Below are 144,179 nucleotides of genomic sequence, written 5' to 3'. Positions count from 1 at the left end.
CGTGTGTTGGAGGAGAGGCAAAAGTGTACATTCCGGCTTAAAACTGGCATTAACCTCTTATTCTCCAGGGTATATTGATTTCAGATTGATTCAGATTCAGATTGATTTGTCCATCTGAATTTCCGTGACCAAATCGTAAGGCAAATTATTCAGTAACTGCATGAAATAAACATCATTTTTTATTTTATTTATTTATTATAAACGTTTCCCTCAACAGAAAATGTGTTTTATGATCACACATATTGTTATATGCTTACAATTTAGTGCTGAAAGCCAAAAATCTCAGACGTTGTTTGTTTTATTTTATTATAATAATTTTTACAGAGCAGATCACTGAAGAGACATCATCTGTTTCTAGTTTCTATTTTTTTATTATAATTTATTATAAGTGTTAAAAATGATATTACCCGTCTATTTGACTGGAAACAAGATAGTTACAGCTCTTATATGACACCCACCTTTTGAATGTAGCTTATGAAATATAAAAGTTATGAAGAATATGACGAAATGCATTTTGGAACCACCGGTGGTTCCAAGAAGTTGAAGAGGTTAAATATGTTGTTTGTCATGTTATGTAATATTCTGTAGTGCAGCATTAGATCCCTCAGCCTCCCAGGTCTGATAGATTAGTAACACTTTACTATAGGGTACAGTTCGTAAGGCTATATGACACCTACGTAAGCTTGTCATGACAACTGACATAACCTTACATAAATGTTTATAAATGCTTATGCCAATTGGTGTCACCTGTCATAAAGGCTACTTTAGCTGATTTTATTCAAACCTGGTAAATATAGGATTAATAGCGATTGACGCCTATTGGAATAAGCGTTTATAAACATTTATGTAGGGTATTGTCAGTTGACATGAAGAGCTTATGTAGGTGTCATGTACCCTACAGTAAAGGGTTTACGGAAAGAGTTCACAAGTGTTTTGTGTCACTGTTCTTGTCATCCATCACTGTTCTCTCACTTGAATACCCAGCATGCATTATACAGCTGTTGGGAATCCACCCGTGGTGATACAGATGTCCTGACTGCTAGAATAATTGCTGATGTAGCAGCTAATAAATACAGACCTGATATTCGGCTTCCTAGAAGTAACGTTAGCTATCTGGCTTCTGTGTGCATTCGCCAGCTACGGCCCACCCGTATTTATCCCCCCTCAAAGTGGTTGTGGTTTTTTTAAAAGATTGTTCTACCTTCAAGATACATTATCAGAAGGGGTTTAAATGAGAAAATCTCACTGTGGGCAATCCTGTGACACCACTACAGTAGAGGCGAGTCGGCATGCTTACTGCACATGTAGAGATAGTTACATGTTCATTTTGGGTGAAGTGTCCCTTTAACAGTTTGTGGGTACCAATGATATAAAATGTGATCATTATAACTGAGTTTGGACAGAATCAAAGCTAAACTGAAGCGTGCCAAATATACAGCTAGCAGAATCGGACAAAACTCACACATGCACACCTAACATAACATTCTGACCACCACCTTCGTTTCTACGCTTATTGTCCTTTTTATCAGCTCCACTTACTGTATAGCTGCACTTTGTAGTTCTACAGTTACAGACTGTAGTCCATCTGTTTCTCTGATACTTTGTTAGATCCCTTCTACCCTGCTCTTGGACCCCCATGGACCATCACAGAGCAGCTACTATTTGGGTGGTGGTATCATTCTCTAACACTGACGTGGTGGTGTGTTAGTGTGTGTTGCGCTGGTACGAGTGGATCAGACACAGCAGCGCTGCTGGAGTTTTTATACACCTCAGTGTCGCTGCTGGACTGAGAATAGCCCACCAACCAAAAATATCCATCCAAGAGCGTCCTGTGGTCCTAGAGAATGACCAACACAAACTTCAGCAGCAGATGAGCTGTTATCTCTGACTTTACATCTACAAGGTGGACTGACAAGGTAGGACAGTGAGTGGACACAGTGTTTAAAAACTCCAGCATCACTGCTGCGTCTGATCCACTCGTACTAGCACAACACACACTAACATACCACCACCATGTGTTACTGCAATGCTGAGAATGATCTACCACCCAAATAGTACCTGCTCTGTGAAGGTCCATGGGGGTCCTGACCACTGAAAAACAGGGTAAAAGGGGGCTAACAAAGTATCAGAGAAACAGATGGACTGCAGTCTGTAACTGTAGAACTACAAAGTGCACCCAAGGAGGTGGTCATAATGTTATGCCTTATCAGGGTATGAGCATATATTCAACAACATGTACACACAAACATACACACACATTTTGGTTACTGCCCTTCTAATATAGAAGTAACTAATAAATGATTGTTGTTATGTCTCTGTAGAGATGCTGCCTTTGGGAACTGCACATACAACCTGACCATCCTTGACTGTTTACAAGGCATCCGCAAAGTGAGTGTGAAACAACAGATGTGTTCATGTGCCCAATAAGACTCTTTGTGCTATGCGGCCCTTGGGCTCTTCTAGTCATTCAAATATTCAGAGAGAGAGTGATTTTTGTGAACTAAACTAAATATTTTTGTAATTTTTAGTTTATTGTCATGTAATATAATCATGCTTATGGTAATACTGTTTTTTCAATGTTGAGTTTTGGGCGGGGAAAACAAAATGGTTAAAAGAGGTAACTAAATCAAGCATGTCTTCATACAGTAGGACTGTATTGTTTGAATGGATTTTTACACATAGTGATACCCAGCTTGTACAATTAAAGGGGTACTCCACCAATTTTTTAAAAATTGGGCCTAATTCTGGTGTGGCGATATAAACAGAAAGAGTCATTTACATTTATGGCATTTGGCTGACACTTTTATCTAGAGCCACTTACAATTTGATCATTTTACATAGGTAGGCCAAGGCGGTGTTAGGAGTCTTGCCCAAGGACTCTTATTGGTATAGTGTAGGGTGCCCAGGTGGGGATTGAACCCCAGTCTAGAGTGTAGAAGGCAGAGGTGTTAACCACTACACTATCCCAACTATTCAGAGTAACTTGGTATGAAATGGAACTTACAGACTCATTTCTTTACAGTAGTGTTGATGTGGCCTTCTGAGTATTATTATATGTAACGTTGTTGATGGTAAAATAGTGGGAAATCTAAAAAAATAATAATAATAATTTCTTTGGGGACTATTTTGCCTTACAACACCCTGCATGAATGATTAAAATAAATGGATTAACAAGATGTTTTAGGACACTATTAATCACAAAATTATAGATAAATTATGTTTCATACATCTGGCGGCATATTTATAACCTTTTCATTCAATAACGTTCTGTAAGGGAGCTTTCAGAGATGTCTGGTTCCTATGACAAAATCCGACTCTGATTCTGAAGGTTCTCTGGAACTGAGCATTTCACACCAAACCACTCTGAATGACTTAATTAAATGGTTAAGGTGTAAATAATGTGGAACTTTTGAAAAATTAGTGGAGTTACCTTTTAAATCTGTGCCGGTGTTTACATTTTGTTATGTTCATCCGAAGGGCATGCTGGCATCTAACTAGCTATATATAGCAACCATAGTTAGAAATACTGAAAATGAGTTCACATCAGTGTTGGGAGCCATATATATAATATAAAGTACTGCCTATGAGAGAAATATGTCGCCCCACCTCCAAAATCCCAATGTAACCCCTAATAATGCTTCATTTGTTAATATTGTGCTTACATATTCAGTGGGTAGGTCAGTTTCTGGAGCCTCCACAGCTCTAGCCTCTAGTCTTTTAGTCCAAATATCTGCATGTCTAGCACTGAGACAGGAAACAGTGTTGACACGATTCAGGATGGAGAATTATATAACAGTACTCTACAAAGCAGAACATTATAGATGATCAGAAACAGCCACTTAGTAAAGTTAAGTGATACTTTTTTAATCCCACAACCGGGGAAATTCCACCTCCGCATTTAACCCATCCAGGAAGTGAAACACCACATACACACTAGTGAACACACACAATAGGGAGCAGTGAGCACACTTGCCCAGAGCGGTGGGCAGCCCTATCCACAGCGCCCGGGGAGCAGTTGGGGGTTAGGTGTCTTGCTCAAGGACACCTCAGTCATGGACTGTCGGCCCTGGGGATCGAACCGGCGACCTTCCGGTCACAGGGCCAGGTCCCTAACCTCTAGCCCATGACTGACTGTAATATGTTTTCATAAAACTGACTGAACAGAGAACATCCGGTCTGTTTTGCTAAGTTTGAGAAGGAATGAGAACAGAATTCTGTGAATCTGTGATTCTGTGCTCTTTGTGGATTACATATTCGAATACTCAAGCAAACAATACACTATAATATTTATGGACCCTAAAAGTAGTTCGGAAAACCTGCTCACTCAGAGTTGCTTGAGAAACATGAAGTGCTTTTAAACGAAGTCATGAATGTTTTCTGCTGTCCCTGTGTAGGCCCTGCAGCATGGATTCTTCGACTTTGAGACATTTGATGTTGAAGAGTATGAGTATTATGAGGTAGGATTTGCCAAACGTTCTTGCCAGTTTCAGGTTCAGATTGCTCTCGTTAAAGATTAATTACCCCTTATTAGTCCAACCACAATGAAAAAGTACATACACATTATGAAATGCACACACACTAGGGGCAGTGAGCACGCTTGCCTAGAGTGGTGGGCAGCCCTATCCGCAGTGCCTGGGGCGCTCAAGGGCACTTCAGTCATGCCGGCTCAGGAGATCAAACTGGCAACAATCCAGTCACAGGGCTGGTTCCCTAACCTCCAGCCTATGAGTGCCCCAAAAGGCTGTATCTAGCTTTTTCAGGTCTACTTATGTTGTTTGCATGGGTTCATGTACGAAAAACAGCAAGTTTTACATGACCCTTTTTACAACCCTTAGAATGAAACAGGTTGTTTCTGCACCTTTAAAACTGATATTTGTAAATGATCTCTGTTCTGATTGGCCATCTTGTATTGTGCCTCATTCAAAAAGCTGTCTGGGCTGAAACAAAACTTCAGTGAACAGTTTGAATGGGCAGAGCTAAAGTGCTGTTGGCTCTTTAATAAAGTGCTCAAAATACTGAATAAGACATCTAGAAATACTTTTGGGCAAATAGCCTAGTGTTTAATATTTAAATCCCTTTATTGTAGATGAATAAATTACTGCGGTACTATAGTTTCTTCAAACAGCGTCACAATTACAAATGTATTGTAAAGAGTCTTTTCTGTTCCTGTGAAGTTTCTGTACAACTATCCACTGATTCAGAACAGAAGACAATGCATTCATTTTTGTGAACGTTTATTTATGTCTATACAATAAATTGTATATGACAAGTTTGTTTTTTTTTAGCGTGTAGAAAATGGTGACTTCAACTGGATTGTGCCTGGAAAGCTGCTGGCCTTCAGTGGGCCTCATCCCAAGAGTAAAATTGAGAATGGTGAGTACTACAGGCTTTATAACATGTGTGTTATCAATTTAAGGAAGTGAAAAACAAAACAGCTTATCTCAAATCACGAAATCACGCACTTGGTTCAGTTTTGCCAAAAATCCATGCAAATCTTTCTTTGAATAGATTCCTTTTCCCCTAAGCATTAATTAGCCTTATGTACCTTTCGCAGGTTATCCTCTCCATGCCCCAGAGGCTTACTTCCCCTACTTCCGCCAGCACAATGTCACCGATGTGGTGCGGCTCAACAGGAAGATCTACGAGGGCCGTCGCTTCACGGACGCTGGCTTTGAGCATCATGACCTGTTCTTTGTGGACGGCAGCACGCCCAGTGACCTCATCACCCGCCGCTTCCTGCACATCTGCGAAAGTGCGGAGGGAGCCGTCGCCGTCCACTGCAAAGGTGAAAGGAATATTGGGAGTTTGGCTTTGGGTGGTCTTGGCCACAGCTTGTTGTTTATGTCCAGCTAAGAGTCCATTTTAACTGGTTAGACTTTATTCCCTTATGGAAAACACGGTTCTCACGGTCGATTTTGACCCCTCTATACCTGAGATGTTCTGTAAAGTTTGTAGGGAATATCCTAACAAGGTTGTTTTTTTTTTCTAGCCCCATAGGGTATAAACTTGCAAGATTTTTGTGAGTAGGGCTAAAAGATTTGTAGAAATATTTTTCTAACCAATACAGCAGTTGTTATTATTTCATTTAAATCAGACTGCAGGCTTCTTTTAGGTCGGGACGTTCAGCACAACCATTTTTTTATGCTTAAATGCTGAAGGTAATGTGCCTAATGGCTCGATCAAAGGCTCTGCGTTATTAGGTGAAATTTACGCTCTTACAATCTGTAAAGACAACTGTGAGTAATGTAGGATATAATAAAAATTAGAGCTCTTGTGATCTGTAATTTCTCTGTTTTAAACAACAAAAACTATTAATCATTCAGCCCTACTTGTTAGCTACATTACTCTTGTGGCTCCAGAGCTGAGTGACTATATTTGATGTAAAGGGCAAATTATCAATTTGATTTTGAGCTCCACTGACAGTAGTTCCTTTTACTGTGTGCAGCGGGGCTCGGCAGAACAGGCACTCTGATTGGCTGCTACATGATGAAGCACTACCGATTCACAGCTGCTGAGACCATCGCCTGGATACGCATCTGCAGGCCCGGCTCAGTCATCGGACCCCAGCAGAACTTTCTGGAAGAGTGAGTGGACAGAAAGAAATGGTGAAGGTTGAGTGGAATGGTAGCACTGAAAGCCCACTACAAACCTCTCCTGAAAGCCTCTGTGCAAGAAAAAGTAATTTACCTCAGCCACGACTTAATTTATTACCCAAGCACTCAATGCATGAGCCTAAAAGCAGTCAGTAGCCTGGTTAACATGCAGCCTGATTATTTGCTAATAATCAGAATAAAAGGTCAATAGAATACAATAGAATTGAATAGAACACGTCCATGTAAACACCTCAGTCGGAATAGACTAGTCTGATTGAGGCCATTCAGAATACAGTTACCCACCTGATTGAGCAAGGTGGGTAATCTGGTAAATAATCCATTAAATAGAAGAATAATAGCCATTTAAACACCTGTATCTGATTATATTTCCAATCCGAAGTACGTTCGGCACACGTGTTTGCATCTTAGGAAAAGCAGAGAACTCATAAACCAGCTCTTGCAAAAGTTTATAACGTCCAACATGACGGAGCAGAAACTGGTGTGCAGAGGAGATGAAGGGTCTGCTCTGATCCTTAAAAGACAGTGGGGGGACGGATGTCCAGCTTATGTGTCTCAGAGCACGACGTCTTCCTCTCAGCCTTCTTTAATAAGAACATGTGAAGCGTGTGTTTTCCTGAGTCTGACATAATTATAAAGTAATTAAAAATACAAGCACTGCTCACTGCTGCTCATCGTACTCTGACTGGACTCACGTGATGCTCGTTGTCGTGGTAACGTCTACACTAAGTGGTGCTCTATGCATGCGTGACGTTTTAGATCAGATCACTTGTAGCGAGCATGTAAACGGTGATTTTCATCAGATTGGTGAGTAGAGTGAGCATAAACAACTCAGTCTTCACCTATAATCAAAATGTATTCCATCAAATTGGCAAAAATCTTTGCGTGTGAACACAGCAAGTGAGCTAATAAATGTGCTTGTTCCATTTAAAATCTGTATGAATGATTGGCTGTCTAAATTATATCCAGTAAAACTAACAATTTGTTAACAGTATCTATGAACACCCCCATACCAACGGTGTTCAGCAGGTTTGAAGTCAGTTCCTCCACACCATGAACTCATTATGTTTTTATGGAGCTCACTTTGTGCACATGATCACAGTCATGCTGACACAGGAAAGGGCCTTCCCCAAACTGTGAAGTAGGCATTCTAGTAGGTAGCGTTCTCCTGGCATCTCCTCAACCTAAATTCATCTTTAGACCCCCAGATAATGAAACACGATTGATCTTGAGTCCAGTGGCTGCATGCTTTACACCAGTCCAGCCGACACCTTAGCATTGCACATGGTGATCTTAGGCTTGTGTGCAACTGCTCGGCCATGGAAATCCATTCCATGAAGCTCCTGACGCACAGTAGTTTTGTTGATGTTGCTTCTAGAAGCAGTATGGAACTCTGTAGTAAGTGATGAGACATATAGGTCCTTTTTACACTCTCGGCACTCAACGGCTTCAGGTTGTGCGTCTAAATCTTTTCTGGAAAACTGGACCTTTTACTAAGGAGATTTATAGAAATATTTTGAGTGAAACCCTAATGTACCATCTTTTTGTGTACAACCACTTTTTCTCTCTGCAGAAAGCAGCACAGCATGTGGGTGGAAGGGGATGTGTACCATTCAAAGCAGAAGTTACAACAGCAGAGACAGCGGCGGCAGCAGGAAAGGGACATGGCGCACCTCATCTCCAGCTTGGATGACATTTCCATCACCAGCACCAGCATAAACTCTAGCAGCATCAATGAGGTGAGCCGCTTTATCAGGTAGCTCAGCCAGTGTTGACGTGGTTAATGTGGCTTAGACTGATAGTTATTGTTTTCAGCTAGTATGATATCAGGTTATGGTGCCATAGCCATGATGTAATAGTAGTGCATCAGTTCTAGCAGGAAGAGTTCAGTATCTACGACTAACAGTCATAAAGTAATAAATAAATGTTTTTGATTATTCTGTTTATTGATCAAACTAATCTGACCTTAAATCAACACTTCTGTAGAATTATTATGTAGAATCTCCAGATAAGTCTAGGGGACATGGGGTCATGCTGAGCTACGTTAGCATTTTCATGCCATATGTTCTTCACTTTGGCATAAAATTTGGTATAAGATTGGCACAGGTTTTGTAACATGTGCCAGTAGCTTATTCGCTATTTTTTTTTAAATTATTATTTTATTAATCTAAAAATGTTACCTAGCAACTCATAAATCAAGTTGCTGAAATGTGTGACTTCTTGTTCTCCTTTATTATGTGTTAAGAATGTCCACAAATGCTGAAGTAATTAGTCTTAACTTTTGTTGCACTACAGAATGATTACAGGGAAGAAAACATGGGCGTGACTCAGGGAGACAAACTACGAGCATTAAAGGGCCGACGTCCTCTGAGGTCCACCTCCACTGCTCTCGGGTAAGAGATTTAGATGCAAATTTTCACACAAACCAAGTCAGAGTTCCTGACTAAGTTTAAGCTTCACAAAACCTAGCAAATGCAGAGGTTAAATCTCTCAGGTGGTGCTTGGAAGGTTCCTCTACCCATCCAGAAAGAGCAAGGACAGCTATGCTGTCTTGAACTCCTGGCTATAAAGCAACTATAGCAGCAAAACTCAACTGTCTTGTCATTTGCACATATAATTGATTTACATTTTTATTATAAGTTGTTGTTCTGCCACTCAACTATTAGTCTTGGTTTTATGTGTATTGTAAAACCGATTAATAAATGATAGACAGAAAATGGACCTGGAGAGCGACCAGCTCCACTATAAGCTCAACCCTGACTGGTCCAAGAGCTGTTTACTATCTCTAATCTTAATTTTAGCCTGTTTTGGAGCTTCCTCAGTTCAGCCTTGAATTTTAACATTTTTAATTAAATCAGATCAAATATGTGTCGTTATATTTTTAAAAAAGTTTTAATTCTGCTGGTGGAATGGCCACTAGGAGTCCTGCAGAAAGGGGTTAACCTGCCATGGAGGTTACCTGGATGTGTAGCATAAGTTGCCATGGCAACTTGGCCAGGTAAAAAGTGACATAAAATCCAGGTATAGACAGAGCTAAGTATTAACACAGGGCTGTGCTGTGTCTAAATAATGCTCACATTGTGTTTAGTTCTGCTCCAGAGTGCTTGTTTGTTTCCAGTTTAGTGGCGCCAAATTTCAGTCCATTTATCAACAGCATCACTCAGTGTACATTATAAAGCTGTTTCCTTTAGAAAACTCCAAAACAGCACGCATGCCTAGTGTAAACACTGATTAGGAGGAGTTCAAAGATATTGATGCACATCAGCTGTACAAACAGTTGGAGTGATGCCAGGTCTTGAATTAGTCCCAGTGTCTGTTTGTTGTGCCTGTGTTCCAGTGGGATTTGCCCTGTTCCTGGTTCCATCTCTCCTCTAAAACCTTCCAAAGTTCCTCTGCCCTTTTCTGCCACCCCATCGCCACGGAGACTTGTACGAAGCCCCTCCTCCTCTGCTGATAACCTGAAGAGGTGAGCTAATACCTGAGTAAATATGAGTTAATGTGTGTTTATGGTCATTCTTAGGGGTGCAGCTGTGGTTCCTGATGCCGGTTTACTTTGGTTTATGGTGGTCTAGGGCTGATTTGGTGCTAATTTAGCTGGTTCTATTTTGGATGCTGGTATGCTGGTCATATGCTGTTTTTTTTTTCTAGCAGGGGATAGGGGTTCAACTACATAGCTTTTTGAACGTTGTGATTAGTTATTGTTGATTCCAATAAATATTCTATGCAAAAATGACAATTTCAGGTTCTTTTAAATCCCAAAAAGGTTGTGTTTTTATGTTTTTATGGTGTGTATTCCAGTGCTGTGTAAATAGTTCCTCCAATCACATTTCGCTGTTTTTCTGAATAGTATCAAAATTATCAAACTGACTGCTTATTATGCTCTGTTTATGTTTTCCATTGTGCTCATATCGATATGAGACAAATGGCAGAACATTGTCATGGTAACAGTGTTACCTATGAAAAATGATCAGTATTACAGAAGCGCTTTAGCCGCTTGGTGATTGGTTATTTAAGTTGGGAAAAGGTCTTCAGACTCAACAATGTAACGTTTGCCATTCATGGCTCCCAAAAAAATCAGTATTCTTTTTTTTTACAGTGTCAGTTGATTTCAAAATTTAGGGAAATTGAACTCCTTTCTGCTGTCCTTTCAGTTACTGCTCCAGTGAAAACAATATGCAGTTTGCCATCATCCAGCATAGCATTACCCCTTACCCTGTGTTCACACCGGCAGCACCTCTTGTCGCCCAATATTGCTGATCGCTCATCACCTGTGGGCGTTTCTGAACTCGAACTGATTGTGGGCATTCCATTGTTTCACTTACGCCAATAATAAAAATCTTGGTGAGAAATCACTTGTGTGCTTATTTTTATTTAATCCCTGTCTGTGCAGTCAGTATGTAAGGAAAACAGTATTTGCTTTTGTGATTACTGTCTGTTTGAGGCGAAAGCACCACCAGCATTATTCCATCTCATATGAACAGTTATCTAGGAACCAAAAAAGGAGTGCACCATTCTACAGTGGTGGAGATGAAGCGTTTAATACGCTGCTCAGTGCTCCATTCGTGTTGGTAATCACCACAGCGCTTTGCTCTTTTGCATAAAGTGAAACTCCGCTCAACTTTGTTGCATCGCCAACTCCGCCCCCTTCGTAATGCCAACAATTGTGAAACCACCGTGTTCGTGTCACCAGAAATCGCCATTGAAAATGAATTACCTGCTGGTGTGAATGCAGTGTTACACCCAGGCCTTGCACTAGCACATTCAATGTAATAAAATTCTGACTGAATTTCAGTGTAAGACTGGGTGAAATTGAGACACTTGACCCACTTCCCTCTAATTTTCCTATATGCAGCTTCAAACCCCGCTTAGCCCGTTCCCTCGGCAACCTCTACGGCCCAGACGACTTCCAGGAGGAGGATGAGAGCGAGTCCTCTTCCAACTTCCCTCCTTCAGCCCCGGCCCCGCTGCCTCTCTCCTCAGCTCCTCCTCCACCCCGCTTTGGCTTCGGGTACCCCCTTGCTGACCCCCGCCTGCCTCCCCCTGGACCGAACTTCCACCCAGAGGTCAACAACAACCTCAACAACCCCCCTGGGCCCGGGACAGTCCGGCCGATGAAGAGAGCAGCTTTCAGCCCCAACAGAGGCCCGGTTAGGTCCGGCCCCAGAGGGCTAACAGGCCGCCCCCTCAGCCGCTCGATCCCAGTGAGTGAATCTGGCTCATCTGCTGGCAAACGTCTTCACTGCTCCTTCAAATTCATCCTCTTCTCCTTCACTGTTATTACTTTTCTGTCTCGCTCCTGGTCTTCCCTGTTGAAGACATTTTATCCTTGTGAACAGTTTTCTTCACCCTTCTTATTTTTCCTTGACCTAAAACTTTCTTTTCTTTCCCTTCTTTAAACTTTTTTTTCACCACTTATTTCCTGCCTTAACTTATGGTTTGTGCCATAAATTCTTCTTCTTTTCAAAGAGTTTTTTGAACATGTACACATCTGAGTGATATATTTACATATACTCACTATCCATCAATAACTACCTTGTATTGTTACACACTGGCCACTTTATTAGGTCCACCTATCTTATAGGTACAATTACAGACTGTTGACACACAGTTTATTACTTCCTAGGCCTGGTGCCTAGTGACCACCAAGTTACTATGGTAATAGCCCTCAGTGATGCTAAAAGCTTGTTTACCACCAGCATTAAGAACTGCCTGATCTCCCAGGGCAATCAAAAGGCTAAGCCAGGACAACAGCCTAGAGAAGCCCTTGTCGGGCATTGGGAAGGAGAAATTTTGACATTTTCAGGGACAAAAAATTCTGTGAAAAATGTACTTAATCCAGATGTGCGTTGAATTGAATGCAGTTGTGTTATTGTTGGTAATCGTATGTAGGGTCATCATTCAGAACGCTGGCAAAGTGGAACCCTCCCTCCTGTGAACAAAAACTTTTCATTATGTAGGTTTTGACCTATCTATACTGGAGATGTTGTGTAGTTTGTAGGTTGTACTTTAAGAAGGCAGACAAAACCAGAGCACTGCCGTTTATTGAAAAGTCACTACATTGTTCTGAAAAATCCCTTTGTCTGAGGGGAAAAAGTAAATGTTGAAAAAGATGGTTCCACATAGAACCTTTTTGAAAATGGTTCTATATAGCATCAAAAAGGCTTCTGCTGTTGACACCATGTCAAGCTTGTAACAATAACCATTTTTGGTGCCGTTTTCAAAAAGGTTCTGTATAAAATAATATACAACACTTTCTCTGTCAGTCTGAAGAACCATTATACCATGGAATGTGTAGAGAAATGTATATAGAACTCATGGTTCTAAACAAAGCCATTACCTTTCCAAAGAACCCTTGAAAAGCCATCTTTTTAGGAGTGTACATTGATCATATAAATTAATAATTTACTGTATCTAACATACATGAGGTTGTTGTAGAAACACGGCTGTTGAGCTGCACTAGTTGAACGCACCCAGTGCAGCAGGCAGGTACCATTCCTGTACAAAAAGCTGTTTATGTTACGATATACGTTTTAGGATCTTTAGACCACAGCGCCAGGTTTCAGACATCAGATATCAGACAAAAGAGCTTCATGTCTCAGGAAAACCACCATCATGTACAGTCAGACATCAGCCCCTGAGAAGAGAAAGCATTCTAAGCAGCATCAGACACAACAGCATTGGGTGTCTTATTAAATTAATTAAAGTTTTTCAGCTAAATTAAATGTGGCAATATGCAGCCATAACTTTTATTGAACTGCACTGTTATGTTATTTTATTTGTTAAAGATTAAGCTTTAACTTCCATGCTGACACCATGGTTGCTTCCATGTCAACTTCAGTGTTAGGAGCAGTCACAGAATAACTGAAGAGAATGCACTTCGGGCAAATAAATAAAGCACAAAAGATTGGAATGAAAACCTGCAGACACCGGTGGTTTGTGGATAAGATTGCCATCTGTGCTGCAGTCTCTTAGGCCCAGTCCCATTTCTTCTTTTCACCCCTACCCCTTGTTTTCAAGTGTCACCCTTAAAATCTTGCCCTACGAAAATGGGACTCTCAAATAAAAAAAACACAAAAAAAAACATCACTTCATTAACAGCTACCAACGTCGCTCTGTAGGCGACCCTGCCCGTCTTCAGTGACAGCAGAGGAGGGTAAAGTTCAGCTCGTCACTGGGCTTTAGTTACATTTAGGGCATCATATGCTTTTAAAGAGAGGGACAGTTATTTATTATCGCCCACCGCTAATTCATTGCTGATAAAAAGCTGAAGTCAGCTATTCGCCAGTGTCTTGTTCTAAGTTTCGCATTCCACCTTAAATGGAGCAGCAGTCACATTCTGGTGCTTCAGACAACAGAACTGCTGGATTATTTAAGGTGGAACGGGATAGTTAGTTAGTTAGTTACCGAGACATTAGTATGCCACTCACGATTTTTTATGCTTGTTAGAAGAGAACAGCCATAATACATTGAAACAACATTAAACTAAGAAAATATAGTGGTTATCATAATTTTTTAATGGAGAAAATTCTCACATTTGTGGGTTTCTAGGTCATGCACGCAGCCATCTTGTCGGTTTTTTCTTTTTTTCTCATAACACTCCGTTTGGAGTGAGTCTCTGAAAAACCTCCGTTTGGACGTTTTGGAAGTGTAGCCCTCTTCACTCCAAACACTTCACCCTACCCCTCTATCTCAACAAAAATTGGGACACCCTAACGCTAGACTTGAATGTGCAAAACAGAGGGCTAAGGGCTCAGTGGTAGGGGCAAGGGGTGAAATGGGATTGGGCCTTATTGTACACCACCTTCTGGGCCACAGCGCTGCACCTCATCAGCCAACTGGCAAGGCCTTTATGATTTGATTTCAGAGTGAAAGTTCACTCTGTGGCCCAGAAGGAGCCAATCTGCCACGGAGGTAGGGTTTCCAATAAAGTGACCAGAGAGTATAAATTTGTCTGGATAAGCAGGACAAGGATTGTTCCTTCTGTTGATTTAATGCTCGTCTCTGTGTCTTTTCACAGTCCCTTCAGACTGAATATGTTAAGTACTAAAGCTGCAGTGATGCGTTGACATCTGGACTGTTGACATCTGGACTGTTGACATCTGGACTGGAGGAATTTTCTTCAGTAAGCTGCTACCTGTTACGGCACTCACATGGACTGCTGGCTCAGCGTGTGGCAATGCCTGGTTTCAGTGTCACTCTTTTTGGTTATTATAACTTTATTTCTGTCTTTGTTTCTTCTATTTAGTCTGTCTTCCATAAACCTCTTACCACACATACACGTATTGTTACATTCTTCATGTTTTCTCACAATCAAGTTAGACACGTCGAGCTGTATTTTCCATAAAATACTGAAAGACGTGGTTGGATTGTTTTGCAACAGGACAGTATAGAAACTTTGATTTGTTCCAAGCATGTTTTGCCACAAGACTGTATAGAAACTATGATTTGTAAAACATGTTTTGTACAGATAGTTTCTCTTGTATTTGATTTTAAAGTACTATTTGAATACTGCAAGAAAACGGAATTAAGTGTGAATGCGGTTGAATTAAACTTCATCACATGGACTTGAACGTCACCATTTAGCAACTATTTTTGTAATGTTGAAGGCACTTTGACACTTTGGCCAAAATTAAAAGTTTAACCATCACTACATCTGTTGTACACATGCTTACATGCATCCCGCAGCAACCCAGACAGTAACCTCCCGAATGAGATTTTCACATTGAAAGACTGGGAAATCCCCTTCTGATGATGTATTTTGAAGGTGGGAGGAATTTTTGGAAAACTACAAACTGCTTTGGGGTGGATTAGTGAGGTAATTGTCCTCAAAACATCACTGCAATGAGAGAATATATCACTGAAATGACAGAACTCATCAGATAAATGGAACAAGCTGAAAGGTTAGCTTAGCTTGATAGTCGGCTGATGTCGAGAGCTGAACTGGCTGAAAGGATACAAAACTCTATGACTCCCATTTTGTATTAAATAAAGATAAAATCACATTTTACATCATTTTTTATAAATTGGATTTCACATGAAATTTTCCAGTTCTGTTCAATGACCGAGATTAGTTATGCAAATGTTAGCTCTGTAGCTTTCCTTGGCCTGTAGCTCAGCGTCTAGGTGAGCAGGCAGGACTGGGCGACGCCACAGACACCTGCCTATATGATGTACTTGGTGTTATGCATGCTGACTACTGTAGTCCAAGAAACTTGATAAAGGGGAACATGAAAATAAATAGTGAATTCTGTCAAACTGATGAGGCCGAGGGATACAGTGAGGCACTATGGAAAATTACATAACACAATATCATATTCAACTAGTTTTTAGGCCAGAATGTCCCATTAATTGGTAGTGATGTCTGTATTAGCAATGTGAGCCATATTCCAAAAGTGTAGTGAAGGAAAAATATTTCTGTAAAAATCAATCAGAGAAATCTTTTTTCCCCAGATCCAGTCAGAAAATCTTTTCTCCAGATAGAGTCAATCAGCCCAGACATGTTTGTTGTCTAATTTTGGTTCTTTAATTTAGCACTGGAGCCACGAGGTTAGTATTGCTAACAAACAGTAAAAGTCAATAGTCACCCAAATCTTTTCAGTTGCCGAATTAAAACTCCCCACAGAATCTGGCTCCTTTTCGCATGCATGCACATGTGTTGGCATATTGGCTAGATTACATCTGTTTTTTTTTATTTTATTTTATTTTAAACATATATCTTCTGTTAGAAAATGTTTGTCTTATTATAAAAAAGAGAAATTTTGAACATACTTTGTAGCCTGGCTGTCAACTGGCTGTCAAATTTTGGTGCAGTACCATTGTCCACAGTGGCTGACCACAGTCTTAAGTTATACACGGTGAAGCTTTGTTCGTTTTTATAGTTTGCAGCAATGGGAAACATTTAGGTGACTATTGACTTTTAGTGTTTGTAAGCAACATTAGTCCCAAAACTCCAGCACAGACTAAACAAGCAAAAATGGTTCATTTTAAAGGAAGCTTATTTGAAGCTTATTTGACACCTATTAGTTTGATAGGGTAAAATATAATGCTCAGAAAGGACACAGAGCAGAGGTGTCTGCAAATAGACTGTTTATGATCTTGAAAGGTGAAAATTTGTCTTTTCACATCAGCTTTAGTAGATATTGACAATTTTCTGAAATTTGGTTTTCTGAAATTGAAAACTAGTTGCAATTGTACCCAACATTTTCTTATGCCATCTTCAGACCATCTGACAGATGACAAAGGCACTTTCGCATTGCATCATGGCACGTAAATTCAAACTTAGGAGGAAAAAATAAAATAATGAAAATTTCTGGATGCTGAATGGAGCTGTACATAACTGAGAAAGAGCATCGAGAATGAATATAAATGAATATTCTGATTTATATGACGACCAAAGCCTGCTGTTCAAACCGTCATTGATAGTAATTTTATGACAAGAAGTTATTTAAATAGATAATTGCAGCCATCCTAACGGTTGCTCCGACAATAACTTAAATTACTGGTTAAGTTTTGGTGTCCAGATTATACCATTGCAATCCACACTAGTATAGGTTTATTGAAAAATATAGAACGGTGGTGTATGTACAGCCAGTTACTCAATGGATGTAAAGCAAACCTACTAACAACAAAACTTCAATTGGCCATCTCCCAAATCTCTCCAACTTTTTGGAAATGAATTGAACTGAACCATTTGTCTCTGTGTTTGCACACTGTGAAATTAGACCTCTGCATTTAAACCATGTGCAGTGAAACACCCACATACATGCACACTAGTGAACACACACTAGGGGGCAGTGAGCACACTTGCCTAGAGCAGTGGGCAGCCCTATCCACAGCACCCAGGGAGCAATTGGGGGTTAGGTGCCTTGCTCAAGGGCACTTCAGTCATGGACTGTCAGCCAAGGGGATTGAACCAGCAACTTGTTTACGGTCACAGGGCTGGTTCCCAACCTCCCCACGACTGCCCCCAATTGCGTGCAAGTGATTCAGAAAGTGACCAGGTTCCTCATAAACCGGTTCTGGTTCCACCTATTTTACCACACTCTCTTCCTATCCGTCATGGGCTGGAGGTTAAAGGACCAGCATTGTGACTGGAAGGTCACCGGTTCAATCCACTGAGCTGACTGGGCATGACCGTTTAGCAAGGCATCTGACCCCCAATAAGGCTGCCCACCGCTCCGGGCAAGTGTGCTCATTAGTGTGTATGTTCACTAGGGCGCATGTATGTGAGTGTTTCACTGCACGGATGGGTTAAATTATCTACTAAATCCTCTGTGTGCAAAGACAGTTGGCCAATGTTTCTGAATTCATTCATTCATTCAACACCTTTTGACGCACCCAGCGAGCTTTCAAAACACCCCCTAATCTGTCCGGCAGAGACCTCATGCTCATGTCTTTCCTGTTTCCAAAACAGATTGGTTAAGATGGAGCATTTGTGTGAAATCATGCTTTATAAATGCCTAAATATTTTACATATATAAGAATACATTGATTTTTTTGTACAAAGAACAGGGTAAACCATATATATATATATATATATATATATATATATATATATATATATATATATATATATATATATACACACCTAAAATTTTGTTTCTAAACTGCCGTAATGTTGAGCTGAGTTGTGAGTTGTTTAGCTGTTTTTTTTTTGGCCTTTTAAATAATAAGTTGTTGTTTTGTGACTGGGTTTTAATCCTGTGCGTGGTTAGCATCCTTCTAAAACACACCTTCTACAAATTTATATTCATTATAAAATGTGCCATTTTTCACAGGGCACGTTTTATTTTTTTCCCGATATAATCCATTTTCCAAATGAACAGTAATTGCGCATTAAACTGTGCAGACGTGTGTTCTCGCTTCACCATGTTTTAACTCATTTCCACCTAGAAGGTGAAGTAAGTTGACCCGGATATTCGTGACCTATGATCGCGAACGGTGTTTTGACGTCATCCGCACTGACGGCGGGCTATAAAAGTGAAGACCGGCTGGAATTTCTCGTCTTGCTGATCTGCGAGGGGCACGTGAGAATGGACCCGAAACATATGGAGTCAAATTAGGGTCTTTAATGGTGAAGAGAAAAAAAATATATCGCAAATATAAGATTAGCGTTTTGCATTTTACGTTCCTATTTTGTTTCTGCAGTACTTTCCCTCTTTTGCGTTTCTTTCTTCTGTTTGCGCGTCACACTGCTTTCCTTTGCGTCTCGCATTTTACGTTCATCGTTTTTTTCGCGCTTCTCTCTTTTCTTTGCTCCGGTTTTACCCCTTGTGTGGGGGCGGGGAAAGAGGCGTGGTCAAGAGCGAAAGGCGTGCCGTGATCGTTCCGCGTCATCAGTTGGAGCCACCGTCACACAGCGCGGCAATTCGGTTTACTGGTATCATGGCAGACGGTCGCCCAGCTGAACCACAGGTAGATACACTTTATAGATGGATGGTAATAATCGACCTGTGCTAGGCATGGTTGAGGGGTAGGAGGAGGAGGTAGGAGGAGGAGGAGGAGGAGGAGGAGGAGGAGGTGGGAGGAGGGGTTGTCTCGGTTGCTGGACCTGACCTCCCTGTTGATTTAGGTTTTGGGTCAGTCTGAGTGGCCGGAGTGACATCAGGATACTCTGCTAAATATAAAGTGGCCGTTAACAGCGTATTATACAGAGTAAGGTTAGCCCAGCTAGCTCCATGACTAACGACCAACTACCTCCACATGCACGGCCTAAATTATGGTTCCTAAATTAAAAGTCTTCATTTAACATTTCTTGAAGACGTAAAAGCAGCTGCCACCAGCCCAGTCCACTGCTCAAACTAACTGAAGTTAGCTCGTAATTAACCTACTGGAGTTCATTAGCTTACTTTACCGTTTACCAAGATAATGTTTAAAGAAACACGGTTTGGGATCCAGCGGTGGACGCCGTGGGAACCATTCGGCTATATAGTGGAACTGGTATCCATGGTTTCCATGTTAGCTAGCTAGCCTACTCTTCTCACAGCCCTGATCACACTGCACGATTTAGTAAGTGAAAACAAATCTAGCCACCGAATTAGATCATATGTCTATAAAAGTCGATTATTACCATCAATCTATAAAGTAAAACACAGTAGAAACACAAGCCCAAAAAGGCAAGTCGGAGCTTCTAACAGAACCCGAATCTTACTGGGAGTGACCGTGGAATCGACTCGTTCGAATTAGTTGATGATAGAAACGAGCAAGCCCATTTCGAGCGAATCGATTCATTCGAATCCTTGAACTCGCACTTTCGAACGACTTGTAAGCGTGTCGGATTCTGTCCTGAACTTATGGGCTCGTTTACTTGTACGCTTATACTGTATTGCACGAGGTCACGTGCGAAGCCAGAGATTCGAAACTGATTCATTTTGTTTGAATGATTCGAATTCGAGTCGGTTTGACCATGAGTCGCTCGAATCACGAATGGAACCGATGAAAGCTTGAACAGTTGCTGCGATAAGAGCGCGAGTCTGAAACCTTTGTTTTATGGTATATCCTGAGGGCACATGATTCAAGAGATTCAAGAGTTTTATTGTCATATGCACAGCAGAACAGGCAGTTACAATGTACAATGAAATTCTTACTTTGCTGTTCCTCCATTCACCAAATATAATCTTAAGAGAATAAAAAAAGAAAATATAAGAATAACTCTTGAATAACACAGTAGCAAAAAAGTACAAATAAAAATGTACAGTATGTGCAAAGTTGAAATAAAATTAAAGTTACACATGCCTATGTGCAAATATGTAGAGCAGCTGTTCATAAAGTGCATCAAGTAACAGATGTAAACAGTAAACAACATTGTTCTGTGCAAGTAACAGATGTAAATAGTAAACAACATCGTTCTGTGCAAGTAACAGATGTAAACAGTAAACAACATTGTTCTGTGCAAGTAACGGTTGTAAACAGTAAACAACATCGTTCTGTGCAAGTAATAGATGTAAACAGTATTGTTCTAACGGCAGCAGTACAGTGTAGGTAAGGTTCAGAATGGGGGGGGGTATGGGGGTTAGTAAGTGAGGTATTCACCAGCCCAATGGCCTGTGAATAGAAACAGTTGGTCAGTCTTGTAGTCTTTTTATACTTATATGCTAGTTATTCATGAGAATATTTCATTTGACAGTTTACAGTATGATGAAAGTGCATAACATACTTTTTAGTATGCAGACACTGAGAATATGATCCAAACTGATGAGTAAGCCCCAGTATTTAGTTTCCAAAATGATGATGGCAGACATTTCAGTGTCTGACTTGTGTCTGACCAAAACCCTAGACTGATTTCTTTGTTGTGAAAAATATCCATATCTCGTTATTTAAAACTGTCCTTAGAGTGGAAAACGAAAATCTAGAGGCGTACGCGCCCATGACTTCACCGTGAGGAGAGAGCTCGAAGCTTTGGATGAAAGTACCTTCCCCAAGCTACCACCTATGAAACCAAAGGAAAGAAAGGTGTGTTCTTGGACTTTATCTGAGCACTAAAGTTTGGGAATTTGATTAATTACTACTACTGATGGAAAGGAGTACACTTGTCGTGAATGCATGTCTTAACAGTTTTGCTGTTTTCTGTCTAGGCTCTGGATCTGTCTCTACATGCTCAGGCCTCCAGCATCCTACCACCCATCAAAGGATGCTGTCCCCGGGGGCGCTAGCGAGCAAGCAGTGGAGTAGGCTGCAACTTTAGTGAGCTCTGCACAAAAGTTATAATTTTCCCTTTTTAAATGGCGCTTTGGTCGACTGTATAATATTGAAAGGCTACCCAAGGCTGCGTTACATTTTTTTTTGAGATGATATATTTCCTGACAAATGTAAATGGCGAACAACCTGCGCAAATACAAATATACGGACAAGCCCGCTACTAGCAAGACGAGTGGCGGCACACCTAGCAACAAAACTAGCTCGACGTCCGAGATGGATGAACAAGTTAAACAACAAACTGGTATGATGACGGACATAAAGACAGAGCTGTTGTTGTCTGTTAAAGCGGAGATGACCAAGCTTTTCCAAACTGAGTTTAAGTCTATCATGGCTGAAGAGTTTAATGGAGTGAAGTCGGAGCTACAAGCAGTCAGACAGGAGATCGCTAGCAACACCTCCGCACTTCGGTCAGACTTGGATCTCATCAGGACAACGGTGTCAGACATGGAAAGAGGACTCTCGGGATGTTCGGATGATATCACGGAGTTACAAAATACTGTGCGTAAACTGGAGGAAAATGTTCAAAGTCTACAGGAGAAATGTTTGGACATGGAAGGGCGGATGCGGAGGTCAAACATCCGTTTATTGAATGTAGCTGAGGTAGATGGTTCCAGTACCCCTACCTCTGTATCAAAGCTGATTAAAGAAGTCCTTAAAATGGATAAAGACGTGCTGATTGATAGATCTCACCGCACCCTGCAGGTGAAACGGGCAGACGGTAAACCGAGAGCGATCGTAGCAAAATTGCATTACTATCAAGATTGTGTGGAAATCCTCAGACTTGCACGGGAATCTGGTCCGCTACAACACAAAGGTTCAACCATACTTATCTTCCCTGACTACCCACCGAGTATAGCCCGCGCCAGGTCGGCGTTCAACGAGGTCCGTAAACTACTACGAGGATGGGACGGGGTCCATTATGGGCTCCTATACCCAGCCCGACTCCGGATCACATACAAAGGGAAGGATAAGCAGTTTCAAGACGCAATAGAGGCCATGGCTTATGTTAAGGACAATATTCTGTAAGGTAGCGTCGTTTTTATACTGTCAACAGACTTTTAGGTGAGTACACGAACTTGGGCTTGAACACTTGGTCTGAGTCTTTGGTGATGGGGATTGGAGATGCAAGGACTACAGCAGATTTGATTTTTCAAGAATTTCTGTTAATTTGATTGAACTGTGGTACATTTATTATTATGTTTTTTTTATAACCTATATCTCTCCCTTATTATTAATCACAGTGTATCTCACCTAATTGTTTACCTGTCATCAGTATTATAGTCTAATAGTATATACTAATTGCCACTTTTACTTTATTTTTAATTGAAATGTTTGGGTTATCTTATTTGATATTTTAATATATAGTATATGTGCAGAGCAAGCTGCAGAGCTGGAGTCCTCTTAAAAGCACTTTGTGTGGATTTTCTTTTTGCGAGGGGTTAGTTTCTCACCATGTTCTTGTTGGTGACTGGGGAAGGGTTACTGTTGCACTAAATGTATTGCTCCTATTTTTTTGTTGTGCTATCTTTCAGGTTAGTGGAGGGATCCTCTTCTGTCTGCATTACACAAAAATTACCCATGGTTCATCCATATTACTACAACTTATAAATACATAAGACTAATATAAATGGTTGCTCACACTGATAAATCAAAAACTTGCCAGATAAACTTTGTAAGTTGGAACGTTAAATCCTTAAATCACCCAGTGAAATGCCGAAAAGTACTTTCACACCTTAAACAACTAAATGCAGACATTGCCTTCCTGCAAGAAACCCATTTGAACACGTTTGACCATTTTAGACTTAGAGGGGGATGGGTTGGACAACTTTTCCATTCTAATTTTCATTCTAAATCTAGGGGAACAGCTATTTTAATTAAAAAGACCATCCCATTTGTAATGTTAAAAGTTGATGCTGACTCAGCTGGTCGTTATATAATAGTTGTGGGCAGACTGAACAATACTCCAGTAGTTTTAGTAAACATATATGCACCTAATTGGGATGACAGTGCATTTTTTTACCAGCCTCTTTTCCCTTATACCCGATATAGACACACATCATCTCATATTAGGAGGAGATATTAATTGTCCCCTGTCGCCCTCATTGGATCGTAGTTCACCCAAGACCACGCAACCAACCCGTCCAACAACTGTGCTTAATCAGCTTCTAAAAACCTATGGAATGGCTGATGTACGGCGCTTTCAGAATCCTGGGCGCAGATGCTACTCCTTTTATTCACCCATTCACAAAACATATTCTCCTATTGATTATTTTTTTGTTGATAGTAGTTTACTGCCATTAGTCACGGAATGTGAATATCAGGCAATAGTAATATCAGACCATGCACCATTGTTAATGACATTAAACTTGCCTACTTGCAGCAGTGGATCTCGGCCGTGGCGATTTAATACACTACTTCTCTCTGATACTGAGTTTGTTAAATTCATTTCTAGAGAAATAGATGACTTTTTAGAATGTAATCAGACCCCAGGAATGTCCTATTGTCTAATTTGGGAGACGTTAAAAGCCTATCTCAGAGGCCAAATCATTTCATACAGTGCCCGTGTAAAGAAAAAACAACAGGAGCGGCTTAAAAAGATCGAAAGCGATATTCTGCAGTTGGATGGGGTTCTCTCACTTTATCCATCCACTAATTTATTTAAGGAACGATTAGCTCTTCAGACAGAATTTAATTTGCTATCTACAAAACTTACTGAGAATCTGTTAAACAAATCTAGACACAAGTCATATGAACATGGTGAAAAAAATGGAAAAATCTTAGCCCATCAATTACGGCAACAGAGTGTTGATCAGTCAATTCTTGAAATTACTGATGAACTTGACAAAAAATTAACTGATCCTTCAGAGATTAATAATAGGTTCATGGAGTATTACTCACTATTTTATACATCTGAATCTAGTAAGAATGAGTTATTGTTTGACTCATTTTTTAGCAAAGTTACGTTACCCACTATAGATGAACAATTTGCCTTAGATTTGGAGAGGCCATTTTCAAAGGCCGAAATATTGAAAGCTATTGCCTCCATGCAAAGTGGGAAGTCGCCAGGGCCAGACGGCTTTCCAAGCGAATTTTTTAAGAAGTTCTCCTCACAACTTTCCCCTATACTGCTTGCTGTCTATGATAAATCCTCCATCTCTGGATCATTGCCAGAAACCATGAGGCAAGCCGTTATTTCTTTAATTCATAAAAAGGGTAAGAGTAAATTGGATTGTAGCTCATATCGGCCTATTTCATTGTTAAATGTTGATAGTAAAATATTTGCCAAACTTTTAGCACTTCGATTGGAAATTGTTATACCTTCAGTAGTGTCTGATGATCAGACCGGGTTTATTAAGAATCGGTATACATTTTACAATATACGTAGACTTTTGAACATCCTCCATCATCCCACTCCACTCGATATACCTGAGGTGCTTTTGTCCTTAGATGCTGAAAAGGCATTTGATCGGGTGGAGTGGGACTACCTCTTCTATACATTGAGAAAATTTGATTTTGGTCCAAAATTTATATCATGGATTCAGGTTTTATATTCCTCCCCTTTGGCAGCAATTCAGACAAATAATAATATGTCATCTTTCTTTCCATTAGGTTGCGGGACTAGGCAGGGCTGCCCCCTATCACCCTCGTTATTTGCACTGATGATTGAGCCTTTAGCAGTTGCAATACGGTCTGATAGTACTATTAAGGGCATACGGAGGGGTGAATCTGAACATAAAGTGTCCCTCTATGCGGACGATACCCTCTTGTATGTGTCTGAGCCACTTAAGACCTTGCCTCAAATATTGTCATTACTTGGTAGTTTTGGAAAAATATCAGGATATAAAATAAATTTGCAAAAGAGTGAACTTTTGCCGATCAATACAGCAGCCAGACTAATCACATTTGACTCCTTACCATTTAAACTGAGTAAAGATAAATTTAAGTACTTAGGTATTTGGGTTACTAATAACTACAAGCATCTCTACAAAGCAAATTTTATTCCACTGATGGACTCTATAAAACAAGATTTCAAACGCTGGCGTACATTACCGATTTCATTAGGAGGCAGGATAAACACTGTTAAGATGAATATCTTGCCAAGATTTTTATATCTGTTCCAGTGCGTTCTAATATTTTTAACTAAATCTTTTTTCTTACTCATAGACAAGCTAATATCAGCATTTATATGGAATGGGAAAAATGCACGCATCCGCAAAAGTATCCTGCAGCGACATCGAGAACATGGTGGACTATCGTTACCCAATTTTCAGTATTATTATTGGGCAGCCAATGCCCGCTCTATGTTATATTGGTTTAAATCATATATTGATGGTCCTGAGTGGCTGTCTCTTGAGAATTTGTCATGTCAACCTGCCTCATTACATGCATTGCTCTGCTCAACGTTCCCATCACCTCATCCAGTATGCAAATGCTCTCTAAATCCAGTGGTTAAACATTCTCTCAAAATATGGGGACAGTTTAGAAGACATTTCTCACTTAATGATATCTCCGTCCATGCTCCCATAGCAAAAAATCACGTTTACTCCTTCTATTATAGATGACTCTTTTAATGCTTGGTCTTTAAAAGGTCTCAGGGTATTAAAAGATATGTTTGTTGAAGGCAGTTTTGCAACTTTTCAGCAAGTGAAACCAAATTCCAAATTCCTAATGCTCACTTCTTCAAATATCTTCAACTTCGCAGTTTTATATCATCATCTGTTTGTAATTTCCCTTCATTACCACCTGAGTCGTTTCTAGAAACTCTTCTAGAAGTGAATCCGTATTCTAAAGGAGCCATTGGTAAAATTTATAGTATAATGAAGACTCATAATATGGGACCACTGGCTCGCGTGAAGAGGCTGTGGGAAGAGGACCTGGCTACAGGAATAACTGAGGATGTCTGGCAATCTATATTGAAAAATATTAATCTATCTTCGATATGTCAAAGACATCGAGTGATCCAATTTAAAGTGGTCCATAGATTGCATTGGTCCAAAGTAAAACTGGCAAAACTTAAACGTGAGATAGATCCTCACTGTGATAGATGTGAAGTTGAGCCTGGAACTCTGTACCACATGTTTTGGCTTTGTCCAAAACTTGAAGATTTTTGGAAGTCTATATTTAGGTTTATCTCTGATATATTGGGGACAATAATAGAGCCTGATGCCATAATCTCTATATTTGGCATTGCACCACAGTATTCTCATTTAAGTCAAAATAATAAAATCCTTATAGCCTTTATTACTCTTTTAGCTCGAAAGCAAATACTACTTAAATGGAAAGATAAGTCCCCTCCAACTTTTAAAATGTGGTTTATTGAACTTTTATACAATTTGACTATGGAAAAAATAAGGTACTCTATAAGAGGTTGTGCCTACAAATTTTTTGATATCTGGCAACCGGTTTTGGATCAAATTAGGGAGATGGATCCCTCGCTAATCTCATTCTCACAGGAGTAATGTACATATTTTGTAATTTATCATTTTTTTTTCCTTCTCTCCTTTTTAAATACTAATACTTTATGAATCTTTTCAAATCTATATTTGCATTTGTGGAACAGTTGGGGGTTGTTTTGGGTGGGGGGGTTGAAATAATGACAAAAAATAAAATGTGTATTATATTAATGCTTAAGATGTACAATAAAAACACTTTGAAGAAAAAAAAAAAGGATGCTGTCCCCCTCCAGCTCAGGCAATGAAAGGGGAACTTCACATGGAGAAACTGAAAAAGTGAGTGACATTCAGCTTCTTGGTGTATGTTTATATTATTCAAGTAATTCGTTTACAATCAATACTAAAGCCAGACTCTGATTTTTCACAGAACCCCAGAACTGGAGAAGGAAGGAAGTAAGGTGTTTCTGATTGCTCCTGTGCAACAACACGAGGATGATCAGTCCCAAGTGGAGAAGCTGTCTTCTGCTTCTGTCTCCAGGGCAGGTAGCAGTCTTATTCTGAATGACTCACTGGACAACACCTTTCAAGTTAGTCAGTCTAAGTCGTCCACAGAGGTTGAGGAAGGAAACACATGTGAGGATTCCAGTGATTCTTAGCTTCTTACTGTGCATCCCACAGTCATCAAGGAGGCAGCTGAGGTGGTGGTCAAAGAGCTGGAGTCTTCTTTTGATGTTAGATTCCCTGTATATTTCCTCTATAACCATCTGATTGATGATTTGATGGAGGAGCTAGAGCTCCTGGCTGGGATCAAAGTAACCTGCCAGGTACTTGGTGGCCGCCTTTTCCCAGATGACAGCAGTGCCATTTCTCGCATTGTTAGGGAAGCGGGTGAAAGCCTTTCAGATGGCCGCTGGTTAAGGGGAACACCTTGTGTTGACCAGTGGACTGTCGCTGTCTTGAAAGCTTTCATTAACTACGCCCTGGAATGTGTTCAATCAAGAAGTTTGTTCCCAGACACTGACGCTGTGGAGGAAAGTTCACCAGGCTTGGGGCTGCCTGAGGTTCAAGAGGACCCCTTTGATCCCTCTGCTCCAGAATCAGAACAGCACTCCAGGACTAATGTGTGCGAAACAAGGGTTGAGGATCCTGTTCCAAGGAAAAGGAGTGCTCAGTCCTGCAGCACCATCCTCAGGGAACTGAGTTCTTCTGAAAGTGAAGAACTAATCAGAGAATTTGATGGATCTACAAATTCGGATGTCAGTGAATCTTCCCGAGAACAAACACCTGATTTGTCAAGCTCCACCCCTGCTGTTCAGGTAAATGCTCTAATTCATTATCTCTTACCTCTTAATGTAATGTGTGGCCTCTTTTGTTGTATTATTGACTTAAGCTATGTTCACATTACAAGCCTTGTTGCTCAAATCAGATTTTTTCTGCTTAAATCCGATCTCTCTGACACGATGGTTCACACTCGTTTAGGTAAGTGATTCGTTAATGTGAACGAACCGGCATCCTGAAATGACCCGCATGCACACATCCTACTCAGTAATGTCACATGAATGAATCTCGTGTGTCATCAACACAAACTAACCAGCAGAACGAGCTTTGCTGTGAAGATAATGAACTCTGATCGGCTCTCAGCTTCATTATTAGAGCAAGACGAAGGAGAAAAAGGTGAGATGTGTTCCTTTTCCACTGTTTACAGGCTTTAACTTCTGTTTGGCGCTGCTGCCAGAGTAACGCTGAATGATGGGACACGCACAGTGGAAGAAAAGCACAGGAATTCTGATCTGAGCATCACATTAAGGTCGCATGGCCACAAATTGGCTATGCATCTGATCTAGGACCACATGAAAGTGACTCAGGTCGGATTTGAAAAGATCAGATTTGTGCGTCCACACAGCCCTGACAACATTAGATCTGAGTCATATTAGGGCAAAAAATCAGATTTGTGCCACTTCAGCCTGGTAATGTGAACATAGTCTTAATGCACATGTGTGATGCCATTTCCAGGTGACTGAAGCCTCTGAGGACTCGATGGAGAAACTTAATGCCCTAATGGTGAGTCACTCTATTCCTGTTGAGATTTTGTGATGTTCTAAGATTGAAATTGTCCAGATTTTTACTTGTGCTGTGAACTGATTTCCTCCTTGTTTTGTCTGTGTAGGTACCACAGCATCCAGAAGTATGAAAAAGCGGAGGCTCCTTTCTCATGTCTTAAAGTTCCTGAGAAGAGTCTTCTGCTTTGGATGCATCCGATCTCAGCATGTGAAACCATTGTGAACTTGCTGAGTCTTTGGCAGACAATTATTCATTTAATTCTACATCTCCATTAAAAGCCATAAGTCCTATTATTTATTGTCTCGTATCATTTTTGAATATGACTGTGTTCTGAAAGTTAAACCCAGAGATATAGGCTGTATTTGTCTGACAGTCCAACATTTTGCCAACATTTGGTGACTATCTGTGTCACTTTGTAGTCTAAATATGCTGCATCATGTAAGCCTTTATAAAATCTGTAAAAGCTGTAGGTGAGTGTAGGTGGGCCTCTATGTGTGAGTGTAGACGTGTGTGTCTGTGTAGGCCTCTATATCGGAGTGTAGGCCTCTATGTGTAAGTGTAGGTAGGGTTCTGTGTGTGAATGTTGCCCTCTGTGTGCTCAGGCCTGTCCTGGAATGCTGAATATGTTTCAACCAGGCCTGTGAAACACTACTCAGTACCATCTTGAATATAAATTCTAACTATGATAGGAATACTTGACCATTGTTTAGGAACCTTGCCCCCCCCCCCCAAGTCACTGTTTAGGTATAAGGGATAATCAGTAGATTCTAACTTATTTTTCACTCTCCTGATCAATGAGAAAATGGGGAAAAAGGGATGTGTAAATTGATGTGATGTAATCAAGAACATACAAGAACTTACAGATAATGGCAATCAAATGTAATGACTCAAGTCCAGTGATTGTTATGCCTTCATGATTTTTTCAGTTTAATTGAATTGATTCCTTCCCTCTGTGTTTCTTAGCTGTGATCGAGAGTTGGCCCAGTGGGTGAAGCTTTGCAGGGTTTGTATAGGCATGTGGCTTAAAGGGGCTGGGGGTGTGGCAATTGTGGTCCACTATCTTGATTGGCGTGCCACCAGTTCCTGTCCTGTTAAATTTATAAAGTCCGTTACAGCTGAGTACAGTCCACTCAACAAAAGGAGCTACATGGACTATGATTCAATTTCAGATTTAATTACATACATATTTGTGACAAAAAATGAATGGAGAAAATCTGCTCACTTTTGCCTTATGGATCATAACACTGCGTCTAATAGCAGGTAGGCATCTTTATGTATTCTTCTTTACCCTTCAATAAGGTTTTGCAGCTAAAAGCAGTTATATATGCACTTTATATGCATACTGATGCAATTACTGATACATACTGTTTGCACAGGCACTGGTAAGTTCAGAGCACAGCTAGAGCCTAAAGTGGCAGTGAAACATGTGAACGAGAGTTTGGAGCTCGTGTGCACAGCACTGGACTGTCCAAGTGAAGCCACATTCACATGGAAAAGTCTAGGGGACATCTCAGTTGGTGGAGTAATGAAAAGCAACCAGACGACCTCACACAAGATGTATAGCCACATAAGGACAGAACACGGGAAAACAGTTGTATGCCAGGTGGATTGTGGAGGGCTAAAAGAACAAAGGACAACAATAATAGAAGTCTACTGTAAGTAAACAAAGCACTTTCAGTGTAAGGCTTGGTACGACAAGCCCTACATTTAAGCACATTGTTTGGTTCAGTTCAAATATTCTGCCACATCAGTGGCAAACTGTAGTACCACAGTAAATAAATAATATTAAAAAACTATGAAGTATGCCTTAAATATTTACAAGGATTATATTATGATCTATTTAATTGAGGTTTTCACAGAGCAAATAATAAATAAAATATATACAAAATCCTTATTTATAGGGTCATTTCTATTGTCTGTAACCCTAACCCCTAAATTTACACTTACACTGAAAATAATACTTCTTAAATGTTTTTAAAAATAAAAAATGAGACATTTTTGATTTCTTTTAAAGTGAAGTTGAAAGATTTAGATTTATTATGGGTTTAATTGTTGTAAAAAAAAAGTTATTAAAAAAATGCTGCCACTACCGAAACACAGAGTTTTAGTCCAAAATCTATATTTAGCCACACCCTTGCTTTTAAGAGCAGGAAGTGAGACTGCATCCCTGTCCCTCATGGCCACATGGTGAGCTGTTGGCATAATTTTTAAGAGAAATGTGAGAACGGTCACACTTTTCCTACAATTAAGTAAATATTTTAGTTTTTTAATAAAAAAAATTTGATTTTATGTCTGTACAGTTGTTCAAAGCTGTATTTGCTAGTCATGTTCTGGCTAGCATTTTTTAGTTTTTCTCAAAGTTAGCTAAAACTGTCACTACCGAAAGAATCACTACTTTCGGTAAAGTTTCGGTAGTGATAAATTGGAATGTTAAGTCATTTATTTTACAGAAATAAACAGTATTAAGGTTTGATGTCCAGAAAATTACTTATTTTTACAGAGGTGTAAATGGCAGAGTACACCACACATGCATCATTAAGAGGCTGAATTAAAGGAATAGTTTCATTCATTTTGGCAAAAAATGTCATTTATTTTCTTATTACCCCAAATGTTGTTGATCAGCCAATGTTTGCTGTCCAAATTTTGCTTCTTTAGACTACAACTGGAGCTGCTAGGCTAACACAGATAACACTAGAAGCTACGTCAGTTATGTAGCTTATCGGCAACATTTTAATAATATATTTGAACACTTTGACATATATTCACAGAAACGGTTTGGGTGGCTATTGTCTTCCAATGTTAGCAATGTTAGCCTAGCAGGTAACATTTTACGCCCAAAAATGCCTTGACTGATCGACAGGATTTGGTTTGAAAACTCATTTAACTTTTTTTCCAAACTGTTTCTTTCAGATGTTAGTTTTACACCCTTCACATTTATTTCAAAGAGGGAAAACTGAAAGAAAGTAAAATGTTGTCTAATCATTAAAGTGCTCAATCTGTTGAGTCAGCAGCTGCTAGCTGGCTAGCTTCATGCAGCAAGTTGTGAAAGTGAAAAACAGGAGCTAGATGGGTGAATTTTGGCAAGAAGAACACGGGTGAGGGCAGCAACTGAACTGGCCAGAATGGAGAAAGTTGGTGGCGCTCTGCTTTCAGTAATGATCAATGGTGCTTCTCTTTGGCAGCATTTCCTAGCGACCCTGTGATATCCCGCACGAACAACTTGACGCTCATGTGCACGTTTCCCAGCGTGTATACCTCTGAATTTTTTAACCTGCAGTGGGTGCTTGGGGACAATGTCCTTAAGGATGAGGAAATAACATTTGATGCCTATAAAGGAGTCCAGAACGTCTCATCTGAGTACACAATGAGCGATAAGTACTTGGGGAAGAACATCACCTGCAGAGGCGTGCTGAATCTGAGGGGGAGACCGGAAGGTCAAAAGGTCCGTTCATTCACAGCTCAGTGTAAGTGTTGCTCAAACATTTAAAAAAAAGATTATTTTAATAGCATATTGTGTTTGCTTTTGGTTGGTAGATGATTTAAATTTGTCATTTTAAAACATATGTTTTAAACCAATACATAACTGGATTAATGATTAAGCCATTCTTGCTTGAATTTCAGTGTTAGTGTAGAATTACCATTGCTATTTCTTTTTATCAGGCTTAGGCTTAATCTGGGTCTGGGACACTGGCCTAGTATGTTTAAATATATACTTGGGTAACGCCTACATATGTCTAATTAACGCTACATTAACACTGTCAGAGGAACAGCTTGTTGGTAGAAGTGAATTCTACAGGTATGATCTCAAGAACACCACACCCACAGTGAAGTATGATGGTGGGAGCATCATGATATGGGGCTGCTTCCCTGCAAACAGTACTGGAGCATTACACTTTATGGAAACATCAATAGAGCAATGTATCAGGACATGTTAGAGGACAACTTAATTTTGTCTCCCAAGAAACTGAATCTGAGAAGATTGGCGTTTTAGTGAGGCAATGACCCCAAACATACAGCTGAAATCACTCAAAACTGGTTTCTAAAAACAGGTATAATAACAGTGCCGGTATTTACACAGCCTAGCTCAGAGGTCAGCAACATGTAGTTCCAGAACCACATGAGGCTCTTTTACTGCCCTGTTGTGGCGCCACAGCAGAATTCGATTTTTAGGTGATAATAAAATAATCCTCCTTTGTAGCAAAATAAAGCTCTGCTGATCCTTCAACACAGTTTAAACTATAATAATAATATTTATAATATATAATATGGTCTAAAACGCTGGAGTTAATGTAGAACTGCTAATTCACCCTGCTAATTCACCCTGAAGACTGGCGCGCAGACTACTGGTCACCATAGCAATGCAGACAAGAGTCTACCCTAGCTGGTAGCTAACAAAAAGGCAAAGAGAAAGATTTAAGACGAAATTCGATAATTTGATGAATCGACCAATTTGCATTACTTATCACTCCAGTTGGTTTCCTGATACATTTAATCTGCAAAAAGAAACTGTCAGACACTAAAAAGTCATGAAGATTAAGTCAGTTTCTTGTTTGAATTTTCCTGTTCCACCTTAAATGGTCCCAGGTGGTTTGATTTTTGCACTGCCATTCTCACTTCCACCAGAACAGTTAAATACACAGTAGTAGTAATTTAATGTAGTATACTTCTCCCAGCAAGCTTTTCCTACTTTCCATGGGAGTTCAGGGGAAGCTTAAATTGTGAATAATGAAAATAAACTTAATAGAATCAGTTTTTGAACATCAACAATAAAAAAATAAAGGGTTACTTGCCATTATTAAGGACAACACTACAAGTTTGTTATTCATTTGTTCTCAAGAGTGCAACCTGTATTCTTTCTGTGCAATTATTCTTAGATGTGTAATATTATATAACGCTATAAGCTGTCCAAGGAATGTGCAACAACAACTGCTACCTCACCTGTCTATTGTCTATTGACTGTTTTAGAATATATAGTTTTATAGTCCTTTTTCTTTATATTCAAGATTTTTTTTTCTTTTTCCCTTAAATCTGCACTTTATATATATATATTTTAACCTTATGTTTAGATATTTTAGCCTTATGTTTAAATTGTTTTGTATGTAGGAATTGCCGTTTGATAGCTGCTCAATTTTGTTGTACACTGTGCAATGGCAATAAATGAATCTTATCTTAAGTGTCCTAAAGTTAGGCTTCTGTGCATTTGTTACTTGCAGATGGTCCAGCATTCTTCAACATCTCCAGTAACACTACTGTGAAGGTTGGAGAGCGTTTGGAGCTGAGATGTGATGCAGATGGGCAATCAGACCTTACGTGGAGGAAGTTAGGAAAGAGCGAGGTGTTAAGCAGAGGCAAAGTGACTGTGATTGAAAATGTCACCTGGTCCGATGCAGGCATGTATGAGTGTGAGGCGAGCACTAAACTGTTGAGTCTGCAGGCCAAAGTGGGTGTAACCGTTCAAGGTAAGCGGGAACACGTCTGAGCAGGTCTACACAGTATTTTTCTAACAGGCACATCCTTTATCTTTATCGGGTGGGCAAAAGGATTTTTATGTTTAATTGATATCATTTTAATTTAATAATTTTTTTCCCTTTCTTTTGGATTTTCACCCAATTTTTCACCTCACCACCAATCACCACCATCACCAATTCCACTCACTAGATGGATCTCTCTAACACACAATGCTACCAAACAGGGTAACATCTCCAAAGCAGCAGGCTTTTTTTTTTTATGAGACTTTATTTTTTGGCAGGAGTCTGACTTCGAGTTGATGCAAGATATCAGTTTATGCAGGCATGACAGAATATACCGTGACATGACCATGCAGATCAAGTTTTTGTCAACAGTCGTGGGTCACCTTAACCTACCTGCAGGTTCTTTGCTGTCATATGGAGAGTTGCTTGCCTTTCTGGCCAGCATACCAACAGTCATATATGAGTTTTTGCTGCAGATTTTGCCTTGACTTCCAAAAAGCCCCTTAACTGCTCTTTCTTCATGATGTTTCAGATAATAAAAATTGCAGTGATACTGGAAGTGTTTTTTTAGCGGGGGTTTTCCTCAATTTTCTCAATTTAGTCATCTCCAGTTTCACGCCCTACTTAGGACTTCCTCAATCACATGATACCACCAGAGCTAGGAGGGTAAAGGCAAGCACAGGCTTCCTCTGAGACCTGTGAAGTGGTGTGTCTTTTTGAACTGCCGTTAATGCAACGTCATTGGACAGTTGAATGCGCCAACCACCAGTTCTGTTACGTCAGTTAACAGACACCTGCGCTGACTAGCATCATGTTCAGGTGATGGAAAAGGTGTTTTACCCAGTTTTCTTCCCATTTTAGTCATGGCCAATTCCACCTGCTAGGTAGGTCTCCCACCACATAATGTTACCAAACTAGGAAGGACCTCTGTAGCAGCAGGCTTTCTTTTTTTGAGCTTTTATTTTCTGACAGGAGTCAGACTTTGAATTGATGTAAAATATGGGATTATGGAGGGAACTGGTTCAACCTGGTGCTACTATAGTAATCGCAATGAAACTGGGAAAATACTGTTTTGCGTTTGCTATTGTGATGAGTAGGTCTAAGAAAGCAGTAGTGAATGACTTCAAAAATACCTTTGCACTCACAGGTATTGAAGTCTTGCACCCTGTTGCACCACTCACTACAATTGCTATGATTTCTGACCAAAATTCCAAAAGGGCAAATGGGCTTGCATCCAGCCAAATTAGCAGATGACAAAATATGTTGTAAGCACCCAGGTAACCACTGTTTTATATCACTTACCACCCTCAGGTCTGTTTCTTGCAGGTCCTCCAAACCTCCCCAAGTTTAGACTAAGCTCTGCAGGCAACCCAAGAGCAGGAGACTATGTTACCATAACCTGTGATTCAGACAGCGTCCTTCCAGTAGAGCTGACAATATCTGGGGCCTCACTGAATCAGGTGGAGAAACATAGTTCTTCAATATCTATAAACATTCCCTCAATTCAATTAAAAGATTCTGGGCTTTACTTCTGTGATGCAAAAAATGAACTTGGCAGCAAGAGAAGCAGCATCAACATCACAGTTCAAGGTACATTTTTACAGCTTTCACATCAATCTACTGATTCCATTTTCTAGTATCTCCACTGTGTTTGCCCCACTCCCCCCAAGGTCACTCTCAGCTGGAATATGTTATCTAGACTAGTTGTTTTCTCATAGCTCCTCCCAGGAACTCCACAGTGCTGGTATATCCATCTGCTCAGGTGATGGAAGCTCAGAACATCACAGTCCACTGCAGCACTGTGAGTTTCCCTCCAGCCAGCATCATTCTGATGAGGGAAGCCGATGGGTTTCAGGAGTTCAGGTCTACAAACGGCACCTTCCATCTATTCAACCTCAAATCAGAGGACATGGGAACCTACATAGTCAACTTCACCAATGAACTGGGTTATGAAGTCCAGACCTTTGAACTCATTAAAGGTAAATAATGAACAAAAAAAGAAAAAAAAATCAGCATTTTGACAGGCTTTCTTCTAGAATGTGAAAACTTCATGGTCGCCTATGATTCTGCTGCGTAAATACATTTACAGATGAAGTCTTTCAGTTCTTGTTTTAGGAATTTTCACCCACTCTTCTTTGCCGACTGCTCCTAGTTCTGTGATATTCTTGGGCCATCTTGCAGGCTCAGTGTATTTAAGATCTAAGACCATGGCATATTTAAGTTCTTAAGATCATTTCTTGAAGAAGTTGATAGTGGATTCTGTGGGATGTTTTGGATCATTGTCCTGTTAAAGAAACCAGCCTTTTTTTAGCTTCAGTTTCTTGGCTGACCATTACATTGGCTTCCAGAATTTGTTGATATTAGTCCATCCTTCCATCTACATGTGCAGTGTTTCCTGTGCCCCACAACCTCAAAGAATAATAAATCAAGTTTCCTGCTTAATGATGTTTCAGAGAGTGAAATTACAGTGGAACTGAAATTGCTTTGATATCTTTCCTTGCTTTGTAGGCAACAATTAACTTCTTTTTCAGGTCTTTAGCCGTCTGCTTAGAGGAATCCATGGTTGTTGAACATTTGCACAATGTTTAAAGAGTTAGAGAATTTATTACTCTCTGGTATTATCATCAGCTGACAGTTCCTCATGACAAAGCCTAACAAGTCAATTCAACAAAATATGTAATTTGGTCAGGGGTGCCCAAATATTTACATTTAACTATGTATTTACTTTGCAGTTTGGAGCATCCAGCTATCGAAGATTCATATGCACTTTTCCCTATTAGTTAACCATATAAAGCCCAGTTTTATTCTTTTTCCTAAAAATGTACAACAAAAGTTTTTTTTTGAACTGCCGTTAATGCAACGTCATTGGACAGTTGAATGCGCCAACCACCAGTTCTGTTATGTCAGCTAACAGACACCTGCGCTGACTAGCATCATGTTCAGGTGATGGAAAAGGTGGGCCATCCTACCCACCCAGAGAGAGCAAGGCCAGTTGTTCACTCTTGGGCTCCTGGTCACAGATGGCTGTACCATCACCAGGGATCGAACTCATGATCTCCTGATGATAGGGCCAGTACTTAGATGGTTGCGCCACTCGAGAGTGGAAGTGCTTTCCAAAATCAGATTTTTACCCAGTTTTCTTCCCATTTTAGTCATGGCCAATTCCACTTGCTAGGTAGGTCTCCCACCACATAATGTTACCAAACTAGGAAGGACCTCCGTAGCAGCAGGCTTTCTTTTTTTGAGCTTTTATTTTCTGACAGGAGTCAGACTTTGAATTGATGTAAAATATGGGATTATGGAGGGAACTGGTTCAACCTGGTGCTACTACAGTAATCGCAATGAAACTGGGAAAATACTGTTTTGCATTTGCTATTGTGATGAGTAGGTCTAAGAAAGCAGTAGTGAATGACTTCAAAAATACCTTTGCACTCACAGGTATTGAAGTCTTGCACCCTGTTGCACCACTCACTACAATTGCTATAATTTCTGACTAAAATTCCAAAAGGGCAAATGGGCTTGCATCCAGCCAAATTAGCAGATGACAAAATATGTTGTAAGCACCCAGGTAACCACTGTTTTATATCACTTACCACCCTCAGGTCTGTTTCTTGCAGGTCCTCCAAACCTCCCCAAGCTTAGACTAAGCTCTGCAGGCAACCCAAGAGCAGGAGACTATGTTACCATAACCTGTGATTCAGACAGCGTCCTTCCAGTAGAGCTGACAATATCTGGGGCCTCACTGAATCAGGTGGAGAAACATAGTTCTTCAATATCTATAAACATTCCCTCAATTCAATTAAAAGATTCTGGGCTTTACTTCTGTGATGCAAAAAATGAACTTGGCAGCAAGAGAAGCAGCATCAACATCACAGTTCAAGGTACATTTTTACAGCTTTCACATCAATCTACTGATTCCATTTTCTAGTATCTCCACTGTGTTTGCCCCACTCCCCCCAAGGTCACTCTCAGCTGGAATATGTTATCTAGACTTGTTGTTTTCTCATAGCTCCTCCCAGGAACTCCACAGTGCTGGTATATCCATCTGCTCAGGTGATGGAAGCTCAGAACATCACAGTCCACTGCAGCACTGTGAGTTTCCCTCCAGCCAGCATCATTCTGATGAGGGAAGCCGATGGGTTTCAGGAGTTCAGGTCTACAAACGGCACCTTCCATCTATTCAACCTCAAATCAGAGGACATGGGAACCTACATAGTCAACTTCACCAATGAACTGGGTTATGAAGTCCAGACCTTTGAACTCATTAAAGGTAAATAATGAACAAAAAAAGAAAAAAAAAATCAGCATTTTGACAGGCTTTCTTCTTGAATGTGAAAACTTCATGGTCGCCTATGATTCTGCTGTATAAATACATTTACAGATGAAGTCTTTCAGTTCTTGTTTTAGGAATTTTCCCCCACTCTTCTTTGCCAACTGCTCCTAGTTCTGTGATATTCTTGGGCCATCTTGCAGGCTCAGTGTATTTAAGATCTAAGACCATGGCATATTTAAGTTCTTAAGATCATTTCTTGAAGAAGTTGATAGTGGATTCTGTGGGATGTTTTGGATCATTGTCCTGTTAAAGAAACCAGCCTTTTTTTAGCTTCAGTTTCTTGGCTGACCATTACATTGGCTTCCAGAATTTGTTGATATTAGTCCATCCTTCCATCTACATGTGCAGTGTTTCCTGTGCCCCACAACCTCAAAGAATAATAAATCAAGTTTCCTGCTTAATGATGTTTCAGAGAGTGAAATTACAGTGGAACTGAAATTGCTTTGATATCTTTCCTTGCTTTGTAGGCAACAATTAACTTCTTTTTCAGGTCTTTAGCCGTCTGCTTAGAGGAATCCATGGTTGTTGAACATTTGCACAATGTTTAAAGAGTTAGAGAATTTATTACTCTCTGGTATTATCATCAGCTGACAGTTCCTCATGACAAAGCCTAACAAGTCAATTCAACAAAATATGTAATTGTTCAGGGGAGGGAGCCTAGAGGGAGCCTAGACACATGAAACTCCCCAGACGTCTGGTTCCCATCACAATCACGGTCAAAAATTCTGACTAAGTAAGCTCCTCTAGAACAGAGGATTTCATGCCAAACCACTCTGAATAACTTTGTTGACATGTGAACCATTTAATCGTGCAAAATATTTTTTTTAAATCAGCAGAGTTCCCCTTTAAATTCTTAAGACATCTGGTTCCTATCATCACCATTGATGTGTTAGATAGAGCATCTTGCATCATTCCACTCTAAAGGCTTTCCTGCATTTTTTCGTGATTGGTGTGTATACTTGGATTCTGGGCTAGTGTTTCTATTAAAGTGTGTATTTCTTCCTTCAGAGCAACAGACCACCACAGCCATCTTGACAAAAACCATTGTTCCTGCCGTGAGTTCCATGTCCCTGCTGACCGCTATAGCTCTGCTACTAAGATACCTGAGGAGAACCAAAAGAAAATCCAGTGATTTTAATCTGGGTGAAGTATTAGACATGTAATCTCAAGAGTGGGGCTGACATGCTTATTACAGGTTCACCAGTTTTGATGTAGACCATATAACCAGGGTTGGTGTAGAATTGGCTGGGTAGATAAAACTGGCTGGGTGGGGTTGGGGAATATGGAGTTAGAGGGTTAGAATAGGCCGGGTGGGAATGGGTGGGTAAAACTGGTTGGATGGGGTTGATATATTTGTACCCATAACCGAGAGAGTAACTACAGCTGTCTCTGCTCTCTCTATCTACATTAACTTTATGAAAATGAGCTGAGCATCGACCAATCAGATTATGGTCGCACATCTAGTGGGAGATTATTACAGTGGTTGAAAACATTTCCTGTGTCCCTGCTGGGTGGAGCACATTTATATATCACCTCATGATATCATTATATATATATATATATATATATATATATATATATAATTATATAGCCGAACTTATAGTTCCTCAACACCTTATGAACATGTTGTTTGTAAAAAGTGCAGTGTTTGCAATCACTGTATTGTGTTTTTGTTTTGTTTTGTGCTGCTGTTGTTCTGTTTTATGAGTAGTTGTGTACAGTATGTCTGTATTGATATTCAGGCTGTATTACTGATGCATTGCTCATTGTTTTTTGTGGTTGTTATGCTGGCCTACTGGTCTCAGTTGGGCTTTCCTGTCATTAAATAAACAATAAATAAATAAATTATAGCTTATTTGCTGATTCCAGATGTACTAGTGAGTGAAATGTACATAATATCTCATACCGAAACCTTAAAGTGTTTCCTGACTTTATTCTCGTGATGTAGTACTTCATCGCATAACACAGGAATGAATGAAGAAAAAAAGGCTGTTTAATGAGCCAAAAACAGCTCATATATTTTCCATCAAATATGCTCTATTAATAAATGCTACTACAACTTCTACTACCACTCTTAAAACAGATGGTCCTTAAAGGGTTCTTTAGGATCAGCAATGGTTCTTTATAGAATCACAAGCACTAAAAGAACCATTTGTATGTTTAAAGAGTTCTGTGCATATTTTGAAAATGGTTCTATATCGCACATACAAGGGTTCTTCTACAATCCATTTTGCAAAAAAGTTGTGACGCTGGGCAAAATGTAAATAAAAAGAAATGCAATTATGTGCAAATCACTTAAACCCTCTATTTCATTGAAAATAGTATGAAGGCAGCATATAGAATATTGAAACTGAGAAATATCTTCTTTTTTTTTTTTTTTTTAAATACATGCCTACTTTGAATTTGATGCCAACAGCACTTTCCAGAAAAGTTGGGACAGGGACAACAAAAGACTGGTAAAGTTGTGTAATGCTAAGAAAAAACACCTGGTGGGTACTTGGCAACACTTCAGTAACATAACGGAGTATAAAAAGCATCTCAGAGAGGCTGAGTCTTTCAGAAGTAAAGATGAGGAGGGGTTCACCACTCTGTGAAAGACTGCAAGAGCAACTAGCGCAACAATTCAAGAATAACGTTTTTCATCATAGCAAAGAACTTTTGCTTTTCATCATCTACAGTACCTATAATATTAAGAATATAGAAATCTCTGTATGCAAAGGACAAGGCCAAATACCAGCATTTGCTGGCCGTGATCTTTAAAACCAGACGTGATACTGTAGTAAAAATCAGTGCATGGGATCAGAAACACTTCTGAAAACCACTACCTCTGAAAACAGTTCATCACTGCATCCAAAAGAAACTTCATTGATTTTAATCTGGGTGAAGTATTAGACATGTAATCTCAAGAGTGGGGCTGACATGCTTATTACAGGTTCACCAGTTTCGTCATAATTTCATCAGGACTCATAAGAAGCTTCTTCTTGCTGCATTACTCATGGGTTACAAATGTATATTAGGCATTAGATCATTTGTTTATTTGCTGTTGATATGTTTCAGCCAAGTTGGTACTGAGACCACCATTCATTTATTTAATTTCCAGTCAAAACAGCCATTAGGTATAAGTTTATAAGTACACGTTTATAAGACTTTTCAGAAAACCCTTTAGATTTTTCCACACCTCCTAAATTCAGTCTTAGAACCTGGTTACATTTTCTGCTTCTTACAATCCACAAACCAGGTCTAGACATTGAGGTGGACATGCACATCATTTTAAATAGCTTCATAAAATTTTTGTGATTGTGAAAAGAACTTCTGTTCTTTTGTTACTTTTCTGTTATTGTTTTTCAGCACTTGCCTGGAATCTGACAGAAATCAGCCCCATCAGCCCCCATTTCCTGTGTCCCTGCTGGGTGGAGCACATTTATATAGTTTTTAAGGACTTTTTGGAAATAATAGAAGTACATAATATCTCATACCGAAACCTCAGTGTTTCCTGACTTTATTCTCGTGATGTAGAAATTCATTGCATAACACAGGAAGGAATGAAGAAAAAAGGCTGTTTAATGAGCCAAAAACAGCTCATATACTTTTCCATCAAATATGCTCTATTAATAAATGCTACTACAACTTCTACTACGACTCTTAAAACAGATGGTCCTTAAAGGGTTCTTTAGGATCAGCAATGGTTCTTTATAGAATCACGAGCGCTAAAAGAACCAGTTGTACGTTTAAAGAGTTCTATGCATATTTTGAAAATGGTTCTATATCGCACATACAAGGGTTCTTCTACAATCCATCCATCCATCCATCCATCCATCATCTTCCGCTTCTCCGGGGTTCGGGCCGTGGGGGCAGCATCCTGAGCAATGAGGCCCAGACCTCCCTTTCCCCAGCCACTTCCACTAGCTCCCTGGGAGGGATTCCGAGGCGCTCCCACGCCAGCATGTCCTGGGTCTTCCCCGGGGTCTCCTCCCCGGTGGACTTGCCTGTGACACCTCCCAAGGGAGGCGTCCAGGAGGCATCCTAACAAGATGCCCGAACCACCTCAACTGGCTCCTCTCGACATGGAGAAGCAGCGGCTCTACTTTGAGTCATCCCCGACCCAGAGAGGGCTCTCCACCCTTTCCCGCGTGAGAACCATGGCCTCAGATTTGGAGGTACTGATCCTCATCCCGGCTGCTTCACACTCGGCTGCAAACCGATCCAGTGAAAGCTGAAGTTCACGGCCTGATGTCCCCAATAGGACCACATCATCTGCAAACAGCAGCATTGTGACCCTGAGGTCACCAAACCGGACACCCTCCATCCCCTGACTGCGCCTCGAAATTCTATCCATAAAAATTATGAATAGAATCGGTGACAAAGGGCAGCCCTGACGGAGTCCAACTCTCACTGGGAACAAGTCTGACTTACTGCTGGCCATGCGAACCAAACTCCTGCTTTGTTTGTACAGGGCCTGAATGGCTCGTAGCAAAGAGCCATGTACCCCGTACTCCCGAAGCACCTCCCACAGAATACCCCGGGGAACACAGTCGAATGCCTTCTCCAAATCCACAAAGCACATGTGGACTGGTTGGGCAAACTCCCATGAACCCTCCAGAATCCTGGAGAGGGTAAAGAGTTGGTCCAGTGTTCCACGACCAGGGCGGAACCCGCACTGCTCCTCCTGAATCCGAGGTTCCACTATAAGCCGGACTCTCTTCTCCAGTACCCCTGCATAGACCTTACCAGGGAGGCTGAGGAGTGTGATTCCCCTGTAGTTGGAACACACCCTCCGGTCCCCCTTTTTAAAAAGAGGCACCACCACCCCAGTCTGCCAATCCAGTGGCACCACCCCCGATGTCCACGCAATGTTGAAAAGGCGTGTCAGCCAAGACAGCCCCACAACATCCAGAGCCTTGAGGAACTCGGGACGGATCTCATCCACCCCTGGAGCCCTGCTGCCAAGGAGCTTTTTAACTACCTTAGCGACTTCGGCCTCAGTAATGGACAAGCCTATTCCCGTGTCCCCAGACTCTGCCTCCTCACTGGAGAACATGTTGGTGGGATTGAGAAGGTCCTCAAATTATTCCTTCCACCGCCCAATGACGTCTTCAGTCGAAGTCAGCAGCACACCATCTCCACTATATACAGTTCTAGTGGCACACTGCTTTCCCCTTCTGAGTCGCCTGACGGTTTGCCAGAATCTTTTCGGAGCCGACTTAAAGTCACTTTCCAAGGCCTCACCGAACTCTTCCCACACCCGGGTTTTTGCCTTGGCAACGACTGAAGCCGCAGATCGCTTGGCCTGTCGATACCTGCCAGCTGCCTCTGGTGTCCTACAGGCCAACCATGTCCGGTAGGACTCCTTCTTCAGCTTGACGGCATCTCTCACCTGGGGTGTCCACCACCGGGTACGAGGATTACCGCCCCGACAGGCACCAACTACCTTGCGACCACAGCTACAGTCAGCCGCTTCAACAATGGAGGTTCTTCTGCCAGACGTTCCCAGCAAACCCTCACTATACGTTTGGGTTTGCCTGGTCTGACCGGCATCTTCCCCCACCACCTGATCCAACTCACCACCAGGTGGTGATCAGTTGACAGCTCAGCTCCTCTCTTTACCCGAGTGTCCAATACACATTGCCGCAAGTCCGCTGACACGACTACAAAGTCAATCACTGAACTGCGGTCTAGGGTGTCCTGGTGCCATGTGCACTTATGGACATCCTTGTGTTCAAACATGGTGTTCATTATGGACAAACTGTGGTTTGCACAGAAGTCCAAAAACTGAATACCACTCGGGTTCAGATCAGAGAGGCCATTCTTCCCAATCACACCCCTCCAGGTCTTACTGTCATTGCCCACGTGAGCGTTGAAGTCCCCCAGTAGGACAATCGAGTCTCCAGGAGGAGCACTTTCAAGCACCCCTCCCAAGGACTCTATGAAGGCTGGGTATTCTGAATTGCTGTTCGGTGCATAAGCACAGACAACAGTCAGGACCCGTTCCCCAACCCGAAGGCGTAGGGAAGCTACCCTCTCGTCCACCGGGGAAAACCCCAACATACAGGCGCCGAGTCGAGGGGCTATGAGAAAGCCCACACCTGCCTGCCGCCTCTCACCATGGGCAACTCCAGAAAAGAAAAAAGTCCAGCCCCTCTCAAGGAGATTGGACCCAGAGCCCAAGCTGTGTGTTGAGGTGAGCCCAACTATATCTAGCTGGTATCTCTCAACCTCGCGCACCAACTCAGGCTCCTTCCCTGCCAGTGAGGTAACGTTCCAAGTTCCAAAAGCCAGTTTCAGCAACCGAGGATCAGAACGCCAAGGCCCACGCCTTCAGACACTGCCCGATCCACAATGCACCGCACCCCTACTACTGCCCCTCCCATCGGTGGTGGGTCGATGGAGATGGGAGGGGCAGTAGTAGTAGTAGTGGGAGGGGGGACTCATGTAGCTCCTTCGGGCTCGGCCCGGCCGGGCACCATGAGTGAATGCCCGGCCACCAGACGCTCGCTGGCGAGCCCCTCCCCCAGGCCTGGCTCCAGGGTGGGGCCCCGGTAACCCTGATCCGGGCAGGGTACACAAGTCCTGCTTTCTTGTTTTCATAGGGGTGATTATGGATCACACTTTGTCTGGCCTGTTACCTAGGACCAGTTTGCCATGGGAGACCCTACCAGGAGCTTTTGCTCCAGACAACATAGCTCCTAGGATCATTCAAGCACACAAACCTCTCCACCACGATAAGGTGGTGATCCATGGAGAGGTCTTCTACAATCCATTTTGCAAAAAAGTTGTGACGCTGGGCAAAATGTAAATAAAAAGAAATGCAATTATGTGCAAATCACTTAAACCCTCTATTTCATTGAAAATAGTATGAAGGCAGCATATAGAATATTGAAACTGAGAAATATCTTCTTTTTTTTTTTTTTTTAAATAAATGCCTATTTTGAATTTGATGCCAACAGCACTTTCCAGAAAAGTTGGGACAGGGACAACAAAAGACTGGTAAAGTTGTGTAATGCTAAGAAAAAACACCTGGTGGGTACTTGGCAACACTTCAGTAACATAACTGAGTATAAAAAGCATCTCAGAGAGGCTGAGTCTTTCAGAAGTAAAGATGAGGAGGGGTTCACCACTCTGTGAAAGACTGCAAGAGCAACTAGCGCAACAATTCAAGAATAACGTTTTTCATCATAGCAAAGAACTTTTGCTTTTCATCATCTACAGTACCTATAAAATTAAGAATATAGAAATCTCTGTATGCAAAGGACAAGGCCAAATACCAGCATTTGCTGGCCGTGATCTTTAAAACCAGACGTGATACTGTAGTGGAAATCAGTGCATGGGATCAGAAACACTTCTGAAAACCACTACCTCTGAAAGCAGTTCATCACTGCATCTGCATGCACAAATACAAGTGTCAACTCTAAAATGCAAAGAAGAAGCCAGATATAAACAGGATCCAGAATTGCTGCCACCTTCTCTGGGCCTGAGCTCATTTAAAATGGACTGAGGGAAAGTGGAAAAGTGTCCTGTGATCTGACAAATCAAAATTAGAATTTTTTTTACAAAAATCAGGCACACTGTTTCCTCTGGGCTAAAAACCTCTCAGCTTGTTATTGGTGCACAATTCAAAAACCAGTATTTATAATGGTGTAGGGGTGCATTAGTGCACATGGCATTAGTAATATGCACATCTGTGAAGACACCTTTAATACTGAATGATATATACGTTTTGCCAACATACGCTGCCATCCAGATGACGTCTTTTTCAGGGAAGGCCTTGCTTTTTTCAGAAAGACAAAGCAAAACCACATTCTGCATGTATTATAGCAGCACGGTTCCTGCCGTGAGTTCCATGTCCCTGGTGACCGCTGGAGTTCTGCTACTAAGATACCTGAGGAGAACCAAAAGAAACTTCATTGATTTTAATCTGGGTGAAGTATTAGACATGTAATCTCAAGAGTGGGGCTGACATGCTTATTACAGGTTCACCAGTTTCGTCATAATTTCATCAGGACTCATAAGAAGCTTCTTCTTGCTGCATTACTCATGGGTTACAAATGTATATTAGGCATTAGATCATTTGTTTATTTGCTGTTGATATGTTTCAGCCATGTTGGTACTGAGACCACCATTCATTTATTTAATTTCCAGTCAAAACAGCCATTAGGTATAAGTTTATAAGTACACGTTTATAAGACTTTTCAGAAAAGCCTTTAGATTTTTCCACACCTCCTAAATTCAGTCTTAGAACCTGGTTACATTTTCTGCTTCTTACAATCCACAAACCAGGTCTGGACATTGAGGTGGACATGCACATCATTTTAAATAGCTTCATAAAATTTTTGTGATTGTGGTGACCAGTCCAACATTATGTGAAAGAGATGTATTAGCATCTTATATGCATTTACCTCACAAATGAGGTACTAGGTCTGAGCCAGCATAGGATGAAGGAGATTATGTAGCTTCTTTTACCCAGTGTGTGGTCATTTTATGCACAGGGGTGTAGCAGCCAAAAGTAGGGAAGGCAGACAAGCACCACAGACAGCTGTGGTTACTGCATATTTTGAATAAATGTAAACAAATAAAATATAAGATAAAATACAAACTCCACCCATGGATCTTCACTGCACTCAAAACATTTAAAACTTCTGTTCTTTTGTTACTTTTCTGTTATTGTTTTTCAGCACTTGCCTGGAATCTGACAGAAATCAGCCCCATCAGCCCCCATTTCCTGTGTCCCTGCTGGGTGGAGCACATTTATATAGTTTTTAAGGATTTTTTGGAAATAATAGAAGTACATAATATCTCATACCGAAACCTTAGTGTTTCCTGACTTTATTCTCGTGATGTAGAAATTCATTGCATAACACAGGAAGGAATGAAGAAAAAAGGCTGTTTAATGAGCCAAAAACAGCTCATATACTTTTCCATCAAATATGCTCTATTAATAAATGCTACTACAACTTCTACTACCACTCTTAAAACAGATGGTCCTTAAAGGGTTCTTTAGGATCAGCAATGGTTCTTTACAGAATCACGAGCACTAAAAGAACCATTTGCATGATTAAAGAGTTCTGTGCATATTTTGAAAATGGTTCTATATCGCACATACAAGGCTTCTACAATCCATTTAGCAAAAAAAGTTGTGACGCTGGGCAAAATGTAAATAAAAAGAAATGCAATTATGTGCAAATCACTTAAACCCTCTATTTCATTGAAAATAGTATGAAGGCAGCATATAGAATATTGAAACTGAGAAATATCTTTTTTTTTTTTTTAAATACATGGCTATTTTGAATTTGATGCCAACAGCACTTTCCAGAAAAGTTGGGACAGGGACAACAAAAGACTGGTAAAGTTGTATAATGCTAAGAAAAAACACCTGGTGGGTACTTGGCAACACTTCAGTAACATAACGGAGTATAAAAAGCATCTCAGAGAGGCTGAGTCTTTCAGAAGTAAAAATGAGGAGGGGTTCACCACTCTGTGAAAGACTGCAAGAGCAACTAGCGCAACAATTCAAGAATAACGTTTTTCATCATAGCAAAGAACTTTTGCTTTTCATCATCTACAGTAACTATAATATTAAGAATATAGAAATCTCTGTATGCAAAGGACAAGGCCAAATACCAGCATTTGCTGGCCGTGATCTTTAAAACCAGACGTGATACTGTAGTAAAAATCAGTGCATGGGATCAGAAACACTTCTGAAAACCACTACCTCTGAAAACAGTTCATCACTGCATCTGCATGCACAAATACAAGCGTCAACTCTAAAATGCAAAGAATCATCCAGATATAAACAGGATCCAGAATTGCTGCCACCTTCTCTGGGCCTGAGCTCATTTAAAATGGACTGAGGGAAAGTGGAAAAGTGTCCTGTGATCTGACAAATCAAAATTAGAATTTTTTTTACAAAAATCAGGCACACTGTTTCCTCTGGGCTAAAAACCTCTCAGCTTGTTATTGGTGCACAATTCAAAAACCAGTATTTATAATGGTGTAGGGGTGCATTAGTGCACATGGCATTAGTAATATGCACATCTGTGAAGACACCTTTAATACTGAATGATATATACGTTTTGCCAACATACGCTGCCATCCAGATGACGTCTTTTTCAGGGAAGGCCTTGCTTTTTTCAGAAAGACAAAGCAAAACCACATTCTGCATGTATTATAGCAGCACGGTTCCTGCCGTGAGTTCCATGTCCCTGGTGACCGCTGGAGTTCTGCTACTAAGATACCTGAGGAGAACCAAAAGAAACTTCATTGATTTTAATCTGGGTGAAGTATTAGACATGTAATCTCAAGAGTGGGGCTGACATGCTTATTACAGGTTCACCAGTTTCGTCATAATTTCATCAGGACTCATAAGAAGCTTCTTCTTGCTGCATTACTCATGGGTTACAAATGTATATTAGGCATTAGATCATTTGTTTATTTGCTGTTGATATGTTTCAGCCATGTTGGTACTGAGACCACCATTCATTTATTTAATTTCCAGTCAAAACAGCCATTAGGTATAAGTTTATAAGTACACGTTTATAAGACTTTTCAGAAAAGCCTTTAGATTTTTCCACACCTCCTAAATTCGTCTTAGAACCTGGTTACATTTTCTGCTTCTTACAATCCACAAACCAGGTCTGGACATTGAGGTGGACATGCACATCATTTTAAATAGCTTCATAAAATTTTTGTGATCGTGGTGACCAGTCCAACATTATGTGAAAGAGATGTATTAGCATCTTATATGCATTTACCTCACAAATGAGGTACTAGGTCTGAGCCAGCATAGGATGAAGGAGATTATGTAGCTTCTTTTACCCAGTGTGTGGTCATTTTATGCACAGGGGTGTAGCAGCCAAAAGTAGGGAAGGCAGACAAGCACCACAGACAGCTGTGGTTACTGCATATTTTGAATAAATGTAAACAAATAAAATATAAGATAAAATACAAACTCCACCCATGGATCTTCACTGCACTCAAAACATTTAAAACTTCTGTTCTTTTGTTACTTTTCTGTTATTGTTTTTCAGCACTTGCCTGGAATCTGACAGAAATCAGCCCCATCAGCCCCCATTTCCTGTGTCCCTGCTGGGTGGAGCACATTTATATAGTTTTTAAGGATTTTTTGGAAATAATAGAAGTACATAATATCTCATACCGAAACCTTAGTGTTTCCTGACTTTATTCTCGTGATGTAGAAATTCATTGCATAACACAGGAAGGAATGAAGAAAAAAGGCTGTTTAATGAGCCAAAAACAGCTCATATACTTTTCCATCAAATATGCTCTATTAATAAATGCTACTACAACTTCTACTACCACTCTTAAAACAGATGGTCCTTAAAGGGTTCTTTAGGATCAGCAATGGTTCTTTACAGAATCACGAGCACTAAAAGAACCATTTGCATGATTAAAGAGTTCTGTGCATATTTTGAAAATGGTTCTATATCGCACATACAAGGCTTCTACAATCCATTTAGCAAAAAAAGTTGTGACGCTGGGCAAAATGTAAATAAAAAGAAATGCAATTATGTGCAAATCACTTAAACCCTCTATTTCATTGAAAATAGTATGAAGGCAGCATATAGAATATTGAAACTGAGAAATATCTTTTTTTTTTTTTTAAATACATGGCTATTTTGAATTTGATGCCAACAGCACTTTCCAGAAAAGTTGGGACAGGGACAACAAAAGACTGGTAAAGTTGTATAATGCTAAGAAAAAACACCTGGTGGGTACTTGGCAACACTTCAGTAACATAACGGAGTATAAAAAGCATCTCAGAGAGGCTGAGTCTTTCAGAAGTAAAAATGAGGAGGGGTTCACCACTCTGTGAAAGACTGCAAGAGCAACTAGCGCAACAATTCAAGAATAACGTTTTTCATCATAGCAAAGAACTTTTGCTTTTCATCATCTACAGTAACTATAATATTAAGAATATAGAAATCTCTGTATGCAAAGGACAAGGCCAAATACCAGCATTTGCTGGCCGTGATCTTTAAAACCAGACGTGATACTGTAGTAAAAATCAGTGCATGGGATCAGAAACACTTCTGAAAACCACTACCTCTGAAAACAGTTCATCACTGCATCTGCATGCACAAATACAAGCGTCAACTCTAAAATGCAAAGAATCATCCAGATATAAACAGGATCCAACTGTATACCATTATACTTACAAAAAAGTCAGTAATCACATTAAAAAGACATTATAATAATAAGATAATGACTAAAATGACTGCATTAAAAGCCACGTGGCACTCCCCGGGGCTGATTTAGTGATCCTGGGGCCTGTATTGTGAGATAATGTGGTACAGAATAACTCAAAAGAAATGCACAGAGACATTACTTTGTCCAGAGAGTATTTAGTGATACCGCTACATTTTGAGATAGTAATCAGTAACTACTCACAGCAAGTAATTAATACTAACATTAGCATTACGTTTGAACTGCTGAACCTACGCAACACTCTGTTCTTTGTTAACGTTATTAGATCTTCTCTCCCAACACCTCCAATAATGTAGATGTAGCTTAATTTCCTTGCTCATACAACTCAGTCTTTACACAGTTGTGTTATCACATAACAAGATTGAATAGTCCATTATAACCATGACCAGGGGTGGGGCTGCACTGAAATTACTGAAACTAATTGGTAAAATGGCAAATAACATGCAAATGAAATCATATCTCCTGTAATACAGTACTGTGCGAAAGTCTTAGGCAGCCAAGAGACATTTTGAAAATCTATTTATTTGTGTAGTTTGTGTTTATTTGCTGAGAAAAGTGTTAATATTGGTTAAACAATATTGGTTAATATTGGTGTTAAACAAAATGTATAGAATATTATTTAATAATGATTATATATATATATATATATATATATATATATATATATATATATATATATATATGATTTAATATATATAAAATCACATAGGTAATAAACAGTGATTTTATGGATGTTAGTATGTTTGTTTAACTATTTCCAAGCCTCTCCTCGAGGAAGCCCAGTATTATATGTAGTTAAAAAGCAGCTCCTGGTTTGACCAATCAGTGCTCAGTAAATTGAGCTCATGATGTAACTGATGATATTAACGAGTCTCTGTGGCGGCTGTGAAGGTGTCAAGGAAAAATATGGACCCAAGAAATTCTTGTAACTTTTTTTGTTTTTATGTTTATTTGAATTATGAATACGACTTTATTCTAATGTATATTGTGATAAACTCACTGCTGAGGTAAATTGTTTAAAAATTTGCTTAGATGCCTAAAACCTTCGCACAGTACTGTAGATCATTCTGACATAAGGTATTTTACTATGATATACCATATTAATATACTATAATAAAAGGCAGCATTTCTAACATATGAAATGACTAATTTTACAGATTATATACCATACTGATATAATTAACCATTAAAAAAATACATTTAACAATTTTTGTGAATTTAAATGAGATTTTTTGTAAATGAACAACAGCAGTGTTAATATACAGTATTTGGACGGTTCCCTTACTTTTTTCAGGTATTGCCTATGAAATTTTACAGTACTTTCACCGTGAAAATGGGTTTTTACCGTGTACACAAAACACTAGGGCTAAAAAGTTAGTACAGCTTAATATCACAATATTTTGGGCTCACCATCTTAGAGTTGGTTCCTCAAGGATTCTTTGGTAAAGGTTTAGAACCATGAGTTTTATATAGAATCATTTGCATGCTTAAATGGTTCTTTGCATAGTGAAATGGTTCTTCAGCTTACAGAATGTTTTGTATATGGTTCTATTCTATAACATCTTTTTGAAAAGGGTTATATATAGAACCAAAAAGGGTTCTGCTGTTGTTACGATTCACCATGCAAACCCTTGAAGAACTACCTTTTTAAGGAGTATCATATTACAGCCATCTGTCACCGGGAGTCCAAAAGACCAACGTGGGCGTCTATTAGCCAATGTAATGGAATTGGTGGCAAAAAATGCAGTGCTGCTTCACGTGGCTCGAACAAAGCTCATGCTAGCCTTCACTCTCCCAGCTTGGTAGGATCATGTGACTGGGGGAGAACTGGGAAAAGGGTCGGAATTGGACTTAACTGGGGGGAAAATTGGATAAAACACTTCCCCCAAAAAATACACAGAGACATTTACGGCATTTGACTGACGCTCTTATCCAGAGCGACTTACAATTTGATCATTTTACACAGGGAGGCCAAGGTGGTGTTAGGAGTCTTGCCCAAGGACTCTTATTGATACAGTGTAGGGTGTTTGCCCAGGTGGGGATTGAACCCCAGTCTACAGCGTAGAAGGCAGAGGTGTTAACCACTAAAGTATCCCAATCACAAAATATGGAGCGCTTCACGGATTTGCGTGTCATCCTTTCGCAGGGGCCATGCTAATCTTCTCTGTATCGATCCAATTTTAGTATATGTGCTGCCGTAGCGAGTCCCAGTGATTCATGTTAAAAACATCTGTTAAATATATAAGCCTGTTTTTAATGGTCCACTTTCCAAATAAAAGCATCTGCTAAATATGGTGGTAATCCTTTGGATTCAGTTATAGATTATATTTTGACCTGGTAAGTAGTAACCTGTACCTGATGATCAATGCATTCAGATTTGTTGGAAAGCTCCTCTGGAACGCACATTGAATTATGTTGGAAAGCTCAGTGTCTTTATATACTTTTCACTGAAGAACCATATGAAGTTCATCAGGAGTGCTCAAACATAATGGAGCAGCTACTTGGCCCAAATTCGTGGAAAGTCCTCCTTTGGGACCATTAAGGAACTTTGATCAACCTTTCATTGTCATTACTGCACTGAAAACAATACAGCACAAAACAACACCCACAAGTAATTCTTGTGTTGCAACAGGAAATGTTTTCCCTGGCCTGATTAACTCCACTCTCCCTAATGAGATGATCTCTGCCTTTTGAAGCTCACGAAACAAGGCACAGCACAAGTCAATCAGAAACTTGATGGACTTACACTTTCGTCTGAAGGTGTGCAGACTTTTCACACTGAAACCAAAATTAATAATTCAGCTCACAAGCAGGGAGGCGAGTTTGTGAGAAGAACAAAAGAGCTTTTCCTCAATATCTGCCACTATAAGCAGTCTCTAAAAGGGATAGTTTGGTGAAAGATGTTTGGTGTTTGAAAGTTGCCTTTGTTAGTTTTTCACTGGGGCCAAGATGTGAAATACAGACAGCGAGGATATTTTGAGCCGCTGGCTTGTCAAGGCCTTGACTGTTCGCCTCTCCTGGTCCACCCTTGGACCACTCAAATTATTGTCTAACATACAAGCTCTAGCTAGTATGTCATCTCCTCAAATCTCCTGAAATTATTTTACAGAAGATGTTAATGCTGACACTGTGATCGATTGAAATGATTTGCTAAACTAACCTGCAAAGTATAACTAAAGAAAGAAAGGAAGGAAAAATAAGTCACTTTGACTGTGAGTGGAAAACGAGCAATGATAAGTGGTATTTTAACACCACTGGGCCACCCAATCACATGGCCGCAATTCGATGCATTCAGGCGTGTAGAGGTGGTCAAGACAACTTGCTGAAGTGCAGGCCGAGCATCAGAACGGAGAAGAAAGTGGATTTAAGGGACTTTGAACGTGGTGTGGTTGTTGGTGCCAGACGGGCTGGTCTGAGTATTTCAGAAACTGCTGATCTACTGGGATTTTCACACACAACCATCTCTAGGGTTTACAGAGAACGGTCCGAAAAAGAGGAAATATCCAGTGAGCGGTCAGTTGTGTGGACGAAAATGCCTTGTTGATGTGAGAGGTCAGAGGAGAATGGGCAGACTGGTTCCAGATGATAGAAAGGCAACAATAACTCAAATAACCAACCAAAATCTCTGAGGAACGTTTCCAACACCTTGTTGAAAGTGTGCCATGAAGAATTAAGGCAGTTCTCAAGGCAAAAGGGGTCCAAACTATATATATATATATATATATATATATATATATATATATATATATATATATATATATACACACACACACACACACACATAGGCAGTAAGCAGCGAAGTCACTGCAGTTGGGAAGGCTGGGTAAGGCTATCTTTATACAGGTGAAACTTTCATGCAACTTCTGTTGCTTGAAACCTACATGAAATGAAATTGCTCCTGAGTTGCATTATGTAAAGCATCCTGCAACTTATTTGAAACTCAGGTACAACTGCAAGCACCTCAACTTTGTGAAACAAGATTCATGAAACAGCCAATCAAATCGACAAAATGCATGTACATGTTGAACTACGTCATCTCACAAGATCTACGTAGCTAGACTCATCTCTCCTCTCCTGGTATGCCTAATTTTATGAAATGAATGATGAAAATGACTACAGAAGAGGAAAACGCTCTTCGCGACTGCCTTGTCGTGCTTGTAGGGAAGGACGAACCATCAAGTAGGCTATTACTGTAAAAACTCCTTAAATATTTATTTTCAAAGTATAGAAAGGTATAGAATAACTTATATATAGTAAAGAACCCTTTCTGGATGCACAGGGTAAGTCAAAAGTCACAGGACAGGTTTTATTTTATTTTACTTTTTTTTTTTTACCGGCTTTTATCTCTGAGGTCATCTCAAACAAATTGTGCATACTGAGAAAATCCACAACAAACACCACCTTCAGCACCGCATCGCGGAGGCTTGTGACAGCATAAAAAATAAAATAAAATAAAACGGTGTCCTGTGACTTTTGACTCACACTGTATAATATAAAATGATAAAATGTTGCAAATATGTAAATTACACCTCACAGATGACTAGTTTTGCTTACTTGTAGAGCACACCAACGTTTCATAAACACATGCAACTCTGTTTCTTGAACTGCTTGACAACTGCACAGACATTATGTTGCAGGCAACTCACAACATGCAAGTAGTTACGTGAAGGTTTCACCGTGTAAAGCCGGCTGAAAACCCCCCAAGAATAAAGATAACATAACATAATAGGAATCTGATAACACTTGCATCTCTGTTAAGCCAGATAACCTGTCCTTAAACCAAAATTCCTTACTGGATCTGGTGTGAAAGCCTTTGTTTGGGCCCTTCACGCAGGTTCCTATCTGGGTGTTTGTGTCTTCCGCTCTGGCCTTCTTTTAGCTTCCTAGAATTATGTGAAGTTGAAATTGAAAGTGCTGCAATAAAAAGTTGACAAAATGTTTTGTCTGCATAAATTGCTCAAGAATACGGCTGGCAGGATACAATATGGGCAGAAGTAGAGAAAACACAGCCCACTCAGCCTATCATATCACAGTTTGATCACCAGCTGATGAGCTGAATGAGATCAAAGGGAGAATTCTACAGGTTTTCCATGAAATGATATATATTATCCCTGTTTTGTGGGGGTCCTGATCACTGAAGAACAGGGTAACAAAGTATCAGAGGAACAGATGGACTACAGTCTGTAACTACAAAGTGCTACAATATGGTCAGTGGAGCTGATAAAATGGACAATAAGTGTGGACAGAAGGAGGTAGTTTTAACATTATGGCTGATTGGTGTTGTCAGAGTCTAGAACTCTAGTTTAGTCATAACATTACTGTATTATGATTGTTGTCTTATATTATAACATTCATTAACAATCCTTCTTCTTATTATCATTTTTATGATTGGTGTATTTTGGTGAAATATTTTTGTCACTCATTATAATAGGCAACAAAACTGAATCTCTATACTAAATAGTATTATGTATAATATTGTTCATGTTTTAATATTGATATAGTTAGCGTGGGGCACAAATGTTACTGTAAATGTGCTTTTGATGATTTTATGTAATATAGATGGCAGTGGTGCACTAAGTAAATGTAACTGGCTTCTGTACTTAAGTAGTTTTTTCATGTATCTGTACTGAAGTTTTCCCATTGTGGGCGACTTTCACTTCACTACATCTCAAAGTCAAATATCTGACTTCTTCCTTCATTACATTTTGAGAAATTTGTTCCTTTTGGTTTCTGTGTGTATTAAAAACGTAACAAGGCCAAAATGAAAGAAGCACAAAGCAAGAACACCAATCAGGGGACAGCGGTCACTTTGTACTGAGCTTGTTTTGACCTGTAAGACATACTGACCCAGAGCAAGCACACGGTTCAATGTCAGCGCAGCAGCATAAAATTTCTATTAAAAGAGTGATACTAGTATTTTCACCTAATATTAGTTCATGAAGCGAGTCTTATGATTTTTATAACAACATTAGAGCCATAATTACTCTTTTAGTACTTTTACTTTTGATACTTAAGTACATTGAAGGTAAATACTTTTGTACTTTTACTCAAATGGAGGTCTAAAGGGAGAAACTTCAACTTTTACTAGAGTAATATTTTACCTACTTTAACTCAAGTACATGGTGTGTGTACTTCGTCCACCACTGGTATACGGTGGGATATCTAAATTCTTCACAATTTTACGTTGAAGAACATTTTTCTGAGGAACATGCTTCTGACAGATTCTGTCTCTCTAAATTTCTCTTTTTATAAGAGTCTTTTCATGTGAGTCAGTTGCAAATTAGTCCTCCAGCTGTTAGGAGTACCACTTACTTTTCCAGCCTATTGTTGCCCCTGTAACAACTTTTTTGAGATGCATTGCTGCCATCAAGTTCTAAATGAGTTAATGTTTTTCATGAAATGGTAAAATGGCTCACTTTCAACATCTGATGTGTGTTCTGTGTTCCATTGTGAATAAAATATGGGTGTATGAAATTCGCAAATCATTGCATTCTGTTTTTATTTACATTTATTTACATTTTACCAAAGGTAAATGTTGGAATTTGGACTTTATATCTTTATAAATTTATATTTATTTATTATTAATTAATATTTTTTTCAGTTTATCATACCTCAGTGATGGTGCATTAAGCATTTTTTTCACGCCAAAAGTCAGCAAAGTAAGTTATTTGGCCAGTGTCCCCCAAAATTTTGCACAAATCTGTATTCATCCTTCGGTGTGGTTGAGATGTTTACATTGTGACCGGAAGGTCACCAGTTCAATCCCCAGAGCTGACAGTGCATGACTGAGGTGTCCTTGAGCAAGACTCCTAACTCCCAACTGCTCCCTGGGCGCTGCGGATAGGGCTGCCCACTGCTCCGGGCAGGTGTACTCACTGCCCCCTAGTGTGTGCTCACTTTTGTGTATGTGGTGTTTCACTTTACAGACGTGTTAAATGCAGAGTTGAAATTTCCCTGCTGTGGGACTAATAAAATAAAAATAAAATTTTCCATCTGTTGGAGGCTCATGCCTGCTCCTGAAATACATCATTTTTATTTGTTACTGGTCTGTGTGCTTGCCTGGTCTGTTTAGTATGCTACTTGTCATACATGTGAGCACTCACCAAGACGAATTCCTTGTATGCGTAAAAGTGATTCTGACTCAGAGTCTGATCAATTAAGCGTCAGGCTCCATCTGCTGGCCACATGTTAGCAGTACAACCTGAACACAACGCATTGGAATCTGCACAACAACAACAGGCAAAGGTTCAAACTGAAAACAAGTCAAATGCATTTAACGTTGAGGAGAAGAAAATACATCCCACACAAATTTGATATACATTAACACGATCAAACAACAAAACCCAGTGAGCTTTAAACTTGCTTTGAGGAAGTTATTAAAATTCTCAGAAAAGACTGGAAGACAGCAATACATAGTCTACAGCCGAGGTCACTAATAAGCAGACCATGGTCCTAGTCCGGACCCAGACGCTGTCCTATGCGGACTATGTGAAAAACTATTTTTTCATTTCGACTGGGTGGTCCTATTTTAATCCGTGTAACTTTTCTAGCATTTACAGGAAGGCTTTAGCAGCCAGGAGACTCATAGACCAAAAGCCTGCGTTCAATCACACGTGACACTACTCAGCCAATCAGATTCGTGCTTTACAATGAGCACTGAGACTTGAGTGAGTGGCGCTCACACAATGGAGGAACGAGGCGAGAAACAGCAGCTGGAGAAGGAAGTGAGCCTGATTATTTTGCATGATGTGCTGTAAAAAGGGATAACTGGCAAATATTGTTGAAATATTAATGAAATGTACTTTATTCGATTCGACATTCAGTTGTTGAATCCATAAGACGTTGATATACATACTACTTCAGTTAACAGCATATGGCACCAAATCGTAACGCAAGTTTGACATTATGATGTTTCAGACCTTTGAATGGGGAAATTCTCTTTGACTGGACCTTGCTGGAGTCTAATTAAAGACCTCGGGTCTACAGGGATGCACCCTTAGAATGGACAAACACTAGAATGGGTAGAAAACACGAGCAGATCAATGATGAAGTCTTGTGAGGTAGATACAGTATAATGAGGTGGGTGATGTGAATGATGCTGCTACACCTGCACCAAAACTTCACAGCACAGGATTCCAGGATTCCGTTCGCCATAGGGCTTTCAATCTAGCAGCTTATTTCAATCATATTTTTTAAAATAGGGAACTGATTTATAACAAAAAAATAGCTAATAATGTGTCACTCAGTGTGAGCTTTGGCTTTTAAAAAGGCTAATAAAAGTCAGCCAAGTTGGCTGTAGAGACATATTTGACATATATACAAATTTGACATATATACATTCCCCCTGTGATCAATAAAGGAATCTGAATCTGAATATGAATCAGCCATAAAAATTTAGGATCAGTGCATCCCTAACAGGCTATATATGTAACACTGAAACTGTCAAAAATGCCATTTCTCTGTCAGCAAATTGTTTTCACACAGCACCAAGATGCACATTTGCTAAATATACCCAGCAGTGAACCAAAAAAAAAAAAAAAAAAAATTAAAAAAAAAAAAAAAAGTTTAATTATAAAAACTTTGTGTAGAGTCAAAGTTTTTATAAACTGCATTGTTAATTCTGTGCAACACATACAGTTTAAGTATTTTTAGCTGCACACTGATGTAGCTAGTTTAATTGCTCTTTGATAATAGGCAGCAAGCTTATCTGCAGTCAAAATATTGGCATGCATATGACGCATATGAAAACACTGCTAATTTATAGCTAATGCAATGGTCCACTGTAGAGAAACTTAGCAACTCTTGATTTCTTTACAGTGGTGGCGATAGGAACCAGGTGTCACCCATATCCACAACACAAATATTGCCATTTTATTTACTATCCAAAACCACCAGAGAACCTAGACATGTTCTGAGTCTTTATATGAAAATGGTAAAATCTTTGTTTCTCTGTACTGAATATGTGAACTGAATTGTGTGGTATAACACAATCGGTAGAGATCTATCAAAACACTGCAGTACTGAGCTTACAACTCAAATCTGGACAGCCCTAATTGTTCTGAAAATGTTCTGTGTAGAGAAAGGTAGAAGTTCCTGAAGAAGCTCCTCCTATCTAAAAATCTGCCCAGGATATCAGCTCCTGCTCTTGTGGTTGCCATAACTGGGGAAGCCAAACTGTGAGATCATGATGTTGGAGTAGTGGAGCGGCATTCCTCCATAGATCCGCGCCAGTCTGTTCAGGCAGTGCGATCGCTGGAGCAGGTGTTCCGCCCGGTGCCACATGCCCACGTACCCGCTGCTGGCCTCTTTCTCCAGGTTCCTCATGTCCACGGGCTTCACAAACACCCCCGACGGCCGCCTGAGACCAGACAGCTCCCGCGCCACCATAAAGTTCATGGCGATATCGTCGCAGTTCTGCGTCTCGTCCAGCAGGGCATGCATTTCGGCCGGCTGCGTCTGGAACAGCTCAAGGAAGCGGCGGTGGAAGAAGGCAGCGCCCACCAGCACCATGGAGTACCTGCGTTAGAGAAATGTGGATTTGTTTATCATTCACCACTCCACAGTCTGTTCGCTGGACGGCTGAGTGAACAATTATATTGACCCTTCTCTTGTAATGAAGTGTTCCACTTTAGCAGAAACTGAATCCACTACAGCTGTTCAAGAAGTGACCAGTAAGCACAGAGTTCTGCTCGGCTCACATCACTGCAGCATATAAAATAAACATGCTGGTCCCGCACCATTAAACGATTTATAGACCAATAATAGTATCTTAAAGTATATTCTGTAACAGACTGGTGCCAGTGTAAGTGTAAGCAGTTTAAGATTGGGGTGATGTGTTCCCTTCTTTTACTCCTAGTCAGACTCTTGCAGCTGCATTCTGAATCATCTGAAGCTGTTTGGTTGTATTTTTTGGAAGTCCACTTAGGAGATTGGACACCTAAAAACGTATGCAAGAATTGTGTTCTTGGACTTCAGCTCAGCCTTTAATACGACCATCCCTGGACAGCTACACAACAAACTCCAACTCAGTGTGCCAAGCCCCACCTGCCAGTGGATCACCAACTTCCTCACTGGCAGAGAGCAGCAGGTGAGGTTGTTAAAGTTCACCTCAAACACCCAGATCATCAGTACAAGCACTCCACAGGGTTGAGTACTCTCTCCATCGCTCTTCTCACTGGAAAGTCAAAATCTTGAAGTATGCAGATGACATTACAGTCATTGGTCTCATCAGAGATGGTGACGAGTCTGCTTACAGATGGGTGGTTGATCAGGTGGTCCTTTGGAGCAGCCACAATAACCTGGTGCTGAACACAGCAAAAATAGTGGGGATGACAATGGACTTCAGGAGGAGCCCTCCAGCCCTGTCAACACTCACCATCCTGGACAGAACTGTGATGGTAGTGGAGTCCTGCAAGTTCTTGGGCACAACAATCACCAGGGACCTGAAGTGGGACAGCATCAGCTCCATCTTTAAGAGAGCCCAGCAGAGGATGTACTTCCAGCGTCAGCTGAGGAAGCCCCAGGAGCTGATGGAGCGGTTCTACACAGCCATCACAGAGTCGCTCATCACCACGTCCATCACAGTGTGGGGTAGCTCAGCCACAAAGCATAACCTCCACAGACTGCAGCTTTTATGTTTTATATTTCTTTTACTCACTATATGTAATTGTCCATCTGTTATTGTGCACTGTGAGCTCCTGTAATCTAAACCAAATTCCTTGTATGCGTAAGCATACCTGGCCAATAAAGCTTGATTCTGATTCTATTGTAATATATACTGTACACCGCATGCTACTCTTCATAGTAGTATACAGTACAGTAGGGGTACAGTAAAAAAATGTATCCTTAGACGCATCGCGATGCGGACGTGAATGATTCTGAATCAATTCACAAATGTCAAAAATCCATTCATCCATCCATTTTCTAAGCCGCTTCTCCGTCAGGGTCGTGGGGGGGGGTGTTGGAGCCTATCCCAGCAGTCTTCGGGCGGAAGGCAGGATACACCCTGGACAGGTCGCCAGTCCATCGCAGGGCAGACAGAGACAGTCACTCACACACTCACACCTACGGGCAATTTAGCATCTCCAATTGGCCTGACTGCATGTCTTTGGACTGTGGGAGGAAACCGGAGAACCCGGAGGAAACCCACGCAGACACGGGGAGAACATGCAAACTCCACACAGAGAGGACCCTGATCACCCGGCTGGGGAATCGAACCCAGGCCCTCCTTGCTGTGAGGCGACAGCGCTACCCACCACGCCACCGTGCCGCCCATGTCAAAAATCGATTTTCTAAATATTTAATTTATACTGTAATGTTGACGGAACGTAAAAAGCAGAACTTGGAAGTGGGTAAGTGCAGCATCCGGACAGTCTTTGGCAGCACATAACAAAAAGCAAAAAAAACAAAAACAGCTGGATGAGCGAGAAATCCGACCGGCTCTGCATTAAAGCCAGGTTAGATCAGGAGTCACAACCCAAATGTTAAGAAGAGCCATTGTGTCCTTTCAACAAAAATGAAACCACCATGGGAGCAGCAACATTTAATGCCCAGTACGTCTCGATGTGCAATAATGTCCAGTACAGGCTAAACAATATAAACAAAAACACAGACTTACTTTGCTCTGCTTTAAGCTTTAGCTACAGCCGCTTTCCTCCCGTCTCTGCCAGAAACCTTTTCCTCAGAAGTAGAGCAGCTTACTGTAAAATGTCTATCATCGTTTGGCTGCTTCACGAGGCTGAAGTCACTTCTCATTCGCCAGCTTCTCCTTCTAATTTTTCCGTTCCACCTTAAATTCTGACTGAGGCACCGAATTTAAATGCGGCACCATTTAAGGTGGAATGGGTAAATTGAAAAGAGAAGCGACTTCTGCTTCACAACTTTTTAATGACTGACAGTCTCTCGTTGCAGATTTAACGTTTCAGGAAACCAACTAAGGTGCTTGTAAATGCGAATAAGTCTCCAAACGTTCGACTCAAATCTGTATCTGCTGTTTCGTTCGCTACTCGCCAGGAGAGACTGTGTTGCTAAGTGACCTGCAGTCTCGCTCAGAAACGGGGCTTTCGCGCTACGTTGCAAACGTCCCATCTCGCAGATATTTTACTGACACAGTTTAGGAACACGAGACCAAACCCAACGTTATAAAATCACTAAAGAAGACAGGCAGGACGGCTGTAACGTGCTGCATGGACATCCACCATCACTGGATCAGTGCATTTTATCGCAGATGTGTGGCAGCAGCATCTCATGTGCTCCAAACAAAAGCAGTGACTGAGAGCTTTCCTGTTCACTTACCACATCACTTCCATTTGTTTAATTAATAAAAGACACACTTGATAAAAGTATCAAGTCGTGACACAGTGAGAAAAATCGTAATCCAATCGTGAGGTGCCAAGAGATTCCCACCTCTACAGTACAGTATCCAATATCTGACAAAATCCATGTGTCATACTACGGGAAAGGGGTGCGACTAGCAGGCCAACAAGAGGAACTGAGCCAATCAGAACCATCTCAGGGCCTGCCCCATCTTCCTCAGCTGTTCAATCACTGCTTAGCAACTGTCACGAGCTGCTTTTCAGAGGTGTAGCATCACAGACTTTGAATATTTCACACTGGAGCTTTAAGAACGTGTGCAAATCTATCCAAACAGCTCTCAAAATCAGAGTCGCTTTCTTTCCTACCTGTCTCCACCACCCACGTCAGGATCCTGCAGTTCAAAGCTGCCGTAGCTGTACACACCAGAGGCTGTGGTCACGTGCTTCCTCGGTACGAAACCCACAATCTGGTCTGCGAATTGCTGTGAAAGATGATCGAGTGCATGTATGAGAGAGAAAGAGAGAGATCTCAGATCAAATGTAGAGATACTACTAACAGAAGCCAATTGAGATCATATTCACTGAGGACACGAGATACGCCATGTCAGCACCACGCTTTACCTTCCAGACGGAGAAAGCAAAGCTGACATCAGGAGCGCTGACAAGTGTATCATCATCCAGCATCAACACAGCTGAAGAGAAAAACATTATGGGTCAGGCTATCAAACAAACAGTGATAACAAGAACCAACATTTCAAAGTTAGATCACTCAAAGTTGCAGAAGTATCCTGAGATGCCTTCCTTCCTCTGCAAAAGGCACAGGTCTATAAAGAGTTTTTACAGTCAGTTTAAAGTGATAGGTTAGAGGTTAGAGAACCGGCCCTGTGACCGGAAGGTCGCCAGTTCGATCGCCAGAGCCGACAGTATGTGACTGAGGTGTCCTCAAGCAAGACACCTAACCACCAACTGCTTCCCCGGCGCTGTGGATAGGGCTGCCCACCGCTCCGGGCAAGTGTGCTCACTCCTTATGCGTATGTGGTGTTCACTTCTCAGTTGGGTTAAATGTGGAGGTGAAATTTCCCTGTTTGTGGGACGAAAATGGTCACTTAATGTAATATAAAACAGCAGCAAAGTACAAGTTATTCATTTTTACATTTACATTTATGGCATTTGGCTGACGCTCTTATCCAGAGCGACTTACAATCTGATCATTTTACACAGGTAGGCCAAGGTGGTGTTAGGAGTCTTGCCCAAGGACCCTTATTGGTATAGTGTAGGGTGCTTGTCCAAGCAGGGGATTGAACTCCAGTCTGCAGTGTAGAAGGCAGAGGTGTTACCCACTACACTAACCAACCATTTTTCAGGATAAATTTTGCTGAGATATGATTTAAACCATCAGAAAGGAGAAAGTCAAAGGAAGCTAGTAAGTGAGTTAAGTCAGCATACAGACTTTGGCAGCAAATGTCCACGTTTTTTGCTTGTTTTGCTAGCCTAGGTGTCTCCACCCATATTGGGGAAGTGGCTGTGATTGCATTTGTGGGCTAACACAACCTGGTCAAGATGATCTGGTGTGAACATTCCAAGGCAGAACGTTTAAAGTAACCAATAACTTTATGTCTGGCTGCCACGGATTTGTTTAGTGATTAGCGCATCAGCATACGTGTGATTTACATCACATGATATCAAGCGATATCAGAGTTTGGATTTTTTATGAGTACAAGAAATGAGCACGGTATCAGAGACCCGATACCAAGAAATGAGCACGGTATCAGAGACCCGATACCAGCATCGGTATCGATGCACCCTTATATACATTAGCTACACTTAAATAAAGTATATTCTATAAACTCAATTACTGTCCGCAGTAAGTCAACTGAAATAGAATTGTGTTGATTTAATCTATAAAATAAAGCGCAATATATTCTATAGGTCATTCGACCAAATGTCATTTTTAGGATAAAGTTAGTTCAGCAACTGTTTTTTTTTTTAGCATATTGTTATATATAAACTGGACAAAAGTGACAGATTTGGCCATTTTTGAAAGAAATCTACCCCTCCCCCCCAAAACACCCACCATCAGTCTCTATCTCAGCGAAAGGCTGCAGCCGGTTGCGCATCCGGTTACTACTCTGCTCCTTGAAGACCACTGGGACAGGATGAGGCCCCAGAGAGTCCCACAGCTTGATCGGTGGTGGCTCTGCGACGTTGTTCCAGACGATAATGAGCCGGTGCAGATGAGGAACAGCCTGGTAATGGTTCAGCAGCTTCAGCAGCAGGTCGGTGCGGTTGAACGTCTGCATGATGATGGTGAACGAGTCGGACCGCTCAGGCTGGATGACCCGTGAGATGTTGGCCCGGCGACGGAGGACACCGAGGACGCCATCTTCAGGGGAGGGGAGTAAAGAAGTTAAGGCTGCACCGACCACCAGCAGCAGAAGCAGCGGGATGACGATGACGTACGCCCGCCGAGGACTGATGGGCCTGCAGCCGCGGAGGTGAAGCCTAGAAACAGAGATCAAAACTCTGTCTTATCACGTTCTGTTGCATTTTTAATCCGAGTGAAGGGAATTTCGCTGAAAGTTAGCATCTGAACATTTTGAGAATAGTGCCTTATATACATATTTGAATAAAACTCCTACTGCAACAATAAACAAGTAAATGACAATAAACAAATAAATAAAGATTCTTCAATCAAATGAATTGCGATCATCTCAAATAACTGCATTTGGTTGATGATGTAATAATTGTGACAGGCCTAAATAAACATATAAGAGACTCTAACTGAAGCACGAGGCGCAGGTTCTGTACTGCCCTCTGGTGGAGTACAGAGTTCAGACGTCTCAAAGTTCTTAAATATGAGAACATAAGCTTAGAGATTAGCTAAACTGCTGGTCAAAGTTTTCATGACTATTCAAATATTCCAAAATTTGGACCAATTTTTTTTTTATCTAGTATTCATTACAGCATTAATCCAAATGAGATAAAAAGGAGGGGTATACTGAAGCTACAAATTAATATATTGAGAGTCAAAAACTACTATAGTGAGGCCACAAATTAATATGCTGAGGCCACAAGTTACTATATTGAGGCCACTAATCTAGAATATTGAGGCTACGAATGACTATACTGAGGCCACAAGTACCTATACTGAGGCCATGAGATAAAACATTGAGGCCACAAATGAATATAACGAAGGCACGAGTTAATACACTGTGAGTCAAAAGTCACAGGACACCGTTTTACTTTTTTATTTTATTATCGACTTTTATCTCTGAGGTCATCTCAAACAAATTGTGTATGCTGAGAAAATCCGCAACTCATACCACCTTCAGCACCGCATCGTGGAGCCTTGTGACAGCATAAAAAACTCTAATCAAATAAAACAGTGTCCTGTGACTTTTGACTCACCCTGTATATTGAGGCCACGAGTTCATAAATGGAGGCCACAAATTAGGATGTTGCGACCACACATTAATATATTGAGGCCAGACACTAATATATGGAGGGGAGTTACTGCATTAAGTTATACTTAACTCGTGGCCTCAATATATTAATTTGTGACCACGCCTTATTGAAAAAATAATCACCACGTCGCCCTAGAGGCTCTGCAGACATCTGAAAATAGTCAGGAAAGTGCAAATACATCAACATTTGCATTGAAGCACGTGGAGCATTAGTGCTACTTTAATAATGAACGTTTTCAGCATCACCTCCAACTACAGCCAGGCTCCGCTCACACTGCGCAGTCCAGCGCCACCAAATCAGGGTTTCACAAAATGGACAGGAGCCTCGCTGACCTACGACATCTGTCAAGCTCTGGTGTCCAGACGAGTTTACATGATCGTGTATGGTCGCTTACCTCATTTTATGGCCATAAGATTCCCCTGAACCAGGCACAATAACTTTTCCAGCGAGGGAAGTTGGTAAGTTTGCGGATTTCAATGCGCATGCGCGTTTACGCGCCACAGAGTTTTCAAGAAGGAGAGCTGTCACTCAGTCACTCAGGCTAGTCGGCCAGCAGAGGGCGCTGCTGGGTCCAAAATGAATGGGTTCCTATGCAGCTTGTGTGCCAAGCTGTGAGTTGTACCTCAAATCCTCTTCGAACAGATGCGCTCGTTTTCTCCACACCGAGCAAAAATAATAGATTTCAACACGGCTTTTCATATATAACACTTTACTAAGGAGAATTCCACACCTTTCCCTCCAAATGTGTACATATTTTAATTGGGGAGATGTAAAGAAAGGCACTCAGAGTGGTTTGATGTAAAAGGTTAAGTGATACTTTTAATCCCACAACTGGGGAAATTCCACCTCCGCGTTTTAACCCATCCGTGAAGCGAAACACTACACACACACACACACACACACACACACACACACACACACACACTTGCCCGGAGCAGCGGGCAGCCCTATCCACGGTGCCCGGGGAGCAATTGGGGGTTAGGTGTCTTGCTCAAGGACACCTCAGTCATGGACTGTCGGTGCTGGGGATCAAACCGGTAACCTTCTAGTCATAGGGCCAGTTCCCTAACCTCCAGCCCACAACTGCCCCCAAAGCCCATGCCTGCGCCATAAAATGGTGCATTGTGGAGGTGATAGGAGCCAGGGACCATGTCTACAACACAAATACATCCATTTTATTTACTATCCAAAACCACCAGTGAACCGACACATACATTAGCACACATTAAATATATGTTATAAAAGACCGTCTCTGCCAAATCCCAGCTAACGGGAAAGGCAGTAGTCGTACACTTAATGAGACAAAATATAGCCTAATGCAGCTGCTAATTTCTCAATACTGTTAGCTACGTGATGCTATACCATCAATATGCTGGTTAACTGAACTTTCTCATACCAGTAGGTTATGTGTAGGTAACAACATACAGCTTCAATTTCTCATCTAATCTCTAATGTAGACGACCGTGGAGCCTGTAGCCTAAACTGAGCAGCTACTTCAGCTAAGCTAAAACATGCTAAACATGCTAAAACAAGCTGTCCAAACAAAACGAGAATACAGGGTTTGCATTTTGTCAACCTTAATGTGTTAATTGCGCTCATAAACTCTTAGCTAGCTACTTTTTTACCATAGCGATGGTATATGTTAGCCTATAGCATGGGTGCTGCGTTCCTGAACATCTCTAGAAGTCAAGTTACTCTGGTTCTCTGGGTAGCGTAGCCCAGCACGTGCAGAGATAAACAGAGCGGCCAGTTCAGTCTAAGGCCAAGCCACAGCTGTTCTGAGTAAATCAATGCTCGTTGGGTAGTTTTGTTGCTTTTTTTTCCACACTGAATGTCAAAAACCCTTTAGAAACTTCCGAGGGCCCCAAAGTCCCAATGCTAGTCGCAAACATCATGGACGACAGTTACTGAGGCAATTGCGAACAGTGACGGTTGCTAAGGGGTTATTGGAGGGCTGAGGTAAATAAGGCAGATTGTGGCAGGTTTTGACTGCCTCCTCTACTTTTACACCAACCATCTCCATGTCCACCTTCACTACATCCATAAACCTTCTCTGAGGTCTACCTCTTCTCCTTCTACCCGGCAGCTCCATCTCCAACATTCTTTGACCAATATATCCACTATTCCTCCTCAACACATGTCCAAACCATCTCAACCTGGCCTCTCTGGCTTTATCTCCAAACTGCTCCACCTTCACTGTCCCTCTGATCTGCTCATGTCTAATCTTGTCCATCCTTGTCACTCCCAACGAAAATCTCAGCATCTTCATCTCCGCCACCTCCAGACAGTGCCACAGTCTCCAAACCATACATCATAGCAGGACGCAATTTCACTTAAAAATGACGCACAAGTTCTGTCCCCATTTGGGTAGTTCTATGACATGAGCCACATTTAAATGCAGCCTAATAATCCATAAATAATCTGACTAATAGCTCAATCAGAACCTCAGTCAGAACAGACTAATCCAATGGAGGCCATTCGGAACACAATATCTATCAGATTGAGCAGGGTGGGTAATCCTGTAAATAATCTGTTAAACAGAAAAATAATAGCCGTGCAAACACTTGTATCTGATTACATTCCCAAATGGAATGTTTCAGAATGTTCTGCGCATGTGCGTCGCGTCATAGCGAAAGTTTTTCATTCTCAATATGGCGGAGAGAAGAAACTGCAGAATCTGTTTATGAGGTGCCGTTTTAAACTCCTATTTACATTTAGGGCATCATATGCTGTCAAAGAGAGAATTATTTATTATCGTCCACCCCTAATTCTTCAGTGATATGAAGCTTAAGTCAGCTATTCGTCAGCTTCTCATTCAAATTTTCCCATTCCACCTTAAATAGAGTAGCAGTTACATTCGGGCACTTCAGGCGTCAGTAATGCTGGACTATTTAAGGTGGAATGGGATATTTAGCTATTTTTTTTAGCAATTTTTTATATTTATTATGAAGAAAAGGATCATAATACATTTAAATGACAAACTGAGATAATACAACAGTTATCATAATTTAGTTTAATTTAGTGTGCAATTTAGATACTCACATTATAGTGGGTTTCTTTGGTCACTTGTGCAGCCAGCTTTCCAGTGTTTCCTCATAGCGCTCAGTTTGGTGGGTGCCTCCTAAAACCACTTTCACCACCTACTTAGCTGTGCACTGGAGGTATTTAGCACCTCCAAAGTTCAGTCTGAGAAGTTGGTTGCATTTTCTGCTTCTCATGATCCAAACAATCCCAAACATATTGTCGCTGTGAAAAGAAAAACCATGTCCAAACTGGTAACTTTATAGCAGAAGGCCAAACTTTCTCAACTTTTAATTCAAGTTAATGAAAAGAGGTTTTATTCCAGGATTTTGGAGCATTTCTGTTGGTCCATTAATTATGACATTTTCACGCAGTCATGTTCAAACTATCGGAAAATAAAAAATGACAACGGTGGATGTTTGTCTGTGGACAGTGATAATATTCAATAATGAGGTCTGGATTCTGCGGTCAGACTGATTTGCCAAGTTTTTTGTCCATCTCATTTGTCCAACTTCTTGACAACTGCATATCCTTTTAGATACTCTCACAGCAGAAAGATGGACAGAAACATGAGTGGATTGTTTCAGATCTGAAGAAGAGTGGATCTTAACTTTCTCCTCTCTCTCAAAGCTTTAAGTGCTGTTTATCTTAATGGGACAGTTTTGGATGTCCATGTCTTGCGGGTGATTGTAAGGAATCCCCGTTTTTTTGGAAACTTCAGTTTTTCTGTTTTAATTTGTTTTGACTTTCAGCTTTGTTATGCAATCTTACATCTCCTGAGAAATCATTAACCTCATGGCCATTTTGACTGGAAGTGGAATACTGTAAATATCTGACTTACGCACAGTACTGGTCTCACACTGTACCCCACAACCATGGGTGCACTGAAGCTGGAATCTGACGATGTTGCTGTCTCTTCTATTCTCTTCTTCTCTTCTAACTTTTATTTTTGTGTTACTTCTCTTTAGTTCTTTATCTCTTTTTTATTTATTTATTTCCTCTCATTTTATTTTTAATAGTTTTTTTATCATTACTTTTTAAAATTTGTGATATTGTATTATTACCTTACTAATTTCTTATCTACTTTTGATCTTAATTTCTTATCATTTAAATCTCAAGTTCTATTTTTATCTACTTTTATCTTTTATTCACTGTTATTTTAAATTTTCTTTTAATTTAAAATGATTAAATGTAGTTATTATTTTCTTTGTCATGTCAATCCCTGTTTTTGTAAATGCTCGGCTACATTGAAAATGAGGGTTGCCCTCAATGAACTTCCGAGTCAAAATAAAGGTTGATTGATTGATTGATCTTCATTACTACTGAAGGATAATAGAGACTTTTGCAGCAAGCCAGTTTCATATCTTTTTAAGTAGATGTGTGGCTCTGCCAGTGAACCTTCTGTCAGAAAAGCTTAAGGCTGATGCTTCTGACATGCAGTGGGGAGTTTGTTTTAAAATTGTGCCTGTTCAAACCTGCACTTTTACCTTGTTTATACACTGTAACAGTTCTAAGCTGTAAATGCTGACTATTTAAACAAACCCCAAATCAGCTTATAATAACCACCATGCTGCAAAATTAGCGTTCGCAAGAGTACTTGACCAATTCATTACGAACAAATGCTTTGAGGGAGGAATCCATACAGACCCTTTTGACGTAGCCTGAAAAATGACAATGATTATTGTGTGCAAAAGTTTGTGCACCCCCATTTGTACCCATGGGTAAAACTGATTTGCAGTAGAGAAGTCAGCATCCGTCTTATTGCACTTCTTACAAACACCACCTAGCAAATGACCATTACCATTACATCGCTGTTGTTGGAAGACAACCTCATATCTCCAAAATGATAACTTTACAGGAGAAGGAAAAAACATATTTTATATTTAATGCAAGTCAATGGAACCAAACTTTTTGGCCAGTCAATTTGGGGCATATCGTTTGGTCCATTCATCATGAAATTTACATACAGTATAAAGAACAATAGGCATTTTCAAGTCATGACAAAAACTGGGAAATATATATATATATATATATATAAAGTGCAGCTGATAAAATTTATATATGTATACACATATATATATTTTGCCTGATGGGTGTAGTTTTGCTCTAGGTGACAGACTGCGGTCACTGTAACTGGTTGGTTGAGGTTGATCAGAGAACAGGGCTTAAAGGCTTGTTTCCCAAAACTGTTTTCAGATTGGGAGTTGCAGTAAGGATGGACCTGGTCTAGATGCCTAAAACTTTTGCACAGTACTGTACATATTTTAAAACACATTTATGGTGGTTGTGAGGCAAATAGCCCCAAAGAAAACTTCACTCAGATTTTTTCATTAAAAACTTTACAAATAAATAACACACATGTAGGCAGAGCTGGAAAGTAACAAGTTACATTTCGCTGCAGTTGGAAGAAAACCTCATATCTCCAAAATGGTAACCTTATAGGAGAAAGAAAAAACATCAATGGAACCACACTTTTTTTCAAGTTATTTTTGGACATTTCTTTTGGTCCATTCATCAAGAAATTTATGCACAATATAAAGAGCAACAGGCATTTTCAAATTATGTCAAAAACTGAAAAGATTTATTCAGTGATTTACTCTCATTACTGTACTTAAGTACTTTTACTCCTTTATTTGTTTCATGACATTACAGGGTAAAAATAAATAGTCAGTATATTAGCTCAACCAATAAAATAAACCAATTAGAAGAATGTGAAATTAAAAAGACAGACAACCAATAATAAACAGAGCAAAACAAAGCAGATCCTAGTCACAAAAACACAGATGAGTTCAGAGATGACAAGTTTAGTAGAGAAAGAAAGAGCCCAGCTGGCAAAATTTGTCTTGGTTCATTCCAGCCAAGTATAAAGCTGGGTCTTCCATCCAGATGTGGCCCATCGCCATCTTTTCTGGGCTCAAACTCATCTGAAATGCACAGCTGCATAGTGGAAAAATGTATTGTGGTGTGACTATTGTTCAGATTATGTTTATGTAAATAATGGATGTTGTCTTTTCTGGGCCAAAGAAGAAAAGAACTATCCAGATTGTTACCAGCATAAAGTTCAAAAGCCATGGTCTGTTGTAGTATGGAGGGGGTGTTAACAAGTAACTTATGTATCTGTGAAAGCCTTATTAATGCTCAACACATTTTGGAGATACATATCCTTCTAGATTACTGACATCTGACTACACCCACATTCAGTAATTGGGTACAACAGTCCAGGGTCTCCCTTGTCATATACTGCACTTCATAATGCACCACACATTTTCAATGAGAGACAGGTTTGAACTGCAGGAAGGCTAGTCTAGCACCTGCACTCTCTTACTGGGAAGCCAAGCATGTAGAATATGGCTTGGTATTGTCTTGCTGAAACAAGGAGGGATGTCCCTGAAGAAGACGTCATCTAGATGGCAGCATATGTTTCTCCAAAATATCCCTCAGCATTCCTGGTGTACACAACTCCATACTATGACAGATGTTGGCTTATGAACACTGTTGTTAAAAATTGGTATGGTCCTTTTCCTTTTTGACCAAGTAAACATGATATCCGTTGTCAGACCTCACAATGTTTCCAATTTGTGTCATTCCCTCTCAGATTAGAAATCAACAGCATTTCTAGATGGCCTGTGCTTTAGGTAGTAGAGTTTTAAATTGCATTTGTAGATGCAGCAAAAATCAATGTTTATTGACAAGTGATTTCTGAAGTATCCTTAAGACCATGTGGTGATATTCATTACAGAAGCATGTCAGTTTTTAATGTAGTGCCGTTCGAGGAATTGAAGGTCACAGGTAATTCAGTAGTGGTTTAGCTATTCGCTTACATAACAATTTGCAAAGTGCAGCTTGAACCTTTTGTGAATGCTCCTTTTATACCCAAACTTGATAGTATTTCCTGTTACCTATTCTCCTGGTTACCTGTGGAAAGTTCCAAAACATCACGAGGCTCTCAGCACCCCATCCCAACATTCTTGGAATGTGTTGCAGGCATCAAATTTGAAATTTCTGTATACTAAAAAAAAAACTACAACGTTGATGAGATAAAACATTTTTTCTGCATTTCCCTACTCTCCCAACTTTTGTCCCTAGTCTTGTGAATCTAAATCACACAGTTTGATTTGAGAGCCTATCCCTACCAGTCCAAAGCCTGCATAAACAGGCTCAGTAAACTTGGTCTGGACCTTGTGAATGAGGCTTGTGTTGTCTGAGACATTGTAGAAGGCCAGTATTCCAGCACCATGATCCAGATACACTCCTATTGTGGACCCATGGAATGAGCTGCTGATGTATGTTTCCTTATTATCATGCCAGAATTGATAGAAGGACCTATATTTGCGTAAGGCCCATGAGCTTTGGCTTCTTCCAAAAAGAGGAGCCTGCTTTCCAGTCCTGCGTATCCCTTTGTAGGAGACGGCAATGGACACCCACGTTCCTCTGGCACCACATTTCACCTCCCAGTATCGCGGAGACCCCCTCAGACCCTCTTGGCATAATGCCTGTAACCTTCTCTCGAACCTTTGAGAATGGAAAGGGTAGTACTCTGACTCACGGACAGCTGTAAGCAGCTTGTTATCCAAACTCAGACAGATGTTTTCATGTACTGTGTTTGTGTCCAGAGTAAGCTCGGATGCATCTGTGGTATAAGAAACAAGGCTGTTACCAGGGAACTATATTGTCAGTATCGGACTGAAATGACAATCGACCAGGAGTGTCACAGTTGGGGCAATAATGGAACTGTTTAATTGGTCTAATTGGAGGAGCCTCCTTAAACTAATCTTAATCTTAATCTAATCTAATCTACATTTTGTTTCATGATTAACATCCCTCCTCGCTCACTGCTTGTTGGGTCACAAAAGTCTGCACCTTCAGTGGATTTCAAGTTAGCTAGTATGAACCACCACCACATTTGAATGTGGTAGTCTGCACTTTCCCTAGATTTGACCATAGATAATCTGTACAATCAACTGATTTCCACTAGTTTTTGATGGTAGTCGGGACCTCAAAGTAGCTAATCTACATCTTCTTTAGATTTGAGTTTTCTAATCCACTCTTTCACTTGATTTGAACATGCTAGTCTGCACCTTCACTAGATTAGACATGTCTCAGGCTTTCACTGGATTTGATTGTAGCTAGTCAGTATATTCATTCAAACATAAGTAGTCTGAACTTTCCCTAGATTTCACAGCTACCTTCACTTTATTTTAACCTAGCTAATCTGCACCTTTGTAAGATTTGAACACAGCTAATTTGAACTTTCACCAGCACCTTCACTGTAGCTTCATTAGGTTTCAATGTATCTAGTCCACACTTTCAGAAGATTTGAAGGTGCCTAGTCTGCACCTTTGTTCGATTTGAAAAGATTTGAAGGTGAGCACTCTGTACCAGCTATTCCACACCTTCACTACATTTGAAGGTAAGTATTCTACATCTTTCCTTAATTTAAGTGAAGCTATTCTACACCTTCACTAGATTTGAACAGGAATACTCTGCACATTCATTAGATTTGCATGTAGCTAGTCACAGTGACTGCAACTGATATACATATAAAAAAGAGAAGCAAAGTCGGGGAGGCAGATGATGAAAATATAAGAACTTGAGGGAGAGAGAATGTTGGAAGGTTAGAAAGTGAATTTGTTCAAATGGCTCAAGACTTCTTAGCTAATAAAGGTTAATAGACTAGCACTCTGAGCACAGTCACTTGCAGATATTAAGACTGATATTAATTGGTATTCTGGATATATTGATACCCAAACAAATCTTATGAGAGGTTGTGTATTATATGTAATTGATGCAAATCTTTTCAAACATTTTCAGGAAAAGCAAGCCATAGAAACTGCATTTGCCTGGAGTCCAGACATTTGTGGAGCACATGCCATGCATTTGATGTAAATAAAACATTCATTACTCAAAGAGAATGAAGTGAAGTGAGAGAAGGAAAACCTAAATAGCAACTCACATTTTAAGAGCTCCTGCCGTGTTCTTGGTAGTGGTGAAGATACAATACCAGTGTTTTTTACTTTGAAAAGAGAAGTGGAATTTTGTTAGCAGAAACCTGTGAATAAACAACATTACATGTTTCAGCCTTGAGACCAACTTACCTCTTTCTGAGATTGTGATGAATTGCCACTGGCAGATTAAGTTCAGTTTTTTCATAACCTCTGCAACAGCATCAGTAGCAGGCTCAAATGAACAGTATGGGTGGACTAACAGAACAGGGTTCTGGATGAGCTTCATAAGGGGGGAGATGGAACATGAATCCTGCAGGAAAAGAAAAACCATGGTTACAGTACAGTTCAGTTCAGTAAAATTAAGAACAATTACTTGATATAATTATCTATGTATTTAATACTGACAGCTCTATTCTCTAATGGGCTAATGTTGGTGTAATGTGCTCCAGAAGACTATGTGTCTGTAAGGATGTGTAGGTGTTACTGAGGAAAGGAAATGGACAAAAAAGAACATTTGATGAGTCTAAATCTTTGGAAGTAACATATGGTTTGTATTAGAGGTTGCCCAGACTAGTCAACTATTAGACTATGTAGACTATGTTGACTAGTCACTGATCATGGGATTGACACTAATAGCATGGATGCTTCAGAGAAGACAACAAATGAGGAGCCTGGTGATTTTAGGGTCTATATCTCTGTTTTCCTAGTGATATGATCTGGGGCATGTTGGACAGGGCTGTACTCATACTGCTCTGTTCCCTCATTTCTCCACCAATCTACAGTGCTTCAAAGACCAGACAATGAACATCATTATCACCAGTTTTCCAAAGACTACACTAAAAAGTCACATGTCACTGGAAATGGAGGTGTAATGCCCTATAATCATCTAAAGTCTGAAGCCAGCTCCTTTTATTTTTGCCAAGATAAATTTCTCTGGCTCTCTGGAACTCTGCCGTCTTGCCAAGGCCATCTAAGGTGTGCCTAAGTTGGATATAAATTTGCAAAATTCCAGGGTCAGTATCTCTGCTTCCCTGAAGGCCAGGACTCATTGGAAAGGGCATGGCACAATGTGCTGACCTGTGGAGTTTGGCTTTGTCACAGGTATCAAAGTCAAATTTTTAAAGTCGCTTTTGGCAAAAACTTCAACTCAACTTTCATAACATAAGTGTCAACTTTAAAAAATCTGAAGTCATGCAACCCTTTCTTTGTGTGTTGCTGGAGCAATAAAAGACTTTGAACAGTGTATATAATCATCAGTCAACCATGGTGGAGGATTAGTGCGAGTTTGAATATGTATAACAACAAACAATAAAGTACAATTTTGCATCATGCAAAACGGATAAACTTTGTTGTTTTTTGCAAATATTCACTCATTTTGAATTTGATGCCTGCAACACGTTCCAAAGAAGTTGGACAATAAAGTTTATCCATTTGAACATTAAATATCTTGTCTTTGTAGTGTATACAATTGAATATAGGTTGAAAAGGATTTGCAAATCATCGTATTCTGTTTTTATTTATGTTTTACACAACGTCCCAACTTCATTGGAATTGGGGTTGTAAGAAGCTGCTGGGGTTCTCAGAGCAATGGACTGTCCACTCCTCAAGATCTCAACCACTGAATGTGTTTGAGATTACTTGGCTTGTGGGAAGCAGGAAATGCAACCAACTTCTAAGACTGCAATTTGGAGCTGTGGAAAAACATCCTTGCAGATTTCTATGACAAACTGAAGGTGAGTTTCCTAAAGCTGTCATAACAGCATAGGGTGGACACAATTTCTGTTAAATATACATTTCCTGCACTAAAAAAGTTTAGATACAAGGTGCCTGTGCCTAATAAGCTAGCAACTCAGGGTATTGTATCTTACTTCTAGAAATCGGATGTTGTTGTGCTCTTGAAAGAGCTGCTCCAGGTGCTGTAGTTGATCATGTCTCTTCTTCAGCTCAGTGATCTGCTGTTGAATGTTCTCTATGAGATCTTCAACCTGCTTTATTAGAGCCTCCTTTTGAGCAAATATCAGACCCTTCACTTCACACTGTCTCTTTTCCAAGGAGTGTATTAGCTCAGTAAAGAGTCTGTCATTCTCTGCCACTGCTTCCTCAGCTGACGTCTGTATGGACACAATACAAGACAAAAGCATATTTTAACTCACAGAAGCACAATTTCATATCATTGTGTAATATAATTTGGAAGGGATTTGACAATTTGTCCAGGATATTTCCCCAAATTATTACAAATAGCCTGGGAGTGCACATCAGCAGTATGCAACAGATGCTAAACACAACAATAACAACAGCTCTGTCTATTAGCAGGTTTTGTTATTCCATTAGTTCTAAGTGAACAGAACTGCTAGTATTGAGGTAGCTTCACATGCAGTGAATTACAGAAGACCATTCACTCTGCTGTTATTACTCTTAATATGTAAAAGCTACATATGTTGCAGATTCATACTGGATTAAAGTCACTCCACAATTACTATGGTTAGATTGTAAAAACTACACACACTGCAGATTCATACTGGATTAATATCACTCTACAATTATTACCGTCAGACTGTAAAAAAAAAACCACATACTGCAGATTCATACTGGATTGAAATAACTCCACAATTATTACTATCAGTTCTTGTGAGTTGCTCTGGATAAGAGCATCTGCTAAATGCTGTAAATAAATCACACTGCAGATTCATACTGGATAAAAATTACAGATCACTAATTACTGAAAGTGCAGTACCTCAAAAGTTAAAACTAATCCAGCTTCACAAGAACTACAAATCACCAGCCTATTAAAATATCTTCACAACAAATGAATTAAAGGAGTAATCCAATGTTTTGCAACTTAATCTCTACCTACTGGATCTGTAGTAAGCATTCTGTAACCATGGATAATACTTTCAATTTGTACATCTGTGTCAAAATTTGTGTTCTTAGTAACCAATCATATTCCAGAGGTGCAGCATGTAGATAAGATTGAAAAATGTTAGCGTATTCCTTAACGGACTAAATGAATACCTTGAAAGCCTCAACAGCTTGTCTCAACTCTTGCCACTTCATCTCACGGGTCTGAATTCTCTCAGTTGTCTTCCTTTGCATTTTCTCCAGCTGAATCTGTGAAACATAAAAGAGAATTGCAACAAAGGTTTGCTTAAAAAAATGTAGCCAGGCCTGGTGTCTGAATAAAATCACTGTGTAATAGGAATAAAGGCATAACTAGCATGTGTTCATAATTACAGGATCAAAAATGAAAAAGTCCATGGACTTTTTTTTTTTACTTTTTAAACCCAAATTTTGCATTTTATGACCAGTTTGCATGGCATGATGCACATATCACAGCAACCAGCAGATCCTGGCCTCTCTATTCAGAGTGGGATAATGAGGTATGACGAAGCATCAGCGAATAATCTGGCTTTAAAAATGACCCAAAAGCCACTCTGTAACCTGATATTAGGTCTCTACCTTTAGGCATTATATCACAAGAAAGGGTTAACACAGTGACTGGATTAAAATCACTCTACAATTAAAACTACACACATTGCAGATTGATACTGGATTAAAATCACTCCACAATTAAAACTACACACACTGTAGATTCATACTGGATTAATATCACTCTACAATTAAAACTACACCTACTGTAGATTCATACTGGATTAATATCACTCCACAATTAAAACTACACACAGTGTAGATTCATACTGGATTAATATCACTCTACAATTAAAACTACACCTACTGTAGATTCATACTGGATTAATATCACTCCACAATTAAAACTACACACACTGTAGATTCATACTGGATTAATATCACTCCACAATTAAAACAACACACACTGTAGATTCATACTAGATTAATGTCACTCTACAATTAAAACAACACACACTGTAGATTCATACTGGATTAGTGTCACTCTACAATTAAAACTACACCTACTGTAGATTCATACTGGATTAATATCACTCCACAATTAAAAATACACACACTGCAAATTCATACTGGATTAATATCACTCCACAATTAAAAATACACACACTGCAAATTCATACTGGATTAATTATTTGTTATATTATTTGGTATGCACATGAATGTGACGATACTTTGCAAGTACCCTAAGCTAGGTCCAGATTCCAGAGTCATGCGAAGCAGCAAGGAGTCCTGGGAATTGGAGTAGTCCAAGGATAGTCCAAAGTCAAAGTACCAAAGTTGGGCCAGGTCAAAAGAGAAAGTAGAATATCCCAAAATATAATCGAATATGTAGTCAAAAGAACAGTCTAGGGTCAAAAACCAAAACGAGACAAAAAGAGAAAACACAGAACGGGGCAAACACCATAAATACAGATAGAAATGAAGGCCTGGTGCGCTTATGAAAAATGACAAATGAAAATATCCTCACATTAGGACAAGATCGTCAGAATGATTATATCACTCCTGTCGGTCAGAGGCTTCACTGGTTACTCATTAAATTCCATGTTCAGTGCAAGGTTCTACTTATTACATACAAAGCTTTGCATGGTCAGGCTCCTCAATATTTGGCCTAGCTGAGCTTCTTCATCTATATGTACTTTAAGACTGCAAAATGTAGGCCTTTTTCATGTTCTAAGATTGCAAAATCTCTGTTCAAATCTCTGTTAAAGACTTACCTGTTTGCACTATGTTATCATTCTTCCATGCATAGTTGAATGTTAACTTGTATTGCCCTTTTGTTGTGAATTGTTTGTGTTCATATTATTTGATTGTAAAGCATCCTTAAGCATCTGAAATGCACTGTAGAAATAAAAGTGATGATGATGATGATGATGAGGTTGTAAGTGTTAATTATTCTTTTGTGGAGATTGCCACAAGCAAAAAAAAAGAAAAAACACTAGCAGTGCTATGAAAGCGTGGTGATTTGCATGAATAACAGAGTTTAGTAGTATGCAGGGGCGTACCCAAGGGGTCACTCCTCTGGCTACTCAGTTTAAAGGAAGACAAGCAGCAATCAGTGAAAGGCAGTGAAATGGTTAAAAATTTGCCATGAGGCCAGCTAACAATCAGTTATATTCTGATACTGCATTCAATGACAAGCATATGAAACCGGTGAGTGAAGGCCTTAATATTATTCATGTCTGTTTTGCTTAAGAACGCAGCTAACAGTGGCTTTCTACATTAAGGAAACATTTTTATTCTACTCAACTTTGTTTTAAGGTCTTTTTTAATGATTACTACATTTTTAGCAACAAATTAATGATGCACTAGCAAATAAAGCCATATAATCAGTAAACAAACGACACAAGTTGGCAGTGAGTGAGGGTCTGATGCTGTGGCATTTGGACGCAAATTCATTGGGCCCTTTAAATGTTCCATCTGGGTAGATTCCCGCCAGGAATACACTGGGGTTTTAGCCCATTTTTAAACACAAACAGTCACAATCACAAGCACTTTCTAAATACAGTTGGAGACATGTAGGCTGGCAAAGTTGAAAACAGGTGATGTGTGCTGACCAAGTCCATATATGCAGCTTTACTCTGATTTTTTTGATCATCTTTTTAAAACGTACATGTAGAGACATTGAGTCGTACATTGTCAATCGCCTGCTTTTAGTTTCAGTGCACAGTGTGGCAAAAATTTACAACGTTGAGTTCAGTCACTCAGTGCGTAGTACTCAGGGGTGCTGCCTGCTGTTTTAAATGAAACAGCTTTATTCAAAGTTGTTCATAGGCACAGTTGTCTGTAGGGGCTGTTAAACCCAGCTAGCAGATGATGAACCAGTAACATAATCTATTCATACTTTTTGGTCAGTTTGCGATTTACCAACTGGTGACATAGCGCCAATGTTACTTACTGGTAGTTCCAGTCATAGGGATGTCAGACGGACCAAACATTTTCATGCAGTGTGATCATATAAATCATAGACTTTGTGTGTACATGATGGTCTACTCCAGGGTTAGGCAACATGTGGCTCTTTTATTGCCCTGTTGTAGCCCCACAGCAGAATTAAAATAATCCTTTGCAGTAAATTAATGGTCTACTGATCGCCAGAGATGTGAGAAAAGTGGTTATAGCTGAGCTAAAGCTTAAAACTAAGTAAGTCTTTGTTTTTTCATCTATATTAAATTTTTTAGCCTATACTAGTATGGTTAGTACATACTGAGACATTTACAGCCAAGATGGTTAACTGGACTGTTGTGGCTCCCAAGGTGGTTTGTTTTTTGTTGAAAGGACAAAATGGCTGGTTGCCGACCCCTCATCTATTCAAACTGTGTGAGCTGTCACAAAAGAATAAGATATCTAAAATGGCACAGTGCATCCAATAAGATGTAAAACTGGAAATATGAGCTTCTCAGATGCATTAGCCTGGGATGTGATTCCTGCTGTTGCTGTGCTGTTGTTCAAAAAGACTGATGAGGAGCAGGGATCAAAACTATGAAACATATTTTACTTACAGCTGTACAGATGTGCTTTTCTGGTGTAAAACAAAATGATTTAACTTGATTTAAAGTAACTAATGTAGCGTAGCTAGCTAATGCACATCATTTAAAATCAGGTAGATTTAAATAATTTCACCACTACTAAAGTACATTGTACTCATTTACACTAATTGTGAGTAGGTAACTCAGTAAGGTATCAGAATCGTTATTGGCAAGTACTTTAAAGCATGTACTCCTACTCAGTCTGAAACAAAAAGATACTGATGCATCATTGGACCTGACCATATATCGAGAAAGAAAACATGATAGCATGCAAAAAGCTGCACACACTGGCCACACTGAATGTGCACTACTCTGAAGAAGCATTTTAATGAGATAAAGGGGGTAAAGCCAAAATCTCTGAATGAATCCTAAACTAAATGCCTCAGCAGATGTAAAGCAAGAAGCAAAAAATTTCATACTTTCTTCTCAGCCACCTCGACCTCAATGGAGATGACATCGTGAGTCCTGTGTGTATCAGTAATGCACAGGTGACAGATACACCGCTGATCTGTGCGGCAGAAGACCTCCAGCAGTTTTCCATGCTCTGGGCAAGTTCTCTCTTGCAGTCTCTCCGTTGCCTCCACCAGCTTGTGTCTCTTCCCAGCATGCAGAGTGTTGTGCAGATCTAGATGGGCTTCACAATACGAAGCCACACACTCCAAACAGGACTGCTCGGCTTTACGCTTCCTTCCAACACACGCATCACACTCCACGTCTGGGGGTCCAGTGGTGCTGAAATCTGTACACTGGCTACCTGGCTCTTCACCCATTTCATCCATACTGGAGGATAAAGAATAGACTGGCAACACCAAAGCAGGATGGCACTGGTTAGTTTCGTTTCTGCTGAAACTGTGGTGATGGCAAATATTGTCTCTTAGGGAGGATGTGGAGAGACAGTGACTCACAGCCATGCTATTCACTTCCCCACAGCAACAACCACAACCAGCAGCACTACAAAGAAGTTCCACAAGCTTGCAAAAGTGGAGGGCATTTGGTTGCTAATTGGTTGCAAACCTCAGATCAGTTTGCAGAAAAGGCCCATTCTGTTCTGAGGTGTTCCTGAGGTGTTGGGATGCACAGTTCCATGTTGTACCTGGTTAGTCTTAGACACATATTTCTTATAGAAATATGAGAAGGCCATCACTAGACACTTGGCTTAACTCAAACTCATTATATATATATATATATATATATATATATCCATATATCCATATATATATATATATATGGTATTACCAATCCCAGGTATTACCAATACCCTATATGTATATATATGTATATTGGTAATACCTGGGCCATTGGTAATTCACCAGGACTGGGTTGCACCAGGTTTGCGTTTATTTTGGAGTTTATACTTGCTAAAGTCAAGACAAGATTTGGAAGACCAAGAAAATTCACAAAGAAAAAATTGCTCATAGACTGGTCAGGCATGCAAAGCAAGACCCCCACATCACTGCTCTGGACTTCGATTTGTGTAAGCTTATTACACAAAAGTACACAAAACTAGAGACGTCACGTACAAGAACAGCAAAACATGGCACCGACCAGGTATACACTGAGCCGCTGCAACTGCATGCGCCGCCATCATGAGAACCTAGCCAGGCTACGGAGGCAGCCATTCAAACCACCGCTTCCCAGCATATTTCTCACACGCCAGATCTCTCGCAAACAAAATGGATGAATTGAGGCTACAGACAGCAGCATGTAACATCGTGAAGGATGCGTGCATTCTGCTTATTACGGAGACCTGGCTTCACCAATGCATTCTGGATTCTGCCACTGAACTAGCAGTCTACACTACACAGCATCACGACAGAACAGCTGATGTAGACAGTCACTGCTCTTCAGATTTAGAATATCTGACTGTTAAATGCAGGCCCATTTATCTCCCAATGGAGTACACTGTGATCATAATAACAGCCATTTACATTCCACCGGATGCTAATGCGAGCTTAACTATCAGACTTTTGCATGGAAGTATTACCAACATCCTAACGCCGTGAATACCATAGCAGGGGATTTCAATCATGCGGACTTAAAGGCAGCACTCGCCAACTTCCATCAGCATGTCAAGTGTGCTACAAGGGGAAAATACACCCTGGACAAGGTATATTCTAACATCAAACTAGGCTACAGGGCCAGGACATTACCAGTCTGACCACTTGTCATTGTTTTTAATCCCTGCATATGCCACTCTCAGGAAAACTGCTCCTGTCATCACTAAGACTGTTACTAATGCCACCCAGCAGCTGCAGGACTGCTTTGAGAGGACTAACTGGGAGGTCTTCAAACACCAGGACCTGGAGGTGTTATTAAGAACTGCACAGACACTGTCACAAAGGAAAAACATATCAGGATCTACCCCAACCAGAAGCCCTGGTTGACACGGGGGGTCCAGCAGCTGCTAAGAGAGAAGAACACCACCTGGAGGTCTGGTAACAAAGACCTCTACAGCAGACTATAGGAGGAGGATAGAAGACCACCTGAACAGTTACAACAGCAGGCAGGTGTGGCAGGGAGTTCAGCATCTGACCAACTACAGGACCAACCTCAGAGCTACCGGAAGTGACTCCACACTGACTGAGAAGCTGAACATCTTCTTTTCCCGCTTTTTCAGGTCACAGCACTAGAGATGGCATTGCTACAACATACAGCCCACAACAGCGTAAACTTCACAGTTGAAGAGCATGAGGTGAGATGCATGCTGCAGGCCGTCAACCCAAGGAAGGCAACCGGTTCTGATGGCGTTCCAGGATGCTTGCTGAAGGACTGTGCAGATCAGTTGGCTGGAATCTGTACAAAGATCTTCAATCAGTCCCTGAAACAGTCTACTGTCCCACCATGCCTGAAATCCTCAACTATAGTCCCACTGCCCAAAAAAAAACATATTTCCAGCTTTAATGACTACCGGCCAGTGGCACTCCCCCTAGTAATGATGAAATGCTTTGAAAAACTGGTCCGTAACCACATCACAGCAGCCCTGCCCCGCAAATTTGACTCTCACCAGTTTGCATACAGAGCGAACCAATCCACAGAGGACACCGTAGCTATAGCACTCCAGACTGCACTGTGGTGCAGGGCCAACAACCTGCTCCTCAACACCTCAAAGACCAAAGAACATATCATAGATTACAGAAGAAAGAAAATGAAGATCCCACCATTAAACATCAACGGGGACTGCGTGGAGAGGGTGGCAGACTTCCGCTTTTTGGGAGTCCACATCGAGGAGAGCACCTCTGAGCTGCTGAAAAAGGCCCAGCAGAGACTCTACTTCCTGAGAACACTCAGGAGGAACAACATCACACAAAGACTGCTGGTGACCTTTTACCGTGCTTCCATTGAGAGCATACTAATACACGGCATGTGCGTATGGGACACCAGCTGCAAAGTGGCTCAGGTGAAAGCACTCCAGAGGGTCATCAACACCGTCCAAAAGATTCCACACTGGAAGAACTACACGGTTCCTGTTGTCTCAAAAAAGCGCAGAACGTTATAAAGAACACCCACCATCCAGGTCATTACCTGTTTGAACTGTTGCCTTCAGGCAGACGTTACAGATCAATTAATTTGAGGACAAAAAGATTCAAACATAGTTTTTATCCAACTGCAATCACAACCCTCAATGCTGCAAAAAAATGGATTGATGCAACGACAGAAAGTATGCATGTCTGTAGATGTAAGTCTGTACTGGTGTGTGTTTAGGTATGCTGCATGCTGTTTTTATTTTCTTTTTTAACTTAAATTATTTTAGAGACTTTTGAAGGATGCACCGCCTGGAGAGCACTTTTAATTTCGTTGTACTTGTGACAGTGACAAAGACCTAAACCATAAACCAAGTTTGTGCGTAAAGTCATTACTAAGTTACTTAGTTACTCTAGTTAGTTTTAGACTATCCTTTTACAAAATTTTGTTGCACCACAAATCCAGCCAAGTCTTAGCTAGCAACAACTAACTAATGCAAACGTCAGTTTAACATGGTGATAACATGTTCAGAACTAATCAGTAAACCTGCTGTGTGTCTTGTTGGGCAGCATTTGGTAAGACTAGACTATATATCATTTAGCCACACAACATGTTGTCATTGTTAAGCACATAATGTTGATGTAAACATCATTGCATGATGGGCTATTTTGGGTGATTTGGTGAAATTACAGAGATCCTTTATGAGTTTGGACATCAAATCTGTGTAAGTGATAAATGACCGGAATGGATGGATGGCAGGGAAACACAGGGATGTGAATGTGAATGGGGCTTCACTTTACTAGGCTTTTTTCCCCCATGTTTGCTTAATTCATTGCATATATTGTTCATATATGTTATTTCTCTTAAACGTATGATCAGGTAATAGTCATTTTTATGAAACATAAAATTAAATACAGGCAAACACTATGGAAAACCAATCCTTGTGTGGAATGAACTTGTGTGAGATGAAGTTTTTTTCTTGTTTCTTTAGCAGTATCGGACTAAATACGACTAATCAAAATGCATTTTGGTTGCTATGCAGAGTCCAACCAATCATTACATCATAAATGACTGCAGTAACTACTGAAACATGAAAAGTGCCAAAGTACTGTAAGAAATACAATACATTTTATTCCTTTAAAATAATATTATCACAAACATCTTGTGAAAAATGAGAAACACAATTACTTTTTTACTTAAAATATGTGACAAAATAAGACCACAATCATTTTTACAGTGTGTAAACTGAAAACAAACCCCTCAGAACAGTAATATATATTTTGTCTTCTTGAAGACCAAAAGCCTGTAGTAGTTGTTAAATAGGTATTACAATAAAGAGAATGGATTACTCAAAAATCAGAGGTGGCTTGTCAGATGCGGAAGACAATAAGCTAAAAGCTAAAGCTAGCAAGGTAGCTAACTATCTTGATAACTTACCTCAGTTGGGCAGCTTTTCTCTGGATGAAAGGGTAAAAAACTTGCCTCTGTTGTCCATTTTGTGCTGAACAAATATAGAATCACTCCTGACTTTGTTTAACAACTGAAGCTTGCTTGGTTATGGTTTTTAGCCTAGAGATCAGCGGCTAGGCTAGCAGGATTGGTGGATACCAGAGGGCAGAGCAGGTTTATGAGGAGCCTGGCCGCTTCCTATTTCCCCATTATATCAAAAACAGGACTGCAGAGGGCACCTGGGAGCGAGTCTTCAGTGAATAAGGGAAAAGGGGACTAAATCAGAATCAGAACCAGATTACTTTATATATCCCAGAGGGAAATTGCAAATGGCTACAAATGAACAGTTAAAATAGTTTCTAATCACTTGTCCAGAATGTTTCTTTGATTTTAGAAAGTAGATCACATATGCTGCTAATTAAATAAATTGAGTTTTTATAAAATATTGATGCCTTATGATTAAAAGGGTTATCTAGAAAGTCAACAATTGGATTGGCTAGTCTCTCTGACTGAAACTTTTTAACTATGCAATGTCTAATTTGTAAATATTTCCAGAAATCTTTTTTTTCTTGCAGCTTGTACTGTTGGGCAAGTTCAGTAAATGACATGAATGTCCCTTCTTTATAGAGATCATTTACCATGTGTATACCCTTGTCCAACCATCTTTTCCAAAACACTTTCTGCTTCCCAATCTTCACCTCTGGGTTAAGCCAGAGTGAAGCATAAGATTGTTTGCAATGTGAAATCTTATGCAATTTATGAACCTTTCCCCAGACCTCTTGAGAATGCTTAGTGACTGGGTTTACGTCTTTCCCTTTACTTTTTGAACGTTGGGATAGCACATTAATTGGATGGAATGGTGCTGCCAGGTTTTTCTCTATACTAGCCCACACTAAACCAGACACCGTTCCCCTCCAGTGGTTGATTATCTTAGCCATCTCAAATGACAAACTATACAGCCTAACATCTGGAAGACCAAGTCCTCCCTTCTCTTTGGGTGCACACATTTTACTACATTTAAATCTGGGCTTCCTCCCTGCCCATAGAAATTCTCTGATTATATTTTCATATTGTTTAAAAATGTGATCAGGTTTACTAAGTGGCAACATCATAGATATATAGTTAAATTGTGGTGCTATTACCATTTTAATAACATTTATCTTCCCCCAAAGACTTAGGTTTAACTTTCCCCATTTACCCAAATTTGTTTTAATGTTTTGAAGGAGAGGCTCAAAGTTCAGTGTTGCCATTTCACCTAGCTCTGAGGTTAATTTAATGCCCAGATAAATCATGCCTTTAGGAATCCATCTAAAATTATACTGTTTTATTACTTGTGGGTGACAATGCCTAGATATAGGCATTGCCTCTGATTTGGTCCAATTAATTTGGTAGCCAGACAGCTTAGAATATGTATCAATAGTGTCCATTAGTGCAGGTAAAGAACTTTGGGGATCACTAGTCAGGAAAAGAATATCATCAGCATAAAGCATTAGTTTATGTTCACTCCCACCACCATCCACTCCTCTGATGGCAGGATTTGCTGTTATGGCCACCGCTAGGGGTTCCAGCGCAATTGTAAACAAGAGAGGCGACAATGGGCATCCCTGTCGCTTTCCTCTAGAAAGATCAAAAAGAGGTGAAGTAAGTCCATTTGTCAAAACTGACGCTTTAGGGTTTCTGTATATTATTTTTATCCATTTTGCAAAACCAGAACCAAAACCAAACCTCACCAGGGCCGAGTGTAAAAAACCCCACTCGACCCTATCGAAAGCCTTCTCAGCATCAAGTGAGACAGCAGCTACTGGCGCTGCGCTAGAGGCATTTAACCACATTAAGTGCATGAGTCTTCTCAAATTATCAGTATAAGACCTACGCTTTGTAAAGCCTACTTGGTCTATATGTATAATGTGTGGTAAGATTGTTTCCAATCTTAGGGCCAGAACCTTAGCCAATATCTTACTATCTGCATTGATGAGGCTTATTGGTCTAAAATTAGCCGGATCTGTATGATCTCTTCCTTTCTTAGGTATCAGAGAGATGAGTGCTTCCATTAAAAGATGGTGGAAGTGAACCTCTTTAAAAAGCCTCCTGAAACACATTTGTCAGTATTGGAGTAATTATATCAATATATTCTTTATAGTACTCCACAAGAAACCCATCCATTCCTGGTGATTTCCCGATATTCATGGCTAAGATGGCAGCTTTAACCTCTTCTTTGGTTATTGGTGCATCAAGAAGAGCCGACTGATCAAAAGATAAATTTGGAAGATTTATATTTGAGAAAAAATCGCGGACTGATAACTCATTTAAAGCACCAGATGATCTATACAGGTTCTCATAGAATTCTTTAAAGACATCATTAATACCTTTAGACGATGTTATAAGAGAACCTCCTACCCTTATTGCTGGAATTATGTGGACAGAGCTCTGTTCTTTTAGCTGTCTGGACAGAAGTCCGCCAGTCTTTTCTCCTGACTCATAAAATCGTGTTTTAAGTCTAAACATAGCATATTCTGCTTTTTTATTAAAAATGTCATGAAGTCCTCTGCAAGTTCTTTAGAAAATACCTTGTCCTGTAGCAGGGATGTGTTCATTCTCCATCTGCCTCGTCTAAGCCTGTCTGAATGTATATTTATAGAGAGCTCAACAGGTGCATGGTCTGATAGGGACATAGCACTGATAGTGCTATCAATGATGGCACTGGTTAGACTCTGGGAGATCAAAATAAAATCAATTCTTGAGTAGGATTTATGGCAATGGGAGTAGAATGTGTATTCCCGGGTTTCCAGGGTTGAACAATCGCCAAACATCAATCAGGCAATTGTCCTCCATCAGCATGTGAATGGCAGCTCTATCCTTAGGTGTTGCAACACCAAAGTATTTACTTTTATCTAATATCCCATCTAAGACCTGATTAAAATCACCTGCTAAAATTATTTGTCCTTGGGCATTTCCCAACATACTATTAAGTCCATGAAAGAAAGATGGATCCTCCTTGTTTGGAGCATAGACATTACATAACATTATTTCCTCCCCATTTATATTGGCTTCTATACAAATAACTCTGCCATTACTATCCTTATACTCCTTCAACATAGAAAAGTTCAACCTCTTATGGACCAAAATAAGAACTCCATTCTGCTTGCTGGAAAAAGAACTATAGTAAACATGTCCAACCCAGTCTCTTTTAAGTTTTTGAGCTTCATCATCCTGTAGATGTGTTTCTTGAATGAATGCTATATCAGCTTGTTTATGCTTAAGATATAAAAGTATCTTTTTCCTTTTCACAGGATTCCCACAACCATTAATATTCCAGGAAACTACCTCAACATAAGCACTATTTGCCATTCACATGATAAGAAAATAAAATTGAAAATAAAATATTGGCATAGAGATTGCCCCATATCGTCTGACCTTCCTAACCCAAGAACATAGGTTATGACTTTTGTACCACTGAACATTATTAGGACACCTGTAATTTTAAGATGAACCAACATGACCAAACAGGTCAACAAAAATTTTTCCTCCACAGCAGAGGAGAAGACACGAACAGAACATGAATCTCTCCTGAAACCAGCTGAAGAGTCTCTTCTCGTTAAATCCGGTGTCCGTAAAACTGTAAAACTTTTTACTGTCTGTAAAAAAAAAAGAATTCAATTTAGGTCAGTGGGATGTCCGAGACACCAGCTAGGTTATAGCCTAAATAGCTACACAAAGTTATCCAGCCCCATCATACCTCTCTCACTCTCCTTATGCTGATGGATGGTTCTTAGTTTATTCTCCATCAGTAACTTGCTGCTCAATGAACTTGACAGCCTCTGTTGCCTCTGTCAAACTTTCTGTTCCTTCCCTTCCACGCAAAACGGAGCATTGCAGGAAAGGCTAATCGGAACCTCACGTTCTTGTCACGCAGTAGCTGTTTCGCCGTTGTAAAAGTTTTTCTCCTCTCAGGCAGCTCCTTCGTCATGTCTGGGCCTCTATCATGTGCAGGCCCTCTGACAGTATCTTTTCATCTATGCGCTTGCTATGCAGCTCGCGGCCATTCACCAGTTGCTGAGTGGAGTCCTCCAGGTCGGAGATTCGCCCTTCCGCCTCTGTTAGCCGTGCTTGCATGGCGTTCACCGCATTTTTCAATTCCTCTGTAGCCTCCTTAATCGTTGACACGTCACACGCTACTGTTTTGAGTGTCGAGCTCATTTTACTCACTTCAGCAAAGATGTTTTCCAAGTTAGCATTCTGTACAGAGTCCCGTTTCAGGCTGGCATCACCAGGTTCGCTAGCAGCTGCCCCCTTTCCTCGTGAAGGCTTAAAATATTTCGAAGATGTAGACAAGTTCTTATGGATGAACAGTTTCGTACAGTAGAAAGGCTGATAGTGAAATACTTAACAGACAAATATTTGAAAAGAAGGGGACTTCCGGTTGGACATGGAGCGCACTGGCTGCGTTTGTGTGTAGCTCCAGGCGGTCGTGACATTTTTTTGTTTAAACTGGCATGCCTCTGTATTTTTTTTCTAAAATGGACTGTGCAGTAAACTCCTGCTACTTCTAAGCAACTACTACTCCGTTTAAAACCCAGCCAATTCGTGCGAAAATGTCAACTACTTGACTGCAAAGAGGGAAATCCCCGTCCGAGACCTCTAACCCTGAAACGACGGCTTGCTCGGACCGCGAGCAGCTGAGCCTTGGGGCATTTACGGACGCCATTTCCACCCTCAAGGAGGACATTTGTACAAAAATCGACGCAGTGGCGACAAATCTGAAGGCCGAAATCTCTGCTGTTCGGGAAGAAATGAGGATCAGCGTCGCTTCGTTGCAAGCAGTCTCAGACAGGCATGGCGTCCAGCTGGCGGAGCTGGAGAAAGCCGCCGGTTTTAGCGGTGATATCATACCAGAGCTGCAAGTCAGAGTCAACAGACTGACGGACTTAGTTACAAGCCTTCAAGATAAATGTAAGGACCTAGAATCCAGGTCGCGGAGGAACAACATACGCCTGGTCAATATACCAGAGGGCCTGGAAGGTAACCGGGCGGCTGAGTTCGTCTCCGAACTGCTCAGAGAGTTGCTTCAGCTCGACGAACCGCCCCTGATTGACCGAGCACACCGCACGCTACGAGCTAAACCCAAGGATGAGGAGCCCCCTCGTCCATTTGTGGTTAGACTTCACTACTTCCAGACGAGAGAACGAATTTTACAGCAAGCTGCTCGCCTTGGGCCACTATGTTACCAGGAAAAGAGGGTTTCCATATTCCCTGATTTCACCACGGCAGTCTCCAAGAAGCGCGCTGCGTTTGCGGGAGTAAAGCGACTGCTTCGAAACATCCCCGGAGTAAAGTATGGCATGTTTTACCCAGCGCAGTTGCGAGTAACTCTCTCCGATGGAAAAAGGCACTCGTTTGATAACCCAGATGATGCTACAACATTTATCAAGCGCTATCTTTCTCCGTCAAAGTAACGACTGAACCTGGGTTATGTTCCGTGTCTAAGTGGATCTACCATGTTATGTCGAAATGGATAAACTGTAAGACTGTCTCTTGACTGGGACAGCCTCCTTTACAGCAGCTGGTAGGCTATATCTAACATTCTCTAGTAGTCTTTAGCAACACACTGAGTTGCAGCTCATCTTTAATTCTAGTTAAGTAAGCACAATAATATTTGATTTTCTGCATCTTTTAGTGTCCGTGATGTTTATAACTGTTCACTGCTAACATTTTTGTTAATGTTATGTTCTTTAAATGCTCTGTTCTTATGGAAAATGCCCACTACTGGGTTGGAGTTTATTTGCAGTGAATTCCGTATTTGGTATGCTCTCTCACACTACTTGCCAGTGTCACTTGACCCCCAGTGATAGGTCGTAAGTGTTCGTTAGAAGTTTAGTGTAACAAAGGGTGTTATGCACTTATTTTGGGGAAGTGCTTTTGGGGTAAAAACTCTTACTGTTTGTTGTTCTTTTTCTTTTTACTGTGTACTGTATTTGGTGGTTTATCATGTTTGTGTTGGATGTGCAGGAGGCAGAAAAGGTCTTATTATTCTAATGCTGTCGCTGGAAAGTGATTATGGCTAGCCATAGTAGGCCACATGATTCTGGAGGTTCGCTAACATTTACAAGTTGGAATGTAAAAGGTTTGAATGCATCAGTAAAACTAAACAAAGTTCTCAGTCATTTAAAGCAGTTGGATAGCAAAATAGCTTTTCTCCAAGAAACACATCTTACTGTTACTGATCATCGTAAACTTTGTAGGGGATGGGTAGGACAAATGTATCACTCAAGCTTTGGTGGGAGATCCAGGGGGGCAGCTATTCTGATTCACAAATCAGTGCCATTCACAGCCACTAAAACAATTTCTGATCCTTATGGACGTTATATCATTGTTTTGGGGCAAATTCATAATACCTCACTAATTCTGGCTAATGTGTATGGTCCTAATTGGGACAACGACGCTTTTTTTCGCAAGTTTCTGTTCTCTCTGCCAGATTTGGACTCGCATTGTCTTATCTTAGGCGGCGACTTTAACTGTTGTTTGGATCCAGTACTTGATCGCTCCTCCTTAACTGCAGTCCCTTTATCCAAATCTGGCAAGATTATTAAAGTATTTCTTGAACAGTATGCACTGTTAGATCCATGGCGCCTTTTAAACCCCAACAAAAGAGAATACTCCTTTTTCTCACCCGTCCATCAGACATATTCACGTATTGATTATTTTATTATAGATAAGAGGCTTGTGCCCTCTGTTCGTTCCTGCTCATATGCCAGCATCACAATCTCAGATCACGCTCCAGTCAATTTAAGCATCTCTTTGCTAGATACACCTGTGTCTCGAGCTCCCTGGCGTTTCAACTCTCTCCTCTTGTCGGATGAGGAGTTTGTGCAATACCTGTCATCTCAGATAGATTTTTTTGCTGACACTAACGTTACACCTGAGGCCTCGCCCTTACTCATCTGGGAAACCATGAAAGTATATTTAAGGGGGCAAATAATCTCATACAGTGCATATAAAAGAAAGCAGCGTTTATTGCGACTCTATGAGCTATCAGCTCTTATTAAGGATCTAGATAACAAACACTCATCTTCCCCAAAACCAGACTCCTATAAACAACTACTTGTTCTGAGATCTGAGTTTAATACTCTGTCTACATCCCAGGCTGAGGAAACGTTATTAAAATCTAGATGCCGTTATTACGATATTGGGGACAAGGCAAATAAAATACTGGCATATCAACTCCGTCAATCAGCGACAACTCATTTTATTCCACAGATTATTACAGTAGATGGTGCGACATCTGACCCTTCTAAGATTAATACAGAATTTAAAAAATTTTACTCAACATTATATGAATCTGATACAGTCACTGACTCAGCTCAGTTAAACTCATTTTTTGATACATTACATTTACTCTCGATTCAGAACAGCAAGATCTACTGGAAAGCCCATTAACAGCTGAAGAACTTACTACAGCTATAACTGCCATGCAGAGTGGGAAATGCCCTGGGCCAGACAGATTCCCAATAGAGTTTTATAGAAAATTTTCTTGTAAGATTGTACCTCTTCTCCTTAAAATGCTTAACGCAGCCCTGGCCTCAGATCAGTTACCATACACGTTACGTCAGGCCACCATAACGCTTATCCTTAAAAAAAATAAGGACCCTATGTCCTGTGGTTCTTATCGCCCCATATCTTTGCTTAATACTGATGTCAAATTGTTAGCCAAAGTATTAGCATTGAGGTTAGACTATGTTCTCCCTTCTATTATTTGCCCTGACCAGACAGGCTTTGTTAAAAATAGACAGGCCTTCTCTAATATACGGAGGCTTCTCAATATCATATATAACCCCCCATCCTCACCCCTTTCAGAAATTGTGATTTCATTAGACGCAGAGAAAGCTTTTGACAGGATCGAGTGGAGCTACCTTTTTGAAGCTCTACGCAGATTTGGTTTTGGCAGGAACTTTCTATCTTGGATTAATTTGTTGTACTCATCACCATTGGCATCTGTTCGAACAAATAATAATTATTCAGACCACTTCCCTCTCTATAGAGGTACCAGACAAGGGTGCCCTCTTTCCCCACAGCTTTTTTTAATTGCAATTGAACCACTCGCTGTAGCACTACGGATGGACCAACAGTTTATGGGCATCTTTAGGAGTGGCACAGAGCACAAGGTTTCACTCTTTGCAGATGACCTGTTATTATATATGTCTAATCCTATTCAGTCTCTGCCTTCTGTCCTGGCAATCCTGGATGACTTCAGGAAAATATCAGGTTATAAATTGAACTTGGAAAAAAGTGAACTTTTTCCTATAACTCCTACAGCTTTATTTCATCATGTCTGGGCTGCCCTTCAGGATCTCTTACCGTGGCTTTACCTATCTAGGGGTATTTATCACAAATAAGTTTGAAAAACTGTTTAGATATAATTTCCTCCCTCTTCTTTCACGTACAAAACAAGACCTCCAACGTTGGACATTGCTACCCCTATCATTAGCAGGGCGCATTAATGTTATCAAAATGAATATACTCCCTAGATTTTTGTATCTTTTCCAATGCATTCCAATTTTCATCACCAAATCTTTTTTTAATAACCTTGACAATATAGTTGCAGAATTTATCTGGAATAGGAAGGTCCCCAGGCTTCGTAAATCGGCTTTGCAAAAACCTAAACCTTTAGGGGGTATGGCGCTACCTAACTTCCTTTTCTATTACTGGGCTGCTAACTTCCAACCTATTGCTTACTGGCTGCACTTACAGTGGGTTGCAAAAGTATTCAGCCCCCTTGAACTTTTCAACCTTTTGCCACATTTCAGACTTCAAACATAAAGATATGAAATTGACATTTTTTGTGAAGAGTCAACAACAAGTGGGACACAATCGTGAAGTGGAACGAAATTTGTTGGATATTTTAAACTTTTTTTAGAAATAAAAAACTGAAAAGTGGGGCGTGCAATATTATTCAGCCCCCTTGCTTTAATACTTTGTAGCGCCACCTTTTGCTGTGATTACAGCTGCAAGTGGCTTGGGGTACGTCTCTGTCAGTCTTGCACATCGAGAGACTGAAATTTTTGCCCATTCTTCCTTGCAAAACAGCTCGAGCTCAGTGAAGTTGGATGGAGAGCGTTTGTGAACAGCAGTTTTCAGCTCTTTCCACAGATTCTCGATTGGATTCAGGTCTGGACTTTGACTTGGCCATTCTAACACCTGGATACGTTTATTTGTGAACCATTCCATTGTAGATGTTGCTTTATGTTTTGGATCATTGTCTTGTTGGAAGATAAATCTCCGTCCCAGTCTCAGGTCTTTTGCAGACTCCAACAGGTTTTCTTCCAGAATGGTCCTGTATTTGGCTCCATCCATCTTCCCATCAATATTAACCATCTTGCCTGTCCCTGCTGAAGAAAAGCAGGCCCAAACCATGATGCTGCCACCACCATGTTTGACAGTGGGGATGGTGTGTTCAGGGTGATGAGCTGTATTGCTTTTACGCCAAACATAAGTTCGATTTTGGTTTCATCTGACCAGAGCACCTTCTTCCACATGTTTGGTGTGTCTCCCAGGTGGCTTGTGGCAAACATTAAATGAGACTTTTTATGGATATCTTTGAGAAATGGCTTTTTCTTGCCACTCTTCCATAAAGCCCAGATTTGTGCAGTGTACCACTGATCGTTGTCCTATGGACAAAGTCTCCCACCTCAGCTGTAGATCTCTGCAGTTCATCCAGAGTGATCATGGGCCTCTTGGCTGCATCTATGATCAGTCTTCTCCTTGTTTGAGCTGAAAGTTTAGAGGGACGGCCGGGTCTTGGTAGATTTGCAGTGGTCTGATGCTCCTTCCATTTCAATATGATCGCTTGCACAGTGCTCCTTGAGATGTTTAAAGCTTGGGAAATCTTTTTCTATCCAAATCCGGCTTTAAACCTCTCCACAACAGTATCTCGGACCTGCCTGGTGTGTTCCTTGGTCTTCATGATGCTCTCTGCGCTTTAAACAGAACTCTGAGACTATCACAGAGCAGGTGCATTTATACGGAGACTTGATTACACACAGGTGGATTCTATTTATCATCATCAGTCATTTAGGTCAACATTGGATCATTCAGAGATCCTCACTGAACTTCTGGAGTGAGTTTGCTGCACTGAAAGTAAAGGGGCCGAATAATATTGCACGCCCCACTTTTCAGTTTTTTATTTCTAAAAAAAGTTTAAAATATCCAATAAATTTCGTTCCACTTCACAATTGTGTCCCACTTGTTGTTGATTCTTCACAAAAAATTACAATTTCATATCTTTATGTTTGAAGCCTGAAATGTGGCAAAAGGTTGAAAAGTTCAAGGGGGCTGAATACTTTTGCAACCCACTGTAGATGACTCTGCCTCTGTGCCTGCCTGGTTATCTCTTGAATCTTCCTCCTTAGCTCCCACCTCTTTAGCTTCTCTTTTAATCTCCATGATACAGCCATTTAAATCAAATTGTAACAATATTATTGTCAGGTCTACAATTAAGATTTGGACACAGTTCAGGCGTCATTTTGGCATACAGTCACTCCCACTTTTTACACCACTCAGTGCAAACCCACTATTCCCCCCCTATTTACAAGACCGAGCCTTTAAGATCTGGCATGACCATGGTCTTAAATCTGTCACCGACTTGTATATCGAAGGTGTTTTTGGCTCCTTCCAGCAACTCTCTGATAAATATAAACTACCTCGTTCTCATCTCTTTCGCTACTTGCAGATCCGTGACTTTGTTAAGAAAAAATTCCCTAACTTTCCAGATCCACCGCCTCAGTCACCTCTAGATACACTTTTCTCATCTCTCCCTTCTACTCTCAAGGGGGTTGTATCTATATTTTATACAAGGATTTTTGCTCTCCACCCCTCTGACCATACAATCAAAACTCTATGGGCTCAAGATCTTGGGGAAGATATTTCGGAGGAGACCTGGCAGGCAATATTGTCACGCGTTCATACTTCCTCTGTGAGTGCTAAACACGGGGTAATACAATGTAAACTATTGCATAGGGTATACTGGACCAAAACCAGACTGTCTAGAATTTACAGCAATATTGACCCCAACTGTGACAGATGCCATCAAGGCCCGGCTAATCTATATCACATGTTCTGGACTTGTCCTTTATTACAAACATACTGGAACTCGATATTCAGTTCACTCTCAGGCATTTTGCAAGTGCCTGTTGCTCCCTCTCCAGTTATCGCAATGTTTGGTGTTCTTCCAGCTACTCTCACATTATCTAAACGCAAATCCAATTTGGTAGCTTTTCTGACTCTTTTAGCAAGGCGGCTCATTCTGACCCATTGGAAAAAAGCATATCCTCCCTCTCACACACACTGGATAAAAGACGCGCTGTACTTCATGAAACTCGAAAAAATGAACTACACCCTTAAAGGATCTATAGGTAATTACTACAAAGCATGGGGACCCTTCTTAACACATCTAGATGATGTGGAGCTCTTGGATCATCAAGATTCCAACTAGTTATATTCAAAAAGTGACTCCCTCCAATTTTGTCTTGGGCCGTTGCCTCCTGCCTCCTTTTGTGTCTCTGTTTGTGTGATTAAGATGCTATCAACCACTGATTTGTGGTGTTCAAATATCTCACTTTTAATGTAACTGTTTTTGTCTTTTTTTCTTCCCCCCCCCCCATTATTTATTTATTTATTTTTATTTTTTTGTTTTATTATTTGTTTCTTTGTCTGTGTAGGTGTGCAAGTGTATGTTTTTGATGCATATCTTAAACCAACAAATAAAACAATGATAAAAAAAAAAAATATTTGAAAAGAAGAGAGAAATGCATGGATTGGTTAGGATTTAAGATAATAGGGCTTAGGACAACTTCTACTAAGCAGCCATCTTGCTTGTTTAGTTTTAGGCTTGAAAGTTCCTCAGACACTTACAGTAATCACAAATTATATATGAATGTTCATGATAAATGATCAGAATTGGCCTCCATTTTTATGAACGTCATGAATTTTAATCTTTATTTACACTGATTACAAATCAGAGAACCTATTTTGCCATCACAGAAATAACTGATAAGTTACAGCCAGGTCCTGTACTTCTGACTTCAGTATTACATTCTATGGATAACAATGCACTATAATGATACTCTTCTTATCTTGGGATAACTTCCAGCACTCTAATTCGTCTGGGTTCCCAAACACAGTCCTCTTCCAGTCCGCTGGGGACCATGCCACAGTTAGGTGGGACCCAGGCTGTGTCATAACCGCTTAAGTGCCAGGTTTTCTGTAAGGGATGTCCCTGCCTGTTGATTTTCTTCACTTTGCCCACACTTACACTCAGCTTGAGGACAGCCAGCCTTTGCCCAGGTTGTTTGTACAGAGGGTAGTGGCTGGCTTTATGAAAGCTCCTTGACACGTACACACCAGCACCTAACATGCCGCCTGTGGAGCGCCTGAAGCCATAGCGCTTGATCTGTAATGCAGCAGACAAGGTGGTGCCATGATACATGGTGTATACCCTGTGACCTGGGTAGACAGGGCATGGGGTCAGTCCAATGTGGAAGTTCCTGCACATATCTGCACGTGGATAAGGAGACAAGAAGTTATAACATAAATAAATAAATAAACATAAATGAAAACAGTTTTATTCATAAAATAGCACAGAAAACAACAAAACAAAATAATCCTGAATTTGCTTTACACCATGAAAGGTCCATGTACATAGGAATGTAAATTTACAGGAATCCTGCCATATTGACAAAATACAGAAGGTTACCATGATGTTAGATTGTACAGTAATTACCTGTTATTTTCGAAAAATATTGGGGAAAAAGTGACTGCTAACTTATGCAGCCTTGAGAAGCCCATCTCTGGATATTGTAGCACTGGGGGCGGAGGTCCCCATATCCACTTAAGAAACTTTAAAAACATATGTGCGATCCATGTGATGTTTTAAAATTTATGTGCAAAATATATTTCACTGTGCTACTTTTTAAATATATTTAAATACATGTTAAAATATACCATTAGGCTCAATACATTGAAATATATGCACATATGTAGATGTAATAGCACTATATAATAGTGTCAGTTTTTAATATTTATATATGTCAAATATAAATAGAAAACAAATTATAAACTTGATACATATTTGATTATGTATATTATATATTATATTGTATATTGTATTATATTGTATATTATAAACTTGATACAAAACACAAAATAGACCACTTTCAATTTTTTTTTCCCATGTTATACATTGTTGGGGTGGGCTTCACACATACAGATACAAATACAAATGTCAACGATACATTATGATAAACACTACCTTTATTAGAGGAACAGAAATATGTTTTCTATTATATGCCAGTTGTTATCTCTTTTCAAAAATATATTGTATACTCAATTGGACATAAATCTTACAGACGCTTACAGACAAAAAGCCTGGAGTCAGGCCAGGCCGTATGGAGTCAGTTCCAAAAATAAATAAATAAATAAATAAAATACAATACAATTGAATGTTTCATAATTATGCTCCTCAGCTAAATGCACTGAGGACTTACTCTTGAGGATACCACCACAGCGATCGTTTAGTGTCTCGTTTTCTGGAAAATGTCCTCCACCAGCTGCAGTCTGATCAGCTGACTCAGATCATTGAGTCTAAAAACCACAGAAAGTGAGTTAGTGAGAGTGACACATCTAGCCAATGGGTATTATCTGTATTAGAATACAGATTACATTTCCCCTATCTTAGCCTTATACAGCCATATACCTTTATATTATATATGAAAACATCATTTAGCACAAAAAAAAAAACATATGCCTCGACACCTTTTGCACAGTACTGTACATCAGAATGATTTTCTAATATGAATGATAGTTATAAAACACTAATACTTCACAAATACCAAACTTCTCTTTTACCCTGTGGCCTATGTGCCCAATTGCATCTCATACTGTACGTCTAAGCAGATTTGTTGAAGTAAATTTAGTATATTTTTAAAAAATGCTACTTAACTTTTTATTTTTATTTTATAGTTTTTTATAGTTGTTTTATAGTTATTTTAGTTGTATAAACCACTTTTTTCTTTTTTTTCCCCAGTCATTAAGTTTAAATACCTTTGGTCAAATTGTGTAATATTGATTTTCTAATTGAATCATCTACAGGCAACAAACTTAAATATGATTTTTGTCTGAAAGTTTCAGTGTGAAATTTGTATGCATATGCTGAGTTTAAATGTTGGAAAAAAATAAACCACAACATATAAAATATGCCATAACTTGTACACAAGCCTCATTTTATGTTTTTTTTTCCTAATATGTTAAATTCAACAGGTGCAGTCACGCATTTGCTGTAAAAGACTTGTTAACTTGCTTTCACCTACAAAATCAAACGTAATAAGAAAAGCAGACAAATTTTAACGCTCTTTCGTAAGCATTTCTGATGTATAATAAATCAGCTGGGATTAGTCTCTCTGAGCAAAGGAGTCCTTTACCTTATCTTCAGGAACAACTGCAGAAGATCACCTGCAGAAGAAACAGCTTCCTTTAGGTTGCAGGTTTGCTTTATATATTGGTCTCAACCCTATTCAGTGGTGACTTGTGTCAATAACACATTCCTACTTTCACGCTTCAGTGGAACTAAGAAAAGCAGTTATTCAACATTTTAGTAAGATGAGCTGCACTTCTTGGTGTTCTGTCAGCTTTTCTTAGAAAATACTAAGAAAGTAAAAGTAAAACTATTCTAGTGCCACAGGCTGAAGTCTCCGATGTAATAAATAAATAAATAAAATAATAATAATAAATAAATAAAAATAATAATAAATAAATAAAAGAGTACTTACATTTTACGCCTTATATATTTATATATATATATATATATATATATATATATATATATCTCGGCGCTGTTTCCTTGTAGAAATATCATATACATATTGAAATGATTTAAAAGTTATTTATCAAGACACAGATACATTTATTGGAGATAATCATCTGGTTTCATGTGGATTTACCTGCTTTCGATTTGAGAATCAGCCCCATTCATGTGGTGGCTTGTGTCAATAACACCTTCCTACTTTCACACTTCAGTGGAACGAAGAAAAGCAGTTGTTCAACATTTTAGTAAGATGACCTGCACTTCTTCGTGTTCTGTCAGCTTTCCTTAGAAAATACTGCGAAAATGGTGTAAAAAACCCAAAAGGAGTCCAAAAGGAGTTTTGCTAGTTTATTGGATGAATGGACAAAAACATTTTATGATAATGAAGGAAATATGAAAAATAGAAATCAAGACAGAAAAATCATGTTAAATATGAAAAGTTTAACAAAAGTGAAATAAAATTAAAAAGAAAAAATAGGCTTGAGAGCCTTTAGAGAGCCCAGAATTGAGAGAGAGCTATCAATCTGTCAATACTTTCTGTGGCCTTTTCTCTCCCAAAAAGAACTGAGTCCTGTGTCTTCTCCAAAGCCACACACACCCTCCCTCTCTGTCTCTCTCTCTCTCTCTCTCTCTAATTTCATAACCTCCACCAGACCTCATTGTCAATCAGCATTGAAGTGTCGTCAATTGAAGTGTCGTCAATTCAAGTGATAGTCGCCTATCATAGGTTTTTGTATGTAGATATGTGTGTGTATGTGTGCGGGGGTCTGTGTGTGTGTGTGTGTGTGTGTGAGAGAGTGAGCATGTGTATGTGAGTGTGTGTGGGTGAGGGTTTGTATGTGTATGTATGCGTGTGAGGGTGTGTGTGTCTGTGTGTGTGTGTGTGTGTGTGTGTGTGTATGTGTTTAGCCTGACTCTGATAGCTTCCCTTGAGCCAGACGATCTTGACCATCACCCAGATATGCTCTAGGCACAAATAAACATCTACACAGTCGCACATTTCAAACTAATTTCTGTAATGATTGTATTTCTGATTCTTTTTAATATCATTAAATAACCTATAGCTGGAAGGGCAAGATCCCCAGATCCCTTACAGACCCCCCTCAGGGCGTGTTCGACCTTAACAAAATGTCAATACGCTCTCAAAACAAGAAGATCAAGGGGTCTTGTCCACCAACAACTGTTTGGAAGTGGCATTTACCCGGATCCCAAAAATGAACACCTCATGCTGCTTTATCATCCATCTTAAATAGCAAAACAGACCAGCAGTCCAAACTAATGTGAGAACAGACAGAACAGCACAAAATTTGAATACAAAGTGTCATCAATTTCCAATAGCCTCCCAAGGTTGCGCAGGCAGAGGTTTCATCTACTGGGACCACTCAAAAAGAGGCAATGCAACATCCAACACTTGAGGAGGTGGGAACTGAAAAGGGACAGGAGCAGACAAACGAACACAAAAGAACCACTACTTGGTAAAGGACAGTTATGACCCTCATACAATGCCATGGTGACAAAAGTGGTGACACACCATGTAGAATTACCTAAATAGGCATAACGATTGGTGTAAGAACCCGGGTGCAACAGACAAAGATCTCATTTTTGGGAAAGGTGCTGTCAGGGACCCAGGCATTGCCTGTGACCGTGCACGAACACATCATCACATCCCCCAAAGAATGGCAACATCTAGGTTTTTTAACCTCAGCCCACAAGCCGTTTGAATGCTGAACAATTTTTCCAGGCAAAGTGAGGGCAGTTAAGAATTTAGTGTATTGGCATACCGATATCCTTAACCGAGAAACCTTCTTAAACACATCCTCCCTCTCATATAGGTGAACTAAGAGAATGAAACCCATCATATTAGGAGTATGTAAGGCAGACCGGAACGGAACTGCATTTGTCATGCTCCTAAGTACAGTGCTGTTAATAGGCCGGGTATTTGCTGGTGAATTAGAGACTGAATCAGTTGGTTACAAGTCATAGTCTTATTCTCATTGTTCTCATTATTGTAGTGTACAGAGATGTAACTGCATGAAAAGCACCCTTTAAAACTGAAACGAGAACCCACCCTTTTTTTTTATCCTACAACATTTGTGTAACAATATCAGTCAACCCTAGAACCCCATCAGTGACTTCTGATGCCGACACAGTATCAAATTGTCTTAACATGTTAATGTTGACAGTGTTAACAGCTGAATCACCTGCACCGAACCGTCCGGCTGCGGTGTCTAAAAATCGGCAAGAGCGCCTTGTACTACCTGTGGCAGCAAAGTCAATGGGGAGAGAGAGTGACTGAATACCACTGATCCATTTATGAACATTGGTCATGATGACTTCATATAACCCAGTATTACTGCAATGGTAATGGAACAATTTCAACCAATTATATAAGAAGGGAGAAAAAAAGACAAAGTTTAAAGAGCAAAGTACTGCTCCTCTCACAGTGTGAAAGGAAACATACATGATAAAGGGAAAAAACTAAAGGTTTATGAAACAGTTTAAGCAGCCTCACCATTACCAGACATCTCATTAGAAATCTTGATCTTATCAAATGCAGCTAGGGAGGCCTCCGTGTGCACAATACTGTCCTTTTCTGCTGGCTTTTCTTTCAGCAGGCAGTACAGAGGCTTAGCCAGATCACTGACATTTTCAATTAAGTCTCTGCAAAAAACCGCCAATCCCAACCAAGACCTCAATGCAGTGACAGACTGGGAAAGGGGCAAGTTTTTACCCCTCCAACCAGGGTAGACAGGAAGTGACAATTGAGGTTAAGTGATGAAAGGATATCTGGTAAACTAGCAACTAAAGGGGCAGCTTTAATTTGATATCCGTTCTGGGTCAGGGGCCTGATTTATCAGGCTGATTGCAGAACCCGTGCATAGCACGAGCCAAATGTGATTCTCTCACACATTATAGTTTATATACTATATTTATGTATTTATCAGACAAAAGTTCTTCAAGCCGAGTTGCGCAATCATCGCTCTCACTTAAATCTTCATATGGATCGACAGAGACACCATGTTTCGTGACCTGCTTGGTGACATAATCGCAGAAAGCCAGTGGAGACTTCTGCTTTTTACCCATTGTGTCTTAATGAAATATCACCCAAAAATCACTAGAAAACTTGCATGAATTATGGCACGACTGCACACACCCAAACCAACACCAATACAGCTAAAACCGACAGACCAAGTTCAACCCACAACAACCCAGTTCCCATTCTTTACATAATAACCAAGATTATAATTGAACAGAGGAATAACAGAAATGTAGTCATTTTTAGATTTGCCATTAGAATTCAGATGATTTTACTTCATTTAGCTTTTTTCCAAAATTTCACAAATTGGTTCTAGGTTGTAGGTTCTTTCTAAATTGTTAAGTGATTTGCCAATTGAAAATAGCCATAACCAGATCCTTTGCATCTTAATCAACCAAAATTGCCACTTACATCAAAAGCTGGCACACTGCGATGAAGTAGCCCCGCGCCTGCGTCCATACTGTTGGCTGCAGTTCCTCTGCATCTGGTTTTGGTTTTGCTGGGATTCGGCGTTTCACAGTTGTCCAATCTCATGGCCATGGCTCGTCAAAGTGTAAGATTGTGAAAATGCAAAAAATGTCCGTTGTGGTGTAAAAAACCCAGCCTGAGTCCAAAAGGAGTTTTGCCAGTTTATTGGATGAAACAATTTTTATGATAATGAAGGAAATATGAAAAATAGTGAAAAATTAAAAAAAAAAAAGGTCAGTTGAAGTGATAGTTGCCCCTCTAATCTATGTGTGCATAGGTTTTGTACATAGGTATGTGTATGTGTGTGAGGGTGTGTGTGTGTGTGTGTGTGTGTGTGTGTGTGTGTGTGTGTATGTGTGAGTGTGTGTGTATGTGTGTGTGTGTGTATGTGTGTATGCCTGCGTGTGTGTAAGTGTGTATGTGTTTAGCCTGACTCTGATAGCTTCCCTTGAGCCAGATGACCTTGACCATCACCCAGATATGCTCTAGGCACAAAAGAACATCTACACAGTCGCACATTTCAAACTAACTTCTGTAATGATTGTATTTCTGATTCTTTTTAATATCATTAAATAACCTACAGCTGGAAGGGCAAGATCCCCAGATCCCTTACAATACCAAGAATTTAAAAGTAAAATTATTCTAGTGCCTCAGGCTGAAGTCTCTGATGTAATAAATCAAGTACTTTATACACTATATATATATATATATATATATCATCGATGTCAGACAAAACCTTGCATCTCCAACACAGTAACTTCACAGGAGAAGGAAAAAATGCTCTAGATCTAACTTTTGGAAATTTCCAGTGTTTCACTGTAGAAAGATCATATACATATTGAAGTAATTTTATAGTTATTTATCAAGATGCAGATACATTTATTGGAAATAGTTTTTTGTACTGTTTCATGTGGACTTACCTGCTTTCAATGTGAGAATTGAAGCTTTCATTCAGCGCCTCTGTTGTGTCAGTCTGTTTGCGAGTGTAAGCTTTCACTGTGAGCGGTTTCAAAACATCAAGGTCGGTTTTTCAGACGTGAATGAATAGTTTTGTATGGAATTGCAGTGTCAGTAGTGATTTACACATAAAAATCATTTTAAGTCTAGGCTTAGACTTAACGTGTGCGTAAAAAAACACTTGCTGTTTTAAATAGTGACAGCAAAATGAGGGCCGTGTTCTTACCTGTATTAAATCTCTGTTCTGTGATGCATGAAAATAGATAGCAGCCGAGGCACAAGTTTAAATTATTTAATTTTTTACCCACTGAGCATGTAATAAAATCAGTTTCATGTTGTCAATGATTTAAATAATTCACATAAATATATACATAACACATGTCATAGAAAGAAATCTATTTGACATCAAGCTTGGAGGGGAAATAACACAGTTCAGTCTATCATGAGGTAAAGTTCAGGTTCAGGTATGGTAAGCTACAGAGTGAATATGTAAGGGATATGGGAATAAAACAGTAAGATAAGTAGAAAAGCGTATTGAATTACATCATAGTACATGTATTTTACATAAATAAAATTATTAAAACATTTGAAAACATTAGAAATTAGAGTGAAATTAGGACACATGCATTTATCTACAACATGTGAAGTCCAATAACCATTCAGGATAATGACGCTTTAGGAGATATGGTGAAGTGAAACGATGTGCAATGTAAACTGAACCAAACAGAAGAATGCTGTTTATTTATCAATTTAGTGTTTCAGTAAATCATTAAAGCTATGAAATTCTTTTTGGATAAGTTCCTTTAGTTGTTGCAGGTGTCTGTATTTCTGCCCCTTGACTATGAGGCAGGTGGAGTGATGCATCACTCCCCAAGCTCCTCAGCTCTCTCCTGGGGAATGGATTCCAGTCATCTGAGTGCTGAAGCTTGTACTTCATGGTACCACTGATGGTGCATTTGATACCCCTTAGCTCATGTACGGTGGCATCTCCACTACTTGTTCCTGGACGAAGGGATCTGCAAAGTTTCAGCTTGATGTAATCAGAGAAGAGGCCATGGTCCAGATATTTCACCTCCAGCGGTGTTGGCTTTGTGCGTGCTTTCTTCATGTGAATGACATATTCCGCTGGGGCATAAATGTCTTGATCTTTCAGTCGTCTCTCTATGACACTGTGGACTGTGTCACACTCCATTTAAGTGTGCCCACGCTGAAGGTACTTCTGTATGATGACCTTCTTGTTGGTCACTGTAAAATGAAAGAGAGCATTTGCCAGAAGGGTGCTTGGTTCTGGTATCCACAGCCATCAAAATGTATTCATCATACGGCAGGTGCTGGTGAAGGTAATCAGCAATGCAAGAGGCAAATTCATTTGCAGACAACCTTCCTTCTCCTTCATGCCATACATAACAGGTGGCACACTGGTCTTTTTTGGGTGGTATAGGACCACACTGAGATAGCAGAATTCCATAAAAAAATCTGCCTGAACAACGGAGTCATCTGGAGTTCTTATTCACAATGACGTTGGTAAACTCTGTGTAACTCAGACACAGACTTGAACATGGGCTCTAAGTCTAACTTGGCAGATGTGGACCAGCAATAATGAGAAGGTACCTGTGGCAAATCCCTAAGAAAGGCCTAAAGTGATTCTCGCACATCATTCCTCACAGCTGTTTTACTGCTGCTTATCTTAAGTTCATTTTCATGCACCCAATGTGCAACTGACCATTCCCTTAGACCCAGAGTTGACAGCAGGAAATCTTACAAACACTCCTCCTGTCACTATCTATATTAAGGTGGTAGGACACTTTTGCTAACCTTCTTGAATCCTCATTTACCGATCTCTTCCTTGCCACAGGAGAATAATCAGCTACCCCTGCCACATAGACCCTTCTCTCTTCCCAGTTCATCTTCTGCCAGAAATGCTGGAAGATTCTCTGCCTGGACTCTTCACTGAAAGTATTGCAGCACCGTTTTGAACACTTTCTACACTATTAGAAATAAACGTACTATGCAGGTACATGATTCATTCATCAAGGTACAAACAATGTACGTGTGCCCTCAAAGGTACAGCAGTGGTTTTAAGGTCCAATGGTGTACCTTACATGAGTTTTTCCAAGTGGAAAAGTAGATATTTGTACCTTTTCATAACCAAATGTATTAAATCAGAACAATCAAATAAAAGCCTGGAGACGCGACGGGGTGTGTGGAGTCAGTACAACTTAGAAAATATCATTTCAGTGGATTCTGGTAAAATTATGTTCCCTGACTAAAGGTACTGGGATGTACCCCTGAGGGTACCACCACAGTGACAAGAGGGGTACTGCCCCAGTGACAGTGTTGTACCTTATTTTCTCAGAGTATACATCTCTCTGACACACATCCTCATCCCATGATACGTTTCTTTTTTCTATTTCATCCGAATTATTGCCAGGAACTACGATAAAACCATAAAGTGACACAAGAATATTGTTTAAACTGAAATACTATGACACTTAAGAAAACCACATACAGAAGGTATTTTTCAGTCCGACTCTTGAAAACCAGATTTACTGTGTTAATGTTTTGTATGCAGTACATTATTAAGATGCTGCCAAGTATATTTTATGAGAAATAATTATTGTCTAAACTGTCACACCCCTTCCCTGTAAACATAAACTTGGCCTTACCAAGCATCAAGTAATGCCATGCAGGCATTAAATGACTTTCACTTCATTTGTTTCTCACCCCCTGTTGCTTCTGTTGCAGGCCTGTTCTGTCCTTCTGATGTACCTCAAGCATTTTCTTTTCTCTGACTGAAATCCCCCTGCACATATTCAGCAATGCATAAGGCAGAGCAATACTAACATTAATAAAATTCAAACGGCCAACTAGGCCATATAAGAATTATTTACTACGTACAGCATTTCCATATGGTTAATAATCTTTATTCATAAGATTCATACTGTTAAAGACAAATGCATCACAAAAATGCAAGTTTTCTATTATAACCATTATAAGTATTATTAAGTTTTATTATTATTATTTATTAATAGTATAAAGATTATTATGTAGGCTAATCACCAAGATTAACGAGCTTGTTTCTTCTAATACCTGTGCCATTCTGCACTCCCTCATCATCACTAACACTCTCAACATGAATATTATTTGCCTCATCATAAGGGGCATTCACCACGGTGCGTAACTCTTCTAATGACAATTACATTGCTTGACTGAAAAATATACAAGAATAATTAGACTAATATCAAGTCAGGCAGAAATTACAAGATTACATGCTAAATTGCCCCTGGGTGTGAGTGTGTGAGTGACTGTCTGTGTCTGTCTGTCCACCCTGCTATGGACTGGCCACCTGTCCAGTGTGTATCCTGCCTTCCACCCGAAGACTGCTGGGATAGGCTCCAGCAGCCCCCCGCGACCCTGACGGAGAAGCAGCTTAGAAAATGGATGGATGGATGGATGGACCACTGAAAAAAATCATGAAAGTGCTAAGATACATATAGACTGCTGAACTTACCTACGCAATACTGACACTAAAATTATGACTGCATAGTAACTTAATTAATAACTGCAATGGCTGAATAGTGTCAGAAAATGAAAAGTTATTTAGGTTAGTTTAACGTAAGGTTAATGTTACACTTACAAAGCTAACGTGCATCCACGACAGCCCAACACAACTTTCAAGCAACCGATGTGAGCAACAAACTATATTTTAAAATAAACTGATCTTCAATGGAGGAGTTGTGTCCTTTAGTATGTAGACCTGTGAGTGCCACCTTGTGGAGATAAGAGGTTTGATGGACAACTTTTATAGGCAAAAGACATACGAGGTCCAAAAGAAACATGGACCAAAAGAAACAGCTCAAAATGACTTGGAAAAAATTCTGGTTCCATTGACTTACGTTAAAAGTAATGTATGTTTTTCCTTCTCCTGTAAAGATAATATTTTGGAGATACGAGGTTTTCTTCTGATAACAGCGATATATATGTTTACATACTGTATAAATGTGCTTATATATATATATATAAACACACACACATACTCCAGGTTGCAGAGTGTGCTGGATCCAGATCCCGGCTGTTATTGGGCAGAAAGCAGGATGCACCCTGGACAGGCCATTAGTCCATCACAGGGCAGACAGACAGACAGACAGACAGACAGACATACACATTCACTCACAGCTAGGGGCAATTTAGCATGTCCAATTGGCCTGATTGCATGTCTTTGGACTGTGGGAAGAAACCAGAGAACCCAGAGGAAACCCACCCTCGTCACAACTATTTTGGAACGTGTTGCTAGCAGCACATTCAAAACGGGCATATATTTTTCAAAAAACAACTAAATTTCAGTTTCAACATTTGAAATGTTTTCTTCATAGTAGTTCAATTTAAAAATATGGTTTACATGATTTGCATATCATTGCATTCTATTTTTATTCACATTCTGCACAGCGTATTAGGATAAATTACACATGTTCAAATCTCTTTTTGTCTGTTGCAACAAAATGTAAAATTTATATTCTATCACAAAACTAAGACAGTTCAGCATTTTCTGTGTCACTGGGACAGATTGTGCTGGACTCACAACACTGCTAGTAATAAAGCTTCTGTGCAGGTACATTTTTCATCCATCAAGGTACTAACAAAGCAAATGTTCCCTCCAAGGTACAAGAGTGGTTTGAAGGTCCAAACGTTCACCAAGTTTTCCAGGTGAAAAAAAACATTTGTAACTTTTCATAACCTAATGTTCTGAAACAGAACAATAAAAAGCCTGGAGATGAGACGGGGTGTGCGGATTCAATACAACTTAGAAAATATCATTTCAATGGATTATTTAACAGTTATGTTTCTTGACTAAAGTTATTGAGATGTTCCCTTGAGGATTCCACCCCAGTGACCAGAGTGGTACTGCCCCAGTGCCCGTTTCATACCTTTATTTCTGAGAATGTAGAATTAACATTTTAAACCAACATTATTTATATGTTAGATATTTACAAAAAATATATGTAACCGTTGGATATTGGCCATTCAGTTATTTAATAACAAATGAAGAAAACACTGAAGAGCTGCCGGAACATCAATGTAAAATGTTTTCTTTCTTTCTTTCCTCCTTCTGTGGAATTACTAGAAAAGTCAGTGACGTTTTGCTGTGAATTGCGTAAGCATACCTATTCATGAAAAGCCTTGTCTTCACACTTAAAAAGAACCAAGATGACCTGTTATTCAACATTTTTGTCTGATAATCTGCTGTTCTTTCACAGAAAAGATAAGTGAAAGAGACAAGTCCTAGAAATGGTGGTCTAAGGTATCGTAATAATACAGAAAACAATAAGTCCTTTACCAGGAGTTCTTAGTGCATTGCTGCTTTATTTTTTATCCAAAACTAATATTCCAAATCCAATAAATTGACATGCTTTGGTAGTTGCATATGATAGAAATTCTGCTGTTGAATACAGAATCTTTAGGGTTTCTACCCTTCCAAACTTTTTTAGCAGCATTTAGTATCACATTAAGGGCTGTTTGCAACAGCTCACTATACTAACAACGGGGAAATTTCACCTCCGCATTTAACCCATCCGTGAAGTGAAACACCACATACACTCTAGTGAGCACACACACACACTAGGGGGCAGTGAGCACACTTGCCCAGAGCGGTGGGCAGCCCAATCCGCAGCACCCGGGGAGCAGTTGGGGGTTAGGTGTCTTGCTCAAGGACACCTCAGTCATGTGCTGTCGGCTCTGGGGATCGAACCGGCGACCTGTCTGGTCACAAGGCTGGATCCCTAACCTCCAGCCCATGACTGCCCCACAAACACCTCCGTAGTCGGCAGGATACGAACCTGCGCGGGGAGACCCCAATGGATTTCAAGTCAAGCATTTCATCGCCTTAACCACTCGGCCACGACGACCGCTCATATAATATCTTATATAATATAATATTTTATATCATATAAAATATATAATGATCATATAATCCTGTATAAAACAGGTATATATAACTGTAATGCAGAGGGAGATGGAGAAGCAGAAGGCAAGTGCAAGTCCAATGTTTTTTTTAACGATTCATAATGTGAAAATAAAGGAAATCCACTAAAGCCATGAAACAAAGAACAAAAAAGGAAAAAAACACAAAAACAACAAGTTACTTCAAAACTGAAGGAAAACAAAAGACTGAGGCCTTGTTCAGACTGACAGCCCAAATCCAGATTGTATCCAGATTGATTTTGGATAGTCTGGAAAACACATGAAATTAGTGTTTTTTGCAGATCAGATCCTAACCACATTTGGAGGTGGCTTGAAATGCGATTCCAATGTTTTTTACATACGCATCTCAGTCTGGCCGCTCTGGCCGCTCAAATCGGAAAGTCAAATTGGAAACAACAACAATGTCAAATCCAGAGCGATGGAGTGCTGAGAATTCTGAAAAGCTTGGAGGGTGAGATGCTGCACCTCCATCTCTCCTGCATTCTTGTAGGAAATCCACATCACCAGCATAGCTACGTACTTATTGATGCCTACCACAGCAACCCATGCAGATAGGTTGGTGATGTCTGGACACACAAACCCGATCTTAACACTTACAAATAATAGTGTCGATAGTCGTCTTAAAAGGCCTGATTTGAGAAACAAATCCTGCCTGCAGTCTGAACGTGGGCTAAGAAACATGAAGAAAACGAATATACCACAGACAACACCACAAAACAAGGCCTGAGAAACAAAATACCACCCAGACACAAGACAAACAACCAGTGGGATAAATACACAGGAAACGAGAAACCTCTGGGGCTAATGGCAGGTTTGGGCTACAGACTACACACAGGTGAGACAGATGACAAGGAGGCTAAAACAATAACAAAAGCACATAGCAAGACTCACAAGGGAAGGTTAACAAAAGCAGACCCAGACATGAACAAGGAAAGATTAGGGCAGGGCAAAAGAACAACGTCATAGGTTCAGGTTTGTTAGGTTATATCAGGGTTCATAACATATTATCTGCTCATAAGATCATTGTAAACGTGAAAGTTGTTTTTCATTACGGCACATTATAACAAGCTTCTGGTTTATGTTCTGCAGACCCACACAGGTAAATAGATATTTGACTTATTTTATGTGGGTGTGTAATATCATTAACTTCTCCCTGCAACAGTCATTGTTACTGTAGTAGGTAATTTGCGTATTATTATTATTATTATTATTATTAATAATAATAATAATAATAATAAATGTAATATCACCTCACAGCAAGAAGGGCCTGGGTTCAATTCCCCGATTGGGCGACCAGAGTCCTTTCTGTGTGGAGTTTGCTAGTTGTTCCCGTGTCTACGTGGGTTTCCTCTAAGCATTCCTACCACAGTCCAAAGACATGCAGTCAGGCAAGTTGGACATGCTCAGACCCCTGGGTCTGAGTGCGTGTGAATGTGTGTATAGCTTAGATAATGTGTGTGTGTGTGTGTGTGTCTGTGGATATATAGGGTAATGAAAATAAATGTACAATTAACTACAAACAAATTTCTAATTTTTCTATTTTTTTAAATCTTGCATCAGTCTGGTCTCAGCCTCAGCCACAGCCACCCCTGGTCTCAATCTTTGCTCAGGCTCGACCACTAAAAGTCTCAGCCTTGACTATAACACTAACACTAATATCTAATAACCACATGGAAGTACAGCATCCTTTCCAAGTATTATGTACTGGTTCAGCATTTCAGTGTATTTCAGTGTCTTAGAACTTACCACCATGTTACCCAAAGTAATTATCTAGTACTTTGGAGTTTGTACATCACAACTGGAAGGGGGACTGGGAAAAAAACATGTTAGCAAAGGTTCCACACCAAGTTTTTCCTAGAGCTGTAAATTGAATTCACACAAAAAATCAATATTCTTTAGCTGAACTTAATTCAATTCTAACTAAACTAAAATTCTTCTGTCTTTATTTCCAACTTTTTAATCCTCTTATGTTAGTCCAATTTATCTTACTAGAGCTGGTTTAAAAGATCATCATAAAAGTCATCGGCCAGGTTAGAACCACATTCCACAGCAGGGAAGATGATGGTAGATATGAAAGTACAATAGCAAGGCTACACGAGCGATACACGAGAAGATAGCCTAGAAGGAAAAACAATGCAGAGATGGTGAGTAAAATAAGAGGAAAGACTTAGGCACTTAGGCCCAATGCCATTTCTTCTTTTTACCTCTACCCCTTGTTTTCATGTGTCACCATTATTCCCTTCGACCTGAGTTACAAGGGGTAGTAGGTGAAATCTGGCCGTACAAAATGGGACCCTCAAATAAAACAAAAAAACATTGCTTCATTATCAGGCTACTGTGCCCTCTAGGCGACCCGGCCCATCTTCAGTGATAGCAGAGAATGTGTACACGCAAAACAGAGGGTATGACCTAAGTAGTAGGGGCAAGAGGTGAAGTGGGATTGGGTCTTAATCTTTTAGTGGTCTAGATGTAAACAAAATCATTCAGAATGGTTCGGAGTGAAATGTGCCTGTTTAGAGAAATTTCAAACATCAATTTGAACCAGAATACACAAATGGAGTTGCAGCGGTTTAAAGAAGACAGAGCCAAAATAAGGAGGGAGGGAGGGAAGAAGAGAGGAAGAGAAAGAGAGAGAGAGAAAGGAAAATGGTGGTGTCAACAACAGACTTTTTGCTACTCTGCTTTTCAGTTCATGTGGTAGGACATCAAGTTAGACTTTTTATTGCGTGGCCCACATTAGACTCTCAGTTCTAAGCCAACAGCAATATTTGCACGGTGACCAGTGACCACTAATTTATTTCACTCACGAATGTTTCTTACCTTAATTCCAGTTTCTGCTGGAGTAAAACTGGGGTTGTGCAGTCAGACCCTTCTCCAAAACACGTTCAGGGCGGAGTATTTAGGAGCATTTTTTCATTATCAGATAAAATGGTGATATTTGTAGTCCAGACAAAATGACGTCTGGTTCCCGGGACTACAATGGTAGTACATTGTTTTTAAAGGGCCATTTCATGCCAAACTGCTGTGATTGTTTACATTTTAACTATTAAATTATTAATTAATATTGCAAAAATCAATGGAGTTCCCCTTTAATTTGTTTATTTAACCTTCTGTTGCATGATGTTGCTTTAGGGCAACAAACTCATTTCCCTCACTTTACAATAACATTATACATATTTAAAGACAATGATAAGGTTAACAATAAAGGGAAGAGTTTGAGTACGTCAATAAAAAGCATGTGCTTGATACCATCTCTTTAAAACTCTTTTTAAACACTGAGTATCAATTTTTTTGTCATGAGATTTTGCAAAAATATGTTTGTTGCCTAGAAGCAACACTGTGTGACAGTGGAATGGATTTAGCCAATCACAAGCCAGGTCTCACCACTTTAGGGATCATGACTCTATATCCTTTCATCCTATTGTTGCACAATGTTGCCTCAAGGCAATATACTCCAAAAGGATCTCTGCACACATTATTATTATTACTATTTTTGATGTTTTTGAATTTAATAATTGGGTCTGAAAATAAATAAATCAAGGACCATTGTATAAAATCATTGTACTTGATAAAAAGTAAATAGAAGTGCCCTCTAATGCGTGCAGTAGACGGTTAACATGTACAAGAGCCAGTTTTATGTGTTTTGAGTGTGAGAACTATTTATGGATGTATCTGAGTTTTATGACACACACACACAAACTTTGGTAACACTTTATTTGAAGGCTACCTACATAAGGGCTTCATGACGCATTCATAAGTGCTGAATAATGCGTTTAGGAAGCACTACTTAAACATTTATTAAGTGCTTATGTCAGTTCTCGCAACCTGACATAAGATGTTTTATGAAATAAATGACATTGTACTGACATAATATGAATAAACCTTGAACATATTTACAGCACTAAACATATTTGAAACACTATACATAACTATTTATGTCAGCATTCTCAAGATGACATTGTATTAATATCAGGTGAAATATACCTGGAAACCACCCCTCTTCCCTCCATGGCATAGATAAGATGACTGATGCAATTATGTACAGTGTTTTAAATGTGTTTAGTGCTGTAAATATGTTCAACATTTATTCTTATTATGTCAGTACAATGTCATTTATTTCATAAAACATCTTATGTCAGGTTGCGAGAACCGACATAAGCACTTAATAAATGTTCAAGTAGTGCTTCATAAACACATTATTCAGTGCTTATGAATGTGTTATGAAGCCCTTATGTAGGTAGCCTTCAAATAAAGTGTTACCCAAACTTTTAACTTGTAATAAATAAAAATGAAAGATCCTGTTTTTTTTTTTTATTCATACAGTCAAATGATAATAAATCATGTGCATTAAATGTGATCTTTCAGGTACATTAAGTTGATCTTTTCCTCAACAATCTCTGTAGATTTATTAAAATTGTTGTGCTTTACTCAGCTCTGAGGATAACTGGATTCATAACCGTTGATCAATCTAGGTCATACTGTACACATATGTCAAAAAAACCTGCAGTACTGCTTGATTTAAAAACATTACAAAATGGTACAGCATTACACACCAGTCAGTCATCATGATACTGTACTTCCAAACATTCGTCCTGGTGGTATGCTCAGTTGTTCTGTAAAACCTGCTGTACTTTGATCCTCCATGGCTCATACACACAGTCCTCTTCCAATCCACTGGGCACCATCCCACAGTTAGCAGGGACCCAAGCTGTGTCGTACCCATGATCGTGCCACGTCTTCTGCATGGGATGGCCTTGATAATCGATCCTCTTCACTTTTCCCACTCGTACGCTGAGTTTGAGGACGGCTAGCTGCTCTCCTGCTTGTCTGTACACTGGATATCGAGAGGCCTTCTCAAAACTCCGGCTCAAATAGACGCCACGTCCTAGCATGCCATCAGCGGACGGGATGAAGCCCTCATTTAGGATTTTCATAGCTTTGTCCATTGTAGTGCCGTGGTACATAGTGAAATACCTGTGTCCAGGATAATGCTTATCTCCCATCTTTTCACACTCTGCTTTGCAAGATTCTAGAAAATAAAGGCCTTAGTTAATTCACTCATCACAACTCATTGATCAGTACACAACTCCATCAAGCACCCTTGCTTTTCAGCGAACTCCCAAGTCGATTTGCTGTGTATTTTTCTAGATCATGCAATGGGAGTTACTTAAAGTTTGGAAAACACTGTATTTAAGATGGCTCTGCAAGGGTTCTTCAGTCATGGTAATAGTTCTATAGAAGCATGAGTTCTATTTAGAACTCATTGTATTAAATAGAACCATTGTCTTTACTAAAGAGCCCTTGAAGAATGTGGGGCTTGTTCCTTCTTCAGTAAAACCCAATTAGACACTTTTAATTGCCTTGTTCACTTGGTATTACACTTTAATTATACAATAACACATTACGATCTGCATTGACACAAATTAGTAGGTTTGTTATTCCAAAATTATGTAATATAATACTATATAATGATGTAACAACCAAGGTTATAAGGTAACGGAATGCAAGTGTTGGGAATATGTGGTCAGTTTATCAGTTATTTATGTCAGTATTATTGGGCACTGCTAAAGCCTGAGTAGACCGATAAATCAATTTAATACTCAGTTATTAATCTCAGCGTTATTGAGCTCTGCTAAAGCCTGAGTAGACTGATAAATCAGTGTAATGATCAGTTATTAATCTCAGTGTTACTGAGCTCTCCTAAAGCCTGAGTAGACCGATAAATCAATGTAATGATCAGTTATTAATCTCAGTGTTACTGAGCTCTGCTAAAGCCTGAGTAGACCGATAAATCAATTTAATACTCAGTTATTAATCTCAGCGTTATTGAGCTCTGCTAAAGCCTGAGTAGACTGATAAATCAATTTAATACTCAGTTATTAATCTCAGCGTTATTGAGCTCTGCTAAAGCCTGAGTAGTCTGATAAATCAATGTGATGATCAGTTATTAATCTCAGTGTTACCTGAAAGAAAACTGCCAACCAGTAACAGCGAGTAACAGTAAGTAAGAAAAAAAAATCATGTCATAATGTCTTCTAAATGTATTCTAAATGTATTTTTATGCATTATAACAGAAATTCTTGACCTAGATTAACAACAATTTACAATTTGACTCCTACAGATTATAGAAGAGCCTTCTGGAGTGTATTACTTTAAAGGTAATAATAGTTTAATAAGCCAATACTACTTCAAGATGTATTTCTGTTTTCAAGATGTGTCTTCAGTATTTAGATGTTAAACAAGGTTTCAGTAAGTCATTTTGCATCATATGTTCTAAAAAGATCATTTGTGACTTTTTTTGTAGCCATAAAAGTTTTAAATAAACAAAATTACATAAACAGTCAAAAACTATATGTTGTTATTACACTGGGTGACATAATTCAAGCACATTTAGATTGAAGGACTGAAGTGAATAAACCTTTAAGGAGTGTATTATTTGTGCTTTACTGAACTTTTACCAACTCCAAATATGTGTTGCTTAAAATGAAAGAATAGCATAAACTCCCAGAAATAAAGGCAGTAAACTGTAGCAAAGGTAGTAAACTGGGGTGGGAACCTCAAGGGTACCTCTCAGTACATTTAATCAGGGAACACAATTGTACCATAATCCATTGAAGCTATATGCTCTAAGCTGTAGACTCCACACACCCCGTTTCATCACCAGGCTTTTTATTGTACCGTTCTGTTTTAAAATATTAGGTTATGAAAAGAAACGAGTGTGTACTTTTCACCTGGAAAAAACTTCAAGGTACACAACTGGACTTTAAACCACTGCTGTACCTTTGAGGGAACATGAACATTGTTTGTACCTCGATGAATGAAAAATGTACCCACACAGAACCTTAATTTCTAATAGTGTAGACAGAACTTTTACACAGTGAAATTAGAACCAAAAAAAGTTTGTTAGCTTGTTTCTCAAAAGTTTGTTAATGTGAAATTATACTTACCCCTGTCACAAGTAACAAGGATGCCTTCCTGGACGCAGGTGCAACTTTTTTAGTTTCATTTTTGACTGGGTGTGGTGTGTTATATACAGTAGAGAGTGGGTTGTCCCATAAGTTACAGCTATGCTGACTTCCACATAGAACAAACAACCTACTAATGATGCGTCTATAGTGCTACACTGAGCTTTCCAGAGATGTGCTTCATTCTTTTTAACCAAAGGAGAACTCAACATTATATCTTTTAACTAAGAAGTATTTTTCTTATCTCACAGTTATGCCCTGTCATTAGTAGGTTTATTACTATCACTTTCTGTTCAGGGCTCAAAGTTCAGTTTCTGAAAACCAGCCACTGAGCAATGCTGTAAGAATCAATGGAATGCAGTTTTTTAAATTGCAGCTAAGGCTGAGGAACCTTCTAAAGAGAATAACTGGTTGAACTACGGTGCAGTTGCAGTTCTCGCATGACTTTTCATGTGTTGCAAAGAAAAATGCCACTGGTAATGCTTTAATATAGGGCAGCATTATAATACTATATAATACTATTATTATGCACTTATTAAACTTTAACAAACAAGGAACTGACTGCTTATTAATACATTAGTTAGTCGTAGAGTGAAAAGCATTTTCCAGATTTTATTTCCTGATTAAGCATTATCAAGACTTGAGATTGACTTATGACCATCATTATTAATAGCCATCATTTCAAAATGCAATGTTTATTCATTATCTATCATGCATAATGCATGCAAACCAAACTGTTTTTTTTCCTTAGTCTTGACTCCACTTCTGATGTCCGCCTCAGTCTCATTAAGGCTTATGGGTACTTTCCAAGTGCTGTGGGACTTGCTTAATTCACCCTAATTACTGTTTGTAATGTAATAGACAGGGATTTAATAAGATGATATTGGCTTGATTAAAACACATTATTTCTATTGGCTCTTGCTACCATATATTTGCATATTGAGTGTGTCTTTCCATTTTATTTACCCTACCGTCTTTGTGTCGTCATTTTCCCCAGCCTACCTTTCCTTGGGAGTTTGCTTGTTTTCAAAACTTTTGGGATTCATTTCAGTCTGTTATGAAAGAAAGTCAGCGCTGAGAGAGCGGAGTTACCAACATTGTGGCTCTGTCATTATATAATACTGTCAATATGTACTATATATAATATATGTAGTCCAAAATACTCAATAATTTTAAGATCAGCTAAATAAATGGAGTCAGTACAATTTACTAAAGTGTATCACTGTTGTGGGGACAAAACCTTGTATCTCCAAAATGGTAACTTTACAGGAGAAGGAAATAACTTACCTTACAAAGTTTACCTTAGTAAAATGTCTGGTTCCATTTACTTACAATAAGTAAGGGGAACCAGATGCCCCAAACCCCCAAGTCATTTTGGGTCATTTCTTTTGGTCTATGTATCATGAAATTTACACACAATCTAAATGGCAACTTTCAGATTATGACAAAAACTCAAAATTGACAAAAGTGGTGATACAAGGTTTTGCTTATACTCAGTTCACAGAATTATTTATATAAACCATTTAAGGAAATCAGTATCCTCAAACCATTTGAGTTGACCTAACTCAGGTTTACAGTCTACATGAATGGAAGGTGCTAGAAACAACGTTCAAGCGTTTATTTGTAGCAGAGATGCATGGAACAAAAGTTTTTGACATAATTTGAAAATACCCTTGGTCCTATACATTGAGTGCACATTTCATGATGAATGGACCAAAAGAAATGTCCCAAAATGACTTAGAAAAAAGTCTGGTTTCATTGACTTTTAACTTAGATTAAAAGTGAAGTATGCTTTTACCTTGTCCTGTAAAGTTCACTATTTGCAGATACGAGGTTCTGATCCGACAACAGTGATATGTTGCTTGTATAAAAACATGTTACGCCCTGCTGTCCCCACATTCTCAGCATTTACATGACACTGGCACTTGCTCAGACACTTGTCTTTTTTTAGTTACTTTCCACTTAAACTAGCCTTGTGGTTGCATATCTCGTTCTTTCATGTCATTCTCCTTCTCAGACGGCAGTGGAAGAATGACAAGCACTTCTCCTTGAATGCTTTAGCTGCATAAATGCCCAAGATGCCTTTAAAAGTTTTCACTAAAAGTAGAAAGTGAAAGAAAAAGGCTGTCTCACGGAACACTAAGGCCGACTGTGTTTAGATAAGGTTTAACAACCTAATGACATCAGTATTGTGCCTTCTATAGCAGGCATGTCAAACTGGGGACCTTCCAGCCCAGAGTGCGGTGAGTTCAGCATTTACCCTCATTTAACACTCTGAATTCAGTTCATGAAGGCCTTGCTAATTAGCTGATGAGCTGAATCAGGTGTGTTTAATGAGGAAGTGTGCTGAAGTCTGCAGTGTTGTGGCCTGCGAGGACTGAAGCCTGACACATGTGCTTTAAAGCTACACTGTGTAAGATGTGGGGATTTGGAGACCTCTCTGGTGGAAACGTGTAATTGCACTCAATGTATGGAAGATGGGATGCACATTATGTATTGAGAAGACTGCTCATAGCACATGAGACTGCTTCAAATGAAAATGGATGAGCTTCAATTGTTATCGGATTTATTTGTCCTTCATTGCCTGAATGTATTGAATATTATGATCCATTCTGGCCTATTAATATGAATGAAAACCAGAGAGTAGGATGCAGTTTTGATGCTAGGAAGATGTGCAAAAGCTTTTAGATTGCTTGAACTGAAGGCCGAACAGAAAGGTTTTGAAAAATTATTAACTATTCTTTAACCTTTATAGTTATTAGAGTATTTTTGCTTTAAGTGAGCCTCTACCTTCATTTTCTTTCTTTTATTCTTTCCATTCTTTCACTACCAAAACAACCATAACACTACTGAATCTGTTCCGGTCGTCACAATTTACCTCATTTTGAGCAGAACTCAAAAACGCTAGTGAGCACGTAGCTTGTAAACTCAGCTTTGAGCAGTTGCACACACAAGAAATTGTGATTATTTTTACTTAAAACACAAAAAAAATCCTTAACTGCAGAAATTATGTGTTTTGGTAGTGACCATTCTTAATGTTCCACACCGAATTTTTGGACTTTGGGGCACATTTACTTCAAAATGGTGAGGTCTAACTGCTCACCACAACATTCCTGCTGCAAAATGCAGGGGTGTGGCTAAAATAAGGCTCTGCCTATGCACTAAAACACTTTGTTTCAGTGGTGACATGAAATTGTGTGACAGCATTTTTTGAATAAAAAATTTTATTTGATAATGAGAAATGATTAGACTATGTACCTATACTATTAGACTATTATACTTATTGTATTTGACATCACTTAAATATAATCTAACTTGATTTAATTGCTCAAAAGTACATTTCCAAAAAAGTTGGGAAGTACATTGTTTTTGTTTTTTGAAGAAGAAGAATATATGCCCGTTTTGATTTTGATACCAACACGTTCCCTGCATGTAAGGGGCGAGGCCAAAAACGAGTATTTGATGACGATTCACTAAAATGGACTGAGAGGAAGTGGGAAAGTTCTGTTCTGTGGTCCAAAAAAAATCAAGATTTGAATTTCTTCTTGGAAATCATGGATATTGTGTCAGTGCACAGTTCAGGATTCATGATGGTGCATTAGCGCACATGGTATGGGTGACATTTATGAAGGCACTGTTAATGCTGAACAATAAATGCATGTTTTGGCAACATATGTTGCCGTCCAGATGACGTCTTTTTCAGGGAAGGTCTGGATTATTTCAGTAAGACAATGCCAAACCACATTCTGCATGTATTCCAACACCATGTCTGGGTGGTAAACTGACCTGCCTGCATTATGAAATGAAAAATACAACAAAGAACACCCCGAACTGTTGAGCAGCTGAAATCCTACGTTAAGCAAAAATGGTAAAACATTTCCCTTTCAAATCTACAGCAGTGTCTCCTCAGTTCCCACACTTACAGTGTTGATAAAAGAAGTGGTGATGAAACACAATGGTAAACATGCCCCCGTCCCAACTTTTTTGGAACACGTTGTTGCCACCAAATTCAAAATGGGCAAATATTTTTCAAAATACGACAAAATTACATTTGATTTGTTGTCACTGTACTATTTTCAATAAAACACAGGGTTTAAATGATTTGCACATCATTGAGTTTTGTTTTTATTTACATTTTGCACAGCTTTTTGGAAATGGGGTTATAAATTCTTTCTTTACTTGGTTTATTACAGAAAGTATGTTCTCTAGTTGGGCATATTACGTATTCCTCAAGGGAAATGGTAAAATCAAACCTACAAATATCAGCAAGAAGAGAATGTAGGGGATTGAGAACATATAACATAATGGTAAAAATCATTGCTCTCACTGATCTGATCATAAAAGTATGGCAATGAGCTTTAAAGCACCACTAGATGGAGTTGTACACCATTTGACAGTATTGCTTTCCTATCAAACACTGACCAGCAGATGGCAATATTGGACTAGCTGGTCTGTAAATTGTGACACTAAAGAGGAAAGACATTCTTAATTCCCTCTATGGCTGTGTCCCAATGTATTTTTTTTTAACCATTAACCTTCCTTTCCTGTCTGCTTTCATTTTGCAGCCATGTGGGTTGCATGCTTGTCAACTCTGCCTCTATATTTAGTGAGGCCATGAGCTACAGATCTACTGAGATGCAGAAAAAAGGTGAATGTTGACCATTAAACCCCATACCTAGATTTTGCATAATTTGTGGAACCTTATTTATGAACTAGTTCTTGGTTTTCTGCATGAAGTGCATAAAACTGAAGCAAAACCCAAGAATTTATAACACACCAACACTATGTCAGTGTCACAAGGCTCGCTAGCAAACTTCTAGAGTTTATAGATAGCCAGCCAAGTATCAAATTAATGTTTGATTACTTATTAGTCATTAATTCTAGTGCCTCTTTGCCAGGTCAGCTGAGGAGAAAAGTGCATTTAATGTGTATTAAATGCAAACGAAATGCATTTAAATAGCATTGAATTTCCTTTTTCTTTACTGTTTATGTACATGAAAAACAATGAAATATCTAAACATTTGTCCATCATTAGATTCAAGCAATTATGTCATTATTTTCAACACAGTAATTTGCAGGATACGAGTGCTTGGACCCCGAATATTGCCTCACACTGATAATCTGTTTTGTGTGGTGAAAAATGAATAGAAAACAATCTTAATGGAAACAGACCACACTTTATTTAAAATGAATACTATATTTTTCCTCAAACAATTTTAACAGTTGAGAAAATAAGTCGGCAATGAGATTTAAAAAAAATTCTACGTTACTTTGTCCTGTTCTACTTCCGATTGCTTGTTTTGGGGTAGACATGCAAGCCAAACACGATAGCAACGTCTCTATAACGTCTGGTCCATCTGTAATTAAAGTGAGGAAAATAAAAGTAATTCCCAAGTCCAGTTTGAGGTGTTCAAGGAATCAAAAGCCATTGCCAGTTTGCCATCGTAGTGATCAGACTGCTGAAATGCTTGCAAATGTATTTAATGAAGTATTGCCAAATTCTTTCTGCAGTGATGTGAACAAACAGGTAAACAAACATACTGAAGATTCTGTATTTTCTATATCTGCTTTACAAACATGACACTGACTTTTTGGCATGTCAACCAATTACAATCTATGGACTGGGCTTTATGTTCAATCTCTTCAGGCAGAATACAAAGACTACTACTTTGCCCCTTTATTTAAAGTGAGACAAGGCTGATGAAGCATAGTTACTGTAAAATGGGTGGAGGGCCAACTTGTATCCATTTACAGTACCTTACTAGCTAAAGCAGCTAAACTATTTTCTATTTCAAATGGGGATCAACGCAATTGAACAGGAAACAATATCAAAACCCCACATGCAGCTACTACTTGCTGGATGGAGTCAGTGGTTCTAAACTGGACAATTTAAAAGTGCAGGTAGGTGACGGTCTCAGGCCCACATAGAGCGGTTCAGTGAAGGTGGTACGGAAGGTGTGTATGTGGATCATGGCCTCTTTGTTGACCGCATAGAAAGACAGAACACCTGCAGTATAGTCCAGAAAGACACCGAGTTTGGTCTTCTTTTTCTTGTGCTCTTGGGTTTCAGTGTCGAAATCAAGGTACTCAAAAAACTTTTCCCTCACACTCGGGCCGTGACGGAGAATGAAGGGGTATTCATGCCCACAGTCCGCACTCCACGACTTCTGGCTGTTCATTAGGTCATCCAGGAAACTGTTCTCCTTTCGGGGGATGCTGCCGTAGCAGACGGCAACGAAACCACGTAGTGGAGCTCCCTCCACCTCCCAGTAAAAGCGCCCTCCAAAAAGGGATTCTTTGCACAGGACTTGCAGCTGATGGTCGAAGCGGTCGGGGTGAGATGGGTAAGGGCGGGGCGTGCGGTTGCATTTTTCTTCACCGGGGCAGAAGCAGGAAGAGTCGCATGTAACTGACCGCTCCTCGTGGTTCAGCTCCAAATATCCATTGGCTGTGTTGGGGTCCAGCGTCAGATGGCAGGCATCTGAAAGACATGTTACTATTAGGAATCTGCAGTAATGGTCCTTTTAGGCATGTATGGTGGTTTACTTACATCGTAGAAAGTCTGTCCTGGTCGTCGGCATAAATATCAGCCCTTCTATTTCCTTTGCTAAGGAAGAAAGAAATGTAATAACCTATATTAGACAATTAATGTTTACAGCAAACAATAAAGTAGCGTCAACTAGGGTTAACAACAGAAGAATAGCAGAGTCAAGTAGTCATCTAATTGGTACAAGTTAGGGTTCTCTAAATGGCAAATAACAGATGGACCAATGCTATCGGTCAAAAACGTAATTTATCTTTACTTCATTTCTAATAAAAAGTTCCTACTCAAATATGCAAGTTTATCATTCAAGTTTAGGAATGTTTGAGTTCTTACTTAAGGATGCAATAGGCTATCAGTTCCGCTTTACAGCCATACTTAAAATGTAAGCATCTAGCTAAATTTAGTGTTCCCGACAACACACCATTTCAAAAGCAACCATCCCTGAATGATAAGTTACTTAGTTTGCACTCATCAACTACAGATGCCAATTTCATGCCAAGAAACTACTCAGGTGTGCCAGAAAGAACCTTTTAATTTGAACTAACCATACATACGCTCTTAGAGTTTGCTAGACATTTCTAGAACTTTAACTGGGTTTTAACGGCAGATGAGACAAATATAAAGCTTGGTTATTCAGAATTGAGCATCTACACTGTCAAGTATGATGTAGATTCTGTGAAGTTTTAAGGGCGTTTCTCCTTCAAAGGCTTTGGGAACCTTGTTTGGGTACATGGCATCATTGGGAGAAGATTCATGTCATATTGGCAAAAGGGGTTGCACAAAGTAGTCAATGCAATTGGTGCCAGGTTTTTTTTTTACATTTTTTTTTTTTTTAAAGTTTAGTTGTCTTAGGCTATATTTAAATTCAGTTGAAGGTTAGATTTTCTCTCATAATATATATTTGTTAGACCGCATTAAAAAATCTGTCTGTTGTTCCTGTAAGAATCAGGTCTTCTGATCAACTAAGAAAATCAAAAACTAGAGAATGCTTAAGAGAACAGTTCTAAAAATGTATACATGAGCAGTACAAGAAAGACACTGAATTAAACAGATTTGCCACTCACCCCTTTTGGAAAACGCAGTCAGTTCGACATTGCAGACTTTCTCCAGACGCCTTCGGACTTCTGAGACTGCTAAAGTAGCTGCAGATGAATTTTCGAAGTAGGATTCTGGGGCAGCTTCGCACATAGCCTCAAAACTCTAGAAAAATTGCATGAGTAAGTATACAAAGTTTTTAGTGAGGTAACAGTTTAAATATAGTACCAAAAAAATCTAAAAGAATGAACACTGGACAACAGTGTGCAGAAATCTTTAATAGACACTACTAGGCATCTGGGTACAAGCCATTGGAGTAAAATGGGTTATACATGTTGGGTACTTCAGTAATCGTATTCATTACTTTGAACACCTCAATAACCATTTTTAATCACACAATCGCAGGGCTCATATGACCCTGAACATTAAATGGCATATTTTATATTTTACGCATTATTCATGGATTCATGTTGCAGTGGAAGCTTTGAAAAGGACTGCTATCCTTCCATTTTGCTATTGCTTTTGTTAGTTTGCTACTTGTTGATTTATTTGCAAGTCCTCCACAAGAACTTGTCTGCTGAACAAGAGGACTAAAAATGCAGCTTCTATTATGGCAACATGAGCATTCTGGACTACTACAGATAGTTCATGGTACCAAAATAGGAAACAGCAATTTAAAAAATGGTGTTAATAATTAATCAATAATCAAATCAAACATTTACTTCCAAATAGAAAATCATACTGAACCAGAAAACCGCATCTCTTAAAGACTAATGTGAGCAGAATTTTTTTTTATGTACCAACAGAACATGAAAAATAAACTTACAATGGCACTTTGACGAATACAAGCTATTTGTAACTTTATTCACTATCATACATATCTAAAAATCTCTTTACACTCAGCAATATCAAGCATTTTTGTCTGCCCTAAGAGCTGTTCTATCAGGAAAACAAGACAATTTGGAGATGAACTGATATCCAATCACACTTTAGACACACTAGAGACACCATTTTCATACATAGGCCCCCCTCTTCCATTTTTAGGGGCTCAAAAGTAAGTTGACAATGGGCTGTTCAGCTGTTCCATTGTGTGTTATTCCCTCATTAGTTCACTTACAATTAAGCAGAAAAAAAGTCTACAGTTGTTTTCAAGTTGCATTTCCATTTAAAATGTGTTGCACTCAACACTTAATATGAAGTATCACTACTGTCACTGCCATTGAAGCAAACCATCACCAAGCTGAACCATCAAAACAAACCCATCAGAAACAAAACAACAACATTAGGTGTAGCCAAATCAGCTATATGGTACAATCTTAAAAAGACCGAACACACTGATGAGCTCAAAGACCAAAAGGTCTAGAGGACCATAGATGACAACTGTGGGGCTGACAAAATTTTATTCCTTCACAACAGTTGGCCAGATCAAGAACTATCTCCAGAAGGTTAGACATGGGTGTCAAAGTTAACTATCAAGAGAAGACTCCACCAGAGTAAATACAGATGGTTAACCACAACATATTAGTACGTTTCTAAAACAGTAAGACGAGATTAGACTTTGCCAAAAAAATCTTGGCAAGCCTCTACAGCCTGTAATAACTTTTTATGGACAGATAAGACAAATATCAACTCGTACAAGAATGATGGGAAGAGACGAGAACGGAGAAGAGAAGGAACTGCTCATGATCCAAAGCATAACACCTCATCTGTCAAGCACGGTGGAGATAGTGTTATGGTGTGTACATGTATGGCTGTCTTTGGAACTTGTTCCCTTTTTTTTAATGGTGATGTGACAGCTAAAGCAAAGCAGTAGGATTCATTTTGAAGTGTATAGGGCTGTATTAACTGCACAGATTCAGCCAAAAGCTTCAAAACCCATTGGACAGCACTTCACAGTGCAGCTGGAGCATGACCTGAAGTCATACCGAACCAAAGACTTTTTAAGTCAAAGAAGTAAAATGATTTGCAATCACCTGTACATGCATTTCACTTACCAAGGGCAAAACGCCTCACGAACTATCACAATCTGAAGACAGTAAGGGCCTGACAGAGACAGCAAAGGGCTGAGAAGAAACCCAAAAACGTGTGATGTTTATGGGTTCCAGACTTGAGCCAAAAATGATTTGCAACCGAGTATTAACAATGACCATTTAATTTATGAGTTTGTCCAATTACTTTTGAGCCCCCAATAGCTGGGGGGATGCTATGTATGAAAATGGCTGCAGTTCCTACACTACTAAACTAATTTGGATCTATATAAATACCCACAAATTAAAACTGAAAGTCTGCACTTGGAGCTGAATATTTTATTTCAAATCCAATGTGCAGTGGTAGACAGCTAAAATAATTTTGTCAGCGACCAAATATTTATGGCACCGAACACTATTCATACCCCACATCATCAGAAGATTCCAAAGGAGAATTCTCTATATAGCACTATGAGAGCTGCACCAAAGCAAATTGGGTTTCTATCTGTCTAACAGATAGTGTAGAACATGGAAATCTTATCTAGACGTTATCCGGACAGAGGACTAGCTGAAATGAAGGCAATAAAAAGCTTATGAATGGCTTTGTAGTTTTTGGCAAGTATTTTTCACATTACCTTGAGGAAATGAATGTGATCGTCTGATTTGGACAGCTGCTGGAGTTCAGCATCTTTCTTCCTCAGCTCAGCCAGCACCTGCTCCTGCCGGGCCACAACGCCTTGAGCGGTGCTAACAGCTTTGCTCTCTTCAGCTTTGATTACCTTCTCCAGGTCAGTCTGCCACTGCCTCACGGCTTTAATAAGTGAGTCCCGTATCAAGCAGCTTTCAGCTACAGTAGCTTTGGTGGGGTTCTGTTTGGAAATTCAGACACAAATACAGACTTAATATAATCAACTTGCAAACCTTTAAGAGACAGCTCAATCCAGTTTAAATCACATTAGAATAGTTAAAAACAGTTCAACGCTGCTAAAAAGCTGACGACACACGATACTGCGTCATTTACTGACCATGCCAGGGCTAGGAAGTCAAGCTTATGCAACCTAAATTTTGGAAACAGCATATGGAGAATACAACTAGTCTTACCTGGGTCAATACAGCAATTTTAGTGATAACAAGAGATTTGAATCCAGTATGAATCTGCAGTGTGTGTAGTTTTATACAGTGTGACAGTGGTAGCCGGAGAGCAGCTTTAATCCAGTATGAATCTGCAGTGTGTGTAGTTTTATACAGTGTGACAGTAATAGCCAGAAAGCAGTTTTAATCCAGTATGAATCTGCAGTGTGTGTGGTTTTATACAGTGTGACAGTAATAGCCAGAAAGCAGCTTTAATCCAGTATGAATCTGCAGTGTGTGTAGTTTTATACAGTGTGACAGTAATAGCCAGAAAGCAGCTTTAATTCAGTATGAATCTGCAGTGTGTGTAGTTTTATACAGTGTGACAGTAATAGCCGGAAAGCAGCTTTAATCCAGTATGAATCTGCAGTGTGTGTAGTTTTATACAGTGTGACAGTAATAGCCGGAAAGCAGCTTTAATCCAGTATGAATCTGCAGTGTGTGTAGTTTTATACAGTGTGACAGTAATAGCCGGAAAGCAGTTTTAATTCAGTATGAATCTGCAGTGTGTGTAGTTTTATACAGTGTGACAGTAGTAGCCGGAAAGCAGCTTTAATCCAGTATGAATCTGCAGTGTGTGTAGTTTTATACAGTGTGACAGTAATAGCCAGAAAGCAGCTTTAATTCAGTATGAATCTGCAGTGTGTGTAGTTTTATACAGTGTGACAGTAATAGCCAGAAAGCAGCTTTAATCCAGTATGAATCTGCAGTGTGTGTAGTTTTATACAGTGTGACAGTCGTACCCAGAAAGCAGCTTTATTCCAGTATGAATCTGCAGTGTGTGTAGTTTTATACAGTGTGACAGTAATAGCCGGAAAGCAGCTTTAATCCAGTATGAATCTGCAGTGTGTGTAGTTTTATACAGTGTGACAGTAATAGCCAGAAAGCAGCTTTAATCCAGTATGAATCTGCAGTGTGTGTAGTTTTACACAGTGTGACAGTAATAGCCAGAAAGCAGCTTTAATCCAGTATGAATCTGCAGTGTGTGTAGTTTTATACAGTGTGACAGTAATAGCCGGAAAGCAGCTTTAATCCAGTATGAATCTGCAGTGTGTGTAGTTTTATACAGTGTGACAGTAATAGCCAGAAAGCAGCTTTAATCCAGTATGAATCTGCAGTGTGTGTAGTTTTACACAGTGTGACAGTAATAGCCAGAAAGCAGCTTTAATCCAGTATGAATCTGCAGTGTGTGTAGTTTTATACAGTGTGACAGTAATAGCCGGAAAGCAGCTTTAATCCAGTATGAATCTGCAGTGTGTGTAGTTTTACACAGTGTGACAGTAATAGCCAGAAAGCAGCTTTAATTCAGTATGAATCTGCAGTGTGTGTAGTTTTATACAGTGTGACAGTAGTAGCCGGAAAGCAGCTTTAATCCAGTATGAATCTGCAGTGTGTGTAGTTTTACACAGTGTGACAGTAATAGCCAGAAAGCAGCTTTAATCCAGTATGAATCTGCAGTGTGTGTAGTTTTATACAGTGTGACAGTAATAGCCGGAAAGCAGCTTTAATCCAGTATGAATCTGCAGTGTGTGTAGTTTTACACAGTGTGACAGTAATAGCCAGAAAGCAGCTTTAATCCAGTATGAATCTGCAGTGTGTGTAGTTTTACACAGTGTGACAGTAATAGCCAGAAAGCAGCTTTAATCCAGTATGAATCTGCAGTGTGTGTAGTTTTACACAGTGTGACAGTAATAGCCAGAAAGCAGCTTTAATCCAGTATGAATCTGCAGTGTGTGTAGTTTTATACAGTGTGACAGTAATAGCCGGAAAGCAGCTTTAATCCAGTATGAATCTGCAGTGTGTGTAGTTTTACACAGTGTGACAGTAATAGCCAGAAAGCAGCTTTAATCCAGTATGAATCTGCAGTGTGTGTAGTTTTATACAGTGTGACAGTAATAGCCGGAAAGCAGCTTTAATCCAGTATGAATCTGCAGTGTGTGTAGTTTTACACAGTGTGACAGTAATAGCCAGAAAGCAGTTTTAATCCAGTATGAATCTGCAGTGTGTGTAGTTTTATACAGTGTGACAGTAATAGCCGGAAAGCAGCTTTAATCCAGTATGAATCTGCAGTGTGTGTAGTTCCTACAGTCTCACCACAACAACTGCCAAGTGGTTTTAACCCAGTATAAATCTGCAGTGTGTCATTTGGCTGAATAGGAAGTTCAGTAACAGCACTCCTGTTCCAATCCCCTAATGGAATAACAAAACCACCATAACAGACCATGTCACTGTTTTTAAAGTAAGCCTGCTGCACAATACCAGCATGAATATGCGCACTATGACTTTTCAGTTCAGACTAGCAGTAGAAAATTGGGGAAATTACACAGATACTTTCTCATACAAACCCCCAGCAAAAAAAAATTACATGTCTCACAAAACTAATCCAGCCTGAATTGCGCTTAATTGTGCCCCTGAAGATGTAGGCGAGTCATTTTCTAGAAAGTGCTACATATCAATTCAGGGCTAATTCAAAACGTCCATGGAACGGAGCAATGACAGGGAAAAATGATAACGTTCAATTTGCAGTCCGCTCACAAATTACGCGAGTGAACTACGTTTTTTTACTATGAAAAGAAAATTGCAACCTAATGCGAGAAAGAATTGGGACCTGCCATACATAATCCATTATCTAAGATACAATTCAGCGTTCACCTTGTAATTTCCCACAGTCTGTTTCAGCTCCTTCAGCTCCTTCTCTTTGGTTCTGATCCTCTGCTGGGAGCTCTGCTGCGCTGCTGCTAGCTGTTTCTGCGGAAATCATAACAAATCATATTAAGTCATCAGCTGGGCTCCAGGCACCAGTACACAGGGGTGAGTAGAATTATTGACACACCTGTTTAAATTATGCATGTAAAATGCAAAATACTGCCCATACCACCTGATGCATATAATCCATATACAATTTGTAACAGACTGCATTTTCGCTTCCAATATTTCTTCTCTGAAGCTTTAAAGTGAGCCATTTTTAATTTGAGGCACTTAAGATGAGCATCTAAAAGTAGGCTGTCACACTGAAACCACTCAAACTCTCTACTACCCTAGAGGAAGACGTACACAGCAAGGGCTGGAATATAACAGAACACAGAAGCATTGGGAGTATATATTATATATATATAGAAATTAAGTACATGTATTTGTTCCAATTTAAATGAAGTGCCATTGCATTTTTATAAAGTTGAAACTTTAGAGGAAGAAATGCAGTTAAATGACTAAAATGCAGAAGGTCCAGCACAGTAACCCGGCGTTACCTCAATATCCCGCTCTTCTCGAGTTCAATAAATTCGAGATTTAGCCTCAGCGTGCGGAAAAGGATGTACATCATTGTTAGCTTGATGCTAAGTCTGAGAATTCCATAGAGGTGCTAATGAAAATTAGCATAGTCATCGCGGTCATAATTTAGTGACAATAAAACATTTATAAAGCCAAAAAATTTGTTTAGCTTGATTATTAACAATAACATTAATTAGTATTAATTAATAATACCTTGGTAGTAATTATTTATTACTGAAAGACTGCACGTTATTTTGCCATCTTTTCTCATTGCTTTGTGTCGTGCCGAATAATAACACCCTCGTCTGTTTTAAAATCACTGTATATGGACGGATGATGTGTCTTCATACCGAAATACAATGACACAACACAGAAGGCAAATCAGCAAACTAATGTTACCGCCCTGATGGCACCCAACTCGTACCCAGAGCCATGTGAAGTGATGGTTCTGCCTGTGCCACGCTCGTAAATACTGTACGAAACCATACGAGTCTAGAATGAGGGAGAACATCTGCGCCGTTTTGGATGTTTTTCCACACATATCGTCTCATCGCACTTAGAGTTCTAGTTAGTTATTATTGCTAAGTCTCAGTTATTGTATTTGTAGATATTGTCGTTTTTAGCCTTTTCAACTTAACTAGCCTTATACTGAAAACATTCAATGTATGATTAGGTAACCTGATGGACAGATTAAGTGAGGTCTCCATGTAGCTGCTGATAAGCATGCAGAACGTCATCTAGGGATTTAGGGTCCCTGCAAAAAAAAAAAAACCCCGGATGAGAGATGAGGCAGCAGTGTTCTGCCATTCGGACGCCTCTCCCGCTCGCTGATAAGCATTTTCTGGCACTACGTTAACTCTTCAGCGGCTTGAGTCAGTGGCTCATACTGTTAAAGATGATCCAGGGGTGGATTTAGCTGAAAATAGTGAGGGTTAGTTACTCTTTAAATACTGACAAAAGGTACAATACGCTCAAAAAAGCCTGTTTATCACCTAACAAAATTTAACATGTTAACAGTAACATACTGTCCTATTGCCCACCTGTAGTTTTTAGCCCTTTCTTTTTTCCAGGTCCCTATGGAACCCCTAAGGTGACATTGTGATTATTTATCTAATAAAGCATGGCCACACATTAATGTATTGAGGCCACAAGTTAGTTTCTCACAGCTGATGGCCTGAATATATGAATGTCCTCAATATAATAATTCATGGCCTCAATACAGTAATTTGTGGCTTCAGTGTAGTAATTTGTGGAGTCTCTGTAGTAATTTGTGTCCTCAATGTAGAAATTTGTGGCCTCAAAATAGTAATTTGCCGCTTCAGTGCAGTAATTCATGGAGTCTCTATAGTAAACTGTGGTCTAATATACTAACTTGTGGCCTCAAAATAGTAATTTGTGGAGTCTCTATAGTAGACTGTGGTCTAATATACTGATTTGTGGAGTCCCCGTAGTAACTTGTGTCCTCAACATAGAAATTTGTGGCCTCAAAATAGTAATTCATGGCTTCAGTGCAGTAATTCATGGAGTCCCTATAGTAAACTGTAGTCCAATATTTGGGGCAGTCGTGGGCTGGAGGTTAGGGATCTTGCCCTGTGACTGGAAGGTTGCTGGTTCGATCCCCAGGGGCGACAGTCCATTACTGATGTGTCCTTGAGCAAGACGCCTAACCCCCAACTGTTCCCCGGGCAAAATTCACTAAGGTGTATGTGGTGTTTCACTTCACGGATGGGTTAAATGCAGAGGTGGAATTTCCCCGGTTGTGGGATCAAAAAAGTATCAGTATTTCTATTTCAATATATTAATTTGTGGCCTCAAAATAGTCCTTCATGGAGTCCCTATAGTAAACTGTGGTCTAATATATTAATTTGTGGCCTCAAAATAGTCATTCATGGAGTCCCTATAGTAAACTGTGGTCTAATATACTAATTTGTGGCCTCAAAACAGTCATTAATGGAGTCTCTACAGTAAACTGTGGTCTCGATATACTAATCCATGGAGTCTCTATAGTGAAGTGTTATTCGTGTCCACGCCTCGTTAAACAAAATGAACCATATCACGTTAGGGGCCCTGTAGGTACCTGTATAGGTCACGATCAGCTTACCTGCACTTTCTTCGTGGCTCTCTCGGTTTCAGCGGACACTGCGTTGTGTCCTTTGTGCTCCCCAAGCATGCAGATGTAGCAAATGCAGAGTTTGTCGGTCTGACAGTAAAACTCCAGCAGCTTGTTGTGCTGTGAGCAGATCCTGTCCTGCAGCCGACCCGCCGCAGTGACCAGTCTGTGCGTTTTGAAGGCGGGGGACTCGTAGTGCGCCTGAAGATGTTGCTCGCAGTACGAAGCCAAACAAACCAGACACGACTTGGTGGCTTTAGCTTTAGCTCCTATACAGACGTCGCACATCACGCCCACCGCTCCGGCAGCTCCAGCACCCTCAGCCTCAGCCTCAGCCTGCGCCGAGCTGGAGCTCTTCCTCTCCTCCCGGAGCTTCTCCACCACCTCGGCCAGCAGGGCGTTCTTGGCCAGTTTGGGCCTGGGCACGAATTTCTGCCGACACTGGGGGCAAAAGCTGTCGCCTTTATCCCAACACCTCGCGATGCACGCCATGCAGTAGCTGTGACCGCAGGGGACTGTGACCGGGTTCTTCATTAAGTCCAAGCAGATGGGACATTTGAACTTATCGCAGTCGATGTAACTGCCACCCTCTGCCATTCTGGGGGTCGCAGAACTGTTTTTGTTTTCTCCTGACCGTTCGCCCCCTAGATACAAATGTTCTTTTTCTTTTTAAACCGTTGATGGTGACTCGAATGCTGAGAGGCGCGTTGCTGCCACCTACAGGACAGATTCATTTACGCCTTATTCAAAGAATTGTGAAATGGCCCAAATCGTGGAAAAGTATGGAGCCCCTAAGGGGCCGTGGTTAAAAAAAAAAAGTTAACGCTAATGACATTGCGTTCCCTCGCAAATAAAATGTGTTCTCTCGCAAATGTTTTGCGTTCCCTCTCAAAGCTCTGCCTACATTCGAGCTTTGTTTTTAGCTTTTAGCATATTTAACGCTAAAAGCTGTTTTCCCAGTTTCGCCAGTCTGTGCTGGGTTTATTCAGGAATTGTTCTCTGGAGTGACTGTAAATGTAGCTTTTACTGAACGAGGACCCAGTTTGCGCTCATTAACACCATAAACATGTTTGATTTTGAGAAGCGACAATATTTCAGCCCAAGATCAACATCAAGTTCAATGAACGACCTTTCAGTGACGATGCATGTCTGAGCTTAAGCAAAGCACAGCTTTAGCAAGTGAATGCAAACCGTTCCATCTTGATGCACAACATTTGTGAGGGAACACATTTTATTTGCTAGGGAACACAAAACATTTACGAGGGAACATTATTTTTTCATTATTTTGTATTTTTATTTGTTTCATTTTTTAACCACGGTCCCTTAGGGGCTCTGTAGAAAAATGAATTTTCCTTTTTTTTTTTTTGTTTTTGTAACATGGCATCATATTCCAGACTTTGTTCGAACTCAGATGCAAATTTGATCATACAAATTCAATTTAAAACATGCTAATTCAAACGTGTGCTTACAATTGTATTCCCAAAGTGAGTGTGCATTATTTGAATTTGAATGTTGCCTGTTATAGGCTGCCATATCAGTGGGTCTTCTGTATAAATAAAAAATAAAATAATAAAATGAAATCACATTAGCTAAGTTTTACTAAGCTAACTAATTAGCTCACTGGTGCTAGCCTAGCCAGGTCATTCCTATTGCACTCCTTGTTGTCCCTGTATGACCTTTGGTGACCCTTCCAGTTTTCCTTAGTGTATCACTCTGAGGTATGATGGGAGTGTAATGCATTGAGAACATAGAGAAGACAGCAGTAGCTGTAGGCTACCTTTGTTCAATATGCTAGCATGTCTTTCTGAGATTATTTTAACAACTCAACACAGTTTGAGACAAATGTGTGACGGCAGAAACGTTGCACAATGCTGATGCATATGACGTCCATTAGTGGCTAGCTACATAGCCTCATAGGTCCAGTGCTAAATAAGCAAACTTAGAAGGTGGACACTTGGCTGAACAGCTACCTGAAAATCAGTTAACTGTTAAGCAAGTGGTGTATTTAAACATCTAAATCTGAAGATCATTTCCAGGTCAGTAGTTCTAGATTCTTCCACTTCACACACCGTAACAATAATTAAAACAGGGGACTTAATGTTTTCATGAGCTAATGACTCAAGTACTCCGCAACTGTACTGGCGTTACACTGACTGTAGCCCAAAACCACATGCTGTTCTATACTATGCTTTTTTTCCTGCACGTACCATAGTATTGGAATGTATGAATGGTGGTGTATGTACCATTTATTAGAGTATGTAGTTTTGGACCAATCTGAGTCCAGTGGGAATGACTATGACAGTGGTCAGAGGGTGGTGGTTTCACTGGACAATAGTGCAAAAGGCACAGCTTTACCCAACCTAGCCATGTTCCATCCTGCAAAAAACTGTACAACGTGAGTTGCTCGGTTCTGCGGACTGCTGACTTCAGTGCTAGATAATTTATCACTGCGTCTTGACGTCTTAGCTTTTCCATCAGCATTTTATCCCCCCCCCCCAACTCTCCACAGCAGTTACCATCAGCATTTCGAATTTCAGACACGATGCTAACTCCTTAAGCCCGGACTTTCAGTCTTATTAACATGTTTATTTATTATTAACATCTATATTTACATGTACTGTATATCTCTCAGTGGTTAACACTGGTCATCGTACCTATTTTTCCATTGTAAAGACACCACATATCTACCTGCACTTTTTGCGGTCAGGGTTGCCAGGCCTAGCAAAAATCTCCAGCCCAAAAGTTGATTCAAATCTGCCCACAAGCAGCTGAAACTTTACTCTCCTGATGGCAGCCCAAGGAGAGATGCAAACCTTGCAACCCTGATGGTGGGTGTGCGCATGGTACCAAATACTTCACAGCATAACCAATAAAAAATGAAAGCATGCGATAACAAGTGCATAACAATCTATCCTGTAGGTGCACATGCTCCACCTTGATCATAACTTGAAACATTCCCGTAGCATGTAAATCTCACATATGGTTTCCAAGAAAATAATAATAGACATCTTAGATGATATTCATTCAAACGGGATGGAAATGTCCTTGTTTTGGTTGCACAGTTTGTTAACGCATGCCTTCTCAAGAAGGCCAAGATTCATTTTTCTTCCTTATGGCAAGTGTATTTGTTTGATTTCTGTGAGAAGTAAGTGTGTGTGGTTATAGAGATCTCCACCAGATGGCTGCATTAGACTCCAAAATGATGATGAGACTTTTGATTCAGTTTACTGAACTGGCTCTTTAGAACTGCCCGTTTTAGTGATTCACCGATTCACAAGTCAGGTTTTCTAATCTTCATCGACAATGACTTCTGTCTGATGTTAGTGCTCACAATGCACAAAAGACAAATTTAATAAGCAAAAAAATAAGCAAACAAAACAGAGACTTGAGCCCCCATTTTCTCAAGCAGGAAATTGTGCACATTTCACCAAACTTTAGTTATTATCGCTCCTGGTCCTGGAAATCTACTACCCTATAGAGTTTAGCTCTACCCCTAGTCTAATACACCTGATTCTAGGTACTAAAGACCTTCAGGAGCATCTGAGTATTAAACCCTGGTGTGTCTGAATTCTCCAGGCTGATAGATGATCAGAATTGAGCATTCCTGCACTAGAGGCTACAAAGAATAAATGTAAGCGAATTTCTACCTTAAAGCGGTGGTCAGCAACATGTGGCTCTGGAACCGCAGGTGGCTCTTTTACTGCCCTGTTGCGGCTGAATGCAGCAGAATTCGATTTGTAGGTAAAAATAAAATAATTTTCTTTTGCAGGAAAATAAAGCTCTGCTGATCGTTCTAACACAGTTTTAACAGTAAATGGTCTTAAACGCTGGAATTATATGCAAAATTGCTTATTCACCCTTAAAACCTGAACATTGGCTAGTAGCTAACGAAAAGGCAAACAGAAAGATTTAAGATGAATATCAATAATTTGGAGACAAACAGACTCGACTGGTTACCTGATCCATTTAATCTGTAACAAGAAACTGTCAGACAGTAAAAAGTAATGAAGCTGAAGTCAACTTCTCATTCAAATGATCCCCTTCTACCTTAAATGGTGCAAGAGTTACATTCTGGCTCGTCAGGCACCATTTAAGGTGGAACGGGAAAATTCAAACAAGAATTAAGCGAATGAGAAGCGACTTCAGCCTTTGTAAGAAGTCAAATGTTGAAAGACATTTTACACGAAACTATTCTACATTTGCCAAAAAGTTTCCTGCCAGAGATGCGAGAAAAGCAGCTATAGTTGAGCTAAAGTTTAAAGCAGAGCAAAGTAAGCCTGAATTTTTATTCATGTTCATTTTTTTATCCTATACTAGGACATTAGCATATATTAAGACATACAGTATTTACAGCTAAGATGGTGAAACGGTCCTTAAATGAAATGGAAATGAAATGTTGTAGCTCCCAAGTTGATTAGATTTTTGTTGAAATCTTGATAAGATGGCTATTCTTAACATTTGGATTGCTGAGCCCTAAATGCCTTAATCCTTACTCACACCAAGTTTGATTCTTTTGGATGGAAAAAATAAATAAATGTGATTTTTAATGTAGTGGAACTCTGCCTGTTACTCCTCTCATTAATAAAGGAGTGAATGAACTACAGGAAACACATCAACCCTCTTCTCTTCTGATAAATGTACCACAGAGAATTTGCCATGTTTTAACATCCACTACAAAACAGCATAATGACACAAGCATTCATTACTGAGGGAACACAAATATAGTTGCCATCTTTCACATTGAGTGTGAAACAGATTGTGACATTGTGTAATTTGTTCAATTGGAGCATTCTCTATTTTCTGTGTTAAAAAACAGGCTGAGTCAGCAGAAAAACAGGACAGAATATGGTGTGCTGCTGTGAGTCACCCTGAAAGGCCTGAAATAGTCATTTAAAAGTTAGACATGTCAGGTCAGACAGGTTTTTGGACCTCATTGTACATCTTTACATATGAATATCACGCATGCAGGCTCAAAGAGAAGATGTTTAGGTCTCAAAAGCAAAATCAATGTTATTTTAAAGACCATGATGGTGACAGTAGTGTTCTTATTTCAGGCCCATGGACAGTGCTTCATATTATATCATTTAAAGCTAGACTATGTAAGTTTTGGGGATTTGGAGACCTCTGTGGTGGAAATGTGTAATTGCATGTAATGAAGAAGAATATTTTGTAGCGGGGTTTGTGCTTCAGACCCCTTCCCTGAGCAATGTTTTTGATTGCTAGCTCATTGAAAGAGTATTCAAAGTGAACACTTGGCAAAACTTAGATTAGGATGTGTCTTTTGAGGATGCAAAGGAATTATCTACTATTGCCATTATTATTGTCATTAAAATAACATTGATTTTGCATTTGAGACCTAAATATCATCTCTTTGAGCCTGTGCATGTGACGTTAATGTGTCAGAATGTATAATGTGGCCAAAAACTGTTCCAAAAATTACTTTTTCAGGCCTTACAGGGTGGCTCACAACAGCACACCATATTCCATCTGTTTCGACTAAAAGAAATCTCACATAGTGCAGCCATAAAGGCATTTTTTTGTTTTGATAATCCACCATCACAGTGTTGGTGGTTGTTGATGGTTGATTAAGTAAAGATGATTAAAATGATTTTTGGCTACATCACCATGTACTAGAGTGCGGGACAAAGTAATAATCAATAATATTACGGTTCTCCTCCCTTTCCTACTACCCCACCTAACATCGAAAAAAATGCTCAAGTAACTTATTAAAGATTTTGTATATGCTTAAAAAAGACGGTTCTTCAAGGACTTAGTAAATGCAAATGGTTCCATTTACAACTATGAGCTATATATAGAAGCATTTGCATGCTAAGTGGTTCTTTGTATGGTAAAATAGTTCTTCAAATTGTCAAATTTGTAACACCTTTTTTTGGTGCTATATAGAACCATTTCCAAAAAGGTTCTACATAGAACCTATAGACAACACATTCTCCATCAATCCAATCAATCCTTTCCCTCAGGGTGCTGCAGCAGAAAGATCTATCGCTACTTCTTGCCCCCCAAAGCAGGAGAACTCATAACTTGTGGTATCAATTGTCATGCTACTGGAGGTGGTGACAACCCCTTTCTTCTTCATCCACCACCTACTACTCATATGTGCTGGATCCCTGACTCCTAGCCTCAACCAATCATACCACAAGAGTTGCTGGAATCAGTAGATCCTGCTGGGCTCTGCTGCTGAGCCTCACACGTCGCTTCCTCTTCTGTCTTCACTGCCTGTCCTTGCTGCGCTGCTTCTTCTTCTGAAGTCCTTGGTTGGGCTCAGTCTTTCCGCCATTCATATTTGAGTTTGTGGCAGCAATATTCCTTTTCATTCTGCTGGGAGTGATATCCCACTTCTGACACCAATGTGGCACTAGCAAAGAACAGCACACTGCAAACATTGCTTTCATGTGCTCATGTGCAAATCTTTTTAGCCAACAAATTTACAATAATTGTCTTTGCTTCTGTGAACATAATCCTTCTAAAAACCTTTCTCACATGGCCATTCTGCATGGCCACACCTCCCATGTGTCCATGGCTAATACAATATCGCTGCTGTTGGATCAAAACCTCTTATCTCAAAAATGGTAACTTTACAGGAGAGGGAAAAAACTTATTTTACTTTTAATGTAAGTCAATGGAACCAGAATTTTTTCCACATAATTTTGGGCTGTTTCTGTTGGTCTGTTCATCAAGAAATTTATAGGCAATGTAAAGGCCAACAGGTATTTTCAAATTAGGTCAAAAACCGAAAAAACATTGATACGAGGTTTTGTTCCGACAGCAGTGATATGTTAGTTTTGTATGATCTTTTAAAATACTATCACTGGAAATGCACAAGCTTGTTCACATTATTAATGCTAATTTTATTACTTTTATTTTATGCTAAGTTATAAATTATCTGGCATTGGGATTACGTGAAAATACCCTGATATTGATTTTACCCCACCCTACTCTGTTTATCAGGTCTCATTCTCACTGCATAGATAATAATTCACTGTACATAGAATTGTGTTATTCATATTCCAGGTCACATGTTTTGACAAACAACACAGGAAAATCACCAGCTTGTCACAGAATGACTAAAAAGCAAGATATCAAAGTAGGATCATTTAGCTTAATGGCATTCATGCATTTTTTATTCAGTTTGAATGACTGCTGTGCAAGGGCCTTATTTTAGGCAGGCATCAAATGAAGACATTAAATGAAGAGATGCTTCACTGGTCAGGCTTTTTCAGTCCTGCTTGCTTGAAAACACACAAATGTCACTCCAGATATTTGAGTGACACTTGACTCAGAGTGCAGTGGACAAGATAAGAGTAATAGCACTGGAGCAATGGTTTCTAATCCTGTTCTTGAAGCGCCCATGCCTTTTTTATATTTCCCTGCTATAACATCAACTTTAATGTCATGAAATGCTTGCTACTTAGCTAACGAACTGAATCAATGTTAGGAGAAGGGAAAACATTAAAATGTGCAGGCATGGGGTGATCCAGAAGCAGGACTGGGTAAATATGGGTTGAGGTTTGGGCCTTGGCCTTTTACCACAGCCTGCATTTGAATCATCTTAGAGCTCCAAGTTGTAGTCAGTCTTGCAATACAGGGAAGAGAAATACATATTCAGACACTTTTGTTTTTTTATTTAGTATGCTTCCACTGCATATTTCCACTTCAAAGTTAGACACATAGAACGTCTTTTGACTTTGAACTTATAAATATGAAAAAGAAAGTATTCATAAGTATGAATGCAAAATAAAGATGCTGCAAAAATAAAGATGTTCTCATGAAAACTGCACTTGGTGTCCTTATAAATCACACTGCTATCAGGCCTGGATCAAGTTTTAGGCCCCTGGGTCCCTACCTGTCTACCTTTTGTGGTGCTCAGGGGTTTTACAATGTCACTGCATTACATGAGGGCTATGCAGCACAACAATGATAGCATACTAACTCTAGTGTGGGGCATGTCACCACCACAGCAGTAGAAAACTTTAATGTATGATTGCCACCTTGGTAAAAAAAAAAACAAAACATATATTTATTAAAAAAAAAGAAAAAAAGAAGTATTCAGACCTTAGATATTTACAGGGATTATGTTATGATCTGTATCTGTTTAAATCCAAGGCATTGGATTGGTAATGAATGGCAATGGTAATAAACTAAATATAAACAAAATTATCATTTTCAGGATTCTTTCTATTGGGAGGTGGCTGTTCTGAACCCTAACTATTACATTTCAACTTGTGAAACTTTTTTTACTTGAGTTTAATTAAGATCTTATTGAATTCTTATTGAATTAAAGGGCCTGGGTTTGATTCCCTGGCCAGACAACCAGGTCCTTCCTGCGGGGAGTTTGCATGTTCTCCCCGTGTCAGTGTGAGTTTCCTCAGGGTGCTCCGGTTTCCTTCCACATTCCAAAGACATGCAGTCAGGCCAAGTGGAGAAGCTAAATTGCCCCTAGGTGTGAATGTGTGTGTGAGTGTGAATGTCTCTGTGTCTGCCCTGTGATGGACAGGCAACCTGTCCAGGGTGTTTCCTGCCTTCCAATTAAAAATTTCAATTAAAAAATGTTCTTCCACATTTCGTGTCATTTCCGAGACACTGAGTTTTAGTGCATAGGTGGAGCCTTATTTCAGCCCCACCCCTGCATTTTAGAGCAGGAAGTGAGATTGCATCCCTGTCCCTCATGGCCACATGGTGAGCAGTTAGATCCCACTGTTTTGAAGTAAATATACCCCAAAGTCTGAAAATATGTGTAGAACATTAAAAATTGTCACAACCAAAGCACATTGTCTGCAATTAAACAAACTTTTTTGTGTTTTTTAATAAAAAATGTTATGGATTTATGTATGTACAGCTGTTCAAAGCTGTGTTTGCATGTACTGGGTAGTGTTTGAGTTATGCTCAAAATTATCAAAAATCGTCACTACTGAAACATTTGGTTAAAACAATGGAAAGACCTCTCCAGAACCCAG

At 39.7% G+C, this 144,179-nt stretch overlaps 6 protein-coding genes and 1 non-coding gene across 11 annotated transcripts in view; 2 read left to right on the top strand and 5 right to left on the bottom strand.

Annotated features, from left to right (window-relative positions):
• cdc14aa (cell division cycle 14Aa) overlaps positions 1–15,261 on the top strand; it is a 23,467-nt gene extending 8,206 nt beyond the window's left edge. Inside the window, exons 6-15 of one of the 3 annotated variants that reach the window (XM_017683071.2) lie at positions 2,322–2,388; positions 4,395–4,457; positions 5,286–5,373; positions 5,555–5,785; positions 6,446–6,584; positions 8,185–8,350; positions 8,907–9,004; positions 9,949–10,077; positions 11,464–11,812; positions 14,629–15,261. In XM_017683071.2, coding sequence (XP_017538560.1) covers positions 2,322–2,388; positions 4,395–4,457; positions 5,286–5,373; positions 5,555–5,785; positions 6,446–6,584; positions 8,185–8,350; positions 8,907–9,004; positions 9,949–10,077; positions 11,464–11,812; positions 14,629–14,658 — 1,360 coding nt within the window. In that variant the 3' untranslated portion in view covers positions 14,659–15,261. Of the gene's footprint in view, positions 1–2,321; positions 2,389–4,394; positions 4,458–5,285; positions 5,374–5,554; positions 5,786–6,445; positions 6,585–8,184; positions 8,351–8,906; positions 9,005–9,948; positions 10,078–10,762; positions 11,438–11,463; positions 11,813–14,628 lie in introns of those variants that run through there. The other 2 variants (XM_017683073.2, XM_017683072.1) reach the window with 2 other exon arrangements.
• A 14,620-nt stretch (positions 15,262–29,881) lies between these two features.
• Positions 29,882–40,095, top strand: LOC108411491 (sialoadhesin-like). Its single transcript, XM_017683075.2, has 9 exons — positions 29,882–30,022; positions 30,139–30,417; positions 31,945–32,226; positions 33,976–34,221; positions 35,560–35,823; positions 35,952–36,212; positions 37,851–38,114; positions 38,243–38,503; positions 39,575–40,095. The coding sequence occupies exons 1-9, from the start codon at positions 29,962–29,964 to the stop codon at positions 39,727–39,729; spliced, it is 2,073 nt and encodes a 690-aa protein (XP_017538564.1). The 5' UTR covers positions 29,882–29,961; the 3' UTR covers positions 39,730–40,095.
• A 12,791-nt stretch (positions 40,096–52,886) lies between these two features.
• LOC119262731 lies at positions 52,887–52,993 on the bottom strand. Its single transcript, XR_005129864.1, has one exon. It is a non-coding gene; the product is annotated as a U6 spliceosomal RNA (small nuclear RNA).
• Positions 52,994–59,635: 6,642 nt separating this feature from the next.
• Positions 59,636–69,667, bottom strand: extl2 (exostosin-like glycosyltransferase 2). 3 transcript variants are annotated; one of them, XM_017683067.2, is made up of 5 exons: positions 69,607–69,667; positions 65,174–65,601; positions 63,721–63,791; positions 63,466–63,581; positions 59,636–60,302 (listed from the first exon to the last, which is right to left on the bottom strand). In XM_017683067.2, coding segments are annotated over exons 1-5 (1,002 nt in total). In that variant the 5' UTR covers positions 69,609–69,667; the 3' UTR covers positions 59,636–59,917. The 3 variants fall into 3 exon arrangements, with proteins under 3 accessions (XP_017538556.1, XP_017538555.1, XP_017538554.1); XM_017683066.2 differs by lacking the exon at positions 69,607–69,667 and adding an exon at positions 66,959–67,057; XM_017683065.2 differs by lacking the exon at positions 69,607–69,667 and adding an exon at positions 66,508–66,568.
• Positions 69,668–72,257: 2,590 nt separating this feature from the next.
• Positions 72,258–82,758, bottom strand: LOC108411483 (tripartite motif-containing protein 16-like). The gene is made up of 6 exons (XM_017683063.1): positions 82,399–82,758; positions 78,543–78,638; positions 77,399–77,641; positions 75,681–75,840; positions 75,539–75,598; positions 72,258–74,215 (listed from the first exon to the last, which is right to left on the bottom strand). Exons 1-6 carry the CDS (start codon positions 82,756–82,758, stop codon positions 73,668–73,670), a joined length of 1,467 nt encoding a protein of 488 aa, XP_017538552.1. The 3' UTR covers positions 72,258–73,667.
• Positions 82,759–99,011: 16,253 nt separating this feature from the next.
• Positions 99,012–119,331, bottom strand: gig2q (grass carp reovirus (GCRV)-induced gene 2q). The gene is made up of 4 exons (XM_017683062.2): positions 119,130–119,331; positions 116,799–117,211; positions 100,426–100,507; positions 99,012–99,436 (listed from the first exon to the last, which is right to left on the bottom strand). Exons 2-4 carry the CDS (start codon positions 117,183–117,185, stop codon positions 99,012–99,014), a joined length of 894 nt encoding a protein of 297 aa, XP_017538551.1. The 5' UTR covers positions 117,186–117,211; positions 119,130–119,331.
• A 4,973-nt stretch (positions 119,332–124,304) lies between these two features.
• LOC108411490 (tripartite motif-containing protein 16-like) lies at positions 124,305–135,896 on the bottom strand. The gene is made up of 6 exons (XM_017683074.1): positions 135,196–135,896; positions 132,477–132,572; positions 129,329–129,562; positions 126,756–126,891; positions 125,698–125,754; positions 124,305–125,628 (listed from the first exon to the last, which is right to left on the bottom strand). The coding sequence occupies exons 1-6, from the start codon at positions 135,799–135,801 to the stop codon at positions 124,997–124,999; spliced, it is 1,761 nt and encodes a 586-aa protein (XP_017538563.1). The 5' UTR covers positions 135,802–135,896; the 3' UTR covers positions 124,305–124,996.
• Between the last annotated feature and the right edge of the window lie 8,283 nt (positions 135,897–144,179).

Source organism: Pygocentrus nattereri, chromosome 2, assembly GCF_015220715.1.
Source record: "Pygocentrus nattereri isolate fPygNat1 chromosome 2, fPygNat1.pri, whole genome shotgun sequence".
Taxonomy (NCBI): Eukaryota; Metazoa; Chordata; class Actinopteri; order Characiformes; family Serrasalmidae; genus Pygocentrus; species Pygocentrus nattereri.
The sequence above is the reverse complement of the archived record's forward strand: the minus strand, read 5'-3'. Positions and strand labels throughout refer to the sequence as shown.

Excerpts from the sequence above, each read along its gene's own strand:
- LOC108411491 (XM_017683075.2), top strand. The coding sequence starts at position 29,962 with ATGAATGGAGAAAATCTGCTCACTTTTGCCTTATGGATCATAACACTG. Across the intron at positions 30,418-31,944 it reads AACAATAATAGAAGTCTACT|CATTTCCTAGCGACCCTGTG; the intron begins GTAAGTAAACAA and ends TCTCTTTGGCAG. Across the intron at positions 34,222-35,559 it reads AGTGGGTGTAACCGTTCAAG|GTCCTCCAAACCTCCCCAAG; the intron begins GTAAGCGGGAAC and ends TGTTTCTTGCAG.
- extl2 (XM_017683065.2), bottom strand. The coding sequence starts at position 66,533 with ATGAACTCGTGGCCTCAATATACAGG. Across the intron at positions 63,582-63,720 it reads TTGCTTTCTCCGTCTGGAAG|CAATTCGCAGACCAGATTGT; the intron begins GTAAAGCGTGGT and ends CATCTTTCACAG. Across the intron at positions 60,303-63,465 it reads GACGTGGGTGGTGGAGACAG|GTACTCCATGGTGCTGGTGG; the intron begins GTAGGAAAGAAA and ends TCTCTAACGCAG.
- LOC108411483 (XM_017683063.1), bottom strand. The coding sequence starts at position 82,758 with ATGGATGAAATGGGTGAAGAGCCAGGTAGCCAGTGTACAGATTTCAGC. Across the intron at positions 75,599-75,680 it reads CATCACAATCTCAGAAAGAG|TAAAAAACACTGGTATTGTA; the intron begins GTAAGTTGGTCT and ends CTCTTTTCAAAG. Across the intron at positions 74,216-75,538 it reads ACGGCAGGAGCTCTTAAAAT|ATGCATCCGAGCTTACTCTG; the intron begins GTGAGTTGCTAT and ends CTTATACCACAG.
- gig2q (XM_017683062.2), bottom strand. The coding sequence starts at position 117,185 with ATGGGAGATAAGCATTATCCTGGACACAGGTATTTCACTATGTACCAC. Across the intron at positions 100,508-116,798 it reads TCAAAGTACAGCAGGTTTTA|TCAGCTGATCAGACTGCAGC; the intron begins CAGAACAACTGA and ends CAATGATCTGAG. Across the intron at positions 99,437-100,425 it reads CTGTGGTGGTATCCTCAAGA|ATATGTGCAGGAACTTCCAC; the intron begins GTAAGTCCTCAG and ends ATCCACGTGCAG.
- LOC108411490 (XM_017683074.1), bottom strand. The coding sequence starts at position 135,801 with ATGGCAGAGGGTGGCAGTTACATCGACTGCGATAAGTTCAAATGTCCC. Across the intron at positions 132,573-135,195 it reads GAGCCACGAAGAAAGTGCAG|AAACAGCTAGCAGCAGCGCA; the intron begins GTAAGCTGATCG and ends TGATTTCCGCAG. Across the intron at positions 126,892-129,328 it reads ATCACATTCATTTCCTCAAG|AGTTTTGAGGCTATGTGCGA; the intron begins GTAATGTGAAAA and ends CAATTTTTCTAG.